The 144,179-nt window shown below is 33.9% G+C and overlaps 2 protein-coding genes, 2 long non-coding RNA genes and 1 pseudogene across 6 annotated transcripts; 2 read left to right on the plus strand and 3 right to left on the minus strand.

The window, feature by feature from the left end:
* Positions 1-48,753: 48,753 nt before the first annotated feature.
* Positions 48,754-51,392, plus strand: LOC120072961 (uncharacterized). Its single transcript, XR_005480642.2, has 3 exons — positions 48,754-49,243; positions 50,816-50,858; positions 51,143-51,392. It is a non-coding gene; the product is annotated as an uncharacterized LOC120072961 (long non-coding RNA).
* A 236-nt stretch (positions 51,393-51,628) lies between these two features.
* LOC150037291 (uncharacterized) lies at positions 51,629-52,924 on the minus strand. The gene is made up of 2 exons (XR_016528284.1): positions 52,681-52,924; positions 51,629-52,574 (listed from the first exon to the last, which is right to left on the minus strand). It is a non-coding gene; the product is annotated as an uncharacterized LOC150037291 (long non-coding RNA).
* Positions 52,925-79,242: 26,318 nt separating this feature from the next.
* LOC120074083 (dof zinc finger protein DOF3.4-like) lies at positions 79,243-80,618 on the minus strand. The gene has a single exon (XM_039027076.2). The coding sequence runs from the start codon at positions 80,198-80,200 to the stop codon at positions 79,484-79,486; it is 717 nt and encodes a 238-aa protein (XP_038883004.1). The 5' UTR covers positions 80,201-80,618; the 3' UTR covers positions 79,243-79,483.
* Positions 80,619-95,676: 15,058 nt separating this feature from the next.
* Positions 95,677-103,171, minus strand: CYCH;1 (cyclin H;1). 3 transcript variants are annotated; one of them, XM_039027721.2, is made up of 15 exons: positions 103,000-103,171; positions 102,772-102,895; positions 102,166-102,216; positions 101,872-101,950; positions 101,643-101,761; positions 101,453-101,526; positions 100,970-101,090; positions 100,799-100,867; positions 100,554-100,595; positions 99,842-99,910; positions 99,134-99,192; positions 97,267-97,351; positions 96,992-97,080; positions 96,791-96,874; positions 95,677-96,125 (listed from the first exon to the last, which is right to left on the minus strand). In XM_039027721.2, the coding sequence occupies exons 2-14, from the start codon at positions 102,829-102,831 to the stop codon at positions 96,793-96,795; spliced, it is 999 nt and encodes a 332-aa protein (XP_038883649.2). In that variant the 5' UTR covers positions 102,832-102,895; positions 103,000-103,171; the 3' UTR covers positions 95,677-96,125; positions 96,791-96,792. The 3 variants fall into 3 exon arrangements, with proteins under 3 accessions (XP_038883649.2, XP_090168524.1, XP_090168522.1); XM_090312398.1 differs by having other exon boundaries at positions 101,643-101,777; positions 103,000-103,155; XM_090312396.1 differs by having other exon boundaries at positions 101,643-101,777; positions 102,772-103,074.
* A 19,800-nt stretch (positions 103,172-122,971) lies between these two features.
* Positions 122,972-123,707, plus strand: LOC150037292 (uncharacterized; annotated as a pseudogene).
* The last annotated feature ends 20,472 nt before the right edge of the window (positions 123,708-144,179 follow it).

The following is a 144,179-nucleotide window of genomic DNA, read 5'->3' on the forward strand; positions in this document are numbered from 1 at the left end:
TGTCACTGGGTGGAGAATTTGTATGGTTCATAAGAAGTTAGATGCAACAACCAAGAAGGATCATTTCCCATTACCATTCATTGATCAAATGCTTGATTGACTAGTTGAAAATGATTTTTTTTCTTTTTGGATGGATATTTTGGATACAACCAATAACGACCGCACTCGAAGATCAAGAAAATAATATATTTACATGCCCCTATGGGACATTCGCCCTTCTAGTTACGTAATGTGTCGGACACCTTCCAACGTACATGATGGAAATCTTTTCTGATTGTTTGGAGGAATCGATGGAGATATTTATGGACGATTTCTCTGTATTCGGAAAATCCTATGAATCATGCTTAACTAATCTCGAATAAGTCTTGCAAAGATGTGAAGATACTAAACTAGTGTTGAATTGGGAAAACATGTCATTTCATAGTAGATGAAGGGATTGTGCTAGGGTACAAGGTATCTAAATTTGGCTTGGAGGTGGATAAAGCTAAGATCGAAGTTGTTGAGAGATTACCTCCCCTAACGAATGTAAAAACCTTGAGAAGTTTCCTTACCCACCCTGGTTTTTATCGCAGATTTGTTAAGGATTTTTCGAAGATTGCGTGGTCACTAAGTATGTTGCTTGAGGTAAACATACCTTTTGTAATTTTCATGAAATTTGTTTACAGGCGTTTGAAAAGTTGAAGCAAGCATTGGTCACAACACTTGTATTGTTCGCACCAAATTGGTCACTTCCCTTCGAGTTGATGTGAGATGCCAGTGACTATGTGATAGAAGCTGCTCTGCTTTAGTGCAAACAAAGAATTTTGTAGCCCATTGCATACCTTAGCAAAACACTCAACAAAGAACAAGTCAATTATATAACCACTGAAAAAAAATTGTTGGTCGTGGTGTTTGTAGTAGAAAAATTCAAAGCCTACCTATTGAGGTCGATGTTATAATCCATAACTGACAATTCCGTGATTAGATACTTGATGACCAAGAAAGACACAAAACCCCGATTAATTAGATGGATTTTGTTGTTGTAAGAAATTGATAAAGAAATAGTTGATAGAAAGGGAATTGAGAATAAAGTGGTTGACCATCTATCCTGCCTTGAGAACTCAAAAATTGTTCGCATGCAACTTGAAGTCAACGTATACTTTTCTGATGAAGTTGTGATAAAGATTGATGATTTTGAGCCATGAAATATAGACATTGTCAATTTCTTGGTATGCAAGCAATTCCCTGAAGAGTAGAATCACATAAGAGAAAAAGAAATTAATGCATGAATGTACGATTTACTACTAGGATGAGCCCAATCTATATAGGTGTGAACCCAATCACAACTTCAGGCAATCCATTCCTGAAACTGTATACCAACGCATACCATCTCAATGTCATGAATCACCTTTTAGTGGTCACTTCGGTGGTGATCGAACGATAGCTAAAGTTCTCAAGTGTCGGTATTACTGGCCCACTTATTTAGATATGCCACAGATTTTGTGTGTGAGATGCGATAGCTGCCAGTGAATAGGTAATATTTCAAAGAGAAACGAGATGCGCCTTACTGCAATTTTGGAAGTTGAGTTATTTGATGTATGGAGAATATACTTCATGGGACCAGTCCCGCCCTCAAATAACCATAGTTCATTTTGGTGGTTGTCGATTATGTATCCAAATGGGTTAATGCTATTTCCTATACCATAAATGATGCGAAGATAGTGTCCAAATTTTTTTAAAAGCATATTTTCACACGTTTTGGCACCCCTCGGGCAATCATCAGCGATGAAAGTACGCATTTCAGAAAGTGCATCATTAGCAAATTATTTATTAAATATCATGTACATCACAGGATAGCAACAATATATCACCCACAGACAAATGGATAAGGGAAAATTTCCAATCGCAAGATCAAATCCATTTTGGAGAAAGTCATCGATACACTCAGAAGGACTGGGTGCAGAAGCTTGATGAAGCACTCTGGGCCAACCAAATCGCATATAAGATGCCTATAGGGATGTCCCCCTATGTTGGGGTTGATGCCCTAAATCTCATAGGGTCCTATAGTTTGTAAACATTTGTATGAACAAACATTTTGTGATTTATAATATATAATATTTTATTCACTTCAGTCTATGAAATATTTGATATTTTAGTTACATTAACCACGAACCAATAAATTAAGATTCATGGTTATCATTGTAACTTAAACATGTATGTGGAGACATACAAGTGGATCATGTTTTAAGTGATAACCTAAATGGCCTGTAGTATATGGATAAGGAGGGATACCTTGTCTTGGTGACATTACGAGTATGACCCGCTTTGTAGGTGTTACAAATGTTGTAAGGTGCTACAAATGATGTGATCTTGATCATTCGTGTATTAGACATGTGAGCGGGAATATTTTATACAAAGGAGTTTATATAAGACCAGACCATAATTGAGACTTTCATTTCACTAGGATGATCATAGGTAACATGACCTTAATCCTGAGTGAGTTTTGAACTCCTCTTATGAGGGTGGTCCTTTGATTTGCATGGGTGAGAGTAACCATATCGCCGACTCAACAAGCCTACCATTTTGGGGATTCGTCTGATTGGAGAGTTGGGAATTCAGTTACACGAGATAGAATTCACTCATTCCTCGTAGGAGGGGTAAATAGATAAATCGCTCTCTTAATAGCTGATTCCGGGGCTTGAACGTGGCACCACATCCTCTCTTGGCCCAAGAGAGGTTTAGTCATAGTGGGACTATGATTTATTGTTCATTAGAGGAATCAATGGTACTAAAGAAGTTAGATGTAACTATGGAGGCAAAAACGGTAATTTCACTCAATTGTACTTACGAGCGATTTGTGAAAGGTCATCGTACTATTAATTGGTTATATCTAATGGACACAGAAATATATCTGTAGTGTGAAGATGGCAACTGTCGGTCTTTAGTGGAATGTCCGGCAGTTAACAGATGGTGGATAATGTGATTAAAGAGTTTAGTCAGTTACTCATGTACCGTTGGAGCTTCAAACTACGGGTCCATAAGGTTCCCTTGGTAGCTCGATGGATTCAAGTTGAGAATAAGTTTTTGGGTTAATTTGAAATGTTCAAATTAACAAGAGGAAATTTGATTATATATGATATAATTAAATTAATTTAATTATATATGATATAATTGATATAATGTATTTGATACATTATTGTTATGATTGGAGGAACTAATATTTGAATATGATTCAAATATAATTTCTATGAATTAGATTCATAGTTATTAAATTTAATATAAATATGATTTATATTAAATGCCATAAAATAAAGAAAAAGAACTATGGTTTATATATTGTATATGATGCAATATTAAAACTATAGATTATAAATATAATATGATAAGTTAGTTATCATATTTATTTATATTTATTAATTATTTGATAATTAAAAATATTTTTCTAAATAACCACCCTTAGTGGGTGGTGTACGATTTTATGGCAACTGAGGGATAAAATGAAAACAGTTTTCTAATGTTCTTATAAGATATCACATTAACTATCCATTCTAAATCCTCCCTCTAACTAAAATAGGCCAGAGCCCACAACTTCTGGATTCTCACACTGAGAATACCAAGGTAATTTTGCGGTAGTGTCCGGATCTATTCGAGGATTGAGTTTCTACTCATTGTTGTTCGAGGGAGATCGAGTTGCTCATTGCGTTCGTGCTTGATCAAAGGATATACTTGAAGAAAGTTTCTTCAAAGGTATTGTCTCTTTATCCTTTGTTTCTAATTCAAAGCATGCTGTAATTTATGATTGAATCCATAATTTGTTTTGTATGACTGTAAATGTATAAGTTCTTGCATAATGAAGTTTGGACGATCCGGTTCCACTCATAGGTCCTTTGTAATTAGAGTTCCTTCACCCTATGCGTTGGTATTTAAGAAAGCATGCATTTGGCTTTGAAGTTGGAACATAAAGCCCACTGTGCCAACAAAAAGTTGAATCTGGACTTGCATGCAGCTGAAGAAGCAAGGAAATGGCAATTAAATGAATTGTACAAATGAAGACTCTAAGCTAACGAAAATGCAAAGATATACAAAGAAAAGATTAAGCGTCGACATGATCAACACATCTTTAAGAAAGTCTTCTTTGTTGGAAAAAAAGTTCCTTTTTTAACTCATGATTGCTTTGTTCCCAGGAAAATTACTATCATGATGGTCAAAATCCTTCATAATCAAAGAAATCTTCCCGTATGGAGAATGAAGCTGACAAATGAAGAAGGAACAAATGTGTTTAAGGTCAGTGGACAAATAATTAAACCATTCTATGGAGATGAATTGATCACAACAAAGTCTACATTGATCTTGGAAAGCCTGAATGAAGAATGGATGGATAGCCCTGCGGCAAAAGTGATGATATCTCACGAGGGATTCATCTCTAACTCTTTTTTCTTGCTTTCTTAATTTTATATTTGTCCTTTATTTGAATTGCTTGAATTTTGTGGAAAGTGACTGTTTGAAAGTAGTTGCGATGATTTACGAATGGTTTGATTGAGCTTTGAATTTATAGGAAACACGAATAAAAGTTTCAATGAGTGTAGGATGCAGAGATGTGACAATTCATCACATCTAACATGCTTGTTGCAGGAAAGGGTACCTGGAAGTTTTTGACCGTTAGTAGAATTTGAAAGGTCGTCAATCACGTGCACCATCTAACACGACGTCACATCTTCCATTCATTTAATGCGCCATCATTATGCTAACATCACGCCTTAACCCATGCGTCCACTATCGCCTATAAAACCTCTTCCTCTCTTTCCTCTTTCATTTTCCCATTCCGAATTAACTGAAACCCCAAATTTCTGCTTTGAAAAAAAATCTAACAAAAGCTCCAGCGACCTATCAAACCTTCTTCCACTGTCGTTCTTACATTTCTTCTTCAAAACCTTACTCATGGAAAACTGTAAGAATGCTTCCAAGGCCGCCTTCGCACCCTCATCTTTAAAACTTTCAGCTTCTTCATCCTTTCCCCAACTCTCTCACGGGTAATATGAGGTGGTTATTCCAACAAATGTACTTCGACCAGTTGAAATTCCAATCGTTTGCCTCCTTACTCTCTCGTCTAGCACCCATTTGTTTCCCTCATTCGCCCCTTCCCCTATCCTAAGACCAAATTTCTTAACCCTACCCTTGTAACTCTATTGGCCATAGTTTTCCCTCAAGAATTGGCCTTCTTAAGATCATTCTCACTAAAGGAAGGGAAAACCCAAGTTAGAACAACTACCGCAGAACCGCACGAGGAGAAAGTTCGTCGCAATAACCCTAAGTTGGGAGTGCATCCAATGCAATCATGCGCCAATGACCTGGTTGGCACTAGTGAGGAAAAAAGAAGGGATGAGCGAGATGTATTCAAAGAAATTTTGGAAACAATGTGACCACTAGAAAGCTTGGATAACGAGGTTGTGATTAACCAGCTAGGGAAGGAGACGACTGGGCAAAGATAGAAGGTTTAGCTGCACGGGTCTGTCCTTATGGCAAGTGGCCCTGAAGTGTTGGCATCTCACATGTCAAGCTTCTTAGTGCTAAGGATGGGTCCCTAATGAAGTTTTTCATTGTGTTCGAAAAGATACAGGCTGCAAAGAAGAAAAATACTAAGAAAAGAAAGTGACTGCAAGGCTTGAATAAAAGAATTTGAAAGAATAAGAGAGGGGAGAAAAGGTAGCCACATCTAAGGCTAACCTTGAGGAAATAGAAAAGGAAGAAGTAGTTGTGCCTCTACGATGAAAGAGCACAAAAACAAAAAAGGTGGCACATACCTCACGAGTATAAGAAGAAGAAGTGATTCTCTCTACATCCTCTGTGGAGCGGTTGGGGGCCCAATTGGATGAGAAATTTAAAAAGTAAAAGAAAGCTTGAAGGGCTTGAGAAAGGAAGCACAGAGTCTCATCACGGTGATCAAGTTTCAAAGAGAAGTCCGTGATGAGAAGGTTGAAAAAGCCGGCAAAGCAACAAGGACTAGGCTTGATGAGTCCGAAGAAATGGATAGCGCGGATAGAGCCCCTTTGGAATTTGAGAAGGAAATGAGAGAAGAAAGTGAAGCGAAGAAAAGGAGAAAGCTCAACGCATCACCAAACATGTTAAAGAAATCAAGTTTGAGAAAAGAAAGATGAGTTAGGGTTTGTGAACTAAAGCTTCATAATTGATTAGTTTATTAATTTAATTATTACTTATGTAATATTAATTTGTCCATTAACCAGAAAAACCTAAGGTTATCATATGTAGTATTGAATAGTATGTAATTGACATAAAAAGTGGATCATGTTCAAGAGATAACCTAAAAGATCTATGGTACACATGGTTACAAATAGTTTGATCCAAACCGTTCATGTGGAGACATGTGAGTGAAGTATTCTATACAAAGAGTTTGTATAAGACCGACTCTCTCTGTAAATCTGTTAATTTATGAGATTAATATTTCATAGGATGATCATGTGCGCCTCGATCTTAATCCTAAGTAATTTATGAACTCTTATCCATGAGGTTAGTCCTTTGATTTGCATGGGTCAGAGTGGCTCAAGTTGTCGACTCAATAAGCCTACCATTTTGAGGACTTCACTAAATGGGGAGTTGGGAACATAACTTCACAATACGGAATTCACTTCTTCCTTTATAGGGTAAGTAGATGAGTAGTTCCCTCAAGTGCTGGTTTCGGGTCTTGAACAACTACCCTCTCACTAACCCGAGAGGGACTTAGTTTATGATTGGAACACAAACAAATTGTTCATTAGAGGAATTAGTGGAACTTAATGAAATGAGGTAATTACGGGGGTAAAACATACATTTAGCCCAACTGTAATATGAACAACTCATAAAGGATCAACTTGCTTATATTTGAAAGAAATCGGACATGAAGATTTCCATGAGTAACGGAATGATGATTCCAAATTTCAATCGTATTTGAACAACAACAATTATAATCAATAAATAGAAACATACGGTCATGCACAAAACGAAATTACAACATGCTTTTCTACGATCAAGAGAAGAACAAACATACCTTTGAAGACTCATCTTCAACACCCTTGATCACGAACACTCGAACAAGCAGCAAGATAGCAACACGAACGCTCGAACACTTCGACCTCTATACTGCACGATCACAGCGAACTGCCTCCAAATAACCTCGACTTAGTCGAGTTGAGTATGACACCACCACAATGGCTACCTTGGTATTCTCAGTGTGAGAATCCAAAAGTGTGGGCTCTGTATAGACTTGGTTAGAGAACGAGACCGGAGGAGAACAATCATGTAAACGATTGAGCAAGTGGGAGATGACATTGTCTATCGTATAGACAATGTCCAATCGTTTAACAAAAGCTATGCGATTGTTTAGCTAAAGCTGCACGATCATTTAACTCATCGGCCAGTTGAGTGTCTATCGTATAGAAACACTCCGCAATCGTCTAGTCTTTCTAAGTTGTCGTTTAGTAAATTGTATTTACTTGACAACCTTTCCGTGAGTAATTTCTGAGAATGGAATTCTCAATTCAACAACTAAATTTAGGAAAACATTTTTCCTTTTATCTCACAGTTACCATGAAACTACTAATAACCTCCCACTCAATTAGTTATTAGAAAAAAAGAGATAATTATCCAATAATTAATATTATTATAAATACAAATGATAACCAACTTACCATAGTATATTTATAACCTATAGTTTTAATATTTCATCTCATGAAACATATAAACCATAGCTCTTTTTCTATTTCATGGAATTTAATGTAAATCTCATTTACATTAATCCTCCACTAGATGTATCTCATACATCACATCGATCATATCATATATAATCGAAACACCTCTTGTCAATTTGAACATTTCAAATCAATACCAAGAACTGATCCTCAACTTGAATCCATTGAGCTACCAAGAGGACCTTATGGACTTGTAGCTTGAAGCTCTAACAGTACGTGAATAACTGACTAAACTCTTTAGTCATAGGATCCACCATCCGTTAATTGTCAGGCACTCCACTAAAGACCAACAACTAAACTCTCCTTACTAGATATATTATGTGTTCATCTTAACCAATCAATAGTGCAATAACCCTTCACGGATCGATCGTAAGTACACCTTGGCCAATAACCGTTATGCCCTTGTAGTTACATCTGACTTCTTAAGTACCACTGATTTCTCTAATGAACATAAGTCATAGTCCTACTATGACTGAGTCCTCTCTTTCAAAGAGAAATTGTGGCCACTATGTTCAAGCCCCAGAATCAGCCCTTAAGGGAGCAATCTATTTACTTACCCCTGCTTCAGGGAAAGAGTGAATTTCATCTTGTGTAACTGAGTTTACAGCTTCAATATTAGACAAGTCCCCAAAAAGGTAGGCATGTTGAGTTGGCAATCTGGCCACTTTCACCCATACTAATCAAAGAATAGTCTTTAAAGGTAGGAGTTCTTAAAACACTCAGGATTGAGGTCATGTCACCTACGGTCGTTTAGGTGAGATGTAAGTCTCCAGTATCAACGACGTTAAATACAGAGATGACTCATCTCGTGGTCCGGTCTTATACAAACTCTTTGTATAGGACACCTCCACTCGCATGTCTCCACATAAATGGTCAGGATCTTCCATCTATAGTAGTTCACAACCCTTTCAAACTTCTACAAAGCGGGTCGTATCCGAAGTGTCACCAGGATCAGGTATTCGACCTTAATCCTTATACTACATACCTATTTAGATTATCACTTAAGGCATGATCCACTTGTATATCTCATATACATGCTTAAGTTTATATAAGATAACCATGGAGCTTCGTTTATAGGATATGAGTAAATGCCAGAATGAAATAACTCTTATTTTATTCATAACAATGTGTATAAATTACAAACAACGAGACTCCAGGAGAATTAGGACACCAATCCCAACAATATTGACTATATCCATAGACACAATTTGTCCTATAGTGCATAAGAATTCAACTACGGGTCTATAGTGATTTGCTCTATAGTTAATGAATGAAGGCTAATTTAATTAAAGAGTTTAATTACTTAATCTTGGATCATTAAAGCTTATAATTTGTAGGTCCATAAGGTCCCCTTGCTAGCTCACCATGGATCAACAAGAATCAACCACGTTGAAAGATAATTTGAAATGTTCAAATTTATGAGGGAAAATATTAATTGTATTTGATTCAATTAGTTACATAACTTATTATAAAGTTTATTTGAATGAGATTCAAATTATTACTTTATAATATAAAGAATTGATTTATTTAAATATGATTCGAATAATTAATTATTTATTTGGATGAGATCCATATAAATAAATAAATTATTTAATCTGAGAAAGATTTGAATTAAAAAAATAATAGGAGAATTGATTTATTTGAATATGATTCAAATAATTAATTATTTGGATGAGATCCATATAATCAAGTTATTTAATTTAAATAATTGGAGAAAAAATTAATTTGAATTGGATTCAAATAATTAATTATTTATTAAGATTGGATATCATTAAATATTTAATTTAAAATCTCAGGGTTATCCAATAGGATCAGGAGTAACCATAAGACCCTGAAAGTCTTCATATAACACATTCTCTATAACAAAAATCATCTCTACGATTACTTTAAAATTTTCCCTCTAGAATTTCTCTCAATTTTTTTAGAAAAATTCTAAGAAAAATCTTCTTCTCTATTCCCTCGATTCTTTCTCTAGAGTCATAGCCAGGAAGATCTCGTAGAATTGGAAGAATTTAAGGAGACAACCAGCTTCAAATGGAGATTTTGTTGCAATTGTGGATTGGCAAAAGTATGTTGCTTAACCCTTTTCTTGATTATTTATATTTTTTATTGTTTCAAGAATCAAAGAATGCGATCATCCGTTGGGATTCAATTCCCTTCGACAGGTATCAGAGTAATTCGAACTAAAAATTAAGAATGGTGGGTTACTTTTAAAATATATGAGATGCATGTGATTTTAATTGTGGTTTGTGGGTTGACTGTTTAGGCTTTTGGCATTTAGATTTACAATTTTAATTGGGGATATAAAACCTAGCATGTACGGTAGTGTTTTTTTTTTTTTTTTTTTTTTTTTTGCTGTAAACCGAGTCTATAAGTCCATGTAGTCCACTGAAAAAGTTGTTGTAAGAAGAACCCGGAAAAACAAAGGTGAAACAAGAAGAAACAGTGCAGTTCAATTTTTTAGGGACAACTTTCACAAATTTGTCGATTGCTAGAGTTATAAACATTGGTTTATATTGAATTTTGTATGTATGTTCGGGACATATAGGGTCTCGTTCTGAATGGTTGGATCACCATTTTAAGTTTTGGTTTATCCGTAGTCGTTGCCGAACAAAAGTTGTAAAAATTGGTCAGTTCGATTTTCCAGGGACAAGTTTCACAAATTTGTCGATTGCTGAAGTTCTAACTATTGGATCGTATTGAAATTGGGTTAGTATATTCAGACGCCTTGAGTCTCATTTTGAACGATTGGATCATCTTTTTGAGCTCTGATTTATCTGGCATCGCCGCCAAACAGAAGCGATTTTTTTTTTTTTGCTTTTTTTGTTTTCTTTTGGAATTTTCTAAAATCTAGGATTGTAGATTTTATTTTATATTCTTGGAATGCCAATAGTCAATCAACATTGCTATTTTGTTTAATTTAATTATGATGCATGTGTTCGCATGAGATTTCAAGAGAAATTTATTTCATGTAACTTAAACTTTGTATTTGTATTAATTTTATGGAAAGTGAATACAATCTCTAATACATATCATTTTGATGTTTTCAAAATAAACTATAGTCTTTAAGTTGGTTGATCTTCTTGAATGATCGGAATTTGGGCTTACTGACCTTCTTAGATGATTGGCTTTTGGGCTTGAAGATCTTCTTGGATGATCGACCTTTACGCTTATTGATCTTCTTCGGCCATCAGCCTTTGAGCTTTTTGATCATCTTCGATGATCGGTCTTTGGGCTTGTTGATCTTCTTCGATGATCGACCTTTGGGCTTGTTGATCTTCTTGGACGATCAGCCTTTAGACTTATTGATCTTCTCGAACATCAGCCTTTAGCTTTTTGATCTTTTTCGATGATCAGCCTTTGTGCTTTTTTATCTTTTTCGATGATCGACCCTTGGGCTTGTTGATTTTCTAGGATGATCGGCCTTTGGGCTTGATCATCTTCTTCGACGATTAGCCTTTGGGCTTTTTGATCTTCTTCAACGATCGACCTTTGAGCTTGTTGATCTTCTTCGATGATCGGCCTTTGGGCTTGATGATCTTCTTGGATGATCGTCCTTTGGACTTGTTGATCTTCTTGGACGATCGGTCATTAGGCTTATTGATCTTCTTCGATGATTAACTTTTGGGCTTTTTGATCTTCTTGGATGATTGGCCTTTGAGCTTGTTGATCTTCTTGAATGATTGGCTTTTGGGCTTGATGATCTTCTTGGATGGTCGGCCTTTGGGCTTGTTGATCTTCTTAGATGATCGACCTTTGGGCTAAATGATCGGTCTTTGGGCTTGATGATCTTCTTGGATGATCGACCTTTAGGCTTGTTGATCTTCTTGGAGGATCGGTCTTTGGACTTGTTGATTTTCTTGGAAGATCGGCCTTTGGGCTTGTTGATCCTCTTGGAGGATTAGTGTTCGCATGAGGCTTCTGGAGAAACTTGTTTAGTGGAGTTAGAACTTAAGTTGGTGTTGATGTTGAAGTTGATTTGATGCGATGTGGTTCAATCTCTAGTACTCGATCCTCTGATTCTCTCTTAGTTGAGTGTGTACACTTGATTTGAGGAAGCGAAGCGCGTGATGATCGTGGAGTTGAAGTCTTGGAAGAATACTTGTATCTCCGAAGGACGGTCTTCTATCTTCTAAGAGTGCAGTTTTAGGAGTCTTGGGAGTCTTCTGCTTGTTGATGAATGCTCTACAAGCTTTCTGGAGTATAGAATTGCTGACCTCTCCAAATAAGGAGAGCTTCTCTATTTATAGAGTTCACAGGTGGGCTTGGGCTCGGTTGATCATGGGCCTGACCTTTGGGTCTAATTAGTTGGACTTGGGCTTAGTCCATAGATTTGGCCTTTGGGCCTAAAATAATCAGATTTAGACTTGATTTGACATTTGCGTCAAATTCAACCTTTTGGGCTTAGTTAGACTTTGACCCAAATAATAATATCAAATTGGGTCAAATTAATCTTATCTTATTCAACGGTCATGATAAAAACACGTGGCGTCATCAAAATTTATCTTCAACATTGTCAACTCCTAATTGAGCCCAATTTTAATAATTTGGAATTTCGTCATTAATTTAATAAATGACGTTGCAACTTGTGATTGGTCCAAAATTTCTCATTCAACAAATGCCCCCTTTCGAGATTTGTGCACATATATGGGTGGATGAATCTCAAAAAATATAAAGTTGGAATCAAAATTCAAATATATTTGTTCTTGAATTTGAACTCAATTGATATGTCAGTCAAACTATGAATTCAGTACATACATTTAACTTGAATTTGGATAAATTTTGGAACATCGCCAAATTTATGAAAAAATTTGAGCTTTGTCCCAATTTAATTTGCTTTGGATTTAAGATAAAATTTGGGATATGCCCAAATTTTAATAAAAGATCAATTGAGATTTTTTTTTTATCCGCAATTTATTTTGATTGAAGATAAAAACTCAAAAGGATACTTGAATTTAGAATATGGCCAAATTTTAATTTGGGATGAATTTTAGATCTTTCCCACAACTTGATTTGAAAATAGAGATAAGAACCTATATTTAGATGAATTTGATATAAAATTTGGAAGATGCCTAAATTTTAATTTGAGATTTTATCCTTAATAATTTGGCTTGAGGAAAGTCTGGTCATTTAGTGATTTCGATTTGGGATAAAATTTGAAATATGCCCAAATTTTAATTTGAGATTTTATCCTTAATAATTTGGCTTGACGATAAAACTTTGATGATTTGGATTTTGGATAAAATTTGGAATATGCCCAAATTTGAGATTTTATTTACAATTTAATCTCAATGTTGAACCATTTGATTTCGAATAAAATTTGGAATATGGCCAAATTTTAATTTGTGATTTTATGGACAATTTAAATTTGATTGAATAAAATTTGAAATATGTTCAAATCTTAGTTGAAGAAAAATTTAATGACAAAATCTAATAAAATCAAATTAGATAGGGAGTTTGTTTATTTTTTTTTTTTAAATTTGAAATTAGGATAGAATCAAATTAGAAAATCTAATAAAAAAAATATAATATTTTGAATCAAATCTTTATTTGATTTGGATTTCCTAATTTGTTATGGAATCTAGGGAACCACTAGGACCTTAAACCTCTCCATTATCCTCATCCTCTTCTTTTCTTCTACACTTTCTTTCTTTCATTTTTCTCTTCTTCTTCCAACATTTTCTTTCTTCTTTTTTTTTTTTCCATTTCTTTTTACCTTTTTTTTCTTTTTTTTTTCCTTTCAATTTTCCTTCTTATTTTTTTTTCTTTTTTCCTTCCTTTTCTTTTCTTTTTCCTTTTCTTTTTTTTCTTTCTTTTGATCTTTTTTTTGTTTTTTTTTAACTTCCTTTTTTTTCTTCCAAGTGAAACCGCACTTGAATTTTGGAGATGAAGCGAAACCACACTTGAATTTTGGAGATGAAGCGAAGCGAAACTGCACTTGAATTTTGGAGATGAAGCGAAACCACACTTTAATTTTGGAGATGAAGCGAAGCCGCACTTGAATTTTAGAGATGAAGCGAAGTCGCACTTGATTTTTGAAGATGAAGCAAAGCTGCACTTGACTTTTAAAGATGAAGCGAAGTCACAGTTGACTTATGGAGATAAGCGAAGCTGTATTTGACTTGTGGAGATGAAGCGAATCGACGCCAGACTCGTGGAGATCAGCGAAGCTGCACCTTGACTTATGATATTAAAGCGAAGCCACACCTTGACTTGTAAAGGTGAAGCGAAGTCGCGCCTTGACTTGTGAAGATGAAGCGAAACCGCACGTTGACTTGTGAAGGTGAAGCGAAATCACACCTTGACTTGTGGAGGTGAAGTGAAACCACACCTTGACTTGTGAACGTGAAGCAAAGCCGCGCCTCTACTTGTGAAGGTGAAACGAAACTGTGCCTTAACTTATGAAGGTGAAGCAAGCCACATCAGACTTTGAAAATGAAGTGGGCCACGTCAGACTTTGAAGATGAAGGGGCCACGTCAGACTTTGAAGATGAAGCAGGACATGTTAGACTTTGGAGATGAAGCGGGCCACGTTAGACTTTAGAGATGAAGCGGGCCACACAAGACTTTGGAGATGAAGCGGGCCATACCAGAGTTTAGAGATGAAGCGAGCCACGCCAGATTTTGGAGATGAGGCGGGCCACGTCAGACTTTAAGATGAGGCAGGCCACGCCAGACTTTGGAGATGAGGCGGGACATGCTAGACTTTTGAGATGAGGTGAGCCACGCCAGAATTTAGAGATGGAGACATTTGAAGATGGAGTCGATCCATGTGCACCAACCATGAACTTGAAGATGGATTTGAGCCATGCATACCGACCATGAACTTAAAGATGGAGTCGATCCATGCACACTGACCATGAACTTGAAGATAGAGTCGAGCCATGCACACCGACCTTGAACTTGAAGATGGAGTGAAGCCACACACACCAACCTTGAACTTGAAGATGGAGTAGAGCCAGACACATTGACCTTGAATTTAAAGATGGAAGTGGAGCCATGCACATTGATCTTGAACTTGAAGATGGAGCGGAGATATGCACACCAACCTTGAACTTGAAGATGGAAGCGGGGCCATGCACGCCAATCTTGAACTTAAAGATGGAGTAGCATCGATGGAGCCTCTAAACTTGAAGATGGAGAAGCATCGACAAGACCTTCGTGTTTTAGTTTGACAAAGCATCGGTAAATCCTCCGCATTTGAGTTTGACGACGTGTCGATGAATCCTCTATACTTGAGCTTGAAGAATCGGTGAATCCTCCGCATTTAAGCTTGAAGCATCGACGAATCCTCCGCACTTGAGTTTGATGAAACATCAATGAATCTTCACATTGAGCTCGACTTCACGACTTTGGGCCTGAAGATGGCATTGCAAAGCCCTCAGACTTGAGCATGAAGATGAAGCATCGATGAAGCCTCTAAACTTGAAGGTAGAGGAGCATCGATGAAGCCTCTGAACTTGAAGATTGAAGAGCATCGACAAAGCCTCTGAACTTGAAGATGGATAGGCATCCAAGTTTGATTTTAAAGAGAAAGCGAAGCGCATTCCAAGTGTGTGCCTTTTATTTACTGTGCTAGCTCCTTACGAGGGATGAACATCTTCAATCCATTGTATTGCCCCCAATAGGGATGAACATCTTCAATCTGGAGCGTCATTCTTTAACGGGGATGATCAACATCAATATTGTAGTATCATACTTAGGTGGTTGTGGTACCTTTTCTGATGGACTAAACTTAAATTTCTTTAAGTTGCCTTCGCATTCTTAAAGAAAGGGATCAAATCATGACGTAGTTTATTATTTTTTTTAACTAGACTGAACTTGAAGTTTCTTTCAAGCTGCCTACATACCCTTCATAATGATAGGGATCAAGTCATAATGTAGTTCAAAAAGATTTTTTTTATGCGCGACTGAACTTAAATTTCTTTAAGTTGCCTACGTACTCTTTATAATGACAGGGATCAAGTCGTAACATAGTTCATACAAAGATTTTTTTTTGTGGGTCGTTCACATTTTAAGCTCATACGGGCTAAGAGCATCATGCAGTTTAGGCTCTTGCGATGAGGGGCTTCTTCATTTAAAATTCAGAAGCTCTTATTTCAACATGGTTTTGATTATCCTCTTCATTTGTAGGATTCGTCAATATGATGAGTTTTGGCTTCACTATCAAGGAACCTTTTGTACTTATGTCAACAGAAAATTTCCTCTTCATGCGTGACGGGATATGACTGTGAATCTTTTCGTCGTTGTTTTCTTCATGGAATGACGTTGGCTTCAAGATTTTCATCCTTCCTTTATGTTGATCACTTATTGTCTTGAGACGATCAAAAGCAGATGCTGAAGGTTGATCTTTCTTTGATGTGGATATACTTAGCCTTTTGAAGGCTGAAGTTGATCAAAAGTAGTCATTGGACATTGGTCTTCTTCTCCTACTGTGGCCATACTCAATCTTTGAAAGACTGAAGATCGAGCACTTGAAGGCTTAATACGATCGAAGACAGAAGTTCTTTGCTTCATTTCTTCTGAGTCTTGACTTCTTCAGTAGTCATATGATTGTTGTCGACTTCCACTATATTGATAGTGTGACATGCAATAACTTATGATACTTTCTCTAGATGATTATTTAGAAAGCTTCTTGAGAGAAATTCTGGCGAAGTTTCCGACCGTCGGAATTGAGGAAAGTCCTTGTCTTCTTTCTTAGTAGGCTTAGGCTTTCGTGTCATCTTTTTTCCTTTCTTTTTATGAGTCTTGTTTCTTCTTTTATAGCTTCGATAGGAACGTGAGTCTTTTTGGGTGGAGTTTGGTGGTCTTCTCTTTCGATGAGTCACTACAATCCACCCTTCGTTGTCATCTTCAACAAGCTCATCTTTCTTTTCGAAATTTGCTGTTTGAATCAGTTGTTGGAACCGAACAACTATAGGCTCGTATTCTCCAAACTGGATCAGGCTTTGTCTTTGAGCATGGGACAATAACAGTATTGGAACATTTGAAGTCACTGCTACTGTAGCGTGATTTGTCTGAGCTACTTCATCCAAATCTAGCTCAATCTTCTTTACACGAGCCAACTTCATAATTCATTCCTTCAGCACGAAGCACCTTTCAACTGGGTGACTAATGACCCGATGATACTTGCAGTAGTTAAGATCATCTATTTTTCCTTCTTGTTCCAGCCGCTTGCATTCCGGTAGCTGAATAAGTTACTTCTCTAGTAGTTGCTCCAACATATCTACCACATCAGAGTTAGGGAATGGATAAACCTTCTCTTGTCGTTATTTAAGAGTTGGACGACGCTTCTCGCCCTTATTGTGCCTTCTTGCAAATTTTGTTTGTTTTCCTTTGGAGGAAAATTTCAGCGGGGTTACATGAACGACCATAGATTCTTTTGTGGCACTACCCACGATCTTTTTAGTGCCCTTGGCATCATTTTTGTATTTTCTCCCTTCAGAGACTAGGAAATCTTTAGTTCCCCTATTGGCAATGCTCAGCTCCATATCATGAGCGCATGTTACCAGCTCCTCAAACGTACGAGGTTTTATCCCTTGTAGGATGTAGAGAAGCTCCCAGTGCACGCCTTGAGTGCACATCTCCACTGCAGATAATTCAGTAAGTCTATCTTTGCAATCCAGACTTAAAGCTCTCCATCGGTTGATGTAATCGATGACTGTCTCTCCCTTCCACTATTTGGTGTTCGTCAGCTCCATCATGCTAACAATACACCTTGTACTATAGAAGCGGTTCAGGAACTCCCTTTCTAGTTGTTCTCAACTGTCAATCACTTCTGGCTCCAAATCAGTATACCAATCGAAAGCATTTCCTTTCAAGGTACGACGAACTGCTTGACTAGCTAGTCTCCTCTGGTTCTTGCATTTTCACAGGTTTCAATGAAGTGTGTAACATGTTGTTTTGGATTGCCCTTTCCATTGAGCTGCTGGAACTTTAGAGGTTGATAACCAGCTGGCATTCCCAGGTTATCGATTCTCTTGGTATATGGCTTGGAGTACATAAAGAAGGTTTGCAACGGTCTTTCGTACTGAGCTCTTATGGAGTTTGTGATCATATCTTAGAGCTGTTGAACTGTCAGGGAGGCAACAGAGGTGGATTGTGGTAGCTGACTTTCCTGCAAGACGGTCTTTCCTTTGTCATTAGCTTTTATAGCTGGGGATTGACTTGATTCAGCAGTATCTCGAGCCTGTATCTGATCTCTTAAAGCAACGATTTCATGATCTCGCTCCTCTACAACCTTCATTAGGAGATTTACCTCTATCTCTGCCATGGTCGACTCAGTCGTTACGTCAGTCATCATGACAGACACTACATCAAGATGTGATTCTTTCTCTGATAGATCAGTAGCAGAAGCATAATTGTCGAACAAGAGATTTTTTTTATGACGATCCCACCTTTAGGAGATTCCATCAGGTGGTCCCCGATTTCCTCCGTGATGACAGAGCTTATGTAAGTATTGCTTGCGATGGTAGCTTTGGATGCAACTTTCTTTGGTGCCATTTGTAGATTTGTTAGACTTAGATGACGAGAGAGAGATGAGAGGTAGGGATGTTCCACCGGGCATGCCAATTTGTTCGCACGAGATTTCAAGAGAAATTTATTTAGTGGAACTTGAACTTTGTATTTGTATTAATTTTATGGAAAGTGAATACAATCTCTAATACATATTATTTTGATGCTTTCAAAATAAACTATAGTCTTTAAGCTGCTTGATCTTCTTGAATGATCGGAATTTGGGCTTGTTGATCTTCTTGGATGATTAGCCTTTGGGCTTGATGATCTTCTTGGATGATGAACCTTTAGGCTTATTGATCTTCTTCGGCCATCAGCCTTTAGGCTTTTTGATCATCTTCGATGATCGATCTTTGGGCTTGTTAATCTTCTTCGATGATCGGCCTTTGGGCTTGTTGATCTTTTTTTACGATCGGCCTTTGGGCTTATTGATCTTCTTCGACGATCAGTCTTTGTGCTTTTTGATCTCTTCGATGATCGACCTTTGTGCTTTTTGATCTTTTTCGATGATCGACCTTTGGGCTTGATGATCTTCTTCGACGATCAGCCTTTGAGCTTTTTGATCTTCTTCAACGATCGGCCTTTGAGCTTATTGATCTTCTTGGAAGATCGGCCTTTGGGCTTGATGATCTTCTTGGATGATCAGCCTTTGGGCTTGTTGATCTTCTTGGACGATCGGCCTTTAGGCTTATTGATCTTCTTTGACATCAACCTTTGGGCTTTTTTTATCTTCTTTTATTATCGACTTTTGGGCTTGTTGATCTTCTTGGATGATTGGCCTTTGGGCTTGATGATCTTCTTGGATGATCGGTCTTTGGGCTTGATGATCTTCTTGGATGATTGACCTTTGGACTTGTTGATCTTCTTGGATGATCAGCCTTTGGGCTTGTTGATCTTCTTGGGTGATCGGCCTTTGGGCTTGTTGATCTTTTTGGATGATCGACATTTGGGCTTAATGATCTTCTTGGATGATCGGCCTTTGGGCTTGATGATCTTCTTGGATAATCGACCTTTAGGCTTGTTGATCTTCTTGGAGGATCGGTCTTTAGACTTGTTGATTTTCTTAGAAGATTGGCCTTTGGACTTGTTGATCCTCTTGGAGGATTAGTGTTTGCATGAGGCTTCCGTAGAAACTTGTTTCGTGGAGCTAAACTTAAGTTGGTGTTGATATTGAAGTTGATTTGATGCGATGTGGTTCAATCTCTATTACTTGATCCTCTAATTCTCTCTCAGTTGAATGCATACGTTTGATTTGAGGAAGCGAAGTGCGTGATGATCGTGGAGTTGAAGTCTTGGAAGAATACTTGTATCTCCGAAGGATTTCAGTCTTTAAGGGTCTTCTATCTTCTAAGAGTGTAGCTTTAGGAGTCTTGGGAGTCTTCTGCTTGTTGATGAATTCTCTTTGGACTCTCTAAATGTAGAATTGCTTGTATCTTCAAAAGACTTCATTCTTCAAAATGTTGCATCTTCAAAGGACTTCAGTCTTCAGGATGCTTGTATCTTCGAAGATCTTCAGTCTTCAGGTGTGGTCAACTTCAGAAGTCAAGGAGTCTTCTAATTGTAAAGAATTCTCTATAAGCTCTTTGGAGTATAGAATTGCTGACCTCTCCAAATGAGGAGAGCTTCTCCGTTTATAGAGTTCACAGGTGGGCTTGGGCTCGGTTGATTCATGGGTCTGGCCTTTGGGCCTAATTAATTGGACTTGGGCTTAGTTAGTCCATGGGTCTGGCCTTTGGGCCCAAAATAATCGGATTTATGCCTGATTTGACATTTGGGTCAAATTCAACCTTTTGGGCTTAGTTAGACTTTGACCCAAATAATAATATCAAATTGGGCCAAATTAATCTTATCTGATTCAACGGTCATGATAGAAACACGTGGCGTCATCGAAATTTGTCTTCAACTTTAATTCAGGACATATATCAACTCCTAATTAGCCCAATTTTAATAATTTGGAATTTCGTCATTAATTTAATAAATGACGTTGCAACTTGTGATTGGTTCAAAATTTCTCATTCAACAGCATGATTTAAATTAAAATTTTGAATGTTGCATAAAGTATGCCATTTTGATTAAAATCCCACTTTAGGTTAGGCATATCACGAATTTTATTTAAATATAATTGTAATATTTTAATTATTAGGATATTTCCTAATTATGCATGTAAAGTTTCTCATTGATTTTTAAATATATATGTATTATATTTAAATTTTATAGAGATTCATGTAGAGACTCTTCTTTAATTAAAGTATAATTGTTATATTATATAATTAAAAGAATAATTAAGTAAGATTACACATTTAGATAAAGATAATTGTTAGTTTAATTTTAAATGGTTTAAAATTTTAAATTATCTTTATAATTTTCTAATGAGATTAGAAAAGATCACATGATTGTCTAATGAAATTAGGATCTTGCTTTAAGATAAAATTAGTTTTAGTTTATCTTTATATTCTCTATAAGATTAGAAGATATTGCATGCCTAAAAGGATTTAGGATCTTGTTAAAGATAAAATTAATTTTAGCTTATCTTTATATTTTTCCGATGAGATTAGAAAATATTGCACGCTTGCCTAATAAGATTAAGATATTACTTGGATAAAGATAAAACTGCTTCAAAGTTTTAAATAGTTAAAATTTTGATTTATTTTTATTCTATTTCTAATAAGATCGGAATAAAGTAATTTGCATGCTTATCTAATGGGATTAAATTAAATTTAGAACTTTTAATTTAGTTTTAAATTGTTTAAAATGGATAAGTTAAAAGATTTAAATAATAAAAGCTTGTCTATTAGGGAACTCTGTCTAAGAAGGTTTTCTTTAGGATTAAGATATTTAGGTTAACGGTAACGGAACATCCCGACCAAGGAACTGACCTGGGAGTTGAATTAGTCAAACTTTTATATAACATAATGTGATTAATTTATTAAAAAGTTTAATAAAACTCGATTATTTTACATTATGTCCACTATCCAAACATAAGAGTTATATTTGGGCAAACAAAATAAAAACATGGATAAGTGATTTAGCCTAAGTTTGTCTAAGTAATGAAACCCCTATTTCAATATATTTAGTGGGAGAATAGATGTATATGTTATGTCATCTCTCTCACGTTCTCTGGTAAGATTCACACCGTGAGACTCATACTTGGCTTCATGGAGGCTTAGCTTCGGCTCTTCTTCCATCCCCTTCAGAAGGTGTTTTCATGAGTCAAGATCAAGATGAATTAGAGAAAGTATTCGTAGTAAGTGAGAGAAGGATATGTGTCAATATGTCCTATGGTCTCCATCATTGGTTTACACTATAAGACTCATGCTTGGCCTCGTGGCGGCTTAGCTTTGGCTCCGCTTCCATCCATCTTCGGAAGGTGTTTGCATGGGTCAATATCAAAGTAAACTCCAAATAATAGACAAGACTATAGTTTTCTATTTCAAATATTGACCTTTCCTTTGGCAGGCTTGTTGGGGAAGTACTATAAGATCTAAAATAAAGGGTTACGGTTATAAGAACACGTTAAAGTTGTTAACAGTGTTCTGATCAAATATTGGTAACTAAACGTTATAGGAATAAAAGTTATTCTGATATAATATTTGGTTGAGAATGTCTCAGTCCAGTAAAAGAGCATTTGACCTACCCTTCGGCGGTACTTGTTCTAAATCACTGGAGTGTCATTGCATCAGACTTGATTTATAGGGTTCAAAAAATTTATTGCTAAATTTGAATGGTCATCTGATTTCATGGGGTTAACTAATATACTTTATATATTTCAATGTTATGTCATCTTCTCTAGTAATTTTAATTTTGAATTACCGATGTAAGTCAAAATTGAGAAAAAGTATTACTTGGAAAAGAATATTGATACTATTTTAAAATGGAGTGTAACTTTTGAGAATTTATCTTTTATTGAGAAATGTTCTTAAAGTCTTGTTGCCATTTCATGAGTCGTTCATAAACCATGTGATTGATGAATCACAATTGGAGAGATAGCTTATATTTATCTTCTAATTTATATATTTGATGTCAAGCGTAGAAGATAAAGCACAAGATGACAACATATGAGATGTTGAAGTCAATATAAGCTTAATTTAGATAAATCTTAAATAATCTCATGATTAAGTATTATGATCCAAGAAAATAAACCATGTGGCTAGAGTTATATGAGGAAATTGTTTCCAAATTAATATGGGGAGTCACACAATGAGGAATTTTGGAAATACCTCAATGGGAAGAAAAAAAATAATGAAAGTAAATATGATTTATTGGATTCTTGGTGGTGAATTAAGATTTGCACCTAGATAGTTGAATGAGAATTCACTATCAAATTTTTCTTTGCTACAATTAGATTTTAATTCTTGGATTATACTTAATGATGTAGAATAGTTTCTACATATTGGCACCGAGAAACTCATCTCAATTAGTGTAGTGGAGGAGATAAAATGTCATAATTATTACTTATGCTGAAAATGGTGTTTTTATTACCATAAGAGAAATTCAATCTCTCAATTCTTTATTACTAATTAATTCATATGTTATGAATATTTCATGTAATAAGGTGTATTTTCAAAGTTGTTTAAAAATATGTTCAATGATAGATAAGTACAATTAGTATCCACTAAAATCTACACGTACAAATATTACACCAAAAAATTCAGGATTATTGAATCCAGAATAAGAAAGGAAAATTATTTTCTCCTTAAAGATACTTGTCATTGGCAATTAAAGTTCATTGTTATCATTTTTAATAAAATGACTAGCACAGGTAATTCTCTAAGAGTTAGAGTTAAATTACTTTACCTGTTTAAAGATCTTATCTTTCATGCAAGACAGTTATTGGACCTTATTGGATAATTGACTTACACACTCTCACCCAAGTGGTCTAATGAATGTAAAAGTCAAACAAACTTCATAAATATGCCATCGATTGGATTAATGAAAATTTAGTGGATGAGTATCTTTATTTAATGCAGCTAAAGTTCTTTCTTTGAAGAGTTCAAAGAAGTTAGACTAAAGTTTAAATCAATCAGGCAAGTCTATCAAGGCATATTACGATCAGATCATAAAATTACATAAATTTTGTTACTACGCCTAATTGATAGGAAATGAGATTATATCTCAACTTTAAGCATTAGATATAATTTGGCTGAAATTGTACTTCAAAAGGAGAAAGACGACCTTGTTAAACTTGGTCACTGTAATGATGAGTACTTTGTTAGGCATGGTCACATCATTAATAATTTACACATCATTGTTATACTTTGGTGAAGACATGCAATAGAGATTGCATTGTGAACATTATTCCCTTTAAAACTGTCTTGGAGACAATTTTGGATTATGGAAGTGTAATAAATTGGTTTTTAACATTTCAGGATTTCGGTATGTTAAGATGCCTATGCTGAAACAAACCCAAAAGGAATATACATGTTCAAAGGTTATGCCTATATATAGGTTATCCTTGAGGAGAAAAAGAATTTCTTTTATGCAATTCTGAATAAAATAATGTATTTGTGTGACGAATATTAATTTTATAAGGAGTGTCGAATAAAAGATTGCAATCCTTTACTGAGGTTAATAGTGTTGATACTTTTTTTAAGTAAATCTACTCAGAGTTAATAAGTGTTATCAATAATTTAATTTAAATGTCAAATGAATTCTAATCAAATAAGATGAGCCATCATCGTAGTAGAGGGTTATTAGATAACTCAACCTTTACTATGACTTAGTTGAAGTCAAAGTTATCGTATTAGTTGACAAATTAAAAGCTTATCATCCTTATAATGAGGGATGTTGACAAGGATTTCTTAGTCAAAGTCATGAACTCGAGATAAAGTCTATGTACTTCATCTTAGTCTGGTTTTGTAGACTTTCTTGATAGGGTAAACCCGTAGGATATGAATAGACCTACAAAGAGAGACATCCATGTGTAGATAAAATGATACAGATCTTTAAACTAAGATTTATAGCACAGATGAAATCCATTGAGAGAAATAAGACTGTGGGTCAATTTTCTCACTTATTTCCATAATAAAGTCTTTAAACATTGTCCACTATTAATGTAAAATGAATGTTTAGATTTTTTTTTATGAAAAGAATTTAAAGGATGCATCTACACAAATAAACAAGAGAGATCAACTTTCAAAGATCAAATGCAAAGAGTTTGCAAAATTGTATTTGTTCATTTGAGAAATGAATTAAATAGTTAGATATTTGAATTTAAAGTTTGATAATAGTTATTATAAACTATGATTTTGAACAAATATCAACAATTCTTGTATAGAAAAGAGAGTCATTAACTAACAAGTGGATATTTCTCATGTTTTATGTTAATGACGTATTACTCATTGTGAATGATGTAATATAACATAAAAATTGACTACTTAACAAATTAGGAACATAATGTTAAGTTTGTCTTAAGCATTTTACATTTACAAAATGTTTGTCAAACATTAGATGCAAAACTTCAAAAGAAAAGTTAAGTCTAAGGAAGAGTAACCTAAGACATCTCAAGTTTGAGGACAGATGATTATCATCTTCTCTTGATAGAAGACAATTAATGCATTGATGAGACTTAACATTTAATTGGTTAGATATATCGGTTATATCAATGATGTGACCATTGAGTAGTAAATTAAAAGCTTTCTCAAAGTATCTATAGATAAAGAAAAATTATGTATATGGTGTTAAGATATGATCTTTCATAAGATACATTAGGTCTTACAAAGATTTAGAGAAATATATAGTAAGATAAATTTATCCTACGTAGTGGAGGTTGGTACATAAGATGATTGTTTTTGCTTGTGAAGAAAAATTTTGTATAGCCATAAAATATCCTTAAAGACCTGAAAGAGTTTTAGTTATGAGTTAGTTATTACAAAGTTATGAGATAATAATGGTACAAAGACTAAGACTAAGTATGTTAAGAAACACCCATGTTTAGAGTAAGACATATTGAGAGAAAGTATCATAGTAGTGATCAAGATGACTTTGAATGACATATGGTTTGATTTATATAAAAGGACTCTCTAGGCTAAAGTGTTGAGACTCACCTAGAATGTCTAGGATTGTGAGACATGTCTCTTTTTTGCTATGGTAAGTGGGAGATCATGTTGGGTATAGAGTATGCCCTATAATACATGTCTCATCGATTGTTTACCAGGTTTAGTGCAAGTGGGAGATTGTTGGGGTTTGTGCTTTAAAGCCTCTTGATTGAATAGTTATTAATTTAGTTATCACTTATGCAATATTAATTTATCCATTAATCAGAAAAATCCAAGGTTATCATATGTAGTCTCGAATAGTATGTAATTGACATACAAGGTGGATCATGTTCAAGAGATAACCTAAAAGGTCTATAATATATGGATAAGATTGGGTGCCTTAACCTGATGACACCATGGATACGACCCACTTTGTAATAGTGAAAAATGGTTTGATCCAAACCGTTCATGTGGAGACATGTGAATAGGGATATCCTATAAAAAGAGTTTGTATAAGACCGAACCATGGAATATTTAATCTCTCTTTGTAAATTCATTAATTGATGAGATTAATATTTCATAAAATGATCATGTGCGACTCAATCTTAATCCTAGGTGATTTATGAACTCCTATTGGTGAGGTTAGTCCTTTGATTTGCATGGGTAAGAGTGACCTAAGTTGCCAACTCAATAAGCCTATCATTTTAGGGACTTGACTAAATGGGAAGCTGGGAACATAACTTCACAAGATGAAACTCACTCCTTCCCGCATAGGGTAAGTAGATGAGTAATTCTCTTAAGATCTGGTTTCGAGTGTTGAATAAGAAGCCCCACCCTTTCATTGGCCCGAAACTTAGTCTATGGTTGGATTATAAACAAATTATTCATTAGAGGAATTAGTGGAACCTAAGGAAAATAATAATTACGAGGTAAAACGAACATTTAGCCCAAATGTAATTATGAATCACTCGTGAAAGATCGACTTGCTTATATTGATTATATCCATGGACACAACTTATCCTACAGTGCATAAGAGTTTGACTACAGGTCTATAGTGGTTTGTCTTGTAGTTAATAAATGAAGGTTAATTTAATTAAAGAGTTTAATTAATTAAGTTCATAAGATCCCATTGCTAGCTCATCCCAGACCAATAAGGATAAACTACGTTGAAAGAAAATTTGAAATTATAAAATTTATTTAAATGAGATTTAAACGATAACTTTATAATATGAAGAATTGATTTATTTGAACATGATTCAAATAATTAATTATTTATTTGGATGAGATACATATAAATAAATAAATTATTTAATTTGAAAAAGATTCAAATTAAAAAGATAATGGGAGAATTGATTTATTTGATTATGATTCAAATAATTAATTATTTGGATGAGATCCATATAATTAAGTTATTTAATTTAAATAAGATTTATATTAAATAATTAGATAAGGAATTAATTAATTAATTTGGATGTAATTCAAATTAAAGATTATGCACGAGATAAATATTTAAATATGATTTAAATATTTAAACCATTTAATATGACAAATTATTTGGGTAGATATTTATTAATATGGGATATTATTAAATATTTAATTAAATTTTTTTTTTATCGCAATAGGATTGGGACTAACCCATAAAGTTCTATAAATAGAACCCTTGGGAGCCCTCATACAAAACACTCTATAGAATAAGAATGAAAGGTTTGTGAAAACCCTATAGAAGCGTGATTGAATCCCAATTTCATTTATTTTATAGAAATAAAATAATTCAAAGACGGAAACAAATTAGGCATTAAAAAAACAACTTGCTTTTTAAAACAAAAATAAGAAACGAGAGGAGGAATTAGGGTTAGGATAACACTTACTTTTGTAGTCACAAAAACTTCAGGAATTCCTATCCAATTGATGATCTCAATGAACTCTCTAAAGACTCCTTGGATCACTAACATACCAAAAAGACAGCAACCCAAATCCAGTTTGGTTGAATACCACCACGACGGAAACTATGATATTCTCCTTTGGGTGAGAATCAAATAAGGAGTTTGTGGGCTTCTCTTAATTTTTAGGAAAGGGTAGAATTATTTTTTTTAGAGTGATTTGAGAGGGAGTTTATGTATCTATCTATCTCTCTCTTTCTCTTTCTCTCTCTCTCTCTATATATGTACATAGAGGATTGCATGGGAGAAAGGATAATTGTTATTTGTTAACAAGGAAGAAGACGACCTCTCTCAACTACTCCACTTCCACGATTTTTTAGAGAATTAAGGGGAGGTTATAATAACTCCCTCCCTTTTAAAATTAAAACTAATTTTAATTTAATTAATATAACATAATTATATAATAACTAACTTATCATATAATATATATTATACTATATGTTATATCTAATCTAACATATAACTTATAGTTTATATTATATCAGATATAACATAATCTATAGTTTGAAATTCTCTTATTAAATTTATAGAATTTAATATAAATCAAATTCACATTAAATTTAACCTATAGTTTTATATGAATCCAATTCATATAATTAATATTTGAATCATATTCAAATATTTATTTTCTTTCAAATTAAACTTTATATTATAATGTATCAAATACATTATATTAATTATATTACATATAATTAATTTATATTAATTATATCATATATAATTAATTTAAACAATTCAAATTAATTCAAATTAATTTGATTTTCAATAATCCCAATTGAGCTACCGAGGGGACCTTATGAACCTATAGATTGAAGTTCAAATGGCACTTGGATAATTAATTAAACTCTTTAATTAAATTACCCAACTTCCATTAACTGCCGGTCACTCCACTAAAGACTGACAGCTAAACTCTTCGCACTATGGATATATTTATGTGTTAATTGGATATAATCCATCAACGATGCGTTGACCCTTCACAAGTTTCTTGTAAGTATAGCTGAGCCAAAATTATCATTTTGCCTCTATAGTTACATCTAACTTCTTAAGTACCACTAATCTCTCTAATGAACAATAAGTCATAATCCAACTATGACCAAACCCCCCTCGGGCCAGGAAAGGGTGTGATGCCACATTATTTAAGCTTCAAAATCAACCCTTAAGGGAGCAATTTCTCTTCTTACTCTAACTACAAAGAAAGAGTGAATTTCTTCTTAGATAGCTGCATTCCCAACTCCCCGATTGGACGAATCCCTAAAATGGTAAGCATATATTGAGTTGACAACGTTGGTTAATCTCACCCATGTAGATCAAATGACCACTTTCATAAGCAGGAGTTCACAACTCATTTAGGATTCAGATCAAGTCATCTATGGTCATCTTGGTGAAATACAAGTCTCTTCTATCAACGGTGTTATATAGTGAGACTATTCATTTCGTGCTCCGATCTTATATAAACTCTTTGTATAGAACACCCCTACTCACATGTCTCCACGTGAATGATCAGGATCAGATCATTTGTAGCACTTTACAATAATTGTAGCAACTACAAAGTGTGCCATATTCATAGTGTCACTAGGATAAGGTACCAAGCCTTTATCCATCTACTATAGACCGTTTAGGTTATCACTTAAACACGATACACCTGTATGTCTCCACATACATGTTTAAATTACAAAAGATAACCTTAGATCTTATTTTATTGGTTTTGTGGGTTAATGCTAATAAATTTCAATTAGAATGCCTCTTATTTTATTAGATAAATAAATTGTTTATACATTATAATTACAAACTACAAGACCCATGAGATTTAGGGCATCAACCCTAAAAATCTTCCACTTATCCTAAAGCTAGTGCGGTATACATTATAAAAGTTAAATTATTACCAAAGTACACAAAAACAATAAACTCGGGCATACAATACGCGCCTAGTACAAAATCTCCCACTTACCCTAGACTAAATGTGACCTATCCTGTAGATCCATACTTTTCATGCGACCCTCAAACACCTTAGTAGTGAGAGCCTTTATAAACGGATCAGCAACGTTGTACGTCAAAGCTATTTGCGTGACGATCACGTCCCCTTGATGCACAATATCTCATATTAGGTGATACTTCCGCTCTATGTACTTCCCGTGCTTGTGAATCCTGGGCTCCCTAGAATTAGCCACAACACCACTATTATCATAATAAAGGGTGATGGGCTTTAACATGTCTGGAACTACTTCTAGATCAATTAAGAATTTTTGAACCAACAGCCACCTTGGCAGCTTCACAAACTGCTACATACCTTGTCTCCATGGTGGAGTCACCAATGCACTCTTGCTTGGTGCTTCTCCACACTACAACCCCTCCATTAAGAACGAACACTGATCCTAAAGTGGATTTCCTGGAATCCCTATTAGTCTGAAAATCAGAGTCTACATTATTGGATTTTGTGTCCTAAAACTCGTGGTTTGTACACAATAAGACTTATTCTGAAAAATTCAATAAGTTGTTATTGAATATATATTTTGCTTATTAGAAATCCAATAAACCTAAAAGACCATTGACTATTACATGAGTACTTGAACTTTATGTGGAGACATAAAAGTGAATCAAGTTCGAATAAATAGTCAAAATGACTTATGGTATATGAATAAGATTGGGTGCCTTGTTTTGGTAACACTATTGGATGCGGCCTACTTTGTAGTTGTTACAAAGAGTTGTAAAGTGCTACAAACGAAGTGATCCTAATTCATACATGTTATGACATGAGGAGTAGGGGCGTCCTGTGCAAATGGGTTTGTACAAGATCGGACCACGAAATCAATCATTCTTACTTTATAACATTGTTTACTGTTTAAAATTGACTATTTCAAAAAGATGACCTAGGTAACTTGACCTTAATCCTAAGCTAACTATGAACTCCTATTTATTCAGGATTATCCTTAGATTTGCATAGCTGAAAGTTGGCTCAACAGCGTCGGCTTAATAAACCTCAATTTCAGGGGTAAAATCGGGTAGATAGCTGGGAATATAGGGCGTAAGAAAGAATTCACTCCTACCCACTTTTAGGGATAGTAGAGAGGTTGTTCTCTTAAGTGCTAACTTTAGGTCTTGAACAAGGGCCCCCCACCCTCTCATTGGCCTGAGAGGGGCTCAATTTGTCGATTGGATCACAAATCAATTATTCATTAAAGATCAGTGGGACTTAAGGAACAAGAGATAATCTTGGGAGTAAAACAAACATTTGACCCAGCCGTTATTACGAACAAACTGTGAAGAGTTAACTTACTAATAATGGTTATATCGAGTGGACATAATATATCTACAGTAAAGGGAGTTTAACTATGGGCTTTAGTGGAATGACCCATTAGTTAACGAATGGGAGTTAATTCGGTGTAATTAGTTTAACCAATTAATCTCAGATTGTTGGAGCCCATGATCTGTAGGTTCGTGAGGTACCCCTATTAGCTCGTAAATGGATTAGCTTTAGAGTAACGTGATAAATTAATTTGAAACGTTCAAATTACAATTCAAGGAATTAGTAATTATATGAGATATAATTACATGTTTAATTTTAAGAATTAAACGGAATAGGAGAATTATTATTTAAATATGATTTAAATATATGAAGGTGGATTTGTGTAAATATTAAATTAATTTGAATTATTTAAACTATTTAAATAATTATTTATTATTTTTATTAAGAAAATTAATTTATGAAAGTAATTTTGTAAAATTAATAATATTTTCAATTTTAGAAATTAAATTGATTTTTGAAATCATTTTGAAAAATTGAAAAAGTTTGAAAAAACACAAAAATGGGATTTTAGATTTTTCCATTACACCTTCAAAGTAGCTCATACAAAACCCACTTCATTTTGGCTTCAATAACTCCAAACATGAGCTGCATCTCATGCAACCATCTTTTTTGCATGATAATCTATAATATATTGAGAAGATTGGAGTGGAATTGAGGCATGCATCTAAAGATTTTTTGCTGAAAAATTCGTGTTCAAGAAGGTGTCCTTCAAGTAGGTAAGTGGGTTGCTGCAATGAGTTCTTTTCCAAGTTCCCTTCATTCAAGCTTATTTTGAGTCCCACAACTCAATATAAAGCTCCAAGAGAATAGTGGGGAAGATCTCGAGGTGATCTACAACAAGATTTGGAGAAGTTTGCAACTGAGAATCGAGATTTGAAAAAGTTCTACAAAGGTATGACTTGAAACCCACTTGTTACTATGTAAGCATGCTTTAGTTACTGCCAAAATTAACGAATTAGAGTGCTTATTAATCCTTGTTACTTCCGCTGCTTGCTGATATATTCTAACAATTGGTATCAGAGCATTATATAAGCATTCAATTTGGTTTAATTTTGGTGTGGTGGGCTTTATTTCTTTTTGATTTGGCATTTGGTATCTAAATTTTGGCATTTTATTTCTCTTTGATTTCTTGATTAAATTTGTAATTGACTTTTGATTGATGAGCTTATGTGTATTCTCAAAAGTCTGTAATTTATTTGGAGTCATTAGAGTTGAAATTAAGATGTAATTAAAGAAATAAGTGAAGAAGGTCGAGCTACAGATTCCAGTTCTTCAACCTCTATTTAAATCTCGCTACAAAGCAAAAGCAAGAGGACTAGACGATCGTGTAGCTATGGACGCTGGCCATTGAAGTGTTGTAGATGATCGTGTAGCTACAGGCACTGAACGATGTGTTGACATGCTATATGATGGCACTACACGATCGTGTAGCTTTGTACAGGCGCTAAATGATGCGTTGAAGTGTTATACGATGACACTACACGATCGTGCAACTTTGTGCAGGCATTGAACGATGCGTTGAAGTGTTATACGATAGCACTACATGATCGTGTAGCTTTATGCAGGCACTGAATGATGTGTTGAAGTGCTATGCGATGGCACTACATGATCGTGTAGCTTTGTCCGGCGTTATACGATAGCACTACACGATCGTGTAGCTTTGTTTGGCTCTATATGATGGCGCTACACGATAGTTAGAAGATGCAAGGTGATGTCGCTGCACAATCAGGTAGACACTAGATGATTGCACTAGACGATGGTTGTCAGTGCTACACGATGAGCCTAAAAAAATTTCGTTTCAGCAAGATTCTGATGGAATTCTTCGAGTGAGATTTCAAGTTCAAACGAGATTTTGAGCGAGATTTCTAGTTCAAACGAGATTTTATTGGAATTTCGAGTGAGAGATCGAGTTGAGCGAGATTATGAATCAAGTTCAAGCGAGATTTCAAGCATGGAGCGAGAGATCAAGTTTGAAGCGAGATTCTTCAACTGAGCTAGCGAGAGTTGAATCGAGCGATACCAGAGCTAGCAAGAGCAATCAGTTCAACCATTTTTCTTGAGGTCTTGTTTGGTTCGGCCTCAAAAGGTTTATGGCTGGTCCAGTTCAGGCTATTCTGGTCCGGTTCAAGTTGTTTGGGTTTGGTTTGAAGCGGTTCGAGCAGTTTTGAAGTTGTTACTTGCTGTTTTATAATTATTATGCATTTGTTTGCTTCTTTATGCCAAAACTAAAACCATATCAGTTTGTGTTTAATTATTTATGCATTTGATGTATGTTATAATTAAATAAATCTTGAATGTACATACAGTATGCCATATAGATTTGAAATCCCACTATAGAAAGCATGTTACATGCATTGAAAATATGTTATAAAATATTATAATATATATAGTATTCATGTTTAGGGTTTCTTTTATTTAATATAATTGTTATATTAAATATTGAATGCCTTTGATCTATGTTGTGGATGTTTAGTATGTCTAAAATTTTGTAAGCTATTATAAAATTGGGTTAGACGTTTAAAATCCATAACAAAGAACAGCTGCATGCTCACATAGGTTAACCACTCGTTTTAATAGTTAAAATAGATCATTAAACTTGTAAAACTCGGGTTACAAACTCAACCGGTATATAATCCTGTCTAAGGCTGGGGGTACTTAAGTTAACGGTCTACATAACACCTCCTACCTGGGGATTATGACCAAATTATTGGGCATTGTTAATCGGTTTTATGAGCAATATGTGAGCAATGCGAGGTAATAAAAGGGTTTATCACCTAGACATGATAGGTATAAATCCATTTATAAGTGTTATACTTGGATAAACCATATAGACTTAGGGTAATTTGTTTAGCCGAAAAAGAACCTAAGTATAAATTTACCCAACAGTAGAATACTTCAGTGGGAGTTTAATAACTTCTATATAATAAAGTTATTAAAACACTTTAGTGGGAGATTAATAAAATATATGGTACGTTATTTTTAGCTCTCATGTCCCTAAGAATTCACAATCCAAATTTAAGTGGTACTTCGTGTCACCTTGGAAATGGCCTCCATACGGAAAGTATTTTTTAGCATAAATCTAGATTTCGGTGAATAAGGAGAAGTGGTTCAAACATAAATCAATTATATGATATATAGATTTCAACTGCCACATCTCCATATAGTTTACACCATGAGATTTATATGATGCTTCGTGTCATCCTGAGAGTGACCTTTATACGGAAAGTGTTTGTATGAGTCAATAACAAGGTGAATGGAGGAAGTTGTTTATAGTAAGTGGGTGAAGGATATGAGTCAACATATCGTACGGTCTCTTCCGTTAGTTTGGAATGTGAGATTCCTATGTTGCACCTCCTGGTTTGCTTTAAGCGGCCCTTTGCTAGTCGTTTAACGATGGCTATCCCTCAGAGAGTGGTAACATAGGATTCAGAACAACTCAAACTTCAGGAATGGATAGGATTTCTTAGGCCCATTCCCAACCTTGACTCTCCATTTTGGTAGCATAGTTAGGGCCGACCTCTGACGTCTGAAAATGAAGGATTACACTTACAGAATTATTTAGTAATTTCTGACCAAAAGCGATAGCTAAATGACTATCGGAATATGAGTTATTCTAGAGATAGTATTTAGTTAAGAATGTCTTGTAGTATCATTGCAAAAATAATTTTGGGTATATTCTTACTTTGCTAAAACTTGATTGGATTTAAAAGCAATTCACTTATAAAATTTGTGTATGATACCTATAAAATAAGACAAATAAACACATAAAATCCGATAACAAGCCCGAATTAAGCTAGGAATAATAGCTCTTTTTTAGAGCTAACAAACATCCCGAACTTAATTCTTGCTCATCCCGAGCAAGGTAGAAACACACGATAAAGTAGAAAATAATTAAAAACATGCTAGCTTAATTTACAACGTTGTTATTCTAGTCTCAACAGCTGAATCGAATGAAATTTGTAATCAAGAACAAAATCAATTACAATCAATCAATTAAGCACAAGTTTAAAAATGATTATGGTTTATTCATGCATGAATAAGCCTAGAGTCTTACTAATTAAGCTTGCACAACCCGGAAAGGTTTTATAAGGTCCTCATCCCGTTTTCTCCGACTCTGGTTCGGTTATTGACCTCAGACACACCAACTTGCATAAACAGGGCAACACTAAGACAAGAGTGCCTAAACTCTCACACACAAAACATAAAGGGCATTTATTTGCTTAGAGAGCTAGCTTTCACACCCCACCATCGGAAACCTATCACTCTTTTCTTGCGGGTCCTAACTAGACATGGCGGAGGTAGCTCTTTTCACCTCTATCCATGCATACACACACACTATTTTTTTTATTTGTAGTTACACCGGTTATGCCTCATTTTTATATTTTTCTTTTTTTCTTTTTTTCAGAATTGCAACTAATTTTCTTTTCTTTATTTTAGTTTTTTCCTTTCTCTCTCTTTTTTTTTTTTAATTTATAGTAGGCCATATTTTATCTACTTTGTCTAGTTTTACTCTACCACAAGTATGGTTACTCTTAAGTCAAAGGTGTCTCTTTCGAGGTGACAACAGAAGTACAAACCAGATAACTCAATTATAAGCATGCAAGACTTTAGTTTCACAAAACAATGACTTAAAGATGTAAATGACAAGATTTTTTTTTTTAATTGGGCTAAATCATGATCATGTGTTCCTAATGTTTTTCATGCAAATTTTATTATAGGAAGAGTGCGTCATAAACTATCATGGTAATAATAGAGCAAACAACAAGCAAGGAAATCGAGCACATAACCATACTACCCAACAGATACCCCACCCCCAACTTAAAAAATATATATTGTCCCCAATGTATCTCATATATAGCTCAAAAAGAATAAAAACAAAGGAATAGAAAGCCTCCCCTGATAACAATGTCGCGCACGGGATGGTGGTGGTCGGGCTCGCCTTTCAAAAAAATGCTCCCCTCTCCTAGGTCGTCCCTACAAAACAAAAACAAAAAAGAAATCTAATCTAGAAAAAAATAAAAAAAGCAATAAATTTTATCACCTGGCTCCCTCAAAGAAGGGAAAATTTTTAACGTCGATTGCTCGATGTGACCTGTCCCCTGTCAAGGCACAAAAAATCTCATATTTCTCTAGTTTCTTCTTGGATGAGTCGATATAGCCCGATAAGGCTACAAAGCTCTTCATCTTTTAAAGAGAACCAAACAAGTCAAATTTGATATTTTTCATATTAGTAAAAGGAAATAAAATAAAAGACTCAAGAACTGGTTCTGCAGAAAATAAAGACTCTAACTCAACTGACTTGTGAGGTGAAGGTGAGAAAAAAAAAAAGAGGAATACCGGTACAAAGAACAGGGCGAGGCTTGGGAGCCTCTAACTCTTTTACCTGAAATTCTTCTAAATTAAGCCTATATTCATACTTAACCTCACCGACTTGTTCTTGTTGTTGCAGAAGATAAACCTCGTCGTCCGAATCGATCCACACGTATTCCATCACAAGGTCGAACTCAGTGCCACAGACGTGGGATGATTCTAAATGATTTCCTGCGCGCTTAGAAAAATCCTTAGTACGTTCACGCATTAAATAATCCAACACCTTACCTTGCTAAAAATTGATGGACCGTCTATTTTGTGAGATCATCTATTCTCATATCGCCTCTGCTCACCTCAGCATCCTTGAAGGGTGATTCACAAAACTCCTCTAGTTTCCTAACTGATTTAGAGATCTGAGCGATTTGGTCACTCAAACTCTGAATTTCAACTCTGACCTCACATTCGAAATAGAGGTCGTCTTGCTGGAAATTGATGGGTTCTTGATAATAGTAGGGACGTTCCTGCACAAACTCACCAGAGTGATTAAAAAGTTCGCTAACTATATCCTCTAAAGAAATACCTGCGAGGGTAGACTAATATGGCATTGGAAATGGTGCTTGTCCAACCAACTCCCAAGGAGGATGACATCTGTACTCAGGGTCGTGCGAATTCTGAACCTGCATATTAGCCAAGCTTATACAACAGAGGTTAGTTAAGAAATTTGATATCTAAGACCACAAATCTCTCTTACCTCCGGTGATTCCTATTGCTTCGTATATTGAAAACCATACCTGTTGATATTTCCTACCATAAAACAACAAATAGACACAAAAGGAAAACAAATAAAAAGTAAAATAATACTCTAACTAGAAATTTAACTAACGAAACATCAATGGGTTCCTCGACAATGACACCATTTTTGTTCGGATCGGGAATCGATGACGTTAATTCGACTCTAAACCGAAGCAAAATAAAATTTATAAATACCGAACTACTTCTATTATTACTAAAACGTAGCAATAGTGGTAAGTCCGAACCATTCCACAGAGAAGCGCGATTGGTTACATTGAGTTAATTTTTCTAACTAGAGTGATAAATGGGGGGTTTTGATGTGGAAGAGATAAATGCGTGAAATTAAAATAAAATGGGTAAATGTAATCTAGAATAGGAGTCTATCTAATTTCTAGAAAAAGAGAAACTTCCTATGCAATTTCTTTCATTAGGCACCAATTAATTACACTGAATCTGTCAATCCCTAAACCTATTAGAGAATCTAATAGCCCAATTAGCCAATTTTGATAAAAATCTAAATCAGCCCTAATTCAGTTTAAAACTTTTCCTTCTTAGCAACATACAAGTTAATACTGAAAAGAATTAAGAAAGAGTTCAATTATTGAGACATACAACAAGCCGGAAAGTCATAACTTGTAGTATGATTTATTTGAAAAGATTATACTAGGGTATACATGAGTTTGGCTAGAAAAAGTCTAGACTTTAAACATGCGATCCTAATATGCACAATTTAATCAATCAATGATGCATAGGCTAGAATGATTTTGCAAACAAGAATTTCAACAAATTAATTTGTCAAAAGAATTTATCAAAACTCCATTAAGATTAAAACAAATCCAACCAAAGAATTCACAAGATTGCAGTTAAATTAATTAAGAAACCTTCAAGAAATTAAACATGGGGCTCTTGCTCAAAGAAACTAGAAAGAGATTACCTCTCAATTCATAGAAAAATCTGAGATACACATCCGTTTCATTGATTACAACCCAAAATAAAAAGCAAAAATAACCAAAAGATACCGAAAATTGAAGGGAATGGACAAAGGAACGAGTTTTTCTTCGGCCTTCCAAATTCGACATATTTTGACCTAGGGCCAAAGAGATATATTTATAGGAAAAATAGCAGTGTCGCAACGCTGGTGTTGTATATCTTTGGAGCGTTACAATCCTGCACATTCTACCTTAGAACGTCAGACTAGCATTGCAACCTTTTGACAATGGTAGTTTTGTAATTTTCACTGTTTTGAAGCCTGACTGCTCAAATCACCTAAAAATTGCTTCAAATTAGTCCTATTTGTCTCCCATTTTTTTATTCTACCTCCTCAGTGCATGATACCTACAAAATAAGCCAAATAAATACATAAAATCCAATAACAAGCCCGAATTAAGTTAGGAATAATAGCTCCTTTTGAGAACTAACAACCACCCGTAGGGGGATACAAGCAAAGGTGCCTCGAGGCTGAGTATAGGTCTCATGGTGTGAATTTTTAGAGAGAAATGTGATAGGAAAAATGAAGTATCATATAACCCATTTTCCTCCCATTGAGTGTTTTACCTAGGGTTAATTAACTATAAAAATACGGCTAATTATTTTTACTAAGCGGTTTTTAACTTTGCCCAATGTAACATTTACTTTGGATAGTTAAACAATATTGATTATTGTTCATTAAACGTTTTAATAAAATTTAATCAATCATTGCATGCTTGTAGCAAATCTATCTAATTCACCTTCCAGGTCAGTTCGCAGGTAGAAGTGTTCCATTTTCGTCAGCTTAAATACCCCAATCTAGAAAGAACTGTCCTTAGACAAAGGTCCCTTATAGATACATTTGCTACAAATTTAATCTTTTATTTCAAATGGATTCAATCCTATTAAACTAATTAAAAGATTAAACTTATTTCTAATCTTACTAGAAATATTGTGATCTTAGGTCTATAGTGAATCAAATTTTAAACTATTAAAAAATGATTTTAACCTATGTTGGCATGAAACTCTTTATTATAATTTTAATTTTTAATTTCATTTATTTATGAAAATTATAAAGCATAAATGAAACAAATCAAAACCTAAGATTGCATCTAATGACATACTTTTTAAAAGTATAACATTTATAAATTATTTAAAGTAGTGTCATGCTTCATGCAATCTCATTTTCATCAGTTAACATACATAATATTTATATACTAAAGTAATGAAAATAATTGGCAACATTCATACTTATTATATATTATACCCATTATAATATAAATGATGCATGGTAATGTTATTAATGCATGCATTCATACTTATAATTCTTATATTATATGATGCATGTACATGCTAGTAAGGAAATCATGCAACTACATTATAACATTTATAATAATCATGATGCATAAATAATGCATAGCCTATGGTGGGATTTTCTCTATATGACATACATTATGACATATATTATAAAATAAATCATACACCCAATGCATAATTTAAAAAAAAACACATTTTGGACCGGGATTGACTTATTAACAATTAATTAAATTAATTATAATATGTACATTAATTTAATTAATTAAAAACTAATTATTACTATATGAAATAAAGAAAATAAGTTATTAAACCACCTGGGAAAGAGCCAAACTGCACGCGAACCGAATCGTGAACCGCGAATTATTGGCGAACCAACTCCAAAGCGTGTGTCCTTTGCATCTTGGAGTGTCACGACATTGTACCCTAGTGTCACGATGCTACAAGAACTTTTCTCGTTTGCCTCTTGTCGAAGCGTAGTGGCAATAGGGTATAACACCGCGACACTGCTGTATAGAAAGCTTCTGTGCGACGCATTTTTGCTCCGATTTTTCTCTGTTTTGGCTTCGAAGCCTCCAGATCTTTGCCAGAAAGCATCATGAATGACCTGGACTTAACAAATTATAGACTCTATTGCAATTACGCCCAAAAACAAAATGGCCCTTGCATACCGAATTGTAAAATTAAAGTGGTAAACTAAAGCCAATCCCAAAGAAAACATCTAAATGCGTAATCAACATATTCATCACATAAAAGCACAAAAAAACAGAAATCTAGCCATAACTCTGAACTTATTTAGAAAATAATAAAAAAAAAATGGGACTAAAAAACATTTGCTCTATTACCAATTGAAGGTTTGTGAACTCTACGAAAGTGTGATCGGATCCATTTATTTTACATAAATAAAATAACTCAGAGATGGAAACAAATTATGCATTAGAAAAAATAGCATTCTTTAAAATAAAAATAAGAAAAGAGAAGAGGAATTAGGGTTAAGATAACACTTGCCCTTGTAGTCACAAAACCATTAAGAAATTCCTCTCCAATTGATGATCTCAATGAACTCTCCAAAGACTCCTCAAATCACGCACACCAAAAAGACAGCTACCCAAATCCAATTTGGTTGAACACTACCGCAACGGAAACCATAGTATTCTCCTTTGGGTGAGAATAAAAAGTGGAGTTTGTGTGCTTCTCTTAATTTTGGGAGAGAGCATAATTATTTTCTTTTAGAGTGATTTGAGAGGGAGAATTTTTTTTCAAAGGATTGCATGGGAGAGAGGATAATTGTTTTGCATTAACAAGGAAGAAGACGACCTCTCTCAGCTGCCCCACTTCCACCATTTTTTAGAGAAATTGGGGGGGGGGGGGGGGGGGGTTGTTGAGGTTATAATAACTCCCTCCCTTTTAAAATTCAAATTTAATATTAAATTGAAGCTCTTTAATTAAATTACTCAACTTCCATTAAATGTTGGTCACTCCACTAAAGATCGACAACTACACTCTTTGCACTACAAATATATTTCTGTGTCCATTAAATATAACCAATCAACGATGCATTGACCCTTCAAAAATTGCTCGTATGTACAGTTGGGCCTAAATTACCGTTTTATCTCAATAGTTACATCTAACTCATTAAGTACACTAATCCCTCTAATGAACAATAAGTCATAGTCCAACTATGACCAAACCTAACTCAGGCCAGGAATGGGTGTGGCACCACATTGTTCAAGCCCCGAAATCAACCCTTAAGGGAGCAATTTCTCTTCTTACTCTAACTATGAAGAAAGAACGAATTCCTTCTTGTGAGCTGCATTTCCAACTTCCCAATTAGATGAATCCTCAAAATGGTAAGTATAGTGAGTCAATGACACTGGCAACTCTCACCCATGTAGATCAAAGGACCACCTTCATAGGCAGGAGTTCGCAACTCACTTAGGATTCAAGTTAAGTTACTTATGGTCATCTTGGTGAAATGTAAATCTCTTCTATCAACGGTGTTATATAGTGAAACTATTCATTTCGTGTTCTGATCTTATACAGACTCTTTGTATAGTACATCCCTACTCACATGTCTCCACGTGAATGATCAGAATCAGACCATTTGTAGTACTTTACAACAATTGTAACAACTACAAAGCGTGCCATATTCGTGGTGTCACCAGGATAAGGTACCTAGGCTTATCCATCACTATAGACCATTTAATTTATCACTTAAACACGATCCACATATATGTCTCCACATACATGTTTAAGTTACAGAAGATAACCTTAGATCTTAATTTATTGGTTTTGTGGGTACTAAATGTCAAATAAAATACCTCTTGTTTTATTAGATAAATAAGTTATTTTTAAAATACAATTACAAACTATAGGTCCCACGAGATTTAAGACATCAACCCTAATAAGAGGAATCTCAATGATTACTCTAAATCTCACTCTCTAGAAATTCTCCTAATTTTCTTAGAAAAACTCTAAGAATATTCTTCTTATCTATTCCCTCAATTATTTTAAGAAGTGGTTCCTATAAACTGGATCCTTGCCAGAGTCATAGCAAGGAAGATCTCATGGAATTGGAAGAATTCAAGAAGGAGACAACTAGTTTCAAGAGGAGATTTTGCTGCAATTGTGGATCGATAAAGGTATGTTGTTTAACCATTTTCTTGATTATTTGTATTTTTAATTGTTTCTAGAATCAAAGAATGCGATCACGCACTTTCGCCGAGATTCCTTTCAAGATGACAGCGGACGAGGAAAAGAAAAAAGAGGTTGTAAAAAGAAAAGAGCAACCCAAGAATAACGAAAGTTAGATGGCGAGTTGAAAGGCTGCGTCAAGAAAGAGAGGAGAAAAAGAAAAAGAGAGTAGGCTTTTGTTGGCCTTGAAGAAAAGAGAAAAGAAAAAGAAAAAGATAAAATGGAGATTGAGGCGAAGAAAGCGCCCAAAAGGCAATCACCACTGCTATTGGAGATGGAATTTTTTCCCAAGGTCGCACCACTGCCTTCATTTATAATGAATGTTATTAGCACCATGAGGTGGTGGGACTTCTATAAGGGACCTCAAAAACTCAAACCAAGTGCGCTCCATGCGTTCTATGAAGAGACCCTCATTTTAGCAACCACATCGCTTAGATAGTTGATGAGAAAGTTAGTTTCAATGCCAAAAGGATAAGCACATTGTTCAACTTGCAAAATGACCTTGAAGTTGGAGGAGATAGAATAATCAGAGAGCCAAAATATGTGGGGAGATGAAAGATGCATTAAGAGTGTTGACCAAGCTAAAGTCGAAGTGATCACCTCCACTAAGGGGATCAAGACACTATCGCTGCATAGTCTAACTCCAGACGCAAATATGTGGCTTTATTTTTTCAAGAAGAAGCTTCTCCCAACCACGCACGAAACTCCATATCAAAGGATCGAGTAATGGCAATATATTACATCATGCGATGCATCATTACAGCCCAAATGCGAGCTATATTTCTCAAGCCTAGGGGGCAGCTATTCTTCCCCTCTCTTGTAACAAGGTTGTGCGCTGCTTAAGAGATTTTTTAAGATGAAGAATATGCGTCGTTTAAGGGAGTCATCATAAACAACACTCTCTGACCCCTGTTGAAGCATTCACTTCAACCTGAGGCAGTTAAGCAGGAAAAGACTAAGAAGTGGTCTTCTTAGTTACAAAAAACACCTCCAATGAAACCTCTTCGGCCCAAGAGTAGGAGGTTGAAAAAGTTATTTGAACAAACCACGCTAAACATGAAGTAGAAGAATTACTCAGTGCGTCTTCTTCACCTGTTAAAGAAGGGAACTTAATCAAACCACCTTGGGCTAATAATAAAGAAAGATCGCCTTCCCTCCACATTGACCTAACTGAAAAGGAAAATGAAGAAGAGGAATCTCCACCCTGCAGCTAGGTGGCAGACTGATAACGGGTAGAAATGCATGTTATCATAGTACTAAGTTCTTAGACAATGTTGGATTGTGTTGATAGAATATGTTAAAATTGTGTCCATTAAGCATAAGCTCTATAATATTACGGTCACATGCGTCCAATGCATTAGGGCAGTTGATCACTATATTTTTTTTATGTAGATTAATGCATTAACGCAATGCAAAGAATGCGATCATAGGAATACATCGGTCGAGCGCAACTTCACCGCAAGACTTTGCGTCGATCATGCTCGCAAATATCCACCCAAGAAGAATCACCACAACATGGTGGACGCATCTGGACGAAAGGACAATTAAGATCGATGGGACAGAAAGCTGACACCAGTCGGATCCAAATTAAGTTGACAGCCGATAACGGTCACAAAGTACATCCAGCTTTATCGGTGACAACTACCCAGCGCATCAGTCAGGAATTAAAGCTATCCCATCTGTACAACCAGGAGAGAGAAACCGCCTTTCACCTTTGATGCCCTATAAATACCAGGTGCATTCTTCAGAGAAGGGGTTAAGCAGTCGATTACTTCATCACTTATAAGTTCACACCTCACCGGAGATCGTCCAAGGTAGCTCGAGAGAGGACCTTGGGGCGTATTGACTCTCGCGAAAGGGAGAATATCTTTAGAGCACGAGTAGAATAGTGTAACACCTGGTGGCAAGAAATTGCTCAAGGCTCTTTACTATACTTGCATTGTTATTCTGTACTTCATCTTCTATCTATTCAATGGAAGTTATATTTCTACATCTGCTCACTCTCTTAATATGCATGAGTAATTAAACTAGTTGAATGGATTGAGAGGAACTAAGCTAACATGATCTAAGAAGTTCATTGCTTGCGATTGTCTTGTTTTATGCTGTGCGAAACATCCCTTTAGAGTTGCTCGAGAGAGAATCTAAAGAAAGAACCTAATGTCTCGAGAGAGCTAAGTTAGAATTTGACTTGAAAGAGCAAGATTAGGCCTGCATAAACAAGAAATAGGGACTTAGAGATAAGCTCTGTTTGTCAACTTGCATCGCATGCATCCTAGGAATAGGAATGATATTATGCGGTCGCATATTTGTGTGAATGTCATGTTGTCATCGCATAAATAGAAATAGAGGTTTATGTGTATACCCTGTAGACTTATCGCATATTTATCGCATGCGTTCTAGCCTTAGAAGTTGTGACATTCACGTCGAGAGGTGGTTTACTATTATATGCATGTTGCATGATCGCAAGACATGAACGCAACCTAGGGAGTGTTAGCCGAAACCTTTCTCAACCCGTTCACTGCATATTCATCGTATTTCCCGCTGCCAACTCTTTTCGAACTCTGTTGCATTTATTATTATTTTCATTAACGCAACAACAAACCAACCACCTTATTTATTTTAACGATTACTACAAAGTTTCCATAAGAAAATTATCAACGCAAACTATTTTCACAAGTCCTTGTGATCGACCCTGGACTTATCAGGAAACTTAGAGGAATTTACACTTGGATTCCACTGGGGAAACTTGAGTGCACAATGCTATCCATCAACACATATCATCCATATTCCACACTTAATAAAATAAAGCATCACAAACTCCTTCACCGCGCCGCATTGAATATTTATAATAATATTAATTATTGGATAGTTATCTCTTTTTCTCTAATAACCAATTGAGTGGGAGGTTATTGGTGGTTTTCATGGTCACCGTAAGATAAAATGAAAAATATTTTTCAAAATTTAGGAGTTGTTGGAAGAGTTTCCATTCTTAGAAATTACTCACAATGGCTGTCAAGTGAATTAAATTTACTAAACGACAGCTGAAGAGAGATTAAACGATCGTGGAGTGACACTACACGATAGTTCACTCAGTTGTCCGATAGCTAAACGATCGCGGTACATTTGTTAAACGATTGGGCATCATCTATACGATAGAAATTGTCATCTCCCACTTGCTCAATCGTTTACACAATTGTTCTTCCTTTAGTCTCGTCCTCTAACCAAGTCCACACAGAGCCCACACTTTTGGATTCTCATACCAAGAATACCAAGGTAGGCATTGTGGTGGTGTCGTACTCAACTCGACATAATCAAGGTTTTTGGAGGTCATTCCTTGAGTTCACTGTGTTCGTGATCTTGAAGATCGCTGTGTTCGCGGTCGTTGTGATCGTGTTATGTTGCAGTTGTAGCGTTCGAGTGTTCGGGGTTGTTATCTTGCTAATTGCACGAACGTTCGTGATCGAGGGTGTTGAAAATGAGTCTTCAAAGGTATGTTAATTTTATCCCTTGATCTTATGTAAAGCATGCTGTAATTTCGTTTTATGCATAGCCTGTAGTTTTTGTTTCTTGATTGTAATTGTTTATGTTCAAATATGAATGTAATTTGGAATGATCATTCCGCAGCGCATGGAAATCCTCATATACGATTCCTTAACCTTCACACCATTGCAACCTAAATGAAACAGCCACCACCGGAGCAAAGGGAGAAAAAGATTGTGATCGGTGGCATTACACTTTCTATTTTAATTTTCTTTACATTCTTCTTGTCATCTTCATTTGTATTAAGTTTTTAGAGATTGAAAAACTCTACCTTTCTTAATATGAATGCAATTACTTCCATATTTTGTCCATCCATATCCATTTTCACAAGCATGAGTAACTAAATTCCTCTGGCTGAGAAAGATAAACTAACATTTTTACTAAATTGCACATAAGTAGGTGTTCATCTTGTTTAATGCATGCAAAAAGGTTTACTGAGATCAAAGCGGGAGATTGATCTGAGTAGGAAACAATCTACTACTTGAGAGAGTAAGAGATTGTGAAACTTGTTAAACAAGAATAAAAGTAACTTTAGAGATAAAGTTAACCTATCACAACAAAAACTCCTTATATGCATCATAGAGATAGGATACTATGGGTCAAAACATTGAGAGGTGAAGTTTTTACTTTAAGAGTTTATCACATGATGCATGACTTATGCATCTGTTAGGAAAATGTTAGTGGACCTTTCTCAACCTTGTCTAATCATTGATATTTTATCCATCCTCAACCCGCACGACTTCATTCAACACTTGCAATTACTATCACATCCATATCTTCATTATACCAATAGTATAAGTATTTCATTAGATAGTAAATATTACTTTCATTGCATATTTCTTTTGCTACTTAAATAATAACTCACTGCGTCAAGATCAAACAATTATTTTCATTACTTTTTTGTCGTATGTCCCTGAGTTCGACCTCAGATCTCACCGAGAAGTACTTTAACTAGACTTGACTTGGGTTTAATTAGAGAAAAGATTATGTTTAAACTAGAAAATTCATTTCATTTAGAATTAGGAGCACGACATAATACTAATAATCATCACATCTTTCAAAATGCAACAAGATCCACTGGAGAAAGAATAAGTGCAATTCCACATGATTATATTGTGTTTCTTCAAGAACATCATGATGATATAGACATAATGGAAGATGATCCATTCAACTTCCAACAAGCTCTACCAAGTTCTAACTCTCAAAAGTAGATAAATGCTACAGAAGAAGAAATAAAATCCATGAAAGACAATGATGTTTGGGAACTTGTTAAATTGCCATCAGGAGTGAAACTTATAGGTTGTAAATGGATGTTTAAAACCAAAAAGGATTATCACGACAATATCAAAAGATATAAGGCTTGTCTTGTTGCAAATGGTTTTATTCAAAAGGAAGACATTGATTATAATGAGACTTTCTCTCTGATTTCATCGAAAAACTCTTTCAGGGTAATGATGGCACTGGTAGCTCACTTTGATTTAGAGCTACACTAGATGGATGTAAAAACTTTGTTTCTCAATGGGAACATTGCTGAGACGAATTATATGGTGCAACAAGAAAACTTTGTGTATGGTAATTCAAAGTCTATAGTATGCAAATTGAAGAAATCCATCTATGGTCTCAAGCAAGCCTTTCGTCAATGGTATCGCAAATTCCATGAAGTAATAACCTCCTTTGATTTTGAGGTGAATATAGTAGAAGATTGTATATATCACAAGTTCATTGGGAGTAAATCGATCTTTCTGGTGTGATATGTTGATGACATACTCATAGCGAGTAATGATGTAGGTTTATTGCATGACACTAAGAGGTTCCTCAAAAATAATTTTGAGATGAAGGATCTTGATGATGATTCTTTTGTATTAGGAATTGAAATACTGTGAGATCGTTCTCAAGATATTTTAAGATTGTCACAAAAGAACTACATTAAAACGATTTGAAGTAGATTTTGCATAAAAGACTGTGCACCAGGAGATATCTTTATCGCTAAAGGTGATAAATTTTATTTAGGTCAATGCCCCAAGACTATAGTCGAAACTAAGGAAATGTAAAAGGTTCCCAATGCATCGGTTGTTGGAAGTCTAATGTACGTTCAAAAATGTACACTTCCAGATATTGCGTTCATAATTGGATTGCTAGGTAAGTAACAAAATGGGTTTTATGAGGTATTTGTAGAGAATAAAAACTTATATGCTCACTTATCGGAGATTAGAAGTTTTGGAGATCATTGGATATTCTAATTCCGATTTTGCTGGATGCCAAGATATTTTGTTATCCATTTCAGGCTATATCTTCATGTTGATTGGAGGAGTTTTATCTTGAAAAAGTGTCAAACAAACACTTATGACTTCTTCTACCATGGTTGCAGAGTTTATAGCATGTTATGAGGCATCCAATCATGGAATATGGCTGCAAAATTTTGTTATTGGGCTGCAGATAGTGGTTGCATAGAAAGACCGCTAAAATTATTGTCTCAATAAGTCGGCAGTGATGTATTCCAACAACAACAAAAACAATATGAAGTCAAAGCAAGTAGATTGAAGTTTCTAGTTGTGAAATAAATAGTGATCAAATTTCGAGAGAACATATAGGAATAAACTCTATGGTGGTAGATCATTGACCAAAGGTTTACCACCTAAAATTTTTCATGAGCATGTTGCTCACATGGGTGTTAGTCATTTTTCTGACTCTCTAGTTTAGTGAGAGTTTGTTATTGAGAATGTTCTTTGACCTTAATTTGTTTATTTCCTATATAGAACAAAGTTGATGGTTTAAGTTTTATTATCTAAACTTTTTTTTCTGCATAAAATTTTTAAGAACGATCTCACTAAGGAATTTGGACCAGTTGGAAACAGGTATGATCTAGATCACTTTGCATGTAGTTTCCATGTTATCCATCCATACTTGAACTATGCCATTGAATGTATTGGAATTGGTGATCAATGAAGGTCAAGTTACAAAGGTAGTGACAAAAGTCGCCTTGATTCTGTACTAATACAGGAGATAGACCAAATTGAACTAAACGGGAATTCTATTATTGAAATAACATGTTCATATGCGCTTAAGGTTTAGGTGATTTAATTATATTAGGTACACAAACATAACTCAAGTGGGAGATTGTTAGACATATTTTAAATAATAATATGTATAATAAAGTATGTGTTATGCATGTGGATTAATATCTTATCTCATTGAGCCCTATCATGTGATCTAATTAGTTAAGGTCCTAAATTCCTAATTGAGTATGGACTTATTGGGTAGAAGTCGATTCCTAGTTAATTAGGTTTAATGGAAACCCTAATTTGAACTAGTATGTAAAGAGACCTTAAGGCTATGGTCTCCAAAATACCAAAACAATATGCACTCAGTCTTTCTTAAATCCTATTTAGAGAGAGATCTTATTAAAGGCATTCGGAGTTTTGGTTGAAAAAGACAATATTTATCTTAAAGTATTACAACAATTTTGGCTTTAGATGTTAGTTGGCATTTTATAAACGATGATAGATCGACTTTATGATGTCAGTATGGAAAAACACGCCTATTTTTACGGACAATTTCGTAACTTAACGAAAATTTCATAATAGACAATAGGCAAAATCCATCATAAAAAAGTTAGTTATAATGGCGGTTTAGAACCGGCATCTAAAATTTAAAAAAAGAAAATTGCGGGAAAAGTCAAGTGCAAAAGTGTAAGTATGATGATAGTTCTGAACAGGCATAAAAAATAGTAAAATATTTATTTATTTAAATCCTGAAACGAAGTCGTTTAGGTAAGTGGAACCATCATCATAAGCCTTCTGAAACGATGTCGTTTTGGCTTCATGTTTACCACACTGCAAATCACATAAACGCAAACCCTTGATTTTTCTCTTCAAACCCTCATTTCTACCCACATGATAACGACAACTTTGGACCCCAGATCGTTCTTTGTTGAAGACAGTCGACTTCGACGGCGGTGACCTGCAGATTTCCACGATGGCGGGGGCTGACTTCGACACTGCGGCGGCCAACTTCTTCATTCTTTAATCCACAAACTTTTCGAAATTTTGTGATCCCAACGCAAATGACAAATTTTATAAAAATGCTCTAATCAAACGACATTCAATTCTCTAGACTTTGACCCACTAAGCCACCACATCAGAAGTTTTGTCGGTTCTTTGTCATTTCTCCAAGGTTCTTTCAATTCTTCTCTTTATTAGTCATTTTTATATCAAATTTGTTCCTCATTCTTTGATGACTGTGAAGTTCTTTAGTATTTATAACTTGTGTTAAAATGGTTCCCAGGTATTATATGGTTTTGGTAGAAATTCACCTCAATAACAGCAAAGAACTTTAATGAAAGTTTTGGGTTTATGTAGTTAGGGAAAATCTCATTGAACAACTTATTCAATCATTAACAGAGACCCAATGGTGTACTGGACTATAAATTAGATAATGATGGTGAGAAGAAAAAGTCCATAAAATAGCTTCAATATCACTCTATGCCCAAAAAGGACTCAGAACATCAAAAAGTTAGCCAAAAAACATAAATACCATCTTCTTGCTTGACATATTTCAATAAAGCTGCTTTTACAGATTCAATAGGTCCCATGGTTTCAATAAAACTTCAATGTAAACCACCTTGCTTAAGATGTTTAAATGAATTTCCATTGCAACGCGATTGCCCTTTTCATTTTACTCATCTTAAATTAACACATTATCTTTTATCATTAAGACAACTCCCAGGTCATAAGCTACTTAGCTAAACTTGAAAAATAGAAATACCAGAACAATGTTACTCTAACCATGTCCATGACTAGTAAAAACCAAAAACCAACCTTTTAGAACAAGCTGGCACATGCAGCCGACTATTGCTGCAACAGAGGAGCTATCAGCAAAAATCATGAAGCTCCACTTCGTATTAAAATAGTCTCCATAGCCAGAAACTAGGTTCAAAGGCTATTACCTCTTCCACACAGTGATATTTAATATAATCTATAAATCATCAATCTGATTGCAAAATATGACATTGAACTTAAGAAAGATCAGTCTTGTTAACTATCCAAGTATCTCTTTTATTTTCATGTGCTATTCTTATTTGTCGTAGATTGATAATTGATCCACTTTGGGAGTTTGTAGATAATGACGTTTCTGAAATTAAGCCATTTTCATTCATATTATATTTTTACTATTTTCATTTGGCCTCTCTTGAATAATTTTGTTAAGGTGTTTTCATTCAATAGATGTACCAAACTTGGTCTTCCTATTTTAACCCCTACAGCCATAGTAAGGCAGTTTGTTTGGCTTCACAAATACATCTAACGAGCAAGAAAGTTCTGTGAAAATAATAAATAATATATAAACCATCTAGATTTCATGTTTTATAAGATTGACCTGATTTGGAAACTCTTGCCATTCCATATTGTTTCGGGACGACTTTACATATTGCTGAGTTTTTTCTATTAATTATTTCTGTTTAAGTTGTTTGTATTCGATAACTTTATCTAGGCATTTTTGTGTGTTTGATAAATTATATTACAATGTGAGGTGTTGTTATATGTCTTTTCTCTTCTTTTTTACCACCTTAATTTTTTGGGTTAATAATTTATTGTTATGGTTTCTACTAAATTCATTTTATTTCACGAGTATCATTAATTTGTTGAGTTTATTTCTTGAGTTGAGTTATTTATGTTGATAAGTTTAGTTATTCATGTAACTTCTTTTTTTATTCTCATATGCTTACATATTTCATGTTTTTTTCTATAGGATTTCGTGGAGTTTAATTTGGATGGAGATTTAAAGAATTTTGGTTAGCGTATTTTCTTCCTTTATTTCAAATGACTTGTTATACTTCAAAGAACTTAACTTAAAAATTTTGTTATGTAAACTTGTGATAAATCAATGGATAAGTACCTTTCATTTAAGCAAATAATATGGGTATTATGTAATGAGATTCATGAGAGAGGTGTTGCATCATCTAAATATTTCTATCAAAACTGTAATGTCACTCTTCTAACTTAATATTATTATTTACATATTGTGTACTTATTTATAATGAGTTGTAAAATTTATTATTCATTTGCTTTCATGTAGTTTGTTACTGAAAACCCTTTTACCCAAGAAGAACTCAATGAGGATGTGCGAGTTGATGGGTGGAATTGTCAAGCTTCATTTGATCAGATTGTATTTTGGTACAACATATATTGTTTGGCTTCACTCTGAACATTTGGAAGTCCTTAGACATTTCATGTAGTTTTGAAATATATTGTGTAGTTTTGCTTGATTTTTAGACTATTTTTGTAACTTTGCTAGATTTGAAATATAATGAATAGCTATTCTGAAAGCATTGTGTTGAAACTCGAATGGATGAATATTGAAATGAAATGCTAGATTTTGTCCATATTTTACTGAACATTTCTGTTGATGAATTAATTGAAGTAAGGGCTAAGAATTATTATTTTTGTAAAAAATGTTTTAGGCAAGATTTGGGTTCCATATTATACTAATATATTTTTTGCCATTTATAGAAGATATGATGCCAGTTTAAATTATCATAGTAGATTATAATAATTACAGCTATTAAAAAACGTCATCGCATATGTATGATAGCATGAGTTTGATGTGGTTACAAAATGACATCGTAACAAATCACCATTGTAAATATATGATGACATGGATATGATGTCAGTTCTAAATCGACACCATAAAAAGTTGTCATCGTATATATATATGATGGTGTAAGTTTTTATGGCAATTTAGAACCGACATCAAAGCACAATCGCCATCGTAACCTACGATGTCAATGGTCACAATGGCCGTTTGTAATCCGTACATGTAAAGTTCTATTGAAACAAACGGACTGATAAAAGAGTCAAAAGCTTTCACTAGCAGCAAGTTCTCAAACATATAGAAACTAACTCAAATAACAAAACATAAAGAACCATCTATGGCTGTTCTCAAACATAGAAACTAACTCAAATAACAAAACATAAAGAACCATCTATGGCTTACACAACAGAGAAACTAGCTAGAAAATGAGCGAAAATGACTAGATATGACCATATATTGTTTTCAAGACATAAAAGGCAACCCCATATGCATGGTTGGGCAAAACAACATTTCACTTCAAATTCAGAATAAGGATAAAACAAAAGCAGCGAAACAATCAATGAGAAACTAATTAGAAAAAGAGAAAATTTTAGCGTGTAGTGTAAGTCACAAGTTCACTCTCCAAAATTTTGTCACATAGGATCTAAACATTTTTCCAGAAATTTAAATCAAACCCAACTTATAAACTCTCAACTAATAAAGTTCCACTTTCATTTTCTTTCACCCCCCATCTACAAACAAAGAGAAATGGCCCCCAAAGTTTTAGAGATTTGGTGAAGATAAATGATTAGGAAAACAACTTACCAAATGATGGAAAGTGAAAATACAGAACATACCTCTCTGTCTAAGGCTGAGCAGTGAGCAGTGAACAACTTACCTCCGATAACCAAGTCCAACACCACCAAAATCAAGAGCCCTAAAAGATTGCAGAAAATTAGAGAGATAAACAGAAAGAAGCAACAAAATCGGTAACAATAAATTAGGATTTTGAAAAGAACAATAGCATAAAAACACAACGAAACCTTTAAGCACAAAACCTTCAGGGAAAACCTTCGCTTGAAGAATCGAATGGGTATGGAATAGAGAAAACCTTGAAATCAGGAGACAGGTGTTTCACCTTTGTTTAAAGAAAACTTTTGCTCGAAGAAATCGGGAGAGGAAATCGAATGGGTATGGAATAGAGAGCGTGAAGAAAAGATGAGAGGAAATTAGAAGAGTGGGAGATAGTGAGGCGAGGTGGTTTTGCAAGTTGAGAGATTTGAGGGGGCAAAATAATTCCCTTTTTTCGTTAATAAAAATAAGCGCAACATTTTTAGTTTGCTCGCACAAAATTTGAATTTTTAATAACCTTTTATAAAAATGCTGTTAATAAAAGCTATGTTATAAACAAATTCTTGTTGTGTCCTTTTTATTTTTTCTATTCTAAAAAAAACTTTATTGATATCCTTTTCTTCATAAAACTGAATATATGTTAATCATTTTAAAAGGTTATGAAATAAATCATCATCATTATTATTTGAAAAGAGAAATAAACCACTAATTAGTTTAAAGTAAGAGAAAAAAAGATACATACAATTACTATTTATTAATTAAAATTATTCTGGCATGGAATAAAATTTTACACGGTTTTTTTCTTTAATACCAATTATTGGCATCACACTTGTTTGGAACAAGAAATAAAAATGTTATTACCAAAGGATGTGAGATTTTTTATATAAGAAGAAGGATGTAACAAAAATGTTTTGTTTAGTAGTAAATTAATGAATCAGTTGAAATAATGAAAAATTATTTCAAATAGTAAAAATATTAAAAATATTTATAAGATATAGCAAAATTTTAAAACTATCGATAAACGTTGATAGACACTTATAGACTTCTACTAGACACTGATAGATCTATTATCACTAAAATTTTGTTATATTTTATAAATATTTTGGTTATTTTTTTTATATTTAAACACAGTCCTAAAATAATTTTATCTCATTACTTAGAATAGAATAAATTGTAATTCTATAGGAAGTAATAATGAAACATAATAAATGGAAATAAAACAGGCATTTAGAGTTTTTTTTCTCAAGTGGAAAAAAAGAGTGGGAATCTAAATATTTGGTCTATAAAGTTCAATACAATATCATTGAGCAGCCAGTCGACCAGTTGATCATTCTCTGTGGATTGTCGATTAGCTGTGTGTCAACTTGTCGTGAAAAATCTTTTCAAAACAAATTAATTAGTAAATTATGTGCCACCATTATGGAATTAATTTAACATACCTTTAAAAAAAAAAAAAAAAAAACTTTTTTCTGTCTAATTCTAATAACTGATCTTACATTAAATGCCCCAAATAAATATGTTTACATTTGGCTTCATTCATTTGGTAGCTCATCGTACTAACAACTACGAATTATTATTCAACAATAATACGATTCATTCTATTGTGTCTGTTCTTATAAGAATTTCACACGTCTGATTATCTGTGGCAAAATCATTTCATTTCGTGTGCTTCAATCTTAAAAGAGGATAACTTAAAAGTGAATTCATAATAATCCAACAAAAATCAGATTATCCAAATGTAAATTTTAAATTAATATTATCTAGCAAATTTCCATATATTAACGATCCATTTGGTAACCATTTGTTTTTTTTAAAAAAAATTAAGTCTATTTCATCCACAATTCTTACAATGATTTGCATCTTTCTTAAGTATAATGATTAAATTCTTAGTCAAATTCTAAAAATAAAAAATAACTTTTTGAAAGCTACTTTTTTTAGTTCTCAAAATTTGGCTTGATTTTTTAAACAGTTGATGAAAAGTAGATAATAAAATGAAAAAATTTGGAAATAGAAGTAATGTCCATAAGCTTAATTTTCAAAAACAAAATGGTTAACCAATGGGATTTAGTTTTTAAGTTTTGAGTGTGATTCCAATTCAGCTCTTAAACTTCAAAATGTTATAATCTTATCTTTAAGATTCGAGTTTTATTTCAATTTCATTCTTAGGTTTCAACGTTTGTACTTTTAACTAAAATTTTTCATTATATATTTATTAATTGAATTAAAAGATTTAAAAGAATTATAATTAAAATCTTCCAATATTTCTCATCACTGTTGTAGCTAAATTTAAATAAACTTCACTACATTATTATTTTCAATTAATTAATAAGCATCAACACTAAATACTAAAAGTTAATAAGCATCATTGCTAAATATTAAAAGTGAGTATTGATGGAATTGGGGTGATCAGAGTTGAAGGGGGTGGTCTGGTTCTAGGAGAGCTGGGAAAAGGGTCAAAAGGAGTGGGGGGGTTTCTCGGGCTGGGCCTTTTGGTAGTGAGGGTCGCTCGGTGGACACGCGGGATCTTCGTGTTCGGGAGAAGTCGATTCCCAAAATTGGTTTAGCTAGGGGGTTTGGTCCTAAGTCGGTCATTTGGAGGAGTGGGGTGTTTCTGGTTACAGCAAGAAAAAGGGTAATTCATGGGCAGCTCTTTTTGGGTCGAAGTTGAGGGAAAATTTAAAGTTCATTCCTCCAGTGGTTGAAGATGATAAGGTTATTGTTGAACCCTGTGAGGAAATTATTGAAGAGGGTGTTTGTTTGTAGGAGAAATCTTTGGTTGGTCAGTTTGTGGATGCCAAACTCCCGTATACTGTTATTTTCGAATTATTTAGAGAATTTAGGGACGCGTAGAGATGCCAACTATTACCTTGTTGGAGAACGGCTTGATTATCTTTAAATTTCAGAAGGTAGAGTCAAGAGATTGGGTGCTGGAGAATGGTCCGTGGCACTTAGGTGGCAAACCCATTTTATTACGACAGTGGTCCCCAAGTATTATTCTTGAAACCTTTGTTTTTTATTCTGTTCCTATCTGGATTAAACTGGAGTATGTTTCCCTGGAGTTGTGGACGGATAGGGGTTTAGCAGTGTTAGCTAGTGTTATGGGTAAACCTGTCTCTTTTGATGTTGCAACAAGAGAGCGGCGGCGGTTATCGTATGCGAAGGTTTGTGTTCAGGTGGATGGTGATTCATTAATGCCCCCCTCAGTCACTATTAGAATGTAAGGTTAGTAGTTTATTATTCTAGTAGTGTATAAGTGGAAACCTCGTAAATGTGCTTGTTGTGGACCCTTTGGGATTACTGGGGTTGTGTGTGAGAAGCAGGGTGTGGAAAAAAGTCAGGAGTTGTGTATTATGGCGGTTAATGAGGGGTGTTTAGGGGAGAATGGGGGTATTGAGAATGTGAGGAAAGGGCAGGACGTGGATATTGGTGAAAGGAGAGATAACCCAGTGGTTGGGAGTAAGACTGTGGGGAGTGTTGACGAGTTTACTATGGTCAGTCGTCGTAGGCGGGATAGAGGAGGTGTAGAACATAGGGGTGGCAGTGGGTCATCGGACTTGGTGCCCTTGAGGAACAGAGCAATATATGGGTCCCCTGAAATTAGGGGGTTTGTAAAGCATGTTGATGATCGCAATAAGTTTGATATTTTGTGTGATGAAAGGGGAGACTCACTGGCTTTGGCTCTAGTGCAAGCAGATCATGATCCATTGTCTGTTATGGATGAGATGTTCGAGAGTTCGGGTAAAGGCCCAGTAGGAGGTGGTAGGTGTGATCTGTTGCAAGGTCCATGATTTGGTGTTCCTGGAATGTTAGGGGGTTGAACGACCCTGTTAAGTGTAGGGTGGTGGCAGACTTTCTGGCTTCATCCTCCATTACTTTCTGCTGCTTGCTTGAGACGAGGGTTCGTCATGAAAATTTTGGTATGGTGATGGGTAGGTTTGGTGATGCATGGAGTTGTGTGTGTAGCTATAGTGTGCGGGGAGTTGAGAGGATCTAGGTGATGTGGCGGAAGAGTGTCTATGAGTTTTCTATTGATGTCAATAGGGATTAGTTCATTTCTGGAACCTTAGTAGATATTGTATCTACTGGTAGGGTACATATCGATGTTGTGTATGCCTCTAATCACGTGAACGAGAGGAGGAACTTGTGGTCTCAACTGATGGATGTGTGCATCTTGTGGCAGCTTCCTGGAGTTGTTTTGGGGGATTTTAATGCTATTCCTAGTAGTTCGGATGATTTTGGTGGTTGCCTTAGCCTGAGAGAGATGAAAGAGTTTGATGGGGCATTATTGGAGGCAGATCTGATTGAGTTAGGTGTGACAGGTAACTGGTTTACTTGGATAGTAAAATTCAGGAGAATGGTATCTTGCACCGGTTGGATCGTTGCTTGTCTAATGAGACGTGGAAGGTAGCTTTTTCGTATTCCGTGGTTAGGGTTGGTCAGTGGGGAATTTCTGATCATAGCACCCTTCCGGTGTCTACAGGGGAGATGAGAAGTACGCTGCCTCCCACTTTTCGTTATTTTTCTCATTGGGCAGAGGCTGAGGGTTTTAATGATACCATCAGGTCAGTGTGGAGAAGATCTGAGGATGTGTCCCCTATAGTTAGCTTTGTGCGAAATTTGAAGGCAGTGAAGAGAGTTTTACGTGTTTCATTTGGGAGGCGTATCTCTATGTTAGCTGATGAGGTGAGGGCAGCTAGGCAGGTTATGGAGGTTGCTCAGGCGAAGGTAGAAAGGGTCCTGCTTCAGAGTCGATGTGTGCAGAGGCGGCTCGGGCCACTGAGGTGTTCTGGTCAATGGCGAGATTTAAGGAGGCGTCGCTCCGATAGAAGGTCAGAGTGAGGTGGCTGGAGTTAGGTGATATGAACATAACTTTTTTTCATCGTTGTGTTTGTTCTCGATGTAGCTGCAGTGGTTTATTTACGGTCATGGATACTGGGGGGACTCGTCAGATGGTGCATGACAGGGTGGCAGGGGTGGTAGTAGATTTCTTTCGGGGTTGTTTAGGGTCTCAGCCAGTGAGGTATAGGGATCTTACTGCCCGAATTGGGGATATTGTGCAATTCAGCTGGTCCGAGGAGGGGGTGGAGGCGCTTGGTCGCCTAGTGAGTCAGGATGAGATTAAGAAGGCTTTATTCTCGATGAAGTCTAGAAAGGCTCCTAGGCCTGATGGATTTTCGATTGATTTTTACAAAGCTGCTTGGAATGTGGTTGGGGATGATTTCTGTGATGCTGTGCTGAATTTTTTTTAGTCCTGTTACCTGTCTGGTGGAGTTAATTCTACTACTATCACTTTTATCTCAAAGAGGCGGGGAGCTGAACGTATTGAGGAGTTTCGTCCTATTTCTTGTTACAATGTTGTGTATAAGTGTATCTCGAGGATCTTAGCTGAGAGATTGTTGGTTGCCTACTTTCATCAGTGGTAACCAGTCTGTGTTTGTTCCGGGTAGGTCGATTTTCAGGAGCTTGTGGGGGGCTATAAGAAGGGCAGAGGGAAGTCGCGTTGTGTGTTGAAGGTACCTTCAAAAGGCGTATGATTCGGTCAATTGGGATTTTTTGTTTAGTGTGTTGCTAGCTATAGGTACGCCCCGTCAATTTGTTACTTGGGTGAAGGCTTGTGTTACTTCGCTTATGTTCTCTGTGATGGTTAATGGTTCCCTTGAGAGGTTTTTTTCCTGGTAGTAAAGGGTTGAGGCAAGGGGATCTGTTATCTTCTTTTTTGTTTGTGATGGTGATGGAGGTCTTGTCTAGGTTGTTAAATAATCCTCCTGTGTGGTTTAGCTTCCATGATCGGTGTAAGTGTGTGGGCCTGACTCATTTGGTTTTTGCAGATGGTTTGATGATTTTCTTGTAGCTGAGAGAAATTTTTTGGAGTTTGTGAGGCAAGTCCTGGCAGATTTTACAAGGTTGTTTGGGTCAGTTGGGCTCGTCGCATCGGGTGGCGGGTTGGGATGCGGAGTTGAGTTGGTTGTGTCGAGTGGGGTTGGGTAAGAGGGTGCGTAGTAAGTTATTCCGTGTATTTTGGTGTGCTTCCATATACTATATTTGGCAAGAAGGTAATCGGCGACTGCATGGAAGCAGACCGAGGTCGGTGTCAGCTCTGGTTTACCTTATTGTCTCTACGGTTCATGCTCGTGCTTCTTCCTGGTGGGTTGATCTTCTTGTTCTTATATAGTGTGTTTACGAATGTTTTTTTCTTATTGTACTTTCCGTTGTTCTTTGTTTTGCTGTTGTTCTTTATTTGTGGGATTTTGGTTTCTTTTCTCTGGCTTTATCTCTGGTGGTCTGCGAGTTGTTTTTTTGTGTTGGTTTTATTCTAATCTTATCTTGTAGGCTTTGTTTTGGGTTTTATTACTCTGTCTTTGCTTGTGCTTTGATTCTTTGTTGCCTTGATCCCGAGCTATGGGATCCCTCTTGTTGTTGTATAATAATGTCACCTATTCTAAAAAAAAAGTGAGTATTCAGTGAAAATTTGAGATTAACAATGTAAAAAATCTTGGAACTTAGGGATCAAATTGAAACAAAATTCAAATCTCAAAGGTAAAAATTATAACATTTTGAAACCTAAAGATCAAATTGAAATTAGACCCAAAACTTACAGACTAAAAGTATAACATTTTGAGACTCAGTTCAAATTAGACCGAAAATCTAGTGACACAAAATGTATCTTTCCCTTATATATCTACTCACTTTTTCTTTCTTTTCTCACTTAGTTTTCACTACAAGAAAAACAAGCTTTTCCGACGCCTAAAACTACTGTCGAGAGATCCTTCGTTGAGAGAGAGGGTCTCACCTGACTACGTAAGAGAAGCGTTCGAAGTTAGCAATAACTCCGGACGCCATATATTAGTCATCGGAAGATTGGAAATATCTCCCGACAGATAGATAATACACATCGAGAGTTAGCAATAATTCCCAACGGCAGAACAGCACGTGTTGGGAGTTAACCAAACTCTCGACGAATTAAATAATTCATCGGGAGTTTGTTAGGAACTCCCGATGGCTCTTGATAACCGTCGGGAGATCCGATATAAAATCCCTAAATCGAAGAAGGCAGATCAAATTTGCCTTTTGCTTCAAAACCCTAGATCGGCCAGACAGAGAGAGCAAGACGTTGTTCTTTGTCCGTTCGGTCAACCCTGTAGTCATCGTTCTTCATCCGTTTGGCCAGTCCCGCCCCCGTCCTTCTTCTTCTTAAACCGGTAATGTCTTCTTTATATTTTAAACTTTTATCACAGTCGCAAGATCATTATAACATATTTTATAACTTTCTCCGCCATAGAAAACATTTCAACTAGTAACAACTAGTGGCCATTTGTTCTCTCCTTGAGGAGCCTGTCTTCTTCTTTCTCCTATTCATGTCCTTCCTGTTGTTGTTGATGGAGAAGCATTGAGCAAGGCAAGTAAAAAAAAAATATATACATGTATTTAAAAAAAAAAAAGGTGTAAAAAATATTATGTGTTCTAGAAAACTCACATTGTTCAAGTCCTACAAAATAAGGATATGGAATAAGATTGCTTAAATTTACAAAAAACATAATTGTAGATCTCTAAAATAGTTCTACCTTCAAATTTTGAGGAATCAAAATAGAAACCTTTTAGATTTTAGGGACCAAATTGAAAGGTGAGTATAAACATAATATTCTTAAAATATTTTTTTTATTTTTTAAATCGATCTCAATAATACAATCAAGTTAAATAGAAAATTAACATATTGTACAATTGTTTTTTATGCAAAGATAAAAAGTAAGCTAAATGATTTAAAATGCACTTAAGTTTTGAGGTTAGTTAAAAGCTATACTCCTATTTCAAAATTTGACATCAATAGTCAATAAGTTTTGAAATAAATTCCAACAATATTTAAAAGAAAAAAAATTAGTTTTTATTTTCTGAGTTTTGAAGAATATACGCATTTGTTCCTTGAATTTTCAAAATATACCTTTTTAGTTCTTAAGTTTTTTAGAATAGGCATAAATATTTTAGAAAATGTTCTCCCTACTTAAAAAAAGCAATCAGAAATAATATAATTGAATGACTATCTTTCTTATTTCACATCACATCAATGATTTTTTTTTTCATTCAATAGTATGCGAGACCGGATATTTGACTTTTTTTTTAACAATATTTCTTGCTTAGAATTTTTGTTAGTATTTAAGTCAATTTCAATGTACTTTTAATTTTAGGTGAAATTTGTATGTATCAAGTTTCGATAATACTTAACGTTGTTTGGTAGATAATCTAGATTTTGGTTAATGTTCTTAAATTCATTGAGTTTAGGAATATCTGTTTGGTAAACAATTTGGATTCTGTTTTTGAAAAAAGTTTTTGGATTTTATGATCAAAACATTACAAATTCAAACCTTTGTGCTAATTGTATCCCTCCACCAATTTTAATTGTTTTTAATACATGGCAGATGTAATGATATGAACTTTTGATATTTTAGTTAATACATTTTGGTTATAATTATTTTGGAGTTGAACTTGGAGTTTTTTTGTGTGTTTTGTGAACTTTTATGAATTTGAATGTTGTGGGGGAGTGGGTTGAGTTTGGTTATATTTGCTTTGGGGGGAAGTTGGAGTTTTTTGTGTGTTCGTTAATGTTTATGAAGTTTGAATGTTGTGGGGGTGGGTAAAGTTTTATATTCGTTTTGGAGTTGAACTTGGAGTTTTTTTTTTTTATGTTTTTGGATGTTTATGAGCGTCAGGAATGTTGTTGGGGGGTAGGTAGAGTTTGGTTATACTCGTTTTGTCATTGAATTTGGAGTTTTTGTGTGTTTGTAGATGTTTACAAAGTTTGAATGTTATGTAGAGTGGGTTGAGTTTGGTTATAATTTTTTTGGGAAGAAAGTTGGAGTTTTATGTATTTATGGATGTTTATGAAGTTTGAATGTTGTAGGGGTGGGTTGAGTTTGATTATACTCGTTTTGGAGTTGAACTTGGAGATTTTGTGTGTTTTTGGAAGTTTATGACATTTAAATGTTTTTGTTTTGTTGTAGGATGTTGTTCGAAGATGAGGTTGGGATATTGTTGGAGATATTGTGTTCTAGACATTGTTTTCATGTTCTTTCTTTTATGTATTTGTTTGTTTTCATGTTGTTACTTTTAAGTATTTGTGGATATTTCTTTTGTAAACTATCTTGTAACTTTTCTCTATTTTAGATAATAAAGAATAATATGGATTTTATTTGTTCGTTTTATTTCTTATGTGAATATGTTTGAGTTTTTTAATGATGTTTTATAGGTTACTCAGTTCAAATTAAAAAAATTAAAAATGACATATTACAACTTAAATTTTTTTAAAAGAATTACTATCTTCTGACGGCTTGTAAATTGTTAGGAGTTCAAAATTTTAATTTGAAATACTGAAATTGAACTCCTGACGGCTGGTAAGCCATCGGAAATTATTAGAACACCCGACAATTACAATATATGGCGTCAGGAGTTTGTGCCTAACTCCCCACGGTTGTTTTTGGACGTCGGGAGTTCTATTCCCGACGGACTTCTCCCAACCAAACTCCCAACGACTAGCACATCATTGGGAGAGGATCTCCAGACGCGTTTTTCACCATTTCCCGACAATTTTAAGCGTCGGAAAAGGTGTGATTTCTGGTATTGTTTAAATATATATATTTTTTCAATCAAGATAAATTTTATAAGCTAAAAAAGATTACTAGTTCTTTTTCTTTCTTTTTTAAGTACAACAAATATATTGAGATCTAAATATCCAATATTAAAGTAATGAGCAAATGACAATACTATTGTTGAGTTGTGCTTACTTCGGTGATTAATATAGTCATGAAAACTTGTTCATTAGTTCTAAAATTTTGTTTTAGATTAGATAACTTAAAACATTTCTATTAAATGACACGCTTAAATATATGATTTTGATTTATTCAAACTGGTATACACATGAGATAACTCATTAAATTATTGATGGAGTAATACCTTCAACGTGTATTTTTTAATGGATTAGATATTAATCATCACAATAATAGATCGATAATTTGATTTTCACCCCACATTTTTCAAGCTAAAAAAATGAAGATATTTATTGAAAAAAGAACCCCTTGATTTAAAGTTTGTAATTCTAAATCCAAATTCCCTTTTTAACTTTGATTGAAAGTCATTTCCATTTCAACTTTTACGATCAATATGAGATATTTTTCGTGTGGTTGAAAATTTGTAACCTAATTTTTAAAGAAAAATAATTTTTTAGATGAATATTTATAATTGAATTTAAAATTTAAATAATTGGTATGAAGTTTAGAACTATAAAAAGAGAAAAATATATAAAATATATGGATGAATAAAATTATAATATGACGTTGATAAAGTTTGTAAAATAAAATTGATATAAACGTGACATAATAACATATTAATTATTATTTAATGGGGTATTTTTTTTTTTTAAAGACAAAGAAAAGCTAACTTTTTATATGAACCTTCTTGTTTAAAGGGGAAAATTTGTTGATTATTTATTTTTATAAAAAATTACATCTTATCTTCTAATCCCTTATTCACAAAATCAGCAAATAATTAAAATAAGAGAAAATATACCTTGTATTAGGGAATAATCATAAAAATATTTTATTTTATTAATTAAAGAATATGGTAAAAGAGTCCGGTAACATACCTTGTATTAGTTAACGCCATAAATTTATTACGTTAACAATAATTAAGAGAAAATTTATATTATAGAATGAGACGATGAAAAACAAATAAATCATAAGATTAAATTCATATAAATAATCTTTTCCTAAATATTTTCTAGCTCCCTCTCTATATCTCAATTTTCCTTAATTATTTTACTCATATCTCTATCTTTCCTATTTTTCTATTTTATTTTGCATCTGAAATAACACTGATAGAGAATAATTAAAAAAGTATTAGTTTTTAAATTGGATTTCCATTTTTATTTTTTAAAACATTGAGTTTATTTAATAAGTTGTTAATACTTTTTTATAACACATGCACAAAATCGTTTGATTGTATTTGATTGAAAAAGTCGATAATAAATTTTTAAAACCAACCATAAATCTCAAAGGACGCCTACAAAAAATAAAGTAAAAATAAATATCAAGTGAACACTAAAATGGAATAAAATTACAAAAGTATTCTATTTTATTAATTTAATAAAAGGAGAAAATAGTCTATTAACATACCTTTGTATTTGACCATACACCCTAAATTTAGTCTGTTAACAACAAATAGAGGAAATTTATATGAATATAGTAATCAACATATAATAAGATTTTGAAAAAGAAAAACCAGAATATTAAATTAATTTAATAATTTATCCCTACAAATTTCTAACTCTTCATTCCATACTCAATCTTCCCCTAATTATCTTGTTCATATCCTTCTACTCTAATTTCTCAATTTTTTTCATCTTGATTCTCACTTTGTCACTGTGATTAGAAGAGAATAATTATATATATTAAAAATTATTTTCATGTTACCAAAAATAAAAAATAAAGGAGAGAGAACTTTCAGCAAATATAGAGAAAGTGTATTACGTGAGAAATATTATTCCCCCTTTCTAGAGTACGTTGTCCCATATCTTACCTTCGGTTCATCCAATCACTCAATCTCCACCTCTTTACCCGTCAAAATAGCAAGAAGGGAGATCAAATATAATAAACAATCTAAATATTAACATCACATATCACTATATTATATGGTTAGGATCAGTGATGGATCCATAAATTTTGTTGATGAGGGGTTTTATATAATTTAGTAAAAATAAATATAATGAGTGGAGCTTGAGCCTACAACTACAGAGGACTAAAAGGTAAATTTATCACTGAACTAACTAATAATTTTGATACTATGCCAATTATATATATATATATATATATAACATAAAGTTGAGGGGGGCTTGAGGGAGTCTGTGATTGGTTAAGATTTTGTCGTGAGGTGTGAGTGTAAGGACATGAGCTGTAAAAGTAAAATGGACATTAATAAAAAAAAAAAAAAAAAAAGTAAGGACAAAGAGAAGTGAAAAAATCTCCTTTTAATATGGTAGAGATATTTTGACTTTTAAAATTATTACAGTTAAAAAATTGTTAGTCAATCAATTTACACTCGATACTACGATGGAAATGATGCAAGAAGTTGTTTCATGAAGTCATTTGCTTTGAAAACAACATCACAAATCAAGCATAATTTACCCAATAAATTAATTTATTTGTTATAATAAATTAATGAAAGATCAAATTTTAGATTAATAATATGAACATTATGTCAGTATTTTATTATAAATGCATTTGAAATATTAGTATTTTAGCACCTGTTTTGCACGTTTATATATATTTTTTATTCAACATAAATGGTTTTTTTTTTCAATATGTAATATTCATTATAAATGCATTTGAAATGATGAAAGGAAGTTAAATTAGGTTGTTTAGCTTAGAAAATATGAATCAATTAGTGATCATATATTGCAATTTATTTTTTTTAAAAAAAAAAAACCATAAGGATATATTGATTACTTTTATAAGAATAATAGTTTTCTTCTTACTAATGTAATATGATATAAACATATTTTTTTTTTTTTAAAAAAAAAAAAAAGGAATTTATAAAGAAAAGTAAGCAACTCAACCAAAAGTTATAAGTAAAAGTAAGAAAATTATTAAAGTGGAATTTTAGTATTTAAATAAGTTTAAAAAATAAAAAGTGTAATTATAAGATTCCACTCGAGATGTTATTAATAAAGAAATTCAAATAAATTTTATGCTTAAAAAGAATAAAAAACTTAAACAATGTAATTGAGAGAGAACATACAAGATTGTGTAAATCACTTACATTACTTAAAAAGGGGTTTACACAAGTTAGATTAATTAAAAATCATACAGTATGACAATAATAAAGTTTGAAAATTAAAATTTTATAAAAATAAACAAAATATTTATAATAAAAATATATAAATCAATAAAAAAAAAAGTGTAATTGTAAATATATATTAGTAGAACTAAATTATTATTAAATAAAAGATAGGTTAATATTATGAAGTATCCAAATAATTCAAATTAGTTTTGTTTTTATATAAATAGTTATGCAATTTTTTCTAACGATAGAAATGATATCTAAATTAGTTGAATGTAATGCAAAAAATTATAAAACTTTTAAAGTACCAATTTTTTTATATTTTATAACTAAATATGATTAGAAAAATTTAGGTAGCGGTATAGTTTCCATATTCCATTCACTTAACCTCTATGATGTATTAAAATTGTTTTAATTTTTTCTTATCGCTTTCTTTATGAAATTTATGTTACATTTTATAGTTTTTAATCGTCAATTAAAAAAATATAGGATTTTTATATATATGGAATGATTTGTTTTTAAAAGGTTATTTTTGGTATATCATTAACTTTTTTAATTACTTTTTTTTAAAGAAAAACTAATTTTGTGGTCTAATAAACTTTTCAAACTCAATAAAGATATAGTTAGTTTTCTTTTTTTTGAGAAATATGACCTAATTAATTTAGGTCTCCTTTGGTAACAATTTGATTTGTATTTTTGTTTTTGAAATTTAAGTCATTTTATCTACATTTCTTACCATGATTAACATCTTTTATAAATACTATGATTGAATTTTCGCTAAATCCCAAAAACAAAAACAACTTTTTGAAATCTACTTTTTCTAGTTCTCAAAATTGGACTAGATTTTTTAAACCATTGGTAAAAACTAGATAACAAATGAAAAAATTTGGAATTAAAAGAAGTATCCTTAAACTTAATTTTAAAAAATAAAATGGTTATCAAACGGACCCTAAATTACTTGATTTTATATTATAATGAAATAAATTGTATTTTGCAAATCTCGTTTTAATATTCCAACCTTTTAGTTTTTATTCCAACTTCTTTATTTTTAATAATTTAATTAATAGATTATTATGTTATTCATAATTGATAAAAAAAAAAAAAAAAAAAAAAAAAAAAAAAATTGTGAGGCATAGGGACGCTACACAGATTTTTCTACTCAACAAAAGTAACACAAGTTTCTAATTAATTTATAAAACTTTTGTTTTTTCCACCAAACATTTCATAATGCACTAATTCAAAGACAACAAAAAAAATACAAAAATACAAAAACGACCGTAGCTAAACACGTTCCTTTTAAATTTACTCGCTAGACAAAAACACTCATGTTGAACTTCGTGAAAGTGGAGTTGTAAAGTAAAGTAATAAAAATCTAAAATTCATTAATGAAAAAGAAACGAAGCCGAGAATTAGAGATCTCGGTTCGACACATGTATCTCTTGCATCTCTAATCTATAATACCAATAACTTGAGATGCTTCAAAAATTGAAAAGCCATTGAAAACGATGAATTGCAAAAATGAGGAAATACTGAAACTCTATGTGTGGGTACAAAATGACGAAGAAGATTTCATCTTATAATTGTTAGAGGTGACAGTTACAAAAACTATTTGAATTCTAAAATTTTTAGTATTCAAATATTAATTATAGTTAATGTAAAAATTAAAACATTGTAAGGGGAAGGAAACAACTTTTTACATTCCAACATTACCATATTAATTTTATATTTATTATTGATAATTATGGATTAGTCAATTAATTTACTATTTATATTTAATCGATAATGACATATTGTGCAAACAAGTAAAATAAAGGAGGGACAAAAGTGTCCAAAAAAGTTTTTTTTTCTTTATTCTCACCTTTTAATATATTGTAGATTATATGTGTGTGTATATGTATATTACGTTTCTAGAAATACCATATTGAAGAGTAAAAAGAAGTAAAGAGTGGCATTACTTTTTGGCTGAAAATGAGATGTCGTTTCAATAAACTAATGACTTTTATTGCACTAATCTCATATGAAAAAATGTTGGTTGAATCTTTTTATATATATGTATAATGTGTTGAAGTGAAAGAAGGAAAAGTAGACCATACAACATAAGATTAGGATACACACACTTGTGCTCTAATCTCGTTCTTGTTGGGCTTTGTTGCGAGTCTTTGATGGCCTTGATCTTAGGCATGCATCTCCTTGGTCTAGTCTCAAGATGTTATGAGTTAACCTATGTAAAAGATCTTCATACTAATATAGTGTAGCCGAACCTATTGCATTTTGATGTCTAAGTTAATACAAGGAGTGGCTAATTAGTTAAGCACAAAAGAAGTAAGGTCAAGTCTTTTCGTTGGAAATTACTTACCATTTCTCTTTGAGGTGGTTGAATAGGGTCATTTATAAGTTTGTCCACTAACACACATCTACGTTTACGTGTGATGACAGTGATGTCAGGGACATTTTTGGCGTTCGAGGTTGTAGGGTACCAGTTTCGATCCGACGTGATTATTTTTTTGACTGTTATATGTATTGGGGTTGATGCCTTAAATCTCGTGGTCTTGTAGTTTTTAATTGTATTGTATAAACAATTTATTTATCCAATAAAATAAAAGGTATTTTATTTGACATTTAGTTGCATTAACCTACAAAAACCAATAAACTAAGCTCCAAAGTTATCTTCTGTAACTTAAACATGTATATGAAGATATACATGTGGATCATGTTTAAGTGATAACCTAAATAGTTTGTAGTAGATGGATACGATTGGGTACCTTATTTCTGGTGACATTACGAATACGACTCACGTTGTTGGTGTTACAATTGTTGTAAAGTGTTACAAATGATCTGATCCTGATAATTTATGTGGAAACATGTGAATGAGAATATTCTATATAAAGAATTTGTATAAGAGATCGGACCACGAAATGAATAGTCTCACTATGTAACACCATTACTAGAAGAGACATACATTTCACCAGAATGACCATAGATGATTTGACCTGAATCCTAAATGAGTTGTGAACTCCTGTCTATGAAGGCGGTCCTTTAATCTGGATGGATGAGACTGGCCAATTTCGCCAACTTAATATGTCTACCATTTTGGGGATTCATCTGATTGGGGAACTGGGAACGTAGCTAAAAAGGAATCCACTCTTTCCCTACTGTTAGGGCAAATAGATAAATTACTCCCTTAATGGCTGATTCCGAGACTTGAACAATATGGCGTCACACCCTCTCCTAGTCCGAAAAGGGTTTGGTTATAGTTGGACTATAACTAACTATTCATTAGAATGATCAGTTGTACTTAAGGAGTTAAATGTAATTATATGGGCAAAATGGTAAATTTGGCTCAATGTGCTTACGAGCAATTTGTGAAGGCTCAACGCACCATTGATTGGTTATATCTAATGAACACAAAAGTATATATGTAATGCAAAGAGTGCAGTTGTCGGTTCTTAGTGGAGTGACCGGCAGTTAATGGAAGTTGATTAATTTAATTAAAGAGTTTAATTAATTAATCAAGTAACATTGGAGCTTCAATTTATATATCCATAAGGTCTCCTTGTTAACTCTATAAGGATTAGTGAGAATCAAATTAATTTTAGATTGACTTGAATTGTTCAAACTAATAAAGGAAATTAATTATATAAGATATAATTAATATAATGTATGTGATGCATTATAATATAAAATTTTATTTTAGACAAATAAATATTTGAATATGATTCAATATTAATGAGATTCATATTATACACTATAGGTTGGAATTCATATGAATATGATTCATATTAAATACTATAGGTTTAATGAGAAAATGATAAATTATAGGTTATATTATATATGATATAATATAAACTATAAGCTATGTGTTATATTAGATATAAAATATGATTTAGTATTTATATATATTTAAAATTAGTTTTATTTTAAAATTACTCTTTTTGGGAAAGGAGTTATTGGATAATCACCCCTCCTTCATTTCTCTTGTTGAACGTGGGTTAAAGTAGAGGTTTTGATATAGGTCCCTTACCTTTTCTTGTACACGTCTGAGAATTACTCTCATTGAATTTTTTTTTCTTTAAAAAACAAACTTCTCCCTCACCTAAAATTAATCCCAGAAAGTCCACATAATTCTGCTTGATTCTCAACCTTGAGAATAACAAGGATTTGTTTGGGGTGGTGTCCATTCTTCAGAGAGCGTGATGTGTTCGTGGGTTCGAGGGAAGAGGAAGGTTTCTCGTGACCTTTGTTGTGACTGGAAAGGATTTGCGAAGAATTGGTCTTAAAGTGTAAGTTGTTCTTATTCCCTTCCTCTCCAATGTATTGTGAAAGCATGCTTAATGTAATTTGTGTTTATCATAGATTTTCGTAATCTATATTTTATGTCTTGTAAAATCACTACAAAAAATTTGACTTCTCACGTCATCACAATTCATCGGAAAAGTGTGGAAAACGCGTCGGGAGAGCCTCTCCCGATGAATAAAGGGTCATCGGGAGAAACCCGTCGAGAGAGGAACTCCCGACGCACGTTAAACGGCATCGAGAGATAGTCGGAAAACTCCAGACGCACGTTAAATGGCGTCGAAAGATAGTCGGGGAACTCTCGAAGCACATATAGGGCGTCGGAAGTTCCAGTAACTACCGACGCTTGATATACGACGTCAGCAGTTCTAGAACTCCCAACACCCTATATGTGCATCGAGAGTTCTCCGACTATCTCTCGACGCCGTTTAATGTGTGTCGGGAGTTCTCAAACTTCTGACGGTTGTTCCATGTGTCCGAAGTTTCGAAACTCCCGATGGTTTTATTTAATGCGTCTGGAGTTACAAGAACTCCCGACACAGTAAAATATGCGTGGAGAGTTTATTCATTAGTTGAAAATTGTCTATTGAATATTTTAAATTTATCGTTTGTAATTTTTTAAAATTTGATCTGAATAATCTGTAAAACATAATAAACCAAATAAAGATTCACATAATTAAAAAACGAAAATGAAGTCCATATTATAACAAGTAAATAAAAAATTACAATATCCAAACAAAGTCGATACTAAAAGTTCATAAACATTCATATCACAAATACATAGAAGAAATAAAATGAAAGCAAGTTTAGAACACGTCTGGAACACAGCGTCTTCAACAATTGTCTCAACTCATCTCTGAACAGCATTCTACAATAAAATAAAAACATTCAAATGTCATATTGGTAAACATCCAAAATACGTTCAAACTTCAATACGAGTGTAATGAAACTCTACCCACCCCTCATGACAAACATGGAACCTCCCAAACATCAAAAACACACAAAACGAGTTACTAAGGATCAACACACATAAAACTCAAACTTTGTCCCCAAAATGGTTTAAGCCAATCTCAACCCACCCCCCAACAATACATTGGAACTTTGTAAACATTTATAAACACCAAGAACTCCAAGTTCAAGGACAAGACGAGTGTAATGAAACTCTACTAATCCCCCACGACAAACATGGAACCTTCCGAACATCAAAAATACACAAAACGAGTAAACAATGACCAACACATATAAAACTCAAACTTTGTCCCCAAAATGGTTTGACCCAATCTTAATCCACCCCCCAACAACACATTGGAACTTCGTAAACATTCATAAACACAATAACTCCAAGTTCATGGACAAGACGGGTGTAATGAAACTTTACCCACCCCCCACGACAAACATGGAACCTCCCGAACATAAAAAAAAACAAAACAAAACGAGTAAATAAGAACCAACACACATAAAACTCAAACTTTGTTCCCAAAATGGTTTAACCTAATCTCAACCCACCACCCAACAACACATTAGAACTTCATAAACATTCATAAACACACAAGAACTCCAAGTTCAAGGACAAGACGGGTGTAATGAAACTCTACTCACCCCCCACGACAAACATGGAACCTCCCGAACATAAAAAAACACACAAAATAAGTAAACAAGAACCAACACACATAAAACTCAAACTTTGTCCCCAAAATGGTTTGACCCAATCTCAACCCACCCCCAACAACACATTAGAACTTCGTAAACATTCATAAACACACAAGAACTCCAAGTTCAAGGACAAGACGGATGTAATGAAACTCTACCCACTCCCACGACAAACATGGAACCTTCCGAACATAAAAAACACACAAAACGAGTAAACAAGAACCAACACACATAAAACTCAAACTTTGTCCCCAAAATGGTTTAACTCAATCTCAACCCACCCTCCAACAGCACATTAGAACTTCGTAAACATTCATAAACAAACAAGAACTCCAAGTTCAAGGACAAAATGGGTGTAATGAAACTCTACCCACCCCCCACGACAAACATGGAACCTCCCAAACATCGAAAATACACAAAACGAGTAAACAAGAACCAACACACATGAGTTCCCCAAAATGGTTTAACCCAATCTCAACCCACCCCCAACAACACATTAGAACTTCGTAAACATTTATAAACACACAAAAACTCCAAGTTCAAGGATAAAACAGGTGTAATGAAACTCTACCCATCCCCCACGACAAACATGGATCCTCCCGAACATCAAAAACATACAAAACAAGTAAACAAGAACCAACACAAATAAAACTCAAACTTTGTCCCCAAAATGGTTTAACCCAATCTCAACCCACCCCCCAACAACACATTAGAACTTTGTAAACATTCATAAACACACAAAAACTTCATGTTCAAGGACAAGACGGGTGTAATGAAACTTTACCCACCCCCACGACAAACATGGAACCTCCCGAACATCAAAAACATAAAAACGAGTAAACAAGAACCAACACACATAAAACTCAAACTTTGTCCTCGAAATGGTTTAACCCAATCTCAACCCACCCCCCAACAACACATTAGAACTTGGTAAACATTCATAAACACACAAGAACTCCATGTTCAAGGACAAGGCAGGTGTAATGAAACTCTACCCACCCCCCACGACAAATATAGAACCTCCCAAACATCAAAAATACAAAAACGAGTAAACAAGAACCAACATACATAAAACTCAAACTTTGTCCCCAAAATGGTTTAACCCAATCTCAACCCACCACCCAACAATACATTAAAACTTCGTAAACATTCATAAACACACAAGAACTCCAAATTCAAGGACAAGACGGGTGTAATGAAACTCTACCCACCCCCCACGAAAAACATGGAATCTCCCGAACATGAAAAACACACAAAACGAGTAAACAAAAGCCAACACACATAAAACTCAAACTTTGTCCCCAAAATGGTTTAACCCAATCTCAAACCCACCCCCCAACAACACATTAGAACTTCGTAAACATTCATAAACACACAAGAACTCCAAGTTCAAGGACAAGACGGGTGTAATGAAACTCTACCCACCCCCCCCCCTCCCCCCCCCCCCCCCCCCCCCCACCACGACAAACATGGAACCTCTTGAACATCAAAAACACACAAAACGAGTAAACAATGACCAACACACATAAAAACTCAAACTTTATCCCCAAAATTGTTTAACCCAATCTCAACCCTCCCCCCTTCCCCCTCCCTCCTCCCCTCTCCCCCATCACAACACATTAAACTTCATAAACATTCATAAACACACATGAACTCAAAGTTCAACGACAAGATGGGTGTAATGAAACTTTACCCACCCTCCACGACAAAACAACAAAAAACACATCGGAACAATAGGGCCGTTATGCTCATTACTAAACTTGTTGAAGAGATGAATGGGCACTAAATACTTTTCGAGAGATCTCCTCCAAATCACTAGTATGGCTATCGAAATCGTGAGCATCAGCATGAAGGTTCCAGATCCAAGTGGTAGTATCAGGACCCTTAGCTATTGTTCTCGAGAAATGACCCGGTCTGGCCCATTCCTCGAAATCTAGTTGTTTGGCTACCATAACTGCAGAATAGCCAACAATTCTTTATCATAAAGCTACTTAAGACATAACTACTTTGCTACCATAACTGTAGGATAGCAACATATTAGACAACTAAATAATGTAGTAATCATACCTAATTCGATGGGTCTCCTCTATGTGATCATATCATGTCTTCAATCATTTTTTTTTCATTTCTTCCATTTGTCTTGCATGATCCTCTTTCATTTTTTTCTAAACGTCTTCAAGTTCCTTAATCCTCGACTGAGACTGTTGGAAATTGGCTCACAATACATCCTCCGTTTCAACTCGCTTATCTTTATGCCATCTCATGTCAGACGCGCCTTCTTTTGATGCAAACAATCGTTTTAATCTCGGTATCAATGAAAAATGACGCAATACCTTATGTGGTATTTTTTTACCCTTGCCATCATTAACTTTATACCGAGACTCACCATAAACGGGGCATTGTTGCAAATCTGCAAACTCTTTCCAATATAATACACAATCATATTTGAACGCATGAATAGACTCATAACCTAGGCCTAAATCATGCAATTTTCACTTGGCTTCATAAAAGAAAGTAGGTATAGAGGTGCCAGCTGGAAACGCTGCTTTTAACAATTCCAGTAATATGTCAAACGATTTGTTACTCCAGCCGTTGAGAACTTTGATATGCATAAACTTCACTAAAAAGTTCAAGGACGAAAATTGTGAACAACCAGGGTATAATTCATTACGTGCTTCGGTCATTAAATCCTCGAATAAGTTCGTGGTATCTCTTTCTTGACCATTAAATGACATTTTATTCTCAATCCTTCCTTCATTTGCATTTTCGTTTTCAATTAGAACTTATAAATCGTTTATAAGATTCAACATCTCATTTTCTTCGACAACACTATCTACTTCAACATTCTGTATTGAATAACTTGTATGACTTCTAGATAAGTTTACTGGCGCTACATGATATACTCATTCACAATATGAAGGAAATATTCCATATGTTAATAGATGCCATTCCACAATATCTATCTTTTCCCAAATTGAATTCATACAATTCTTGCATGGACATCTTATTCGTCCGGAATCATTAATATGAAAGTTTACCATATCTAAAAACTGGGATACTTCTTCTTTATACTCTACTAATAACTTATTCCTTAGTTTAATCCATTCTTTATTCATCCTTAAAAATAAATCTTTTCTGATCAACTTGTAATCCAAAACAATAACCTGGATTAGAGGACAAAGTACAAAGTATTTACTAAGCATGAACTTTGATTAAAAATTTCTAAGTTTGTTCGAAGTATTTAAAATTTTAACTAATTTATAATACGTGATTTGAATTTTTTCGCCCCTTATGTGATTGATGTTTTTTCCCTAAACTAAGTCCAAAATCAAGTAAGTTGAAACATCCGCAATCCATGGCTTAATAAAAAAAACAATGCTAATTAAAAACAATCCACAATAACATTCATACTCCAAAAAATTGCATAAATTGAAACATCCACAATCCACAATAACAACTCAATCTACAATAACATGTTATAAATTAATTCACAATCCACAAAAAATTGCATAAATTGAAACATCTACAATCAACAATAACAACTCAATCCATAAATTAATTCACATTCAACAACAAATAACAACCCAATCCATAAATTGAAACATCCACAATCCATGGGAATCTTGTTTTGGTTTAATTTTTGGAGCTTTTGAAAATGGTATTTGGAAAGTCAAATTAATTCACATTCAACAACAAATGGGAATCGATCAATAATGATTAATTAAAATATATACAATGATTAATTGAAACATCTACAATAACACAATAACAATTTGCATAAATTATTTAAAATCTGATTTTTCAATTAATCAATCAATAATGATTAAATTAATATACAAGAGAAAATAAAATGAGAAGATTACCGCCAGCGGCGGCTGAATGAAAGGAGGAGACGATGGCGACGACGGACAGTTGATTGCGGCTGCTGATCGAAGGGAGGAGGCGGTGGCAGCAGGAAAGGAGGGAAAAAATAGGAGAGGGGGGAGAGGAGTGGGAGGAGGGCGAAAGGGTGGCCGGGGGGGGGGGGGACGTTGGCGGCATGGGTTAGGGTTAGGTGAGAGGGAAGAAATGGGAAAAAATGGGATGGGATCTGGTTTAAACCAGATCCCATCTCCCGACGGCTAACGTATGACGTGAGAGTTCTCGGGGAACTCCCGACGCCATTTTTAATCGTCGGGAGTTTCCTGAGAACTCCCGACAGACCTTTACGGCGTTGGGAGAGACTGTTTCTCTCGATGACCAAACTCTCGATGCTCGATTTAGACATCAGGAGAACTCATTTTTCTTGTAGTGAATTAAATTGGGACTCTTCTTTTTGTTGCAAGTATTCACGTACTCTTTCAATATATTCATCGACTCGATTAATTGGTCCAAACCTCAAGACACTAACATTTCTCTTTAGTGATAGTATTCCCCTATGCCTACTACAGTACCCTATGGGCTTTGGATCTTGTCTTGGAAAACTGTCAACACACACAAACACTAATCACAGCGTTACAAAGAAAGAACTATAAGAGTTGAAGAGACTCACCAAACAAGATCTCAAGTAATATAACTTTAAAGAAAACTGGAAGGATGACTCATATGTGGACCTTCTCCATAAGAAGCCAAAATTAAGCTAAGTAGAATAATAGAAGAACACATCATATATAACGATCTTAGAAATCATTTGGGACTGCGAAGTAACACCATGCACATGAAGGTTACGTTCTTCTACCAAACAAATAAACAAATAAACAAATAAATGCTAATCAATTGTTTATATAAAAACAAATATGATCAATCAATCAAAATGTATATAGTGGGATGACTAGAATATTGTATAATATACAATATAAAGTACGAAAACAATGTGTAAAATACTTACACGAGGTTTAGATTTTCTTTTTATGCATGTTATAATTTTTATCCTAAAATTATTAATTTTCCTTTGTAATTATTAACTCTATAAATGTTTATATAACATTTTTTTTATTTATATCTTTACTACATTTTAGACTCTACACTTAAACAACTTTCTAAACTATAAGTGTTTGATTAATTGTGACAATAACTCATAAAATTGGAAGATTCAAATCTTTAAGTTTAAAATTAATAACTTATATTTTATATCAGATATAATGCTATCTCTACAATAATTTTTTTTGGTGAAAATAAGTGACTTTATAAAGCAAATTTACTTAACTTTGTGTCCTTAATATATGGACTCAAATGCACGTCACAATATTCACGTAAATGTTCGTAAAAGTTCAAAAGAGAATATGATTCTAACTAGATCTTATGGTACAAGTAATATAACATTATTACTGGCCTAATCTTGAGAAATATATCATTTACCATTGAGATTAATAGACAAAGAGTGACAACATGAGTATATAAAACCTAGTTGAAATGTGTTTTTCTTTCTTTTGAGTTAGAAATTCAAATCTCCATCCTTACACTTGTATTAAAAGAAAACAATGAGAACATGCAAAGAGAAACTCCAACAAATGAAATAAAACTAGACAACATTAATTTGTAAGTTTTCTAAGCAACAATTTTTTTCTAATATAAGAAAACAAAGTCCTTGAATTTTGAGATATGTATCTACTTCTCTCAAATTTTTAAAACGGCATGTGTCTAATATATTTTAAACTTTTAACTTTGTTTAAAATTTCGTTTGGGATTGCGGTAGTTTTTAAAACAATTACGGGTATAGAAATATCAATGTTGATAGAAGTAAAAGAGTGTTTGGTAAATTTTGATTTTAAATTAGAAAAAACTAGTTAAGGTGTTTGATAAGTTAATATATATGATTATTTAGTTATATAATTATTTGAAAATATACATGATTTAAATTTCAACCATTTCTGATTATTTTTATTAAAAAAATTATGAAATAATTTTTTTCTAAAAAAATAATTGTTATAAGAATTTGAACCAAGTAAAATTTGGAATAAATAATAAAAATAAATTAATGAAATGCAAAGTTGAGATCGGTAAAGGAAGACGCCCAATATTTAGAAAAGCTAAAATCGAAAACCTCTCTCAAATAACTTTTGCATGAACAATTTTTAAAGTGATTATGGATAGATTAATAAATAAGATGTTTTATCAAATAATATAGACAATTAAGATTTAAGATTTCAAAAGCAATCCCAAACGGCCCTTTACTTTATAAAAATGAACTATGCTATTAGATATATATTAAAATTTATATCTAATAAAATTTTGTTTTTAAGTAAATCTTTAAATTTTGAAAAAATGGAGATTTTAAATGACTAAATTTTTAGTTTAAAAAAAAAAATAGGGTGCAAATATAGACGCCGAAAACTGAATTTGTAATGTAACTAAAAATTTTAAAAATAATAATAATAATAAATGAAACTAATCTCTAACTACCAATAATATTAAAATGGTTGAATACTATTGAAGCAAAGAAATTTTGGGATTTAGACACACTTAACGAGGAGATAAAGGAGGAGACCATCATAATTACTTTCTTTAAACTATGTTGAAGAATGTGAAGGATGGCCAAAAATTAGAGTAAAAATGGAACGTTTTTAGCTTTTATATTATAAAAGTGGGGACGAGAATATGAGATAACCTTCTAAATAAAACCATCTTTACCAAACCATAATGAAATTGAAAGTAATGTAATTAGATTAATCTCGATTGTTTTTACTTAAAATTATTGATTTCGTCAAATTTAGTTGAGAGTCAAGCAGTAATAGTAAAAATTGATAATTTTTCAATTTTAACAGTAATAATAATAGTGATAATGATAACAATATGACGTAATTTCAGGTGCAATCGGATTGAGTGTTCTTTATTCATAAGTCAAATTACGTTATTTCAAACCACAACAAAAAATAATCAAACAGGGCCCACGTTTTTTATGTCTGTTGATCTATTACATTTTTAGTGGAATAAACGTGACTTAAATTTATTATAAATTTTATTCCCCTGGTTGTATTCAAAGCCTTCTATAAATTGATAGGTAAAATGTTTTCACCACAAATATACCAAAGAAAACTTTAGTTACATAAATGTTCTTATATCATTATGCGATGCATATCACCATTTGTTCATACGAAAAACAGAAAACAATCCATCATTTTGTTGGTTTAATATTAAATACATTTTTTTTAAAATTAAGATATTATATAAAGAGTAATGTTTCACTTAACCACATGCTTATTTTATTTACACAAAAAATAATTTACTTAAAATAAATTGAAAAATAACAAATTTTTATTAGGCAACAACTTGAGGTGCATAGAAATAGATGTTGTCCAAGCAACAAAGTTTTTTCTTATATAAACATTCAAATGAATGACATTTTAAATATAACCCATAGATTTAAAATATCTACCGAACTAACATCATCAAACTGAAAATACGAAAAAAAAAATGTAATTATTTTTAACGCAACCAAATGACCGATGAAAATTCGAAATTCACTAGCATTTGTTGGAAAATGTAAAATGTTCAAAATTCTTAGACCTTTTTGTTTTTTGTTTTGTTTTTTTTTTTCCAAAATGACTAATAAAAACAAAATTATTTGTATAATGTCCATAACCTAAAGATGCATTTATGAACTACACACAAAATATCCAAATTCTAAATTCCCGCATTTTGTAACATTACATATATTCTTTGAAAAAGCAAAAAAAAAAAAAAAAAAAAAAAAAAAAAATTGAGGGAGGCTCATTATATTATGCCAAAAATATTAAAACGAATGCCTTACATTTATTGAATGTGTAAGTTCGGAAATTTCTTTACTGGTCTCATCGAATGACTCCTCGATAATTAATGTAAAAAATTCTAAAATAATTGTGAACAACTGACGACCCATTTTTTAAAATTAAAACTACATGATTAAATTTGGGAGAAAATTTTGTATATTTTTTTAGTAGAAAATTTTCACATTTGAAGCCAAAAAAGTAAAAAAGTAGAATTTCTAATGAAATTACTTGATTGAAGGAAGGATAATAATTTGCAGCAACTAATAAAATTACAGAACATATTTATAACAAAAAAAAGAAGAAGATTTCACACAGCACAAAGTTCGTAGACGCGAAAATGGAAAAGAAAATGAAAATAAAAATAAAAATAAAGTTGTACTTCTCTTCCTAATTCAAGTTTCTGATTTTACTCCCTCCCAACACAGAATTTTAACCTTTTAACCCACATTTCTCACTACCCTAAAAAAAAAAAAAAAACTAAAAGATTTTTTTAAAAAATATATCATTTGAGCCCATTCCCCGGAGTGGAAATTGCCAATTCCGGCCAAGACAAACAATCGGCAGCCCCGACAAATCCGGCGGCGTCTCCATTCTCAAACTGCCACGTGTTCGGGGTTCCGCCGTGGCCGCCGACGGCAGCGCCACCGTCACCCAATCCAAGAAACGGCCAAGCCACCCTAGAATTAGCCGCCCCATAGCCCACATCCTCGAACCCAGACCCGAGCCCAAGCCCGAACCCACCCAAACTCCAAAACCCAGGCGCGTGTGTGTTCAACAACGACGTAAAGCTCCCACACATATTCCCACCGCCCACCTTCAAGTCCCCTCCGACGCCACCGCCAAGAGGCACCAGCACCGGAGTCGTCGGTAGCGAGTGATGATCCAGGCGAGAAACAGAGTTAGTAAACGACCCAGATGAAGAAGAAACAACCGCCGCAGACGCCGGCATACAAGTACGAGAACGTTTAGCATTCTTCCGGCTGCCACCACCAACGGGAATATCGCGAAGGGTACCACCGTGAGTCCAATAACGACGACATGACTTACAAAAGTGTCTTGGCTGAGAGAAATTATAATTATTATAGTAACAGAACTTAGTATTAGTGGAATCACAACGTGGGCAAGGAAGGTGCTCTTGCTCCGGCGGAGGGCAAACACTACCGCCGGAGCCAAAAGGCTTGGTGGCGGTCTTGCGGTGGTCGCCGGCGTCGGAAGGCATTGAGAACAGAGTAAATCAAGAAGGAAAAAAACCCAAGAACAGAGAGGTAAAATGAAGAAGATGGGAAACTGAAGGAAAGTGATCAAAGGAAGAGAAACAGGGGAAATTGAAAATGGAAATACAGAGAGAGGGAAGGGGGGAAATGGGGATTATAAGGGGAAGAAGAGAGAGAGAGAGAGAGAGAGATTGAAATGAGAGAGAGAAACAAAACAGCTTTTAAGGGAAGGGGAAGACTGAAGAGAGTGTTGTGTTGAGGACGACAATATTCAGACGGCGGGTCGGCTACGTAGGCCTAACCCTATACCCCAACCCTATTCTTCTTTGAATCTCTGTAATCTCTGAGCTCTGCAGCGGCAGCCGCAGCTTTCTGATAGTTTTATGCTCCCTATTTCTTAATGATAAATAATATTGCTCTGTTTTTTTTTTTGTGCAAATCACACAAATAATGTACACTCTCTCGTAATTTCCTAAAGTTAATTAGAGTATTTGTTAAATTGCAAATTTAGTATATATAGTTAGAGAAAAAAAGAGAGAGTTTAGTATCCATTATTTATAATTAGAATTTAGTCGATGTATTTGATAAAATATTCATAAAAAATTTTATAATAGGGTCTGTTTATGAAATTTACTCCATAGATCCTATATCTATCTATATGAAGAAGAAATCCCGTAACCAAGAGATTTTTTATCAAATCATGGGACTATTTATTGGGTTTTATCAAATCACAAGGATTAAATTTGAAGTGGGTGTTTGGGATGCTGGATTGGTTATTATAGTATAATTTGTGGATAATAATAGTATTTTGCTTAAGTTACATACTATTTTAGTATAAATTATAATAGTTTGTGTTTAAGGTATAAATTATTTTAGTTTGGATAGAAAACAATAAACAGATAAAGGAAGATATGATGAATAGGAAAAATAAACAGTACAACAAATAAATATTTGGAATAGTAATACTCTAGTTAATTGTAAGTTTGAATAATTGCAATAGACCACCCCCACTAACTTGCAGCGCGACCAAACACCCCTAATCTTCCTCCAACCTACTAAATTTGTAATTTTGCCTATATTTTTTAAGATAAGGAATTAAAAAAAAAAAACCACTATAAAAAATAAATGGGTTAACTTGAAAAAAAAATGTCCTCCAAATTTTTTTTTTTTTTTTTGAAATGGTAATATTATCCTCAACTTTTCGTTAATATATATATATATATATATATATATATATATATATATATATTCAAGATGTTGAATAGAAAATTGATTTGGCAGTGACCTAAAACGTAGTGGTAGTTAGTAATAAAAATGTTTTCTTTAGATTAAGCTTGAAACAACCATATTCTAACAAGTTGACTTTTCGTCAGATGTTCTAACTCTTTTTTACTCTAATTGTAGTTTTAAAATGGTTGTGAAAGGTGAAATGCAATATTGTAACATTTCCTTTAAAAAATGCATTATTGCGACATTAGAAGAAATTTAGATAATTTTCAAATATTTTGAACAATTTTGATGGTTTTTTTTTAATTTTAAATATTATGACTTTATTAGGAAGTTGAGCACTGAGATGGAATTTTCATGTTCTTCACTATTTTTAAAAGTATGTTAACATGATACGTAATGAATGTAAAATCTTTTTCTACTCTCTTATCTCTGTTTGGAACCTTTAGATTTAAGGGAATTTCAAATCATTTAGAATTTAAAATAACTTTCTATCATCTATATTTGGATACTATAAGGAAGAAGAAGAAAGGGTAGCTAGACGATCGTTGTCAAAGACTAAACGATCATTGAGAGGTGAAGGCTAAACGATAGTTGAGAGGTGAAGGCTAAACGATCGTTGGGAAAAAGGACAAACGATCGTTGACAAAAAGGCTAAACGATCATTGTCAAATATCTAGACGATCGATGGGAAAAAGATGAACGATAGGATAAGCGTCTACACGATTGAGGAAAGCGTGTAGACGATGGGTAGGAGACTGCATGATTGGGTTGATCGTGTAGGCGACAGAAAGTACACGATAGAAAGTAGACGATAGGGTTGAAGTGTACATGAAAGAAAGTATACGATAGGATTTAGGCGACAGAAGAGATTTAATACACGATTGGTAGGGAACATAAACGATAGAAGAAATTGATTAAGATGATCGGCCTTCACGACCAGTATCGCTCGTCGTGTAGCGTTATTTATTAACATAAAAAAGGCACATGGCAGAATGTTAATGGTCTATAATAACAACCATGAAAGAGAAGATACACATTTAACCACTGAATAGTGGAACCTGAAGCAGAGAAGGAAAAATGCAGAGAAAACAAATAAAAAAACTGTTGTATTTCTTCAGTAACATTGCACTCATTTTATCATCCCCCCGCAAGCGAACAAGAAGTTGTCGCGACTGTGAGCTTGATCTTCAAACTGAGATAGCGAGGACTCGGTAAGGCTTTTGTCATGATGTCGGCTAGCTGATCCTCAGAAGAAAGGAAGCGAACTAAAAGTTGTTTGGAGCCAACCTTTTCTCTGAGAAAGTGAAGGTCAATCTCAAGATGTTTTGTCCGGTTGTGAAGTACAGGATTGGCGGCCATATAGGTGGTGCTGAAATTGTCACAAAGCAACAGAGGGGTGGAGATGTTTTTGACACCAAGTTCAGTGAGAACTGATTGGATCCATAAAATCTCAGCGGCAGCATTAGATAAGCCACGATATTCTGATTCGGCACTGGATCGAGAGACAACCTTTTGCTTAGAGGAGCTCCATAAAATGAGGCTTGAACCAAGGAAGACACAGAATCCACTCGTGCTTCGCCTCCCGGGCAGATGGCCCAATCAGCACCTGGTAGCAAGTCAAAGCCAAAACAGGAGACTTTGTTAGAAGAATACCATGATTGGTCGTGCCTTTGAGGTATCGAAGGAGCCGTTTTGCTGCTTGAAGATGTGAAGTGGTTGGGGCGTGCATGAATTGACAAAGCTTATTGACATTGAAGCTGATGTCTGGCCTGATCAGTGTACAATATTGAAGAGCACCAATTAGGCTTCTGTATTCAGAGGGGTTGTCCAGCGATTGTCTATCGGTGAGGGACAGTGAGGCGCCAACAGCCATTGAAGAGTGAATTGGCTTGCAGTCAGTGAGGTGTGCACGTTCCAGAAGACTATGAATGTACTTGGATTGAGATAAGTGTAGATGGTCTAGAGAGCGAAGTACCTAAATGCCAAGGAAAAAGATAGATCACTGAGATCTTTAAGTGCAAACTGAGTATTCAAGCAAATGATGAAGTGTTGAATAGTGGCAAGGCTATTTCCAGTAACAATGATATCATCAATATAGATAAGAAAAATAATTAAAGTATGTGAGTTGCGAAAAATGAACATGGATGTATCAGACTTTGCATTAGAGAAACCCCATTGTGTCGGACAAGTGCTGAGCTTGGAAAACCATGTGCGAGGGCTTTGCTTGAGGCTATACAGTGCCTTGTGTAATAGTAATACGTGATCAGGGTGTTTATCACTGATGAAACCCGGTGGATGGTTGATGTATACTTCCTCAAATAGATCACCATTGAGGAAGGCATTGTGTACATCAAGTTGTCGAATGATCCAGTCTTGAGACAAAGCAATTGACAGTACAAGTCGAATGGTGGTGGGCTTGACTATTGGACTAAAGGTCTCAAAATAATCTATGCCATAGTCTTGGTTGAAGCCTTGAGCAACCAAACGAGCCTTGTAATGAGCAATCTCACTAGATGGAGTTTGTTTGAGTCTGAACACCCATTTGTTGCCAATAAATTTGCGATCCTGGAGCAGAGCTGTGAGAGACCATATATTATTTCTAATGAGTGCTTCATATTCCTCAAGCATTGCCTGTTTCCAACTTGGATGAAGGAGAGCTTCCTTGTAAGACCGTGGTTCTGTTTTATCTAAGACAATAACCTCGGACAGCCACGCCTTTGGTTTGAAGATTCCCATCTTAGACCGTGTAATCATGGGGTGGTTATTGGTTGTGAGGGGTATGATGGTGTTGGTTCTAAGGTGGTGGGGATGGGGTGTGGGGAAGCAGGGAGAGTTGGGACAGTAGAGGTAAGTGGTGGTGAGGGAGAGAAAACAGTGGGGGCTGGTGGTTCGGTTGATGGTTCAGGTGATTGGGAAGGGTGGGGTGGGGGTTGGTTGAGAGGTGTAGGTGCAGGCATGGAATGAGAGGAGGATTGGTATAGAAGGTGATAGGTGAGGGGAATGATGGTGATGAACATCGTTGTTGTCGGAATTGGCAGGGACCTGATGTAGTAGAGAAAGGCCGACAGGAATAGGAAAAGAAAGAGCTTGAGAGGAATAAGGTGAGGAAGAAGCGACTGATGAATGGTTATCAAGGAAAGAGAAAGCAGTTTCATTGAAGATGACATGCCTAGAGACATAAATTCGACCGGTTGTGCGATGGAGGCAAAGATATCCTTTATGCAAGAAGGAATAGCTTAAGAACACGCACAGATGAGATCTATATTGAAGTTTATTGTCATTGAAGGGTCGAAGGAAAGGGAAACAGGTGTAGCGAAGACTTTTAGGAGTTAGTAATCAGGAAGTTTAGAGTAGAGAGTTTCATAGGGTGACTTATTGCCAAGGAGAGGTGTAGGTAGACGATTGATAAGATAGACAGTGGTATGGAAAGCGAAAGGCCAGAAGCTATGTGGAACAGAGGAGTGAGCAAGCATGGCTAGACCAACTTCAACGACACGCCTATTCTTTTGTTCGACAGTGCCGTTTTGTTGGGGTGTGTAAGGACAAGAAACACGATGAATTATGCCAAGTTTGTCTAGTATAGAAGAGAAAGCTTTGAACTCTTATCCTCCATCAGTTTGGATTGATTTAATAGTGATGGAAAATTGATTCGAAATCATAGATTGAAACTTAAGAAAACAGGGTAGAACTTCAGATTTAGCTTTCATTGTATAGATCCAAGTGAAACGAGAGAAAGCATCGATAAATAGCAAGAAATATCTATCTCCATTTACTGAATTGATCGAGGAAGGACCCCATACATCGACATACACTAAGTCAAAAAGAGAGGGTGGACAATAATTAGACACTTGAAAAGATAAACGATGGCTCTTGGCCATTTGACAATGCTCACAAACTGATACATTTGACTTATTTTTGTACTTCAATTTGCATTTGGTCAACAAAGAGTGAACTACTGGAGGAGAGGGATGTCCTAAGCGACGATGCCACAAAGAGAAATCCGTGAGTGCTAAAATGAAGACAGTTTGGATGAGATGAGGAATGGACAGATTGTGTAGCCGATGGATTGACAGAAAGCTTGTATAGGCCATAATCAAGTGTGCCCTGGAGGAGTGGATTCTTGGTTTGAAGGTCCTTCACAACAAAGGAGTCATGGAAAAATTCGACATAAGCATTATTATCATAACATAAATTACCGATGCTAATTAGATTTCGAGATATTGAAGGTGTGTGAAGAACAGAGTGAAGATGAATTGGAGTGTGCGATGTAGATGAAAGGAAAGAAGAGGAACCAGTATGAGAGATGGCAAGGGACTTGCCATTTCCTACGACAACTTGTTCACCACCATAATAAGGGACAAGGTGTTGAATGTTGGACAGGTCAGGGGTCATGTGATGAGTGGCTCCGGAATCCATATACCAGTCTTTATCGAGATGATTTATTGTTGGAGCAGGGGGGTAGTAATGTAGGATAACAGTTGAGGTGAGGTTGGTGTGGCTTGAGCAAAATGGGCTTGAGGATGTTGGATGGTTCTATATTTTCGATTGTCGATGTTGTAGCAGGACAGTGTTGTATGGCCGAATTTGTTACAGATTTGGCATTGTGGTCGATTGGAGGATTGGGATGGTTGATGGGTTGTTGGTCGTGGAGCTTGGGTGGGTGGTCGATGAGATGTATAGTTTGTAGTAGGCATAGTAGAGAAATGAGGGTTAGGGATAATACCTGGAAGATCTTAAGAAGGTCGGAAAGATGACCTGGTAGGTTGCGGCCAGTGAGGACGTCAAGGTTGAAGTGAGAGCTGGGCGACATTGTCTTGTATCTGTTGGAGTTGGTCCATAGTAGACCGGGATTCGAGCCGGCAGTCATATGCGATGAGGAGGCTGCGGACATCGACAATAGATGGGCAATCAGTTCTGTTCTGAATGGAAGTCACGAATGGATTATATTCAGTGCCAAGGCCTTCAAGGATGTATGCAAGGTGGTCACGGTAAGATAGTGGTTCTCCGATAGTTGTAAATTTGTCGGCAATGTCTTTTTATCTTGGCAAGGTATTGAGAAACGCTGATGCCATCCTTTCGTATCTTCTGAAGTTGAGAACGTAAACCCATTATTCGGGTTGTGGAGGAAGATTCATAGACTATTCAGAATGCTTCCCATATTTCCAGTGCGGATTCGTAACCAACGATTTCTCCCATCTTATCTTCATTGAGAGAGGAATAAAACTAGCTCATGATTGTTCGGTTGCACTTCTGCCAATAGAAGAAATTGGGATTGAGTTGAGTTTGCTGAGGGTCGAGGTACTTCGGTGGCTGAGGATAGGTGTCGTCAATGAAGCTTTCATGGCCATAACCCATGATAAGGTTGAGAAGTTAATTTTTCTAGAGGAGGTAGTTTGAATCATTTAGCTTGACGGTGAGGGATTGGGACATGTGAGGGAAGTTTGCGACTAGGGATTGTGGGGAAGGGAGAGTAGGGAAGGGATTAATCGGTATCGGATCTTGAAAAGGGTGATGGTTGGGGACACCGACATAGTAAGGGTGAAGGGGTGGTGGTAGAGGGCCATATTGCGGAGGGTAGAAAGGATTTCAAGCAGGGGGAAGGGCACGCTGAGTAGCGGGTGGGGTGAACGACAGAGAAGATATAGATATGGTGGTCGGAGGTAGCACAGTTGGATGTATGCCTGGGTTTGATGTTACTGGTAGGGTAGAGTTTTCTTCAGATGTGCCTGAGCTCGACGCCATGAGAAAAGGGCAGGATGCTTTAAAGCTCTGATACCATGTAAGGAAGAAGAAGAAAGGGTAGTTAGACGATTGTTGTCAAAGACTAAACGATAGTTGAGAGGTGAAGGCTAAACGATCGTTGGGAAAAAGGATAGATGATCGTTGAGAAAAAGACTAAACGATCGTTGTCAAATATCTAGACGATCGTTGGGGAAAAGGTGAACGATAGGATAAGCGTCTACACGATTGAGGAAAGCGTGTAGATGATGGGTAGGAAACTGCACGATTGGGTTGATCGTGTAGGCGACAGAAAGTAGACGATAGAAAGTAGACGATAGGGTTGAAGTGTACATGAAAGAAAGTATACGATAGGATTTAGGTGACAGAAGAGATTTAATACACGATTGGTAGGGAGCATAAACGATAGAAGAAATTGATTAAGATGATCGGCCTTCACGACCGGTATCGCTCGTCGTGTAGCGTTATTTATTAACATAAAAAAGGCACATGGCAGAATGTTAATGGTCTATAATAACAACCATGAAAGAGAAAATACACATTTAACCACTGAATAGTGGAACCTAAGCAGAGAAGGAAAAATGCAGAGAAAATGAATAAAAATTTGTTATATTTCTTCAGTAACGTTGTACTCATTTTATCAGATACGTAAGGTAATCGATTTGAAATTGGTTATAATTTGAAATCCTATTTTTCTTTAGAAAAATCCACACTAAATAAGTCGTATGTTGCAAGATTTTAATCTTTTAAAATTATATGTTTCGAATGTTATTCTTTCCAAAAATAATTCTCTCCCGTACAGTCCATATAATATACATTTATAAATTCTTTCATATTGAAGTAAATTTTTTCTTCCATATTCAAAGAACTCGACCTCAATCATGCATGCAAATTCAAAGGCTAGTTTATCCATTTTGTTTGTTTGTTGTATTTTGTAATTTTTCATTGATAACAATTCTTTCAATCTTTTCAATTTAGTTTTTTTATTCCAATCTATTTTTTATATATAGTTAATAGAAAACTACCGTGAGTTTCTTTTTTATTTTTCATCTTCGTAAACATTTTTAATCGTTGATTTAGATTTTTTTTTATAAAAAAAATATGTCTATTGTTCTTTTTATTTATTGATTTTCAATTTGTTTACATAACTGTGATGCATTTTTTGTTTTTGTATTTTTATTTAGATTAGTTGAAGATTAATTGTAGAAGAAATAAACTAAGTTTTTTTTTTTAAAAAAAAATAAATCTTCCTAAATAAATCAAACAAACAAATTAAAAATAACAACAAAAAATAAAAGAAAAACAATTGTATGCTGAAGACCAACTTGTAAGGGCATGATGGTAAATGACTATCCTTTCTTTTCATTTCTTAAACTTATAAGAATCCAAACAATAAAATTTAATTTAAGTAATTTTAAATCATTTGGTTCTAAACGTAAATAAGAATTTGAATTCATTTCCATATATTAAAATTCTAAAATTTAAATCATTTTTATCCAAAATTTTATGCCAAACAAAGCACTAATATTAGATATTTTCCGTTCAAATATGGGAAAAGTTACCATAATTATACACTAATTTTGTTTAGGTTATTAATCTCAAAAAAAAATTCGTAAGTATATAAATAATTAAACAAAAAGGTAAAAAAAAATATCTAATAAATAGAGTATGAGATTTAATTTTAACTTCGATACACATCTATTAAGTTTTATTTGATACTTAAACATATTTCATTTTAGAGAATTTTTACAGATAGAAAAAATGACAAGCTGTTCAAAAAAATATTGATAAATACTGATAATATTGATAAATACCGATAGATTTTTATCTGTTTCTATCATCTAGACATCTATATTCATCTCTATAAAAAAAACATTAAAAATTTATTATTTTAAATAGTTTTTTCATTTTTCTATTTTTAAAAAACTCCTTTTAACCGATAAGTAACGAGGAGATATGTTGGGCAACACTTGTTTTATTTTGGGGAAATTGCGGCCATGCAAAGGGATATAATTCTCAAACCTTTGTTTTTCCTTTTCAATACTAAATTCATTTAATATGATCGGTGTCGATTTTTTTTATTATTATTATTACTTTGGAATGTAATGTTATTAAATTAATTAATGTCTCAACCGACTTCATGGACTTGGCCGACTCTCATCAAATGTAGCTGTATATTTATAATATATATGCATAATTTCTTTTTTCTCTTTCCAATAAGATAGTCTATTTAAATTATTGTAATATAGGAATTTTAGCTTCAAATGGCGTACTATTGGCATTCACATAATTTCAAGCTTGTGAGTAATAATAGAAAATACTATAATTACAATTATATGAAATTTATTTAATTATTTTCTTTGATAAATGTGTGAGATTATTTAGATAAAGATTCGATACGGCTTTAAAAAAAATTGTATTCGTATCTTAACCATAATTTAGACATGTTTATATTGAATTTTAGTTTTATTTAAAATTTAATAAAGATTTAAAGGTAGATTATTTTATCACTCTTTATTATGTTCTATAATGAATATATGAACATAATTATTTTTTTTTCCTTTTTCGAATTGGAATAAGATGTATTTGAAATTAAGGTGGAATTCTTCTTTTATTGGCATATGACCAAAATTATTCCTTCGATAAATTATTGAATGCTAGTTTAATTATTGTTCGACTTTATGCCATAGGATATTGAAATAAACAATAATAATAATAGTATATGACATTAAGTATTTTTGTTTTAATAAATTAAAGGCACGCCGTAATGAAAATAACCAAAATATAATTTTAAAAATAAATGTTTATTTGAAAAAGAGACGCACATGGTGCTAATCTCCCTAACATTTAAAATGGTTAAATTTTAATTAGTTTGTTGATTTTTAATTATACTCTATAAAAAAATTAATTTAAAGGTCTAATAATTAGTTTCTACATTTCAAGAACATCTAAAAATTTATTGAACACTTCCAATCTCTTATAAGTGATCTGTTGTAAATATTACGTTTCATAATCCACATAACACATGATTCACACATAACAAATTGTGTAGTATTAAATAATTTTCCAACAAGAACATACACACAATATTTAAAGGGGTATTTTTTAAATATAAAAAAATATTTAAAAATATTTACATTTTATATCAAAAAGTTTTAAAAGTACAAATATTTTTTTGAACTTTTTACTATAAAATGTAAATATTTTTTGGAACTTTCTATTTATAAGAATTTTCCATATTTTTAAATTTCAATGACTTACTAAACATTTGATTAAATTATAAGTTTAATCTTTTAGGCTTCATTTGGTGATCATTTTATTTTTTGTTTTTTGTTTTTGAAAATTAAGACTATGGATATTAGTTTCACCTTCAAATTTCTTTTCTTGTTATCTACTTTTCACCAATGGTCTAAAAAATTAAGCCAATTTTTTAGAACTAAAAAAGAAGTAGTTTCAAAATTTTGTTTTTATTTTTGGAATTTGGCCAAGAATTTAACCATAAGAAAGATGTAAAATTATTGTAAGAAATATGAATGAAATAGACTTAATTTTAAAAAATAAATACAAAAAACCTAAACAGAATTTTAACTTTTAAATTTATGCTAAAATCTTTATGAGTTTTGAAAAGGCTTATAAGTTTATGCTAAAAGGCTTAGTTTTAAGAAGGTTGGTGAACTTTTAACTAAACTAAATAATCACAACCTCAAAATTGTATATTTAACATCTCATTTATTTAAGCCTATTTAGTAATCATTTGATTTTTCATTTTATATTTTTGAAAATTAAGTTTATAGACACTACTTTCACCTTTACATTTCATCTTTTGTTATATGCTTTTTACCAATAATTGAAAAAAACTAAAGCAAAATTTGAAAAACTAAAAAAAAAAAAAAAAAGATTTTAAAAAACTTGTTTTGTTTTTGGAATTTAGCTAAAAATTCAACCATTAAACTCAAGAAAGATGCAAATTATTATAAGAAACGAGATGAAAATAGACTTAATTTTAAAAAAATAAAAAATGAAATTGTTATAACCAAACGGGGTCTTACCATTTGGTTTTTGGTTTTTGGTTTCCAATTTTTGAAAATTAAACATATGTTCTCTCAATTTCTTACAATGGTTTCATCTTTTTTAAGAAAGATAGTTGAATTCTCGGTCAAATTTAAAAAATAAAAATATTTTTTAAAAAAATATATATTTTTAGTTTTCAAAACATAGTTTTGTTTTTGAAATTATTGATAGAAAATAAATTTAGAAGTAAAATGAGTGTTGATAGATTTAATTTTAAAAAACTAAACCGTTTTTAAGCATTACCTCAATAAATACAACGGTCTAAAGTGTGAAATGAAAATTTAACCCAAAAAATGAGCATGAGTTAGCAAAAATAACCTTACACTACTTCAAATATTTTCTTAACCCAGATTTATATATTACCCATTAGGAATGTAATTACAATTCTTTTTGGATGCATGCAAACAAGAAAACAAAAACAAAAAATCTCAATCACAAAAAAGAATCAAGTGAGTGTGGGTCCCGCAATAATGCCACGTGATATAATCCCACAATAATATATGTTATATTTAATTAGACACAAATAATAATAAGAAGTAAATAAAAATTAAAAAAATAAATAAAAGGGAGGATGGGAGACAGAATCATATAATGTCGGGCAGCGTGGGGAGCAATAATTGGGTGTTTCCCCTCTCATTTCGGCCGCATCAGATTCCTCCTCCGTACACACTCTCTCTCTTTGGCTTTCCCTTTTCTATAAACTTATCCATCAAATAATTTACCCCTTAATTTTACACATCTTAAATACATAAATAACAACGTGATTTTTATTCCAAAACAACCATAATTCAACTAATATATGGAAATCTTAGGATCTATTTGATTCACAATCTGGATTCTGTGTTTTGTTTTTAAATTCATTCGTAAATATGTGTTTGGCAGGTAATCCCAATCTAGATTATGTGTTTTGTTTTCAAATTCATCCGTGAATATGTGTTTGGCATGTAATCCGAAACGATTTTTGAATTCTGTATTTCAAACAGTATAAATTCTAAAACAATGTTTTTATGTTTTCATTGTATCCGAAATTTTAAATTTTAAATTTTAAATGCAGAATTATATTAGATAGAAATAAAAACATTTAGAAACATAGTATGTTATGTTATAAATTCATTTTATTTTTTTTAAAAAATTAAATTATATATTATGTAATGTATTATAAATTTGGTTAAATTCCAAATTTGATCACTATGGTTTGGATAAAGTTATTTCATATGGTTTTAAATTTTATAAATTTGTTTTTATTCTTTGATATAATTTTATATATAATCTCTATGATTTGTTAAATCCTCTAAATAGTCCTTATGGTATGGAATATTTTGAAGCTTTATCAAATCTAGGGGAAAAATTCTAATTATAAAACATAAGACATAGATTTTAATTTCTTCCAAACCATAGGGACAAAAATTTCGATTTATCCTATAAATTATATAATATTACAAAATAATAATTATAAAATTTTTTAACATAAAAACGTGTTCATAAATAAATTAATAATAGTTTGTTGTCAACTAATATTTAGTGAGTAACTACAACTAGTTTGTAATTTTTTAAATTAGAATTCAATTTCTAAATCTCTTTGCTAAACACATATCTAAAAACATAGAATACAACTCTATTTTCATTTAATCTCTTATTTTCAAATTTATGTTTTCAAATTCTCTACCAAAGACGCTCTTAACAACCAATACATTTGTAGTTTCAATATTCTTACTTTTATTGTACCTAAAAAAACGTAATTTTTATTGTTTTTAAAAATGAAAATAATCTTAAAATATCTTTCAATTTTGTATTGAGTATTTTTTTTGTACAACAATTGTAGGGATAGAGACTTAACTTCCAAACTCTTAGATTAAAGTGCATGCCAATACCGCTAAGCTAATATCACTTTGACAATTTTGTATTCATGAGTAGTTATTAAATGCATAGAAATTTTGAATTTGTATCTAACCATTACTACCAACAAAGATTCAATGGAATCATTCAATAATTTTTAGATAAAGAGAGAGAGAATAATTTCTATATTGAATCTTAAACTTAGACAAATGTCACATTTTTTACTTCTATTCAATTTCTATTAATTCACACATTAATTTTATCAAAAAGTGGCATAAAAGTCTTTGTAAACTCACTAATTTGATTTAGAACCAAGTTTTGCCCAAAATTAAATTGGATCAAATTTAAAAATTAACCAAAGAATAACATTGCCGAAATTAAGAAAAAAATGAACAAAGAATCCATACTTATGTCATTTTTTCTCGGAAATCTTATATGTGCTATATAATTCAAGAAAAATAAATGGGAATATTATTTTTAACAATATTTCAAACGAAAGCGTGTTAGGTTGGTTCAAATTGCAACACTCACGATCTAAGTTTATTGGTAGTGCAAGTCGACGAAATTAAAAGTTAAAAGAAGAGAACTCGATAATTTTAGAGTTTGAAAACAAAAAAATCTTGCCAAAACTCCCATTCTGTTCAATGGCCACTACTTTACCATAAGTACAAGGGAGAAACTGAACGTAGACAACGAGATGGAGACACAGTTAATAAGGAAAACTGAATGGGGTTTATGAATTAAGACCTTTTGGTTTCTTGGGTTTATGTGAAGAAGAACAAAAGAAAGAGAGGGAAAGGATTGTCTAAACCAACCAATCAAATGTCGCTTTCACAAAATGCAAAGAAAAGAAAAGTCCAAAGACAAAGCAAAACAAAGCAAAGCAAAGCAAAAGAATTTTGATGTTGTTTGTTGGTATTGTATTGGGTCTGTATTCTGTGTATTCGGTGCCTCACTGACATTTCTTTCTTCTCTTTCACTTTCACTTTCACTTTCACGGTTTTTGTTTTTGGCATTTTCTGTTCATACATTATTCCTTTATTTGGATTTTTCTCTCTCATTTCTCTTCTTTTTCTCTCTTCTCATTATTTCTTATAAAATGTGTTTCTTTGCATCTCCTTGGATCTTCTCCCTTTTTGGGATCTTCACACTCTCTATCTACCGTTACTTTTATTGCCTTTAACTTAATCACTCCTATATATTATAACCATTCTTTTAATCATGCTTCTTTGCTTATGATTTTCTTTCACTTGTTATATTCAATTCTTGAAATTCCTTTCATATCTTACCTTTAAAAAATAAAGTTAATCAAGAATTTAACCTTTTTTTAAAAAAAAAATAACAACAACAATAATAATGAGTTTTTGTTACTCAATTGAGTTTATTAAGTCTTAGTATCTTTTGAATTAAATCATGTGGCAAATTTAAAGTCTTACTTTTTTTTTTCACTCTGTCAAAGTTTGTAATTTGGACTTACATTGTACAACTTAGGGAATATTTAGTTTAATTTTTCAAATGTTTAATTTTAAAAATAAATCATTTTTTAAAAATAAAAAAATTGGAGGGTTTATAATCAATCAAAATTGTTTTTGAAATAATTTCAAAATATATTTTAAACCATTTTTATTAAAAGAGTATAAATAAAATTGATTTTTTTTAGTCAATCCAAACACACTCTTAAGTAGGAAGACTTAAGTTGGACTAAGTATATATCGATTTTGAGTTTATGGTTAATAAAATTTGGGATAATTGCAATAAGTATATTTTTAAGGATGATAACCAAACATATAACAACATTTTTGTGAAAAATTATAAATATTGCAAAATCTATCACTATAGACTTCTACAAATATTATGATCTACTGATAAATTATCTAAATTTTGTCATATTTGTAATTTTTCTAAGTATGTATTGTTTTTGAGTTTATGGTTAATAAAATTTGGGATAATTGCAATAAGTAGTATTTTTAAGGATAATAACCAAACATATAACAATATTTTTGTGAAAAATTATAAATATTGCAAAATCTATCACTATAGACTTCTACCAATATTACGATCTACTAATAAATTATCTAAATTTTGCCGTATTTATAATTTTTTTACATTATTCTATATCTACTAATACTTTGAACCTGATTACTATATTTGCAACCGTCCTTAAAAATTAATATACAATATAAAAGACGTTAAGTGCTGCCAGTCAAGAACTAAGATCGTCTATAATTCAAGAACATCTGTTTCTTCATTCTATAAAATTGTCGTTCATTTTAAAGAAAGGTAACACAACTCATTGTCACCTCAATCAAAATGAGAAGGCCTAAAATATTTTCCCAAACCGATGACAATCGTGTGGATCACTAAATTCATCGGCTCTTAACCATGTACATTGCAATACTTAGATGTCATCTCACTAGAATTCAAAAGACACTGTTGTACAACTTATAAAACAGATCCTGTTCAAGTAGGGTCGAAGATGCCATCTCACAAGAACCCAATAGTAATCACAAATAATATAAGAAAAAACTGCTAAAAGAATTTTGACAACGAAGTACAAAGAGTAGTCATTTTAGCGAGGGAAAAAAAAAACAGAACAGAAAAATAATTGTATTTAAGTTGTTTTTTTCCCTCCTTTTTCTTTCTTTATGGTAAGATATATTCAATGGAGAAAGACTGAAAGAGTTGGAATAGAACCTAAAAAAATAATTAAAATCAGGAAGATGAGATTCCCTCCCGCATTCCGAAGGAAAGGAGATGAAAAAGCTCTTCCATCCTCAAAACAAAATAAGAAATAAAATCTAGGACAGAATAAGTCTGATATTCAAAATTTTGTCACAATGATATCATTACATGACAGAAATTTTTTGGTCACTGACCAGAAATATTGCTGACTGAAGAAAAGAATAAAATCAGAGAATGAGTACCAAAGAGGGGGCAAATTTCATCTGTGCTTTGATATGATGTTTTCCTTTTTCCATATTTTCACGTTGAACGCGGCTCAAGGATGTTTGTTTCATAAACCAAACTCATTGCCCAACGCCAAGGCTGAGCTACCTGAATGAAAGAAAATACTGTCAGCGGAAGCAAGGATGGCTAAAGAGTACCTACAAATGCTACCATCCAGCACACTGAATATTAGCAGAAATGTTCCTAATTTTATACCGAGGATATAAGCTGGTAAACATGGTGTAGCATTGACAACAAAACAAAATAATTTGCTAAGCCCATTTGAAACACACATATGTTAGGTCTTATTTTACTTGATTGAAGCCTCTCTTTTTAGTTTTCCTCCTTGTGCTGTCGACTCCTCTTTTGTATGTCGTTCTCTCAAGGCCCTTATATTTTTTCATTTTTTTCCACGAACATAGTCAGAGACGGGGTGAGTTGTGAAACATTAATCTTCTTTTATAGTGGATAAGTTGTGTTTTTTACGAAATATTTCAAAGGAGAAGGAAAGCATATCTTAAAAGAGATGGGTAGTAACAATTGTTCTCTTTCAAAGGAAATAATGATAATAATTTCTAGAATTTTTGCTACACTTTCACTATCTTTTTTCACTCAAATGGTTATTAACTGTGTTTTTTTAATTTCTTCTAAAATAGTACGACACTTGAAACACAACAGATAAAATAGTACCAGAATGCTATATTCGTATCAGTATTCACCATTGAAAACCAGTAAAAGCCCAGAAAAACATGACTGGTGGAAGACAGACATACAGCTAATTGTGCAAAGGCATTTTTTGCATTTCATTTGAACTCTTCTTCGATTTGTGCTTTGATTTCTTCTCCCTTTTCTTACTCCTGCCAAGTTTGGATGGAATTTGTAATTAGCAGCTGGGAAACAAAATTTAAAGAGTACTAAACTAAGCAAGAGGTAGACTAATTCTTTTTAAGGTATCACAAGATTGGGTAAAATACTCGTCATTGGAGCCCAGTCCCCAGCAAGATTTTAATTTTCGGTTGATGTGCTTTAAATCCTTTTCTGAAGGGAAGGCATATCTATTAACCTGTTCATAAAGCACAACATAATAGCACATTAGAAATGTAATAAAAAACCACAGGTTCGTATGAGATACTGATTTTTTTTTTATAGAAGAGGTAATAAGCTAAATTTATGCCTTCTAATTACTACGACTACAGACTAAAATTTAGACTTCTGATTCAATCAGTTAAAAGAAAAGACAATTTCATACCAACGATTCAATTGAATTTATACACTCGTTGAGTTCGGAAATTGTATGTGCAGAATTCTGGCGAGAGAGGATACTATCCAGGTAGCTACACATAAACTGAGAGGAATAAGTGATTCATTGCAAAGAAGGAATGGAAACAACAGAATGTTGCCATTTTCCAAAATAAGTGATGGAAAGAGTTTTATTTTTATTTTATTTTTTAAAAATTATTTAATAAATAATTAAACATAATCAGCTTTCTATGAGTGAAAGCAGCAGAATTTTACCTTTTAAGAAACTGACTTTCCATGGAGAGGAATGAAAGAATATATAGGACAAACAATGAGAGAGCGAGAGAGAGAGACCCAAAAGCTTATCATAAGAAGAGTTCAATTATAGAATGCCCAAAAAGGTGAGTTGAATTAAATCGTCTCCAAAAACACCTCACCGATCCCTCAACCCCTCAAAAGATCTTACTATTCCTTTCGAGCCCGTTTGGATTGACTTGAGAAAAAAAATGTTTTTCAAAAAACTCTTTTTTATTTAAACACTTTTGATAAAAACCAATTAAAATACACTTGAAAAACTTCCACGAGCATAAAACACCCTATGTTATGAGCTATAACAACCATGAAGTCCTGAAAAACTGACTCCAAAAGAACCAAACGGAAGGGCACTCCCATAGAAGATTGACCAGGTTCTCCTCCTCCTTCCTGCAAAGAACACACATTCACGGCGACAAACAAAATAAATAAGTCTTTGGGAACAATCCCTAGTGTTCACCTTCCTATGCAAAAGGTGTCATTCTTAGGAATTTTAACATTCCAATGAGTGAACACAAAGGCTCCCTAGGGGAGGAGTAAAAAGGATTTGGAAAAATAGCTCCTAGAGCAACCTTCAAAAGGCTTAAGAACTCAAAGCCCAGAATCCCTTAGCTCATGACTAGTCACCTCGTCAAAGATAATAAAAGGAGACCGACAGCTTCAACTGCCTCTTGCTCATTGAGGGGGCGGCAAAAATTCAGGGAAAGAGAGGAAGAATTATCCAATGAGGCAAAACAAAGGCTACTGAATGCTTCCTCTTATCATACAAATGATAAAGATGTGGAAACAAAACAAAGCACAAAAGGGTCTTTCTCCGGCCTAAGAATCCTCCCAAAAATAGGCACTTAAGTCATCCCCAATAGAACATTTAACCGACAGAGAAAACAGGGTAAAGCCCGAAGCAATATTGATGTAGAGGTTTTTGCTAGAACCCTTCAACGTACTACCTGTAATCTATTAAAAAGGGTGAAATCCATACTTTAATCCTCCATCGCTGAAGAAATGCCAAAACCATTTCGCCAAAAGAGGCTAATTACTTAAGTGCATGTTCCTAATGACTAAACCCCTAACCTCGACAGGGTTCGACACAACCAGCATAAAATTAAGATCATAGTTTCACCTTCATACAAAAAAAAAATTCCAGAGTGAGATTTAAAATTTAATTTACAAAAGAAGGGCAAAAGCCCGAGCCATCGGAGTTACAATAGACTTCACCAATTGGTCGAAAGATAGGCGAGGTAAAAGAACTAAAGAGAGATGTACATTTGCACCAAGATAAAGGAGCCAAACTTATAAGAAGGCTCAAATTGTTAAATGTTAACACATCAAAGGATGATTACAAAATAATTCTCCACCATTTCTCAAATTTTTTTAAAAATAAACTAAATAAATGAAAGGACGTTATAAGGCCAAAAAAGACTACCCACTGAATAGAAGGACTTCAACAGAATTTCAATCTCTAAAGAACTCTCAAAGAGGATGAAAAAACAAATCCACCATTGTAAATTTCTGTGACATGGAAATTTTTAAACAACACAATGAATGTAGATAAGTAAATTTTTCACCTTTCAAAGTCAATAACTCCATGAACTTCATTTGATCTGCGCAATGCAGCCAACGCTAACTGCATGTGATCAATAAGACTGATTAAGTAGTACGTATAAAGTTAGCAAATTATAAAATATAACTACAGAATAGGAACATAAAGAGGAATAAACTGAGAAAACCTCTAACAAAATTCCACCTGCATGAAAGATCGTGCTAATAGTCCCCCCACCCCCTCCTCTCTCTCTCTCGCACACAGCCTTCCACCTTCCACTTTCCTTGGATGCATTGGCAGCATACCTAATTTCTATCATGTCCGTCATCAAGTTATTTTTGCACAACCCAGGGGTTGGCCATTTCTCTTCCTCTCCATGGAAATTTCTCCTATTTGATTGGCTATTTAAATACAAACTCTCATACTTGAAGGGATAGATTGATGTGGTTTGTCAAACAAACTCACAAAGGCACATCTTAGTTTTGCAACTCCTGAACATCAATATGATCCAGATATGTCAACTATAAAAACTGAGCTTCTTTATTGAACTACAAAACAGAACGCCATCTATCCATGTGTTGATTTGAAGAAATGTTTGGCCTAAGGTAAATTAAAAAATTTAAGCTCAATCCTGTACTCACTTATAGCACCAGGCCATTTAAAGAATCAATGTAGAAAGCTTCAAGCCTAAAGTTGAAAATTTAGTACTGGAAGTATGATAGAAAATAAGCACCTGCCCAGGAGGGAAGAGAAGTGGGGCATCTGTTAACATAATTTTATCAACCTCCAATGATGCTGTTACCTGCAGAAACCACAAATAAAATCAACAAAAATTTGAATTTTTATATAAAGAGTGAACTTTTATGTAAATTACAATGAGAATTCTGTTGGAAGTCTATTATATAAATAATAAAAAATATTAAATAAAGCTAAAAGAAAAACAGAAATAGATGAAAAATATCTATTATTTCTTGATGTAACTATCTTACAAGTATGTCAACCAATAAACTGTTCTCGTTAGAAACCAACCCCACCCCACCCCTAGTTTGAACAAAAGAAAAAACCATGCTGCATACAAGAGCGCATATGTAACAAAAGATTATCAAAATTTGCTGCCTATTAAAATTAGAAGGGTAACATTTTTCCTAAAAGAAGTCACTTCTCATCTCACTCTATTTTCTTCCTAATATACTTCTGAAAATCCCAAAGAATACGTGCAGACCTTACAACAATTGAAGTTGAGAAAGTTGTTATCTTAAGGAACACTAGGCGACGTTTAGGGGTGGCTCCTAGCTGCCCCTTGTTTTATTTGTCTGATCAGTGCATTTATTTCTTGTCAACACATGCACTGATTTCTTTGATCAAACAGGTTTATTATAAAAACTGGAAGACTGGACATACCCATACTACAGTATATCGATTACATTGAACAATGAGGCAATTACCTTCAGCATTTGAAGCATTTCAGCATTCTCATGGAAGAGTTCCTGAAATTATGCACCATTCATCATCGAGTGCAACATCAATGAAAGAGAAGAAAAAGTAGTAACCAACTCTAAAAGAAGGTAAAGAATGCCTAGATATATCTTGTTTAAGCATTGATAATAATTCACATTAAAAAAGAAAAAGAAGAAGAAGAAGAAGAAGAAGAAGAAGAAGAAGAAGAAGAAAAAGAAAGGACTATATTTACCTCAATATCATTTACATAGCCTTCAACTGATCGGTAAGGTGCATAAACAATAAGATCAAATTCCAGACTCTAGAAAAACCGAGACAGAAATAAGAGAAGAGATGGGAAAAAAACAAAGCAAAAATAAATGAAGGGAAAAAGATAAAAACAAGTTATGTGGCACATCCATGCCTGATAAACTATCATCTCATAATTGAGAATAATTTGATGGTCCTGTGAAATCCCCTTACCAAGCTCCTCAGCTGAGACGTGATTTTCTTCTATCTTACAAGCTGCATAAATGCAGGTTAACCTGTGTAGGAGACAGTTAAGCTACATACAGAAACTACTCAACTACTTGTATGATAGTAATAAGTGACAATGAGAGGAAAGAAGTTGCAGGGAGCAAAACTTCCTAAGTTGACATGTAGTATCAAATGTACATCCCACGTCCAAGCAATTTTTCTACAGCTAGGTAGTCTATAAAAAATATAATGATAATGAAAATATAAAAATAAAATAATTTTTTTTATTTTTAAAAAAAAAAAAACTAGTGCTGGGCATTTCAACTACATTCATACCTCTACATGATTTTCAGCAAAGTCAAATTATTGTAACACAATAAATAAAGGGAAGCTTCAAGCATATGGAGCAGATGTACATCTAAACTCTTACATCACATTTTTTGGATTATGTTGCATCACGGACCATTGTAGGTAGAATCTTTTGAAATATATTAGAGCTGTTGCCTGCAAATAGTCAACAAAAATAAGGGAAACATACAACGAAGAAAACAAAATTTTCAAAATTTAAGAAGCTTTACGGAAAAGAAATACAGGACAATACAATCAACTTATCTGCATACCTGGATTTTATGAGGAAAATGAAAATTGTTGCATACTTCTTGAAGTTTGTTTTCATAAAATACTCGCATAAATTGATCTTCTTCAATACTCAACGATTTGGGGCGAGAATGTTTGTCAGCTGACATTAAAAAAAACTATCATACCAAGAGTTGGTATTTAGACACAAAGATTTAATACTAAAATCAAAAGTTTTAAGTTCTTGCAAAAGAGCAGCAGAAGAGCGGTCACCATTGTCTTTTGAATTTATCTGAGGTTCTGGATATGACAATGATCCATCAGCATCTACTTCCATTAGTGTCGCTCCAAACTACACCAAGAGAAGATTTAATTGACAGGTAAAATTAAAGCTATAAAAGCAGATGCCAGATACTTTTATTGGGCAAACACATGAAGTGAAGAAGGGAATTGCCGTTAGTAATTTGGGATTCTGGGAAGAAATGAAGCATGAAAAAACTGATTTATAAGATATTTTTTTAGTACAGCAGATAAGGCTGGTTAAGTATCATATCATTCTATTCATACCTTCTCCAGAGCTTCAATTGCTCTCTGGTTAGCAGCTTTGTACCGGCAAACCTGTACAGTATGGGAATAGAAACGATCGTAATTTCTATCATAACAGTAAATTGACAGTTTAGATACATCACTGACTCTGCATCGAGTCCTAAAAACCAGTAAAACTCCTCAAAAGCAAACAATCATCCAGCTAATTTAACAAATAAATTTCCCTTCAGAGTTGTCATCCGGAAGACCACATGCTGCACCAAATTGCATTTCTAATTTGTAACGTCCTCCTTAAGACATAGAACAGATAACAATAAAACTAACGCGTCCAACTAAAGCAACCAAAAATAAGACTATGCACTTGGCACAAGTACCATAGAAGTAAGAAACTCCAGTTGCTCAATAAAGTAATCTAAATAAACGAAATATCCTCCAAAGAAACTGCATATATCATGGAAATTGAGAGAAATAAATGTATCAAATAATCAATTATTGGAAGTTCTTTTGATCAGAAGCCAACAAGAATCTAGTATCAGGCTATCAGCAGTAGTAGTACACATGTTTTCCCAAACCGCCACGAGATGAAAAGAAAAAAAAAAACAAAACAAAAATGGAAGAGAAAAGTACCAGCTCCTGAGGAGACAAGATCCATTTGGCTCGTTGAGTCGAGGTCTGGAAATCGGCCATGGCTACTCACTCAGAAACTTTAGTGCCGCCACCAGTCTGATATGCTGTCTAAGTACAGTAGCCACTGCAGGGATTCAATTTCTTGAGAAAATGAAGATGGAGCTGGAGTCTCCAATTTCAAGTAGCGTCGAAGGAAAGTTGAAGAAAGATGAGCAGTATGAACCGCACCTGGGATGTGGTGAGTGAGCGGCTCGAGAGAAAGAAGAGACGCGAGAGCTTCGTGTGTCTGCGAATAACGTGCGCGCGTTGGGCCGGAGGGTGTGCACTAATTTGCTCGGAAATTGGCAAAACTACAATTTTTTGGGCGAAAACTCCTAATTGCCCAACCCTTACCAGTAATTTATGTTTTACATTTTATATATACATATATGGGTTTAGCAGCAGAATTTAAATTATAATTTATAAATTAGTTGTCCATTAAATATTAATTGATTATAAATTATTACTAATTTATTTATAAACATGATTTATGTTAAAATAATTATATATTTATTATTTTATAATATTATATAATTTGTAGAAAAATTTGAAATTTTAGTAAGTTAAAAATTAGGCCTTATAGTTTATAATTAGATATTACCTCTATGGTTTGATAAAAATTTCATAATAAATAGTCTCTGTGATAGGAATTATTTAAGAAGATTTATCAAAATATGGAGACTATATATGAAGTTATATCAAATAGTAGGAACTAAATTCTAAATTTTAAAATGACTAACTTTATCCAAACCGTAAGAATCAAACTTGGAATTTAAACTAATTTAATTAATATAATATGTTACATAATACATATTTTAATTTTAAAAAATAAATTGGGTTTATAACCTGACATACTCTATTTCTAAATGTTTTTATCTTTATTTAATATAATCCTGCATTTTAAATTTTAAAATTCAAATTCTGGATGCAGAGAAAACATAAAAATATTGTTTTCATATTTTGCACGGTTTGGATCACATAATCAAAAAATAATTTTTAGAAACAGAATTTGGTTGTCTGTCAAACATGTATTCGTTGAATTCAATGAAACTGAAACACATAAAATGGAATCTGGATTGTGAACTAAATAGGCCCTTTTCAAGTACATGGTAAAAAGGTATTTAAACAGTTCGAGGCACTTAGTTGAGTTCTGATTTTTGGATTAGTATGTTGAGATCATGAAATTTGTATTTGGAGTATAAAGTTGTAAGAGGGAGTTTCTCGATAAATGTGCAAAAGAGAGAAAGATGGGAAAATAGAGTTTTTTTTTAAAAAAATATAAATACGCTATTGAAGTTAGTTATTTAATACTAACTTATGAAGTTGGTGGGTCGAAAATGTTAGGAATATTTATGTAACATCCCGAATTTTAGGAAAATTTAAGTTAATTATCTAAAATTATTGAGTTTAAATTTCCCTTTCATTTGGAAAATTGGAGTTAAATTGAAATAATTGAAAAAAAATTTATTAGTTAAATTGAATTTAATTGATTAGATATTCGAACTGATTATCTTGAAAATATTGAATTTTGCTTCTCTTTGATTTTGGATTTTAGGGCCAATTTTAAAGTGGTTTTGATTGATTTAAATATTTCGAACGATTTAATTTTTATGGACCTTATGCTGGTTTTTGAAGCCTAAATTAAGATAATTTGAAAAGTTAATTGATTTCTAATTTTAATAGAATCTTTGGAGATATTGTGATAAAATATTTTATTTATCTTTTCAAAATTTGGAAAAAATAAAAAAATTGAGATTTTTTCGAAATTAAATGAGAGTGAAAAAAATGTCAAAAATTGGGGGGGAAAGCAATTCGATTTTTCAGCAACAGCTTCCACAAAATTTTCGATTGCCAGAGTTTGAACCGTTGGATCGTGCTCAAATTTGGTCAGTCTGGTCGAGACATATAGAGTTTCATTTTGAACGGTTGGGCTGCTGAATAAAATCTGTAAACTAGAAATTCCCCTTCTCTCCCACTCTCGCAAACCCTCCTCATGTAAGACCCTCACTACCAGCCGCTAGCCTAAACAATTTATGTCGTACGAGTAAAACACACTACCTATCTATGCTAGCCACAAGTCGACACGTTGTCGGTCGCCATTGCCTCGATCTTTGCCAGAATTTTGAGGAAAACCTTGGGTAAGACTTATTTTTCCTTATAATTTGGGGGGTGAAGTTCACGATTAAATTAGTAACCTCTCTTTAGTTTGAAACTTAGATTCAAGGTTTGGAAATTTTGAGGCATTGACCATCAAGCTAGATACCATTTTGTTTTGCAGAAAATTGGTGAAGATCGGTAAATTTTGTAAGTTGTTGGATGGTTATTCTTTTGGATTGAGAGTAATAGTAGGAAAATTAAGTTATTGATTATGGATTTAATTCATGATCAGATTGGCTAATTAAATCGAGTATTGGAATTTGTCTTGGATCAAGCCACAACTTTAGGTTGATTCAAGTGTGCTAAAAAAGTTCTAAGGAGATTTTGTTTTGCATTTTTTTACCAAGTTGAGGTAAGAACTGCCCTAGTGCCCGACAATGATAATTATGATTTATTGAGGATTATTAGTTAGCATGATATTTATGTCTACCTTCATTGACTGAGGTTTGAAATGACTGGAGTCGGGAATTGACAAATATGATTTACTGAGGATATATTGATAGTTTGATGTTTATGTATGCCTTGCTGATATGAGAGTTAAAAGGTTAGTTGCACATAAAGATGTTTGAATACCAGTATAATTTGAGTATATTATTTTTATTAGATATCCTGCTGAATCTGAGGATGATGAGATGCATACATATGTTGTAAAGCTATGATGAAGAAATTTGTATGTATATTGTAGAATCATGACGATGAGATGTATATGTATGTTATAGAACCATGTTGAGATTGTGATGTCGAGATTGTGATAGCGATTTTACTGATTAGTTAGAATGCCCACCAGATATTGTGTTTCCTTCGGGATTCACCAGTTTGTGTTTCCTTCGGGATTCACCAGATTGTGTTTCCTTCGGGATTCACCAAAGATAGTGGGAATATTTAGCTACAGTAAGATAAAACTCAGTTTTTCATGTATGTATGTGTCCCATGAAGACTAGGACGGTTTATATGTTCCACCAGAGGTAGGCATCTAGAGGACATAAATACCTAACCTGACCCCAGTAGTGGGGTTACTTACTGAGTATTTTATACTCATTCTTTCTCATGTTTTTATTTCAGGTAAAGGTAGAGATGCACTGATGATGGACAAGCGGAATTCGTGATCGAGCCACTGGGACTAGTTTTATGCTTCCGCTCGTGAGATTTAGATTTCTTTTCATGTTTTTCTTAACTTTCAGTTTTGATGTTTAAAACTTATTATTAAGAATCGTTTTCAAACTTATTTATTATCATTTATGATTTATAGGTACCCTATTGTTGTTTTTAATATTTGAATTTAATGAAAGCCTTTTGCACTTACCTTATTTATTTAGTATTTATTTCACCATAAAAGAGTGTCATTTTAAGTTCCATGCATGCATGTATTTAGTAACGGCCTAACTTAAGTCCTAGGGGGTCGGGTCGTTACAATTTAAATAATAATATGTTTAATTAAAGTATGGGTTATATATGTGAATGAATAATTTATCACATTGGGTTATTTTATTAGATTGCACCATATTATATGATCTAATTAATTAAAGCCCTAGATTCCTAATGTAGTATGGACTTAATGGATAGAAGCTCATTCTTAGTCAATTAAGGTTTAATGGGAACCCTAATTGAACTAGTATATAAAGAAACCTTAGGCTATGGTCCCCAATATACCAAAACAATAAGCACTCGATCTTTCTTGAATCCCATCTAGAGAGAGATCCCACTAAGGGCATTCACAGTTTTAGTTGAGGAAGACTATAGTCATCTTAAAGTCATCGTCATCTTCAAGTCTATCAATCACAATAGAATCTAGTATGTTATTTATTCTTGACAATTTAGCATGAATGATCATAGGGTTAAATCTATTCAATATAGATTTAACTATTTATGCTATCAAGTGGTATCAGTAACACAAATTTCATGTTAGATTGTCAGATTTTTCATCCTTTACTGTTGTTTATGATTTAATTATTCGGTAAAGAAAAGTTTGAGGTTTGCATAATAATTTTTTTTTTTTTTTTTTTTTTTTTTTTATGTTTTTGGCATTATAGATTTACAATTTAATGATGAGATGATCATTGGTTGAACTCGTTTTTTTTGGGCAAATTTTTTGTAAACCGAGTCTTGTAAGTCCGTTTCATTCATGGTAATTTTTCTGTAAAAAAAAAAGGCTCAAAACAAAAGAAAAATCGGGATTTGGAGTGCAGAATCGAGAGGTTTCTGTACAGGTGCTAATTTCGTCATTTTTGTACGCCATTAAATGTTTCTGACTATCTGTTTGTCATTGTCTGTACGTCATAGACTCATCTAGAATTCAATCTGCTTGTCTATCTGCCATTGTTTGTGCGTCATGGATTCTTCTAGAATTGAATTTCCTTTTCCCAGGCATAATTGTTGCGAAAGTTAGTTGAAGATTGGGATTTTTTGAAGTCCTAAATAGAATTAAATGGGGTTATTCAATGAATTTAGTAAAATCAAATATAAATTTAAAATTAAATTTGATTGAATTTTTTTGTGAATTTAAATTTTAAATTTGATTGATAATGTGGTAAATTTAAATTTAAATTTGATCGATTTTTTAGTGAATTTAAATTTAAATTTGATTGATGATATTTGATGGTATTCACATGTTTATGTTGCTTTATTGTATTATGTGTATGCAGTTATTTAGTGAATATTGGTAAAAACTATTTGGTGTTCTTCCTCCTTTTAGATTGGATTGGTAAAATATAATATGTTACCAAAGTAGCATCTATTATCTAGATCAATTTAATTATGAAATATAAGATATGCATATTCATAAATTTATGCAGATAATTATCAGTCCAAAGGAAGATAATTATTTGGTCAAATTGTGGGTATGCATATGGTAATGAGTATGTGGCAATTTTAAGGATCACTCATGTGAAAAATAGTTAGTCCAAAGAAAGACTATTTTTTTTACAGAGTTTATTGTCAATACTTGGATTACTTCGTTGAGAGTATCATTTACCATTGGTGTTTTTGTCCAAAAGTTGGACATCAATATTGTGCTAGGTATCTTGTTAAAGGGTTCTACCACATATGTGAAATTATTTTGTTATATTTTAATTGTGAGCATATGTTTTATTGTTTATTGTTTTAGCTGGTCTTACTCAAATATCTGGAAATCTGAGTTCAATCCCTAAGTTGAATGGATTGAACTTCAAGATTTGGAAGGAAAGCCTAGAGATACTTCTCAGGTGTATGAATTTGAACCTTGCATTAATGACCGATAAACCTACTTCTACTGAGGAACAACCAAATACGACTAATATAAAGAGTGAGAATGGTCAAATCGCATGTGTCTGATGATCATTAGGCACTCCATTGTGGAGCCTTTTCGGAGCTTTATCATGGAAAGTGAAAATGTCAATAAGTTCCTTGCTCAAATTGAGATATTTTGCTAAAATGAAAAATGGGAAGCAAGTAGTCTTTTTACTTCTTTAACTTCTATGATGTATAAGGGCAATAGAAACATAAGGGAGTACATTATGGAAATGTCCAATCTTGTAGATATATTAAAGGCACTTGATATCGAGATAAATGAAAATCTACTTGTGCATCTGGTACTTATCTCTCTTCCACAATTCACTCAGTTTAAGATAAATTATAATACTCAAAAGAATAAATGGAATATTAATGAGCTTATCTCACAATGTGTGCAAGAAAAGGATAGGATTAAGAGAGAAAGGACAGAAAGTGTTCATTTGGCAATAGGCTTTCGTGATAAAAAGAAAATGAAATTTGTAGATGCTGCAGAAGGGACATCTCAGCAAAAACAAAATAAGAAACAAGCTACTGAAAATCCTTGTTTTTCTACAAAATGAAAGGTCACTTCAAGAAAGATTGTCCTAAGTACACCAAGTGGCGTGTAAAGAAGGGTGAACTTTTTACTTTGGTTTGTTCTGAAGTTAATTTAGCTTATGTATCTACAAATACTTGGTGGGTAGATTCTAGTACTAACTCACATAAGTATATCAATGCAGGGTTGCCTGTGGAATCGGCCGCCAAGTGATGATGAAAGATTCATTTATGTGGGCAATGGCAAAGCAGTTCCAGTTGAAGCTATTGGCAATTTTATAATGCTTTTAAAAATTGGATGTTATTTGGATCTGAATGAGACTTTTGTTACACTGTCATTTAAACGAAATTTAGTTTCTATTTCCAATTTGGACAAATTTGGTTTTTCTTGTTCTTTTGGAAATAATAAAGTTAGTCTTTTTCAAGATTCCAAACTTATTGGTACCAAGCCTTTAATTGATAATCTATGTATGTTTGATTCTTTGCTTCATTTAATAAGATCTTGTTATCTAATTCATGTGATACAGAGCGTAAGTTAATGAGAATTCCGCTATGTTATTGTTGGGTTGCGTGTCCTAAAACTCGCAATTTGTAAACTTAAATACATTCTATTATCAATAAAGATGTTATTCAAACATTTCTTCAATAAAGTTGTTATTGAATCTTGAAATTGCATTCATAAAGTTTAAATCCAATAAACTAAGATCCATGGCTATTATATGAATACTCGAACTTTATGTAGATACATAAAGATGGATCAAGTTCGAGTAAATAGCCAAAACGGTCTATAGTTTATGATTAAGTTTGGGTACCTTATTCTTGTAACACTATTGGATGCGGCCTACTCTGTAGTTGGTACAAGTTGTTGTAAAGATACTATAAACGAATTGATCCAGATTCATTCATGTATTGACATAGGGAGTGGGAGCGTCCTATACAATGAGTTTGCATAAAATCGGACCAAGAAATAAGTCACTTTTACTTTATTACGCTGTTTACTGTTTAAAACTGACTATTCCACTTAGATGACCTAGGTAACTCGATCTTAATCTTGAGCTAACTGTGAACTCCCATTTATTCGGGATTATCCTTAGATTTGTATGTGTGAGGGTTGGCTCAACAGCGCCGGCTCAATAAGTCTCTCATTTCAAGGGTAAGACCGGGTAGATAGCTGAAGACATAGGGTGCAAGATGGAATTCACGCCTACCGATTTAAGGATAGAAGAAAGATTGTTCTCTTAAGTACTGAATCCAGGTCTTGAACAAGGGGCCCCACCTTCTCATTGGTCCGAGAGGGATTCGGTTTAGTGATGAGATCATAAACCAATTGTTCATTAGAGAATCAATAGGAACTTAAGGAACAAGACGTAATATCGGGGATAAAACAACATATTGACCCAGTCGTTATTACGAACAACCTGTAAAGGGTCGACTTATTGGTTATGGTTAAATCATGTGGACACAAATATATCTACAGTGAGAAGAGTGCAACTATCGAGCTATAGTGGTGTGACTTGATAGTTAACGAATACTGATTAATTCGTTCAAAAGAGTTTTAGCCATTTAATCTTATATCGTTGGAGCTCATGATCTGTAGGTCCATAAGGTCTCTATACTAGCTCGTAAAACATGAACACCTTGAATTAATAAATTGAGTGAATTTGGAATGATATCAATTTGAATTGTTCAAATTGATTTAGGGTTTGAATTTGAATAAGTTCAAAAATCAAATTAGGGTTTGTTTAATTATATTCGATATAATTAACGTTTAATTTATTAAAATTAAACAAAATTGGAGAGTTTATAATATTTTTTGTTTTAAATATTAATTACATGAATAGGATTCATGTTTAAAATTAGGTGTGTGATCAATTTAATATTTGATTTAAATAAATAAATTGATTAAATATGTTTAATTAATTTTCAATTTTAATCCAATTTAAGAAATTGAATTTTGTTTTTTTTTAATTTGATTAATTATGAATTAATCAAATCAGATTTAAGTTAATTAAATAATTAATTGAAAAATGAAATTAAAATTTGAGAAAATGGAAATTTTGGAAAATTAGGGGAAATTGAGTTTTTCTCACAATTTCTCCATGCATGAGGTGTTCTTCATACATACACACACAAATCCCACTAACACTTGCAACCTGTAGCTGGAAATTTGGTTGCTAGTGAGTGCTTGCATGGTGTAGAGTGATAAAACACTCTGAATTGAAGTGGAGGAGGTAGTGCTCTTTGCTGAGAGATGAGTTTCTGAACTCATCTTCTTTTTCCTCTCAAACCAAGAAAATTCTTTCACCTAATTCACTCAAATTCGAGTTCCACAACTCAAATTCAAAGCTAAGAATAGAAAAGAATATCTCTAAACGTTTAGGCCACATCTCTAAACAGAGAATTCAGAGACTTGTCTTAGATGAAATTCTTGATTCCCTTGATTTAAGTAACTTCGACGTTTGTGTGGAATGTATTAAAGGAAAACAGACAAAGATAAGAAAATTAGGTGCTAGCAGATGCTCAGACGTTGGGGTTTGTGCCCTAAAGTCTTGTGTTAGTAGTTTGTAAACAACTTTATAAGAACACTTGTGATGTATAATATAAATGATATTTACTTCACTACTTGACTTTGCACATTTAGATATTTTTCATTTTACCAAAAACCAATAAACTTAATATCTCTGGTTATCTATATGTAACTTAAGCATGTATGTGGGGACATACAAGTGGATCTTGAGTGATAACCAAAATGGTCTGTAGTATATGGATATAGGATGGAAACCTTATCCTGGTAACGCTACGGATGCGGCCTGCTTTGTGGAATGGTCATAAGTGTTTTGATTTGTGACAAATGATTTGATCCTGATCATTTTTGTAGGGGACATGCGAGCGGGGGTGTCCTATACAAAGAGTTTGTATAAGACCTGACCTCGAAGTGTTAATGTCTTGTCATATAACACCGTTTATGACTAAGACTTCACTTCACTAGGATGACCATAGGTAACGTGACCTCAATCTCGAGTGAGTTGTGAACTCCTACTATTGAGGGTGGTCCTTTGATTTGCATGAATGCGAGTGGCCAGAACGCCGACTCAAACCTACCATTTTGGAGATTTGTCTAATTTGGGAGCTAGAAACTCAGTTACACAAGATGAAATTCACTCCCTCCCCGAGGTAGGAGTAAGTAGATAGATAGCTCCTTTAAGGGCTGATTCCAGGGCTTGAAAGACATGACGCCACGTATCTTCTCATGGCACGAGAGGTGTTCACACATAGTAGGACTATGTTGTATTGTTCTTTAGAGGGATCAGTGGTACTTAACGAGGAAGATGTAATTAAAGGGGTAAAATGGTAAATTGGCCTGCTATAATTACGAGCATCTATGAAGGGTCATCGTACTGATGATTTGTTATATCAAATGGACATAGAAATATATTTATGGCAAGAAATGTTCAACTGTCGATCTTTAGTGGAATGCCTGACAGTAAACGGATGGTGGATATCGTGATTAAAGAGTTTAGTCAGCTATTCATTTACCGTTGGAGCTTCGAGTCATAGGTTCATAAGGTCCCCTTGGTCACTTGGATACAAGTTGAGAGTCAGTTTTTGGGTCAATTTGAAATGTTCAAATTGACAAGAGGTAGTTCGATTATATATGATATAATTGAACGAGTTAATTAAATATGATATAATTAACATTATGTATGAGATACATTAATTTGAAGGAAATTAGATATAAATATGATTTATATCTAGTAAAGGAAAAATATTATAATTAATATATGATATTAATTTATAAGTTATGAATGTGATAAGATCACATTCATTGGACGGTTATAAAGGAAATGGGAAGGCACCTCTTCTGTTATAAATAACGGATGAGTGCATTATAAATAGCAGACGGTGTGTTGATCTTGGGGTGTGCGGATATTGTGAAAAAGATAGTGTCATCGTTTAGAAAATCAGTGCCTATACGATAGTGACTCCACGATAGCTTATATATACGATATTGTTAAACGATTCAACACCAATTACACCATCGCGCGCTATTATCTAAACGATCGTTTAGTTCCCGATATTTACTAAATGATCGTATAGACGATCACTTAGTTTTTCCTATGCGATCATTTGGACAATCGTTCACCCTTTTCCTACAAGGTCGTTTACCTTTTCCTACACGATCGTTTAGATGATCGCTTACTTTTACTACACGATCATATACTTCACCTAAACGATTAAATATATTGTCTATACGATAGACGACCACATCTCCCACTTGCTTGATCGTTGTGTACGGTCTCTCTTCCTCCTTCCCTCTACCAAATCCGAACAAAGCCCAACCCACACTTTGGATTCTCACTCCAAGAATACTGAAGGCTCTGAGTGGTGTTGTCTTCTCCATTTCCTTCTGTCCGAGTGGTGATTGTTTGAGGTAGACGGTTGGGCTTCAGACTCGCTGTGAAGAAGAAATCTTCATCTGGTATGATTTCTTGACCCTTTTAGCATTATGAAAGTATGTTTGAATGTATATGTGGTAATTCTATCACAATGAATTGGAAAAATCCGCTTCTGCTTGTAGGTACTCTTGAATAAGATTTCCCTTCACAGACGTCTTAGAACTAATATATACACACATTTGTGGTCCATTCCCTACGACTTCTTGGAATGGACAACAATATTTTATTACGTTCATAGACAACTATTCATAATGTGGGTACCTATATTTAATTCATGAGAACTTTCAATCTTTGGCCGTTTTTAAGTCTTTCAAAGTTGAAGTTGAACTTCAACTTGGAAAGAAAATTAAGGTTGTCAAATTTGATTGTGGTGGTGAATACTACGGTAGATATAATGGATCAGGTGAACAACGTCTAGGGCCCTTTGCCAAATATTTAGAGGAATGTGGAATTGTCCCACAATACACTATATCGGGCAAACCCAGCATGAATGGTATAGTAGAAAGGAGAAATAAAGCACTTAAGGATATGGTAAGAAGTATGATTAGTCATTCTTCTTTACCAGAATCCCTATTGGGTGAGACACTAAAGACTGCAGCATATATCCTTAATTGAGTACCTAGTAAAACAGTAGCTAAAACCCCTTATGAGTTGTGGACAGGAAAGAAGCCTAGTATTAGACATCTTCATATCTGAGGTTGTCCAGCTGAGGCTAGGCCTTACAGGCCTGATAAAAGAGAATTGGACTCAAGAACTATTAGTTGTTATTTTGTTGAGATTGGGGGTGAGGGGAGGGGAAGATAACATAAGAAAAGATATTTTTGAAGAGGAATTAGTTTCTTTTCCTTATATGGTTATAAATGATGTTCAGGCTCCAATTCCTGACTTCACTATTGAACCAATTATAGAACAAGACAACATTGAAGTCCCCGTCGTTGAACCTGAAGTTTAAACTCAACAATCTGAAGAAGTGCCACTACAGAGATATATTAGAAAGAGAAGAAGTGAAATTTCAGATGATTATATTATATTTCTTCAAGAACATCAGGATGATGTGGGCGTAATGGAAGATGATCCAATCAACTTCCAACAAGCTCTACAAAGTTCTAACTCTCAAAAGTGGATAAATGTTATAAAAGAGGAAATAAAATCCATGCAAGACAATGATGTTTGGAAACTTTTTGAATTTCCTTTAGGAGTGAAACCCATAGGTTGTAAATGAATATTTAAAACCAAAAGGGATTCACATGGCAATATCGAAAGATATAAGATTGCAAAGGGTTTTACTCAGAAGGAAGACATTGATTACAAAGAGACTTTCTCTCTAGTTTCATCGAAAGACTCTTTCAGGATAATCGTGACACTGGTAGCTCACTTTGATTAGAGCTACACTAGATAGATGTAAAAACTGTGTTTCTCAATAGGAACATTGATGAGACATAAAACTTTGTGTCTGATAATTCAAAGTCTATGGTGTACAAATTGAAGAAATCCATCTACGGTCTCAAGCAAGCATCTCGTCATTGGTATCACAAATTCCATGAAATGATAACCTCCTTTGGTTTTGAGGTGAATATAGTGGAAGATTGTGTATATCACAAGTTCAGTGGGAGTAAATTAATCTTTCTGGTGTTACATGTCGATGATATACTCATAGCAAATAATGATGTAGGTTTATTGCATGACACTAAGAGATTTCTCAAAAAGAATTTTGAGATGAAGGATATTGGTGATGTTTCTTTTGTATTAGGGATTGAAATACCGTGAGATCGTTCTCAAGGTATTTTGAGATTGTCACAAAAGAACTACATTGAAAACATTTTGAGAAGATTTGGCATGAAAGATTGTGCATCAGGAGATACCCCAATCGCTAAAGGTGATAAATTTCATTTAGGTCAATGTCTCAAGACCATATTCGAGACTAAGGAGATGCATAAGGTTCTCTATGCATTGGCTGTTGGAATTCTAATGTATATTCAAGTATGTACATTACACGTGAAGTTTCTGGTTGTTAAAGAAAAAGTTCAGAATAGTCAAATTTTGATAGAACACATAGGAACAAACTCCATGATGGCAAATCTATTGACTAAAGATTTACCACCTAAAAGTTTTTCATGAGCATATTGTTGACATGGGTGTTAGTCACTTTTCTGATTCTATGATTTAGTGGGAGTTTGTTATTGAGGATGTTCTTTGACCTTGTTTTGTTTGTTTTCTATATATAATAAAGTTGATGGTTTAAGTTTTATTATCTTAACTTGTTTATCATGCATGCGGTTTTGCAAATGCGGTTTAGTATAAAGTTTGAAGAATGATCTCACTAAGGAATTTGGACCAATTGGAAACATGCATGATCTAGATCACTTTGCATGTAGTTTCTATGTTATCCACCCATAATTGGTCTATGTCATTGAATGTATTGGAATTGATGATCAAAGAAGATTTAGTTACGAGGGTAATGATAAAAGCTACCTTGATTCCGTGCTAATATAGGAGATGGACCAGATTGAACTAAAGAGAAATTCTATTATTGAAATAACTTGTTTATGCGCAGTTAAGGTTTATGTGATATAATTATACCAGGTACACAGACATAGCCTAAGTGGGAGATTGTTAGATATATTTAAATAATAATATGTTTAATTAAAGTATGAGTTATGTATGTGGATTAATTATTTATCACATTGGGTTATTTTATTAGATTGCACCATTTTATGTGTTCTAATTGATTAAAGCCCTAGATTCGTAATGTAGTATGGACTTAATGGGTAGAAGCTCATTCCTAGTTAATTAAGGTTTATGGGAACCCTAATTGAACTAGTATATAAAGAAACCTTAGGCCATGTTCCCCAATATACCAAAACAATACGCATTAGTATGTAAAAATCATGTCCATTAAAATCATGCCCATTAAAATCTTCTCTGATTTTTTTTGTACAAATCATGCCCATTAATATCTCATCAATTTTGTCGAATATATTTGTTTTACAATTCTCTGAAATTGTTGAGAGTAATTTTATAACGAACAAGTCATAATTCGTTAGAGATAAACATTATAAAATTCTTTTAAGTTTCAAGTTGATTATAACACTATATTTATGTCTACGAAATGATATGATGTTGGTTATTTGGAGCCAAGCATGCATGATTTAACATTTCGAACTTTCCTTGAAAGGAGAAAGAAAATTAGTACATAGATGCTATGTGCTATTTTTAGTATATGAACTTTTTCATGCTTATATGTTTGTGTCTAATAAATCTATAAATCTAAAAAATATAAAATAAATCTTTAAACCTCCAATTTGGTACTTAATAGGTCCCTAACACATTTAATATTTTAAAAAAGTTTAAAGAATCTACTAGACATAAAACTAAATTTTGTGTCTAATAGAAAATTGAACTTTAAATTTTGTATCCAATAGGCTTGTAAATTTTAGAAGATATTGAATAGATGAAAGGCCTATATTAGACACAAAATTGAAAGCTTGGAGACGTAATAAATAAAACATTTGAAAGTTGTTTAGATAATTTAAATAGTCTAGGGACCTATGTGTTTATTTTGCCTTAAAAAAATTAAAATTATGGAACTCAATGCTTAATAATACTTTGTACTTTGTCCTCTAATCCAGGTTATTGTTTTGGATTACAAGTTGGTCAGAAAATATTTATTTTTAAGGATGAATAAAGAATGGATTAAACCAAGGAATAAATTATCAGTAAAGTATAGAGAAGAAGTATCACAGTTCTTAGATATGACAAGGTTTCATGTTAATGATTCCGGACGAATAAGATGCCCATGCAAGAATTGTATGAATTCAATTTGGGAAAAGATAGATATTGTGGAATGACATCTATTAACATATGGAATATTTCCCTCATATTGTGAATGGGTATATCATGGAGGGCCAGTAAACTTATCTATAAGTCATACAAGTCATTCAATAGAGGATGTTGAAGTAGATAGTATAGAGAGTAATGCTGTCGAAGAAAATGAGATGTTGAATCTTATAAACGATTTACAAGTTCCAATTGAAAACGAAAATACAAATGAAGGAAGGATTGAGAATGAAATGTCCTTTAATGGTCAAGAAAGAGATACCATGAACTTATTCGAGGATTTAATGACCGAAGCACGTAATGAATTATACCTTGGGTGCTCGTAATTTTCGTCCTTGAACTTTTTAGTGAAGTTGATGCATATCAAAGTTCTGAATGGTTGGAGTAACAAATCGTTTGACATGTTGCTGGAATTGTTAAAAGCAGTGTTTCCAGCTAGCACCTCTATACCTACTTCCTTTTATGAAGCCAAGTGAAAATTGCGTGATTTAGGCCTAGGTTATGAGTCTATTCATGCGTGCAAATATGATTGTGTATTGTATTGGAAAGAGTTTGCAGATTTGCAACAATGCCTTATTTGTGGTGAGTCTCGGTACAAAGTTAATGATGGCAAGAGTAAAAAAAAAACCACATAAGGTATTGCGTCATTTTCCATTGATACCGAGATTAAAACGATTGTTTGCATCAAAAGAAGGCGCTTCTGACATGAGATGGCATAAAGATAAGCGAGCTGAAACGGAGGATGTATTGCAACATCTAGCTGATGCAGAGGGGTGGAAACATTTTGATCATGAATTCCCTCATTTCGCTTTAGATCCTCGAAATGTTCGTTTGGGATTAGCTTCAGATGGTTTCAATCTGTTTGGAAATATGAGCACTTCTTATAGTATGTGGCCTGTGGTGATAATTCCTTATAATTTTTCCCCTTGGAAATGCATGAAGGAAACAAACTTCTTCATGTTTTTGCTCATACTTGGTCCAAAATCTTATGGAAAGGAAATTGATGTTTACTTGCAACTGTTGATTGAAGAGTTGAAAGAGTTGTGGACAATTGGTGTGTGAACTTATGATTCTGTTACTAGTGAGTTTTTTCAACTATATGCTACCTTATTATGGACGATTAATGACTTCCTTGCGTACGGTGACTTATCTAGGTGAAGTACAAAAGGTTATCAAGCATGTCCAATATGTAAAGAAGATAACTCATCCTTCGGGATAAGAGGGAAAATATCATTTATGGAACATCGACGTTATCTTCCAGAGAATCATAGTTGGCATCAAAGTAGACAACATGATGGAAAAGTTGAACGTAGACCTCCACCAGTCATAAGGAATGGAAAAGAGATATTACAAGAAATAAATATGCTAAACTTTTATGCGCTTAGTAAACATCCATCGAAGCAAGATAAAAAAAGAAAGTGAATTCTAAACTGGACTAAAAAAAGTATTTTTTTTCCAACTTCCATATTGGTCCAAACTATTGTTACGACATAAATTGGATGTAATGCATATTGAAAAAAAACATATGCGACAATTTGGTGGGCACATTGTTAAATATTGAAGTAAAGACAGGATACAACGAACGCTTGATTAGACTTACAAGATTTGAAGATAAGAAAGGACCTACTGCTGCCTTATTGAGATATTGCGACCAAAAGAGAGAAAACATGTGTCGATTGTATGATAATTAACTAAGAAATATGATAATTATAAATTATCACAAATACACCCACTAAGACCATTAAAATGGTAGAAAAGGATATTTCAAGTTTATTTTGCAGGAAACCAAGTCACCACTTGCGATCAAGGCTTATAGAGAAACTGAACAACGCATCTCTGTCGCATTATGCCCGTAAATCAATACTGAAGAGACGATCAACGCAAAGACTGCGCAATGCGACAGTCGATCTAGAGCTGAACTTCAACTGCATATGGTATTAAAAACAACACCGCATGCGGACACACGATCGAAAGATGCAAATGAGCAATGCAAATATGGAGGATTGTGACGCGTGTACAACTAACCGTTGTGCATATTCAACGGACTAATTGCATAACTGAAGGAATATTTATTCCACCATTTTTGGACTTTCCATAACAATAAAGTGGGGATCACAAGTCAGAGAGTCAAAGTCTTCAGCCAATAATACCTTCAAAGAATTCACTGAAAAGATATACTTGATACAGGGGTATAATTGATACGAGGCTATTGAGAGAGAGTTGATCTGAGTGCCGATCAGAGGAAATCCGGGAAGAGAAGAGACAAGGCCGAGAGGTGAGTCTCAGTGCAATTCTACCAAATCCCCGCCAAAAAGCTCTGTACTTAAATCCCTTCTACCGGTTAAGCAAGCCTAAGAGGGAAGCTCATCCTTCCATTCACTCCACAGACGCTGGCAAACGATTCTCCATTCCAGATCTATGCCAAGACGTTGGCACTTATTTTTATTTGTTTCTAACTCTCATTCATCAATTGTATTTCATCTTCTTAATCTCTTCATTCACAACCATGTATCAGACGCTAAATAGTATTGTTGAATGTCTTGATCATTTCCATTTCCACTTCTCTGTCTATTTCCGTTCCTCTATAAATCATTTTCTCCATGATGTTTTCTTAATCCCTTGGTGATTAATATGAATTAAACAAGTAACTTAATCTGTGCTAAAGAAATAAAGATATTTAACTAAAGCATGCTAGACGGCATCTTCACCTGTGAGAGCAGAAGTGAAGATGCCATTCTGATCTATCGAGAGAAGGTTAGAAGAATGCGTTAACTAAAGCAAGAAGTACTTCCAGGGATGGAAGCAACCTTTTGCTCATTACGTTCGTCCTGATTTCACCGCAGAGATGCGGGAAATGCGGCTGATCACCGAAAAGTGTACGCCAAGGGAAAAGCGGAACCGTACTTATATCTTTAATGCAATTAAGAAACTTGCACTGTTTATATTCATTATCCTTTCTCTTTCTATTTCACACATAAGCCTTGCCACCGCATAACATGATCTTTGTATAATCTTTACAGTCAGTCTCAACCTCGGTATCTTGTATCATGAAACCTGTATCTTGTATCATCTTAGTCTAGGCTTATTTTATCGCAATTTACTTTTACCGTAATTTACTTTATTACCATATTTTTATCGCTTATCTTTACTTTATTGCACAATTTACTTTATCGCATGTACAAACAACATCTTTTTTATAAATTGAAAAACCCCCGGTCGTATATATCACAAATATAACGCAATCAACCTAAAACAATCTCTGTGTTCGACCTCGGATCACACCGAGAAACTTGCGGTGGAATTATACTTGGTTCCAACACAAGGAAACTTATGACAACGCATAGTATACTACAAGATTCTCATTGATAACACATATCTAGAAGAAGTATCGCATAAATAAAATAAAGTCATCATTCATCTATGCGTTGTATGACATAAGATTAGAATACATTGTATCTTACATCCTTGCTTGCATCATTGTACTGCTTATGATGATAAAGACTTAAAAAGTTGCATGTCACCTACACTTGATAAAGGTCGAAAACAGATTTGTAAAACCACACGCAACATACACATCAACAAATGGTGAACGGATTTCGTATTGTAAGTATTTGAAATCAGTGAAATTCCTTGATGGATTCGTATCTAACAAATCACGATGTGTCAATGACAAAGATGGAAAAATATCAAGGCTGAAAATATATGACTGTCATGTGTAGCTTCACAGACTACTCCCTATTGGTATTCGAGCATACCTACCGAAGAATGTATCCACTGCTACTATTTAGTTGTGTACATTCTTTCGCGACTTATGTGCAAAGACAATATGTGTAAGTGATTTGAACAAACTACAAGCAGACATCATAGTCATACTTTGTAAATTGGAGACAATATTCCCACCTGCCTTTTTCGATGTAATAGTACACCTTGCAGTTCATCTACCATATGAAACCAAAGTGGTAGGTCCAGTTAGTTACAGTTGGATGTATCCTATTGAAAGAAGTTTACGAACATTAAAACAATTTGTACGGAACAAAGCACGTCCCGAGGGGTCTATAGCGAAAGCATATGCAATGAATGAATCATGGAACTTCTGCTCGCGATATCTAAGTGGGATTGAAACGAGATTCAATAGAGATGAACGAAATGTTGATAACATTCCCGATCATGAGATATTTGGTAAATTTGAATTATTTAGGCAGAGGGTACGACCATTAGGGGCGTCAACTTTATGGACGCTATCAGCGGAGGAAAAGCGTATTGCACATTGGTACATTCTCAACAATTGTAAAGAAATAACAGACTATCGAAAGTACGTTTCAAACTTTTTCCTTTTCTAAATTCTAGGGTGTCTCCTTTGACACAACATTTAAATGATCAATTTTGTAGGCAACATTTCAGGCTAATTCGTCATGAAGCTCAAAGCGCCTCTAACTTATATATAAAACATCAACGCAAATTTTCCGATTGGTTCAAATCTCAGGTATATATAGTCATTTTGTAGGCAACAGTTGAAGGATGATTCATTTTTTGTAGTCATTTTTAATGTATAATTAATTATCAGGTTCTACAACGGCGCGGGAGAGAAGATATCTCCGATGGTTTCTTTTCACTTACAATGGGACCTTCGTCTGAGGTGCGCTTTTACAATGGATGCATTGTTAATAGGGTACGGTTTCACACTGTAGAGCTTGATAATTGTCGAGCTACACAAAATAGTGGAGTCCTAGTGGCCGGGGAGATCAGTGAGAACACAAGTGTGGATAAAAATTTCAACGGTGTTGTAGACGAAGTATTAGATTTCCAATATGCGAACAGAAGACGCGTTTTCTTGTTGAAGGTAGATGGTTTGACACAGATAACAACAAAAGTAATAGGACACATGTGGATTTAGGATACAAATCGATCAATACATCACACTTTTGGTATGTCGATGAGCCTTTCATTTTTGTTATCCAAGAACAACAAGTCTTTTACATTGATGACATCAAACATGGTAGCAATTGGAAAGTTGTTCAAGTAGTCTAAAATAAACGAATATGGGATGTATCGAAAGTGGATGATGTTGAAAATGCACAACTAGATTTACTAGAAATTGTTGATGGCGTCGGAGTGGATGAAACCATTGAGGAGGTTACTTTATGCAGAGTTGACGTTGATCCTACAGTTGTGGAAAGACCAATTATTGTACATGGCGATCATGACTTCATAAACGATGATGATGAAGAACAATTATCTCCCAATAACAGTTCAAGTGCTGATGAATAATTTGAATTAGATTACGATGATGAGTAATGATGTATCTACTCAATTCTCTTTTTCTCTAGCTTACACGTATTTATTGTTAATTTAATATTGTTTTCTCTTTTTTGTGTTTGTATAGATACGATGTCAACTTCTAATAGGCAACAGAAGGCTGATAAAGAATTACAGGAGATATATCTAGGCAACACGGTATCTTTTGTGGGTGATACTTCAGGTTAGTATATTTTGAAATATATTCTGTTAACTGAAATACATCATAAACTATTTTAAATTTTTTATTCTTCAGATAGTAGCTCAGCATCCACTGGAAGAAACGAGAGCATTCGCGGAACATTCAGTTGGAAAAATACGTCAAAAAACATGGAAGAATTACAATCGTGATAAATGAGGGGGAGACAAAACCGATATCTCACATTCGGTACGATTTAGTAATGCGATCGACGACGCCGTGAGATCTGCATTTTCAGTACGTTGTCATACTTTTGCTAAGGTTCTAAACGAGTTCATAGAATTGGCTAATAGTCAATTATTGATAAGTAATTATAACTTTATTCTTTTACAATCATGAACATCATCTTCCTAATTCTTCCCTCCCTCTTTTGTAGGCTCATTTCGAACTTGATCTGTCCAGTCAACGACTTAACCGTTTTATAGAACATCAAATGCAAAACTCCTTCAAAAAATTTAGAGCAGATTTGCACAGACATTATAGAAAATGTGGAGATCCTCAGCAAACACGTGCCAATTTGCCTAGTTGGCTTAAAAATAGGCCAGAAGATTGGTACTTTTTGTGTGACCACTTCGAGAGTGAAGCGTTTCAGATAAAATATTTATGGCGTGTACCATTTGCTGCATTTACTAATACATCACACTACTGACATATTTTTTTTCTTCAAATGTAGGAAATGTCTGTGACGAACATGAAGAATAGAGAAAAATTATCGTTCGATAACGTAGGTGGATCGAAGTCATTCCTGTAAAGTCAGGCAGAGTTGCAGGCAAAGAAGGGTTGAGAAATAGGACATGTTGACCTATTTAGGGAAACACACTCTAAAGGTGGGAAGTTTGTGAACGAGGCAGCTGAAAATGCACATGTAACATTTTTTGCTTTGCTATCGTGTTTTTTTTTTACTTTTAACTTTAGTCGCTCGTTCTTACCCATTTAATTATGTCTAGCATCAAATGTTGGAATTACAATCTAGCCCCACTCTAGAAGGTTCTCAACCACTAACAGGGGATGAAATCTGTGAGACGGTTTTAGGTAGACGATCCGGATATTCAAAAGGCTTAGGTTGGGGCCCTAAGCCTAAGTCAAGAAGGAGTAGCATCTCATCAAGCTCGTTATCTACTCAAGGAACGGGGCGGAAATGGAGGAATTGAGAGCCAATTTCCAACAGTCTTAGTCGAGGATTAAGGAACTTGAAGACATTCAGAAAAAAATACAAGAGGATCATGCAAGACAAATGGAAGAAATGAAAAAAATGATTGAAGACATGATACGATCACATAGAAGAGACCTATCAAATTAGGTATGATTACTACATTATTTAGTTGTCTAATATGTTGCTATCCTGTAGTTATGGTAGCAAAGTAGCTATGTCTTAAGTAGCTTTATGATAATTAAAGAATTGTTGGCTATCCTGCAGTTGTGGCAGCCAAACAACTGGATTTTGATGTGTTTTTTGTTGGCTATCTTGTGTATTTATGAATGTTTACAATGTTTAATGTGTTGTGAGGGGGGGGGGTTGAGATTGGGTTAAACCATTTTGGGGACAAATTTGAGTTTTATGTGTATTGGTCCTTGTTTACTCGTTTTATATGTTTTTTATGTTCGGGAGGTTCCATGTTTGTCGTGGGGGGTGGGTAGAGTTTCATTACACCCATCTTATTCTTAAACTTGGCTATTTTGTGTATTTATGAATGTTTACGAAGTTTAATATGTTGTGGTGGGGGATTGAGATAAACCATTTTGGGGATTTATTTGAGTTTGATATGTGTTGGTCATTGTTTACTCGTTTTGTGTGTTTTTTATGTTCGGGAGGTTCCATATTTGTTGTGGGGGGTGGGTAGAGTTTCATTACACCCGTCTTGTCCTTGAACTTGGCTATTTTGTATATTTATGAATGTTTACAAAGTTTAATGTGTTGTGGTGGGAGGGGGTGGGGTGAGATAAACCATTTTGGGGACAAATTTGAGTTTTATATGTGTTGGTCATTCTTGAGGCGTTTTGTGTGTTGTTGATATTCGAGAGGTTACATGTTTGTCATGGGGGGTGGGTAGAGTTTCATTACCACCCTTATTGAAGTTTGAACGTGTTGTGGATGTTTATCGATATAACATTTCAATATTTTTGTTTTATTGTAGAATGTTGTTCGGAGATGAGTTGGGACAATTGTTGAAGATGCTGTGTTCGAGACGTGTTCTAGATATTGTTTTGATTTTATTTCTTTTATGTATTTGTGATATGAAAGTTTATGAAATTCTAGTATCGACTTCGTTTGGATATTGTAATTTTTTATTTACTTGTTATAATATGGACTTCATTTTCGTTTTTTAATTATGTGAATCTTTATTTGATTTAATATGTTTTACATGTTTTCAGATCAAATTTTAAATTTTAATACTCACCACGCATATAGAATCTCCCGACGCACTTTAAAACAACGTCAGGAGTTATGGGGGAACTCCCAACGCACAAACGACGTCGGGGGTTATGGGGAAACTCCTGACGTACAAACGGCATCGGGGGTTATGGGAAACTCTCGACACTGTTTTATGGGGGAACTCTCGACGCATAGGCGTCGGCAGTTCTTGGAACTCCCGACGTCCTACAAGTGCGTCAGGAGTTCCCCCATAACTCACGACACCGTTTTAAAGTGCATCAAGAGAGGATCTCCTGACGGATTTCTCCCGACCAAACTCCCGACGAATTTTTCACACTTTTCCGACGAAATGTGACGTCGGGAGAAGTCAAATTTCTTGTAGTGGTACCTATAGTAATTTCAAACTGATCCTCTCCTTTGTTTGTCATTAGATGTATTCTCTCGATGTTGGTAACTCATATGAATTATGGTTTTTTGTTCAATAAATAATGACTCATTATGTCCTTTAGTTTTTAGATACAATGGGTTTATTAGACAAACTCTTGAAAATAATCTTTCATGCATTTGTAAATTTATGAACATGTTGACATGTATGTTAAACTTCAAAAATCTAGTATGAACAACTTAGAATTTACATTATTTAGTGGACCCAAAAATTTAAAGTTTGAAGATCGGTAGTACATTTTAAAGTATAGAGACATATATAGATATTGTGAAAGTTTGATAGATAAATTATAATTTGATTAGGTCTCTGACACGTATATAAGAAAACAAATGAACAAATATTCTATTCATTTCTTTTTAATAACATAAAATTGAGTTCAAATTAGACTCACACGAAAATACGATAATGTTCGAAGATATTTCTTAGTATGTAAACAACATCGTTGACGAATAATAACATAAAATATTAGTAAATTAGTGATCTTCCACAGGAGCTTTGGAACCTTCTATTGGCAACTAACAAGATAGCATCAATCCCCTCTCCAACCGAAGATGCAATTTCACTTTAATTTGATAACAATGAATGTGTTTGGTTTGACTTTTAAAGTGTTTAATTTTGAAAATAAGTCATTCTGAAATTTTTTTGAAAGTGTTTGACAATTACTCAAAATTGATTTTAAAAACAATTACAGAATATATTTTAACTTTTTTTTTTTTTTTATCAAAATAGATTAAATAAAAATTTCCTTTAGTGAATCCAAACCTACCTTCAATATTTTTTTTTTCATTATTCAGGTTTCTTTCATTTGAGGTAAATTTGGTGGTTTAAAATCAATGGACATAAGCATATATTTGTTTGAATGCATATACATTTTGAAATCAAATATTTATATTTTTTATATGCAAAAATATATTTATATTTATGTTGTGAGATTTGTGAATAAAAATTATTGGGTACAACAAGCATGTCAAATAGTTTTATTTATTTCATAGTGAAAATGTGAGTATATTTAGGTTAAAATATTATTTTGGTCGATATATTTTTTTATAATTATTCTATTTTAGTGCCTGTATTTTTAAATGTTTAAGTTTAATCCATGTAGTCTGAATAAGGCTTAAAAGTAGTCCTTAACTATTAAATTGGAATAAAATAATAATAAAAAACCAGAAAAAAAAAATCATATTTCTACTTTCCAATTTCTCTCTCTTTTCCTCCCATCCATTTTTGTTTTCATCATCATCTTCTCCATCAAGCTTTCTCTCTTCTCCTTCTTTCTCTGTTTCTTTCAGTTTTTTAAACACCATTTCATGTTGAAGGGCCCATAAGTCACAATATACCAAGGCTTCATTGCCCAGTTGTGTATTAGATCTCAGTTAATTAACTATATATTATTAAAATAAAATTTTAAAAAATGACAAATGAAAATTTAATATATATAAGGAGGGCTTGGAGGGGTGTGGGTGTCGACATGAGTGTCGCAGAGAGGTTGTCCATAGAGATTGCTTTAGAAGAGATCAGTAGAGAAAAAGAATGTCGTTTTAGGTTAAAAAGATTATGGTTTTAGTTAAAAATGATGTTTAAGAAACGGGAAGAAACGAAGAAAGAAGGAGAAGAGAGAAAGCTTGATGGAGAAGATGATGATGGAAAAGAAAGTGAGGATGGGAGGGGAAAGGAGAGAGAAATTAAAAAGTAAAAATAGGTCTTTTCATTATTATTTTTTGTTCCAATTTTGAGACTACTTTTAAACTTTATTCAAAATATAGGATCAAAATTTGGCATTTAAAAATACAAAAATTAAAATAGAACAATCATCAAATTACAGAGACCAAAACGATATTTTAACCATATATTTATATACTTTTCACATATGTTGACTTTATAAATCAATTTGCCTCATGTTAAATATTTATATACTATTTAATGTCGATCTTATAAATCAATCTACTTTTATTTAGTTCATAGATCAATCTATTTTAAATTATATGTTACTCTTTTTTTTTTTTATAGCAAAATTATAACTTACTTGTTTTTTTCTTTTTTTCTTTTTTAGAAAATAATTATATTTTACTTGTTTGAATTATAGCTTTGACTTAATGTTTGCATTTATACACTACAGGAATTTTGGCTTCTCCCGGAGCCATATATCATCAGGAGAGTGTGAAAAATTTGTCGGGAGTTGATCTCCCGACGCATAAATGATCGTCAGGAGTTTGGTCGGGAGAAATCCGTCGGGAGAGGATCTCCTGACGAACTTTTGAACGGCGTCGAGAGTTATAGGGAGCTCCGGACGCCTATGTGGCGTCGGGAGTTAGGGGGAACTCCAAACGCGGTGTAGCCCGTCGGGAGTTCCCCCTAACTCCCGATGCCACCAGAGTTCCCTATAACTCTCGACGCCACGTTAGGGGATTCTATATGGAAAAACAATCAATTAAATTTCCTATATGGATAAAATTTAATATATCATTTGTAATTTTTTAAAATTTGATATGAAATCCTGTGAAACATATTATACCAAATAAAGATTCACATAAAAGAAAATGAAGTCCATTTTATAACAAGTAAAAAATTACAATATCCAAACGTTGTCCCAGCTCTAGAACACTTGTCCATTATATTCAGAAATACATAAAAGAAGTAAAATGAGAACAACATCTAGAACACTTCTCAAGCACAGCATTTTCAACAATTGTCCTAGCTCATCTCCGAATAACATTCTACAAAAAAAAACAAAAACATTGAAATGTAATATGGATAAACAATTCAATTTCCTTTATTTTTCAATTTTTGAAAGTCCTATATGATCTTTTAGATTGGAATCTAGTAAAAATTAAATTTTCATGAGAAGTATGTAAGAAGAGCTAGCTTATCTCAAAATAATATTAGTGCATGCATAGGATAATGGGGTAGAATAATAGTAAAGAAATATTGTGGGAAGGGGGAAAGAAACAAAAACAAAAACAAAAACAGGGCATAAAATAGTGATCCCTTTTAAGATTTTAAAAAAAGTTGAATTAAATTAACATATGTTTTGCAAGCATGGTGGGAGAGAACGAGAGGCAGTGAGAGAGCGAGATTCTAGTCCTTACATGGTGATGGATGATTTGACTGTAAAACCAATGTCCACCATTTCTAGTATTACTCTCCTGAACAAGTTTAATATCAAAGAAGTTGGTGCTTTGGTGGAGAAAGTCCTTACTTTGGATGCCAATCAGGGTGTGAAGCTACTAAGGGCATCTTTGCAAGCGAGATTCAGGGAGAGAGCGAGATTCAGGGAGAGAGCAAGATTTAGGGAGAGAGCGAGATTCATGGACTGTCATTAGACTTTTGAAAATCAAGGCATAGTGGATAGAGTGAGATATATGGAGAGAGTGACACTGAGGGATTGTTATTAGGCTTTCTATCAAGGCATGGTGGGGAGAGCGAGATTTCAACCAGATTTCAACCAACACTGCTTTCTATCAAGGCATGGTGGAGAGAGAGACTATTATTGGGCTTTCAAACCAGATTTCAACCAGTACTGCTTTCACCCCATTAATCCATAGTAAATTGGAGTATTTCTTTAGAATAGGACCAGAAAGTAATTGTTGCACATTGTAACTCTTCATTTTGGAAGATAAGGTTCAAGTTCATAACAGCTTCGTCTTGGTCTTCATTATCCTTGATTTTGAGATCATGCTCCTCAAAATCCAACTCCTCACTATTGACACTGACTATTGAGACTTCATCAAAGTCTTGTGAAAGCCTTCTTGACTCAGAGAAATGAGATCCTTGCACGGAAGGGAAAAAAGGTTCTAAATTTTTTACCGACTAAGGAGTGAGTGAAGAAGGATTAGGAAAAGAAATCACTGAGCGAGATTCAGGGAGAGAGCGAGATTCATGGACTGTGATTAGGCTTTTGAAAAATCAAAGTATGGTGGATAGAGCAAGATACATGGAGAGAGCGACACTGAGGGACTGTTATTGGGCTTTCTATCAAGGCATGGTGGAGAGAGCGAGAAACATGGAGAGAGCGACACTAAAGGACTGTTATTGGGCTTTCTATCAAGGCATGGTAGAGAGAGCGAGATTCATGGAGAGAGCGACACTGAGGAACTGCTATTGAGCATTTGAGACATCAAGGCATGGTGAGATGAGCGAGATACATGGAGAGAGCAACACTGAGGGACTGTTATTGGGCTTTCTATCAATGCATGGTGGAGAGAGCGAGATTCATGGAGAGAGTGACACTGAGGAACTGTTATTGAGCTTTTGAGACATCAAGGCATGGTGAGATGAGCGAGATACATGGAGAGAGCGACACTGAGGGACTGTTATTGGGCTTTCTATCAAGGCATGGTGGAGAGAGCGAGATTCATGGAGAGAGCGATACTGAGGGACTACGATTGGGCTTTTGAAACATCAAGATATGGTGGGATGCTTATCTAATTTAGTAATCATACCTAATTTAAATGTAGAATAGCAACATAACTGCAACCTAATTTAAATGCAGCTTTAAATGACATAACTACAGACATATCTAAACTTTGCTACCATAACTATAGGATAACAACATATTACACAACTAAATAATGTAGTAATCATATCTAATTTCATGGGTCTCCTCTCTGTGATCGTACCATGTCTTCAATCATCTTTTTCATTTCTTCCATTTGTCTCGCATGCTCCTCTTGCATTCTTCTATGAACGTCTTCGAGTTCCTTAATCCTCGACTGAGACTGTTGGAAATTGACTCTCAATTCATCCATTCCCGCCTTCGTTCCTTGAGTAGATGACGAGCTTGCTGACATGGTACTCCTTCTTGACTTAGGCTTTGGGCCCCAACCTAGACCTTTTAAATATCCGGGTCGTCTACCAAAAACCATCTCATATATTTCATCCCTTGTTAGTGGTTGAGAACCTTCTACAGTGGGGCTGGCTTCTAATTCCAACATTTGATGCTAGACATAATAATTAAATGGGTAAGAACGAGCGACTAAAGTTAAAAGTGAAAAAAAAAACATGACAGGAAAGAAAAAAAATGTTACGTGTGCACTTTCAGCAGCCTCGTTCATAAACTTGCCACCTTTAGAGTGTGTTTCCCTAAAAAGATCAACACGCCCTATTTCTTGACCTTCCTTTGCCTGCAACTCTGCCTGAATTTTCAGGAATGACTTTGATCTACCTACGTGGCCGAATGGCAATTTATCTCTATTCTTCCGGTTCTTCACAGACATTTTCTACATTTGAAGAAAAAAAAAATGTCAATAGTGTGATGTATTAGTAAATACAGCAAATGATACACACCATGAATGTTGTACCTAAAACGCTTCACTCCCGAAGCGGTCACACAAAAAGTAACAGTCTTCTGGCCTATTTTTAAGTCAACTAGGCAAACTGGCACGTGCTTGCTGCGGATCTGCACATTTTCTATAATGTCTGTGCAAGTCTGATCTAAATTCTTTGAACGAGTTCTGCATTTTATGTACTATGAAACGGTTCAGTCATTGACTGGATAGATCAAGATCGACATGAGCCTACAAAAGAGTGAGGGAAGAATGAGTATAGATGATGTTCATGACTGTAAAAGAATAAACTTATAATTACTTACCAATAATTGACTTTTAGCCAATTCTATGAACTCGTTTGGAACCTCAGCAAAAGTACGACACCGAACTGGAAATGCGGATCTCATGGCAACACCGATCGCATTACTAAAACGAACCGAATGTTGAGATATCAGTTTCATCTCCCCCTCATTTATGATGATTGTGATCCAACCATGTTTTTGTACATATTTTTCCAACTGAATGTTCCGCGAGTGCTCTCGCTTCTTTCGATTGGATGCTGAGCCACTATCTGAAGAATAAAAAATTTAAAACAGTTTATGATGTATTTCAGTTAACAGAATATATTTCAAAATATACTAACCTGAAGTATCACCCACAGAAGATACCGTGTTGCCTAGATATAACTCCTGGAATTCTTCATCAACCTCCCGTTGCCTATTAGGGGTTGACATCATATCTATACAAACACAAAAGAGAGAAAACAAGATTAAATTAACAATAAATACGTGTAAGCCAGAGAAAAAGAGAATTTAGTAGATACATCATTACTCATTATCGTAATCTAATTCAAATTATTATTAGGGCTTGCCATTGTTTCTATACAAACACAAAAGAGAGAAAACAATATTAAATTAGCAATAAATACGTGTAAGCTAGAGAAAAAGAAATTTTAGTAGATAAATCATTACTCATCATTGTAATGTAATTGAAATTATTATTAGGGTTTGACATCGTTTTTATACAAACACAAAAGAAAGGAAACAATATTCATCATCACTTGAACTATTATTGAACTATTGACATTGTTTCAAATTATTCATCAGCACTTGAACTGTTATTGAGAGATAATTGTTCTTCATCATCATCGTTTATGAAGTCATGATCGCCATGTATAGTAATTGGTCTCTCCACAACTGTAGGATTAACGTCAACTCTACATAAAGTAACCTCCTCAATGGTTTCATCCACTCTGACGCCACCAACAATTTCTAGTAAATCTAGTTGTGCGTTTTCAACATCATCCACTTCCGGTACATCCCATATTCGTTTATTTTGGACTACTTGAACAACTTTTCAATTGCTACCATGTTTGATGTCATCAATGTAAAAGACTTGTACTGCTTGCATAGTAAAGATGAAAGGCTCATCGATATACCAAAAATGTGATGTATTGATCGATTTGTATCCTAAATTCACATATGTCCTATTACTTTTGTTGTTATCTTTGTCAAAACATCTACACTTCAATAAGAAAACGCGTATTCTGTTTGCATATTACAAATCTAATACTTCATTTACAACACCGTAGAAATTGTTATCCACACTTGTGTTCTCACTAATCTCCCCGACCACTAGGACTCCACTATTTTGTGTAGTTTGACGATTATCACTCTCTACAGTGTGAAACTGTACCCCATTAACAATGCATCCATTGTAAAAGTGCACCTCAGACGAAGGTCCTATTACAAGTGAAAAGAAATCATCGGAGATATCTTCTCTCTCGCGCCATTGTTGAACCTGATAATTACGTATACATTAAAAATGAATACGAAAAATGAATCATCCCTCAACCATTGCCTACAAAATGACTATGTGTACCTGAGATCTGAACCAATCGAAAAATTTGCGTTGATGTTTTATATATAAGTCAGAGGCGCTTTGAGCTTCACGACGAATTAACCTCAAATGTTGCCTACAATATTTATCATTTAAATGTTAAATCAAAGGAGATACACTAGAATTTAGAAAAGGAAAAAGTTTGAAACGTACTTGCGATAGTCTGTTATTTCTTTACAATTGTTGAGAACGTACCAATGTGCAATACACTTTTCCTCCGCTGATAGCGTCCGTAAAGTTGACTCCCCTAATGGTCGTACCCTCTGCTTAAATAATTCAAATTCACCAAATATCTCATGATCAGGAATGCTATCATCATTTCGTTCATCTCTATTGAATCTCATTTCAATCCCACTTAGATATCGCGAGTAGAAGTTCCATGATTCATTCATTGTATATGCTTCCGCTATAGACCCCTCGAGACGTGCTTTGTTCTGTACAAATTGTTTTAATGTTCGTAAACTTCTTTCAATAGGATACATCCAACTGTAACTAACTGGAACTACCACTTTGGTTTCATATGGTAGATGAACTGCAAGGTGTACCATTACATCAAAAAAGGCAGGTGGGAATATTCTCTCCAATTTACAAAGTATGACTATAATGTCTGCTTGTAGTTTGTTCAAATCACTTACACATATTGTCTTTGCACATAAGTCACGAAAGAATGTACACAACTCAATAGTAGCAGTGGATACATTTTTCGGTAGGTATGCTCGAATACCAATAGGGAGTAGTCTGTGAAGCAACACATGACAGTCGTGTGTTTTCAGCCTTGATATTTTTCCATCTTTGTCATTGACACATCGTGATTTGTTAGATACGAATCCATCAGGGAATTTCACTGATTTCAAATACTTACAAAATGAAATCCGTTCACCATTTATTGATGTGTATGCTGCGTGTGGTTTTACAAATCTGTTCTCGACCTGTATCAAGTGTAGGTCCTTTCTAATCCTTAAATCTTATAAGTCCAATCAAGCATTCATTGTATCCTTTGTCTTTCCTTCAATATTTAACAATGTTCCCACCAAATTATCACATATGTTTTTTTCAATATGTGTTACATCCAATTTATGTCGTAACATTAGTTTGGACCAATATGGAAGTTGGAAAAAAAATACTTTTTTTAGTCCAGTTTAGAATTCGCTTTCTTTTTTTATCTTACTTCGATGGATGTTTGCTAAGCACAGAAAATTTTAGCGTATTTATTTGTTGTAATATCTCTTCTCCATTCCTTATGTTGGAGGTCTACGTTCAACTTTTCCATCATGTTGTCCATTTCGACGCCAACTATGATTCTCCGGAAGATAACGTCGATGTCCCATAAATGATATTTTCCCTCGATATCTTCTTTGCATATTGGACATGCTTGATAACCTTTTGTACTCAACCCAGAAAAGTCACCGTATGCAAAGAAGTCATTGATTGTCTATAATAAGGTAACATATAGTTGAAAAAACTCACCAGCAATAGAATCATAAGTTCGCACACTAATTGTCCACAATTCTTTCAACTCTTCAATCAACGGTTGCAAATAAACATCAATTTCCTTTCCAAGAGATTTTGGACCAGGTATGAGCAAAGACATGAAGAAGTTTGTTTTCTTCATGCATTTTCAAGGGGGCAAATTATAAGGAATTATCACCACAGGCCACATACTATAAGAAGCGCTCATATTTCCACACGGATTGAAGCCATCTGAAGCTAATCCCAAACGAACATTTCGAGGATCTAAAGCGAAATGAGGGAATTCACGATCAAAATGTTTCCACCCGTCTGCATCAGCTGGATGTCGCAATACATCCTCCATTTCAACTCGTTTATCTTTATGCCATCTCATGCCAGAAGCGCCTTCTTTTGATGCAAACAATCGTTTTAATCTCGGTATCAATGGAAAATGACACAATACCTTATGTGGTTTTTACCCTTTCCATCATTAACTTTGTACCGAAACTCACCACAAACAGGGCATTATTGCAAATCTACAAACTCTTTCCAATACAATACACAATCATATTTGCACGCATGAATAAACTCATAACCTAGGCCTAAATCATGCAATTTTCGCTTGGCTTCATAAAAGGAGGTAGGTATAGAGGTGCCAGCTGGAAATGCTACTTTTAACAATTCCAGCAACATGTCAAACGATTTGCTACTCCAGCTATTCAGAACTTTGATTTGCATCAACTTCACTAAAAAGTTTAAGGACGAAAATTGCAAACACCCAAGGTATAATTCATTACGTGCTTCGGTTATTAAATCCTCGAATAAGTTCATGGTATCTCTTTCTTGACCATTAAAGGACATTTCATTCTCAATCCTTCCTTCATTTGCATTTTCGTTTACAATTAGAACTTGTAAATCGTTTATAAGATTCAACATCACACTTTCTTCGACAACATTATTCTCTATACTATCTACTGCAACATCCTCTATTGAATGACTTGTATGACTTCTAGATAAGTTTACTGGCTCTCCATGATATACCCATTCACAATATGAGGGAGATATTCTATATGTTAATAGATGTCGTTCCATGATATCCATCTTTTCCTAAATTGATTTCATACAATTCTTATATGGACATCTTATTCGTCCGGAATCATTAACATGAAACCTTGCCATATCTAAGAACTGTGATACTCCTTCTCTATACTCCACTGATAACTTATTCCTTAGTTTAATCCATTCTTTATTCATCCTTAAAAATAAATATTTTCTGACCAACTTGTAATCCAAAACAATAACCTGGATTAGAGGATAAAGCACAAAGTATTATTAAGCATTGAGTTCCATAATTTTCATTTCTTAAGGTAAAATAAACACATAGGTCCCTAGACCGCTTAAATTGTCTTAACAACTTTCAAATGTTTTATTTAGTACGTCTCCAAGCTTTCAATTTTGTGTCTAATATAGGCCTTTCATCTATTCAACATCTTCTAAAATTTACATGCCTATTGGACACAAACTTTAAAGTTCAATTTTCTATTAGACACAAAATTTAGTTTTATGTCTAGTAGATTCTTTAATTCACATTAGATTACCAACATGCTAGAAATTAAACATTAGCAACATTAATTACCAACATTAGTAACATGCTAAAAATTAAACATTATTAACATTACCAACATGCTAGAAATTAAAAACAATGGCATAAATTAAGATACAAAATAAGAGAAAATAAATGAAATGGATGTGCACGAACCTTGATGAAAGCTTGAAAATAAACAACAAATTTGCAAGCAATGAAGGGGGCGGCGGCGGATGGCGGACGGCGGTGTGAAGGGGAACCGCAGGCGTGAGCATGAAGGGAAGAAGAAGGAAAATGGGCGCAGTGAGATTTAGGGTTTTCTTTTTTGAAAGAATGCTTTCGCAATGTGCAAGAGAAAACGAAGGGGTCTGGTTTAAACCAGACCCTTCTTCCGATGTTGCCCGGGAGACCGTCGGGAGTTCCTCGAGAACTCCCGTCGCCGCTTTAATGCAACTGGAGTTCCTGGGAAACTCACGACGTCGATTTCGGATGCGTCGAGAGTTCCTGGAGAACTCCCAACGAACCTTTATGGCCAAGAACTCCCGACTGTCTGACACCAATGTTAAGACTATTTTTGAAAAATGTACAAAAACCAATGCCTTAGAAAAATATGAAGCCAACAAATGAAATCTTTAACAAGCTCCTCCTTTGGTTATATTTTTTTAAGGCAGAATAGAAAAAAAACAACCAACAAATTCAACGCAGCTGATTGTCAAGAATAAAGACAACCATTACAAAAACAACATTAAAACCAATGTTGAATAGCCAAAAACAATAAAGTCTTCAAACCACAATACCACCAAAATAAACCAATAAGAAACAAACCACAAAACCATCATAAGTATAGTTTCCAAGAAAGCAAAACAGAAACAGTAGCACCATAACAACAAACAAACACCAACCGCACTTCTTCTCCCCCTTTCTGACTAACAAGAAAATTAGATATGCACATGAGAGCAGACGCCTCAATAGATCTTGACAATGTTACACGCATTGTCTATAAATCTTGATAATAGTCTCTTTTCGCTCCTAGAATTTCAGAATCTAATCATCAATCTCTTTGAACTCAGAAGAAAGATGATGCAATACTCAGCTACCAAAAGGAGACTCGGTTATAACTTGACCAAGTCCATCAACATAAGTAACAGTGGAAGGAGCAGCAAAATCTATGACACGAAAATTTTTCAAAAGCTTGAGATGGATTGAAATGAGTGTAGGTACGGGACCAACAAGTTTATCATCATTAATCAAATCTAGAATCTGAGCAAGTAAAACTTCACAAATCAAACAAGGATAGCAGATTGGTAACTTCATGGCTTGAGATGCAATGTGGCGTTGATCCAATTAATGATAAAATATCCAAAATCAAAAGGAATTCCTAATATAACATAGTAGCAAGAGAAATAAAAAGACTTGATTTGTGCGAGGAAGGACACCAGCTGAAGATTTCAATTATGTAAAGTAAAGCATATTTAGAGCTCAAAATAGCAGTGGATAACTGTCCCTTCTTAGGCCAAGATCACCTTGCCCCTCCTGTTAATTCAAAAGCAAAATCTTTCAGATAATAACGTTTTTCCAGAAACATTTGTAAGCACCATTCTATTGAGATATTTATTTATAAGATCTATAGTGAAGATAAATGGATTTCTATACACATGAACTTTGTGGAAGTCTAGACTATTGGGATTGTCAAATTCTTAAGAGAGATTGACAATAAATTATCTCACAGTTGAGGGTAGAATGGTCTCAAATTGAGCACAATCCTATCAAGTTGAGCTTGGAAAATCAGATTAACAAGGTCAAAACAGTCCTGAGTTCGACCTAAAAATTCCTTTTCATCTACAATTTTCCTTTGAACCACAAATGTCCACAGAGTTTAAAACATCCCGATAATTATGGTAAGACAGATTCAAATTTTCTAGTATTAGAAACAGGGTTATTGTTATCTGTAACCTTACTCTCAGGAACCCTAACTTCAGTTTGATCTTCAATAGACATGTTTAAGGGATCCCTAGGGTTTTTAAGTAAAGCAATAAATTCATGCATGTTACTTGGCGAACCATCAGAAGAGGATTTATCTTTCTCTGAAAAAAAATTACAACTCCAAAACCAACAAAGTCAGTCATTGTGAGAGACAATGTACTCACCTTTTCTTTTCCTTTAGTCTCAGAAGATTAACTGGCACTAGAACACCTTCATTTTGTCGAAGGAGAAGGAACTCTAATTTCTTTCTTTTCAACAGAAAAATCACGCACATGAACATCATACTTGTTTGTTGAAGTTAGTGGAACACCCTCTTCAACATGCACCTTTCGTTTGGCCTTTTCTTTGAGTCTTACCATATTACTATCAGAAGTATGAGTTCTTTGTCTAGTGTTAACCATTAGAGAAAAAATTACAAGATTAAAAATAAGGGACCGCTTTAGAGCGATTGAAAGAAAAGGTCACACACGATTTCGACAGAGAACTTGTTGAAGGGTCCCAAATTGAAGGGAACCTTGAGCGGAAGCAAGATCGTTCCAATTCCCATTTTTCATTGAATATTAGTTTTTACAATAGATAAAGAACAAAATATGAATTTATATAAATTACAGCATGCTTTAACAAAAGAAAAACTTAAGGTTTCAGAAAACCATACCTTTGAAGACTCTCTTCAAGAGTCCCTCGAACAGAATACGAACACTACCACAATGGTTTCCTCGGTATTCTCAGGTAGAGAACCTAGGAGTGGTGGGCTTTGATTATTTTTGAATGAGGGAATTCGATTTGAGTAGAAAGAAGGAAGAGTTGAGAACGTTCACTAACAACCCAAAACTCACAAAACTATTTTTGTCTTTCTCATAGTTTGTATCATAAAGAAGGAGACTCTTTCCTCTCTTTCTAAAGCCAAAAATACAGCAACCATGCATTGGACTAACTATACATTAATAAATGTATTCGATGACCATGCGTCCTGTCACAAGTTTTCTTGTGCTCACGCCAAGTATAATGCGAATGCAAGTTTCTCAGGTGATCCGAGGTCGAACACGGGGACTTGTAGCTAACTGAATGCGATAATGTGCATGCAGTGATTAAATAAAAGAATGATGGAGAGGTTGCTAAAATAATCCTATTCCTACTCCTAACTAACAGACAACAGGATAAGAATATGCATGAGAGGTAGAGACACGACAATTTCTTGACATGAAACAAATGAATGGGAAAATAATAAGCTGTGGAGATAATTTCATTGCAACTCTTAAGAGTGACCGCAAGGGCAACCTTAGTCAACACAAGCCATGCAATCATGCAACACATATACAATAGTAAACCACCTCTTGGTGTGAATACTACGGCTTCTAATGCTAGAACGCATGTGATATATACGATAAGTCTATAATACCTACACATAAGCCTCTATTCTTATTTATGTGATGACAAAGCGACACACACACAAATAAAGTGACCACATAATATCATACCTATTCCTAGGGTGCATGCAATGTAGGTTAGCAAACGGAGCTTATCTCTAAGTGCCCCATTCTTGCCTATGCGTTCCAATCCGCTCTCTCGAGTCTTAGATTTGGGTTTTAGACTACTCTCCCAAGTATACCTAAATGATGAATGATGCGCTCATAGGACAAGGTAACCACATGAACTTGGCTGACCTAAGATTATTCCTATCTTTAGTGAACAATGCATACATTGCTTAATGCGACCAACCACTTACCCTCCCGTGCAGTTGGTTGTTGCTGACCTTACTCATAGACAAGCATTGTGTTAGCCTATAGACAGGCATTTCCACAGCTTCACAATAAGCAAATAAGGTTACTCACACACTCACGCAACACACACCTCTCAGTGGGTTACTACATGCTTCATATCCCTAATCCACATGACTAAGTATGTGATACCCAAGCGATCTCACTAAGTGTTGCAATGAAAGTAAAGATGCTAAGCAAAGAAGATGGAGATGGAGTCGAAGGAACCAGAGAAATGCATTGAAAACAAATTGTATTAATTCTTTAATCACAAAATGTCATACAATACAATATAAGAAAAGAAAGAAAAATGAAATGACCGGCTAAAAGCAAAGACTTGCTTCCAGCGGATGTATGTCAAGGTTGCCGATGGTGCCATGGATGGACGGTAGAGCTGACTCTCCCGAGATCTAGCTCTGGTCGTCACTCGGAATGGATGAAGGAAGTGAAGAACGCTCAAGCGTCTTCTCACGCATTTTGTCTGGATCGCAGGGAAAACCCTGGGTTATAGAGGTAATCCCCAAACAACTTGAATTTCTGCTCATCGACTTCTTTATATAGAGCCTGGATTGCCGACAGCATTAATGGACTGCTCTGATTCTGACATTCGGCGCGTTTAGTCCTTTCTGAACCTCTACTGCCAACAGCGTAGTTGGTGAAATGTCAACATCATCTTTGGATTTTCTCGAAGTAGATGCGTTGATGCGTTCATTCCACCAACCTTGCATTGATCCCATTAGTATGTGTTATTGCGTAGCCACAATCATTCAATGTCCGCATTCGCTTAATACCACAACTTTACACGATGACCACAATCGCTTGACGAACGCAACTCCTATGCGATAGACGCATACGACTGATTACCGTAACATCCATGCGTTGATCGACGCGTTCGACTTTGCGATGGAGAGTTTCTCCGCATGCGGTCGTCTATGTCCGATTTCCGCAGTTGCGTCCACTTCCTATATTAGCTACAAAAATAGAACATTGAACGCATAATAACGAGTTAGCCGAGATTCTTTAATGGTGAACGACGCAAGCTCATTTTCTCATGAATTCCTAGCACAATTGCCACATATTCTGCTTAACAACTTTCACAATTCTAAGTAAAAGGCCTAAAATGACATGTATTTCTACATGTCATCAACCACCCACTTACGTGGGTGGAGAGAAAAACGAGGGAGGAAGTCTCTCACATTTTTTAATTTAAAATAACATTTGTGTTGTGTTTTATGTCCTAAAACTCGTGGTATGTAAACAATGGAACTTATTTTGAAAATTCAATAAATGTGTTATTAAATAGATCTATTGCTTGAATAGAAATCCAATAAACTTAAAAGTCCCTTGACTATTAGATGAGTACTTGAACTTTATGTGGAGACATGAAGGTGGATCAGGTTCGAGTAAATAGTCAAAATGATCTATAATATATGGAAAGGTTGGATACCTTATTCTGGTAACACTATTGGATGTGACATGCTCTATAGTTGTTACAAGGAGTTGTAAAGTGCTACAAATGAAATGATCCTAATTCGTTAATGTTGACCATGAGGAGTGGGAGTATCCTTGTGTAAAAGAGTTTATACAAGATCGAACCACGAAATGAGTCACTCTTACTTTATAACATTGTTTACTATTTAAGACTGACAATTTCAAAGCGATGACCTAGGTAACTTGACCTTAATCCTAAGCTAACTATGAACTCTTGTTTATTCGGGATTACCCTTAGATTATCATAGGTGAGAGTTGGTTCAACAACATCGATAAGACTCCCATTTCAGGGGTAAGGTCGGATAGATAGCTGGGGACATAGGGTGTAAGAGGGAATTCACTCCTACCTGCTTTTAGGGATAGTAGAGAGGTTGTTCCACTAAGTGTTGATTTTGGATCTTGAACAAGGGATCTTGCCCTCTCATTTTGCATGATAATGACTCAATTTTGTGATTGGATCACAAAATAATTATTCATTAGGGGATCAGTAGGGACTTAAGGAACAAAAGGTAATTTCGGGGGTAAAACAGAGATTTGACCCAGCCGTTATTACGAACAACTTGTGAAGGGTTGACTTACTAATCATGGTTATATCGAGTGGACATAATATATCTACAGTAAGGGAAGTTCAACTATGGGCTTTAGTGGAGTAACCATTAGTTAATGAATGCTGGTTAGATCGATCTAATGAGTTTAGCCAATTAATCTCGGATCGTTGGAGCCCATGATCTGTAGGTCCATAAGGTCCCTCTACTAGCTCAGAAATGGATTAGCTCTAGAGTAGCGTGATGAGTTAATTTGAAACGTTCAAATTAGAATCAAACAGAATTGGAGAAAATATATTTAAATATGATTTAAATATATGAAGATGATTTTGTGTAAAATTAATTTAATATTGGATATTAAATTAATTAGAATTATTTAAATTGTTTAAATAATTATTTATTAATTTTATTAGAAAATTAATTTATGAAATTATTTTGTAAAATTAATAAATTTTGATTTTAGTAAAATATGATTTTAAAATAAAAAATAGATTTTGGAAATAGAAATTACACAAAAAGGAAAAATTAGATTTTTCCATCTTCATCTTCAAAAGTAGCTCACAAAGAAACCCACTTCTTCCTTCTTTAACTCCAAGCATGAGTTGCATCCCATGCAACACATCTCTTTGCATGATAGTTTGCAATATATTGAAGAGATTGGAGTGAAGTTGAGATTGATGAACCGAATGATTTTTTCTGACAAATTTGGATGAATAAGGTGCTCTTCATTTTTGGGTTGTAGCAGCGAGCTTTCTCCAAATTCCCTTTGATTCCAATTTATTTTGAGTCCCACAACTCAATCTAGAGCACCAAGAGAATAGTAAGGAAGATCTTGTGGTGGTCTGCACAAAGATTTGGAGAATTTGCATCTGAAAATCAAGATTTCAACGGTTCAGCTAAGGTATGTTATTGAAACCCATTAAACTTTGTTTAGCATGTTTTTTTTCTGCCAAAGTTAATGAATTAGAGTGCTTATGGATCCTGAACTCTTCCGTTGCATGTTGGTACCGATCCAACAATTTGATATATATATTAAATTATATGTTATATCAAATATTATTAGGGTTGATGCCTTAATCTCGTAAGGTTCCATTGTTTGTAAACTTTGTATGAACAACTTCAATGATTAATAATATTTTATTCACTTCGCCTATGAAATATATGATATTTTAGTTGCATTAACCACAAACGAATAAACTAACATCTAAGGTTATCATTGTAACTTAAACATGTATGTGGAGACATACATGTGGATCATATTTAAGTGATAACCTAAATGGTCTGTAGTATATGGATAAGGTTGTGGAGACATACAGGTGGATCATATTTAAGTGATAACCTAAATGGTCTGTAGTATATGGATAAGGTTGGGTACCTTATCCTAGTGACACTACGAGTATGGCCCGCTTTGTAGGTGTTACAAATGTTGTAAAGTGCTACAAATGATCTGATCCTGATCATTCATGTATTAGACATGCGAGCGGAGATATTCTATACAAAGGAGTTTGTATAATACCGGACCACGAAATGTTTAGTCTCGATATATAACACCGTTCATAATAGAGACTTTCATTTCACTAAGATGACCACAGGTAACATGACCTTAATTCTGAGTGAGTTGTGAACTCCTGCCTATGAGGGCGATCCTTTGATTTGTATGAGTGAGAGTGGCCAGATCGCCGACTCAACAAACCTACAATTTTAGGGATTCATCTGATTTGGGAGTTGGGAACTCAACTACATAAGATGGAATTCACTCCTTCCCCGAAGTAGGGGTAAGTAGATAAATTTCTCCCTTAAGGGCTGATTCCGAGTCTTGAACAATGTGGCGCCACACCTTCTCTTGGCCAGAGAGGTGTTAGTCATAGTGAGACTATGATCTATTGTTCATTAGAGGGATCAGTGGTACTTAAGGAGTTAGGATGTAACTATGGGGGCAAAACGATAATTTGGATCAGTTGTACTTATGAGCAATTTGTGAAGGGGTCATCATACTGTTGATTGGTTGTATCCAATGGACACATAAATATATCTGTAGTGTGGACAGTGTAGTTGTCGGTCTTTAGTGGAGTGCCCGACAATTAATGAATGGTGGATAATGTGATTAAAGAGTTTAATCATTTATTCACGTACCGTTGGAACTTTAAGCTACAGGTTCATAATGTCCCTTTGGTAGCTTAAAAGATTTAAGTTGAGAATCAGTTTTTGGGTTAATTTAAAATGTTTAAATTAATAAGAGGAAATTTAATTATATATGATATAATTAAATAGATTCAATTATATATGATATAATTGACATAATATATATGATACATTAGTTTGTTTAGAGGAATAAATATTTGAATATGATTCAAATATATTTTCTATGAATAAGATTCATAGTTGTTAAATTTAATGTAAATATGATTTATATTAAATGTCATCAAATAGAGAAAAAGAACTATGGTTTATATATTGTATATGATGCAATGTTAAAACTATAGGTTATACATATAAAATGATAAGTTGGTTATCATATTTATTTATATTTATTAATTATTTGATAATTAATTCCATTTTTCTCTCTAACCACCCTTAGTGGCAAGTTAATTGGTTTTATGGAAAAATGGGATAAATGAAAATATGATTTTATTATTTCAAAAAAATGAGAGTTACACAATAGAGATCTGCTACACGATTTCAGGAGAGTCTATGCGATAGACCTGTTTCTTTAAACGATTGAGACTGTCTTTCTGTATGATAGAGAGTTTGCCTCCTCGATCGCCTTCCTCCTCTAACTCCAAAACACCCCCTTAACCTAAATAACCAGAGTCCACCACTCCTGGATTCTC

Source organism: Benincasa hispida, chromosome 3, assembly GCF_027475165.1.
Source record: "Benincasa hispida cultivar pf3 chromosome 3, pf3_genome.v1.1, whole genome shotgun sequence".
Lineage (NCBI taxonomy): Eukaryota > Viridiplantae > Streptophyta > Magnoliopsida > Cucurbitales > Cucurbitaceae > Benincasa > Benincasa hispida.

Coding starts and splice junctions, on each gene's coding strand:
- LOC120074083 (XM_039027076.2), bottom strand. CDS start 80,200: ATGCCTTCCGACGCCGGCGACCACCGCAAGACCGCCACCAAGCCTTTT.